Source organism: Gastrolobium bilobum, unplaced genomic scaffold, assembly GCF_033153095.1.
Source record: "Gastrolobium bilobum isolate Gb01-03AN ecotype WA unplaced genomic scaffold, APGP_CSIRO_Gbil_v1 utg3870, whole genome shotgun sequence".
NCBI lineage: Eukaryota > Viridiplantae > Streptophyta > Magnoliopsida > Fabales > Fabaceae > Gastrolobium > Gastrolobium bilobum.
The window spans coordinates 57,273-184,301 of NW_026895180.1; the positions used below are offsets into that span (position 1 = coordinate 57,273).

The following is a 127,029-nucleotide window of genomic DNA, read 5'->3' on the forward strand; positions in this document are numbered from 1 at the left end:
TAAACCAGGGGTCCTTAGAGGATTCTAAGGACAAATAATAAAATATATACATATCCATGCAGTGTGTAAAAAATCTCTATAAGACACCCCTCTGACACTCTTGACATCCTAAGGTTTCTAAGATGTAAATAGTCATACTGGTCAGCTAAACTACTAAGTATTAATTACACATTGGGAAACATCGTCCTATGCCACACTCAGTGCATACACATACATATATCAATGCATTAAACTACACAATTGCAATTACATTCACCAATAATAACCACTACCCCATCAGGGCTTGGTGGAACAAGAAAGAAAGAAATCTCAAGGTCTGAAGGTTTACCTGCTTGAAGCTTCTAACCAACCTTTGTCTCACCACCAAGTATGCAAACAGTCAAACTTTCCTCAAAGATACAACCTCACAAATATAAACACCTACATAAAGGTTCAATGCCATCAATCATAGGCATTCATGAATACATCAATATTCATTAATCACCTATACTTGAATAAGTCAAGTATCCAAGTCAAGATCCATTGATTCCGCCAATGGTTGATCGATCAAAAAAGGTCCACAAGGCTCAATCCTAGATTCAAGTGAACACATCAAAATCAATATCAAATACTCCAACCAATCATATTACTTGGAATGCAAGAAATCACATAACCTAGGCATAATTTTTGAAATTTAATGAAGGTGGACAAAATGATATTTTAAATATATTTTCACCATTAAAATCATCATCAAAACACTTTTCTCCAAAGGACCTAAGCCCCAATCATGCTCAAACTACCCACATTCAAGTCACATATTCATAAATTCAATCTAAAACACTCATTATCATAGAAACCATTGAAATGCTTGCATATTAACACGAACTCACCTATAATCTTGCAAGGATGGGATTGCAAGCCTCACTTCAAGCAGTGAACCACTCCAAGACTCCCAATCAATAATGGATCACCATTTTCTCCCCTATTTTTCTCTCAATACAAGACTTTTTAATAGAAAGTGGATTATAGGTTTTACTCCCACCAAGATTCTAAGCAACTTTGCTTCAAGAACCAAGTAATTTCGTTGAGAAATGAGGAAGTTACAATTTCAAGCTATTCTCCAATAGTGGTTCGGGTTCCTCTCTGCATCCGAGAAAAATATAAAGCAATTGGGATTTTTTTCTAAGTTACAACACTTAACTTTAGGTAAATAACTTTCAACTTGATAAAAATTTATCTATCTCGTTATCTTAACTCTCTTCTAAACTGGTCCTATTGACTCAGAATATTTTTACAGTAATATTCCCCAACTTAATTTTAAGTTTCGAGTAATTTTGTCTATATACATTTTTATCCCAAAACTCTCACTAATTGCACTTTTTGTCCAAAAGTGACTTTAATTCATTTAATTAAGCCTTTTACCTAATTAAACTCAATAATGCATGATTAAATCTTTAATCACATGCAATTTTATTATTACACAGGTTAGGTTATTATAGGCTAGATAGCAAGAAAGATGTAATTATATGTGGACTGAGTGAGTTCTATGATTATTTTTCTTTGACAAATGAATAAAGAATTTGATGTATTTATAGTCTCAATATTTGGACATATGTGAGTTTGGAAAAAATACGTTTTATAATTATAAATGATCCAAGCTAAGCTCAAGCCAAGCCTAAAATTTAGCTCGTACTAGACACATTAGCCAAGCCAAGCTCAAAATATTCTTCATAGACTTAGCTAGTTTAAGTTAAAGCTTGCCTCGACCCAACTCATTTACACTTTTAGCCCCAGATATCACAATGGACAAGTTGAAAATATGCAATTTATTAGAACTCAAAGGAAATGAAGATCGAGTCATTTTTGCTCAATAACATACATCACAGATGTCAGTTTTATTTGGTTTAAAAGTAGACAAAGGAAAAGAAGGAATAAACTGCAAAACAGCTGATGAAGGATGGCCACGCCTATGCCACAAGTCACGTGTAGTTGGAACAGAGGTTTCTGAAACATGAATGGTAGGCTACTGATACACATATACTCCATTTCACAAGTCACCAAATCCAATCGTCGTCTTCGAGGTGAGGTCCTGCATAAAGCACTTGGTGTTAACGAAAGTGATAGTGGCTAAGGACATTTTTAACAAATGAGGGACTGAAAGAAGTTGCAGTTAAGGTTAGGAACAAAAAGGACACTGTGTAAGGTTAATTGTGGTGAGAGGAAAACAATTCCTTGTTTGATGTCTTGGAGCCATCCGGTAAGCCAATAACTGTAGGAGATATGTCAATTACATCATTGAGAAGATGCACGTTACCTGTCATATGTTGAGAGGAACCTGTGTCTATCAACCAAGGAGAAAGGAGAGTATTACCAATAATGGTTGGAATAAATGTTGGAGGTTGCACAGCAAGAGATAACAGACGTTGAAAATTATCAGGAATGAGAGTGGTAAAAGGTGGGATTGAATCAACAGCGACAGGAACCTGGAAAGTATTGGTTCTTGCATCAGGTGCATAACTGTTGCCATTTGTAGTGGTCATGATAATATAGAGAAGAGAAGAAAGAAGGCAAGGCTACACACTATTTGTTTTTAAATAAAAAATAAAAATAAAGAGAGAAGTTATGGTAGGAAGACTATGTTTCAGAGGATTAAGTCTTGAAACAAATTCAAGGTTAGTTATAAATGTCCAAATAATTCAGAAATTATTTTATCAGTTATTAGTAAGTTAAGATGAGTCCTTCTTAAAAGAGTCTATATTTCATAGGAACAAGTCTTGAAACAAATTCAAGGCTAGTTTCTCACAACTGTTCAAAAGATTTAGAAATTGTTTTGTCAGTTATTAGTAATTTCCGATGAATGCTTCTTTTAAAAATTAGGACTTTTGAATATATGCTGGCTTTGACAGTTCCAAGTTGTTTACTTTTCTTGCAGAGTCCACAGTACCCATCAATGTGGTCCTGTCAATTAGTCACTCTTGTTATGTGAAGGGAGATCAGGCTAACTTTGAAATTGAGCCCTCATTTGGAGTAGAAGCTTCAAAGCTCTATCCTGACGTCAAATACACCATTGTGGACGAGTTTCTTGATCAGTTTGTCTGATTTACATACCCAGTTGATATATATTTCCTCTGTTACAAAAAAATAAAAAATAATCATGGAGTAATAGTGCACGGTGATGTTATTGTAAGAAATTTTATAATTATTGTGGGCTTCAATCAATTATAGTTTTTATTATTTTAATAAAAACGGGTTAAGTCATGATCTATATAGGGGTGCAGTATAAAACCCATTTAATTTAGTGATACTTTTGATTTGGGCTTAGGTATCTGTAAACTGATTAGTATGGGTAACAGTGAAGGCCTAACCATAGGTCCATGATGGGAAGGGGACTAGGGTTAATAAGTTTGGCTAGGTCTCCTCTGCATTCACAACGTGTTGGACAATCGTCACTCCACAACTTGACCCAACGATAGTTGTGATTAGGGAGTGATGTGAACTGCAGAGGAAGATCCTAGTCTTTCCAATCTTACAGGAGCATCAGAGCAAACAAGAGCAAGAAAGCATTCAAGAAATCAAGAATCATGTGAATCATGTCTTCAATAAGTAAGTCTAAATATTTTGGTATTCTAATATCATATAACCCTATTTTATGAAATTTCTTACATTTGATATCAGAGCCTAAATTATATGATTTAGGACCCAATGACTTATTATTGAACATGATTATATCTTTAGTAATTGATTCAGTGCTTTTCTTTATGAAATATGTAATTTTTAGATTAATTTTTGATGATAGAGAATTTTTGTTTTACCCGCTGTCCATACTCACCAAAACTATTGCGCCGTCTCTGATTGATTAATTCTACTTTTTTTTGTCCCTTTTTATGATGTATGTGACATAAAAATCAAAACTTTATGGGCATGAAACATTTTCATATAAGAAATTAAAAAAAAATATTATTATTGTAGATGATTAATCGTGTCAACAGCCAATGGACAGTAAGGTGACGATGATCAATTTAGTCTTCAGATGAACTGTGTACATACACAATGAAATAATAGCTTTTCAAAACATTTAAAAATAAAATAGCATTCACATAGCGCATGGTCATCTTATGAGGCTAAGTTAACACATATAGCTATTTATATGCATTGTCGGTCTACACTTTGATTTGTAATATTATATTGTAATTTTATATTACTAAATAGTTATATAATATTATATCATTGAAAGAAATAACGATTTTAAAATATAATAAAAGTTTGAACCATGTACTTAATTGGTTGAATTTATTACTTGATTTATACTATATGTCAATGGCATTATAGTACATTAGATGATTAAAATTTGTTGTTTGAACAGCCTATTGGAATTCTAATCATAGCCTCTCTCTTTTTCTTTTTCCAATTATTATGGTTAATTTGTATATTCAATATTTGTTTAAAAAAAAAAACTAAAGTTGAATGAGAAAAATATTTATTAGTTGTATTGGGAGATACATTAGTTAAAGAGATTTATGCATCAAAAATTATTTACAAAAAGCAGTTGTAAATTTGTTGAATGATGCTTATGTTATTTATGTGTTTCCATTTAGACAGATTTTTTTATTATCATTTTTTGATTTGAGAAGAGGTATGCTGAATTTTATTATATACTTGATAATTTTCTTATGGGATAGATTTCAATGAAAAGATATTGAAAATTTAATTTATTTTTTGCATCAAGTGATGATGTGACTTGGATGCAGTTATAATATAGTGTTGATTGCTCTCAGCTTCTAATGTTTGCTCTAATATTTTTATTTATTGAGGGGCATCCTTCCGCTCTAATTCTTTAAATGAAAAATTAATTTGTTTAGGAATAATATTATTTTAAATTAAAGATCAGTAAAGATGTTGCACATTCTTGTGGATTGGATCATGGTTTTGGGCATGTGAATGTTACTATGTTTAAACATATTCCTGTACAATAATTTTTATGAATTACTATAGGGATTACCACCAAAGTGAGATTGCTTATATTGGTTTCTGAACATTTCTTTGTAAAGTTTGAGGAATGATTTTGGTTATTTCATGCAATTTTCTGCCAAAAGAGAATAATTGCGTGCTATATCTGTGAACTTATTTGGGATGAAGTTAATGGAGGTGCATTGGTTTAGGTGATCTGTCTGCCCAAAGAGGACAAATCTCTGAAGCTAGTGTATGCTCACTGAGCAACTTTTCTTTGAAGTTGTAGATGAAGTTATTGGAGACTCATTGGTCCAGGAATCTATCTGCCCAAAGTGGATGGATTTTCGAACCCAATGTTGTGCTCTATTATTAACTCATCCTGAGAAACTTCTTCTTGAGGTAGTAGATGAAGTTATTGGAGGCTTAATGGTCTAGGAATCCATCTGCCCAAAGGGGATAGATTTTCAAACCCAGTGTTGTGCTCATTGATTAACTCATCTGAGGTTCTGTCCTTGGTTTAACCTTGGTTAGTGCATTCTGCCCAAAGGGGAATGTACTATTATGTTGGCCTCATTATAATATCTTGATTTAATTGAATGTGTATATTGTGCTTTAGTTTATTCTGATGCATACATGTTTTGCCTTAATAATGAATTTCTATGTTAATTCCTTTAAATAGATTTGAAAACATGTTAGATTCATTTTGAAATTAATATTTTGAAATATTTATTTTAATTTTTTATATACATAAATATTTATTTGGAATTATTTGCTCTCATTCATATTTAATTTTGTGAGCTGTTATTCATGTTTGATTATGTGAAAAATATTATGGTGATTATAATGTTAGTATTTACTCTCCATATTTTAGCATAGATTTTATGTACTTTATCAATTAAGTTTGACTAGTGAGCTAAGATATATAATTGCTGAATATTGGGGACTGGAATTTGTGACAAATTACGGTTTAGTTAATGCAACATGAATTCTACATACACATGTTATAAAGTTTTTCATATTATTTGTGAATTGTTAGATTTCTTTATTGATAAAAATTATTGTTTGCAATTATATGTCCAAAGTGGTTTATTGTAGTAGTAATTTTTGAAACATACATGGAGATTAAATTTTAAATAATGTGAGATAATTGTGTATTAATTATATACTCTGCTCAAAGGAGTGTTTATAATATGTTAATAATTTTGTTAAAATTGCTTGATTTCCCATAATTAATATAATTGCATTTAATGTAATAAATATACTTTTGATATGAATGATAACGATACCATGATATAATTTTTGATTGGATTGTATTATGATAAATGGAGATGAGATCTAGATTTTTGCTTATAAATTTCGATCTTGATAGGGCACTGCATTAAAGTTAGAATATAGTCGACATAGAGGTACACTTGAACATGTTTTTAGTGGGTGAGATATAATTGATTTTGTCTAATCTTGAAGTTATTGTGAGATTAATGGGAGAAAATTCTCTTTACTTGTATTGTATGCGGATGACATAATTCTTAAGCATATTAAAATAGATTTCATGTTAGCTGAACCTTTAACTAAAGGACTTAGGCCCATGGTGTTTAAATGCATTTTTAGAACATGGGCATTGTGGGTTCCTTTGGTATACTTGATTAGTGGGAGTTTGAATTCTCAATTTTTTCATTTAGGACACTACTGGTGTTTGGTTGACATGTAGTTTTCATTGTGAGAAATTGGTACTGTATTGGTTTTTGCTATTATATGTTTGAGTATATATGATTCTACATATCAATTGTGAAATTTTGGAACTCAGTGTCGTTGGGACCACCATGCCTGTGGTTGACATTCTTTTGTGATAACCGTAGGATACCTTGAGCGCGATCTCGAAGTATCTATATTCCAAAGACAAAAGATGCATCACCAAGGTCCTTCATCTCTCAAAAATTTTAGTGAGAAGTTTCTTGGTTTCATGCAATAAGCCTATATCGCTACTGGCAAGTAAGATATCATCAACATATAGTATCAGGAATATGAATTTACTCCCACTGAACTTGTGATACACACAATCTTCCACTAAGTTCACCTCAAAGCCATAGGAGATAATAACCTGATGGAATTTGTGGTACCATTGACGAGAAGTTTGCTTAAGGCCATAGATGGACTTTTTCAATTTGCAAACCATAGACTTTGAATCTCCCAATACAAAGTTTTCTGGTTGCACCATATAAATTGTCTCATCAATGTTACCATTGAGAAACATTGTCTTTACGTCCATCTGATGTAGCTCCAAATCCAAATGAGCCACAAGCGCCATTATTGTCCTAAAGGAGTCCTTCGTAGAAACCGGAGAGAAAGTCTCTTTATAGTCTATGCCTTCTTTCTGAGTGAAACCTCTAGCAACTAGACGTGTCTTATATCTTTCGATGTTGCCATTTGAATCCCTTTTGGTTTTAAATATCCATTTACAACCAATGAGTTTCACACCTTTAGGCAACTCAATAAGATCCCAAACGTCGTTGTCTTTCATAGATTGCATCTCATCTTTCATGGCATCAATCCATTTATAAGCATTAGAGCTTTCTAAGACTTGTTGGAAGTTTATTGGATCATCTTCCTTCAAGCTTAAAATATTTTCATGCTCTTGAAGAAACACAATATAATCATCCGGAATTGCATTTCTCCTTTCTCTAGCTTAATGGCACTTCTTGAGTTTGTTGAGTTTGTTCTATAGGTGGCATAGGGGGTGGTTCATTATTGTCTTGACCCAAAGTAATGTCAGGGACCAAAGCCTGTTCCATAACAATGTCATGAACAGGGACCTGATCATTAATTACTTGTTCCATAATTGCATCTTGAATGATGACAATATTAGGAAGAGAAATATAATTTTCTTCCTCATCAAAGACAACATTCCTTATTTTATCTTCCCCCCCCAAACTCAACATCCTCAAGGAATCTGGCATTTCCTGTCTCAAAAAAGGATCTTGTAGTGAGATTATAAAACTTAAAGCCCCGAGAGCGTTCAGCATATCCAACAAAATAACAGCTAATTGTTCTTGAGTCCAACTTTCTTTCATTTGGCCTATAAGGCCTTGCTTCTGCTGGATAACCCCAAATATGTAAATGCCTTATGCAAGGTTTCTTTCCATTCCATAGCTCATAAGGGGTTTTTGTCACTGCTTTGCTGGGAACCCTATTAAGGATATAAACTGCAGTCTTTAGTGCTTCTCCCCAAAGTGATTCTGGCAATGAAGAATGACTAAGCATACTCCTTACCACGTCTTTAAGAGTCCGATTTCGCCTTTCTGCAACACCATTCATGCTAGGTTTACCTGGCATTGTGTATTGCGGGACGATTCCACACTCTTTTAGGAAGGTCGCAAAGGGCCCTGGACGTTGTTCACCTGATCCATCAGATCTACCATAGTATTCACAACCACGATCAGATCTAATGGCCTTAATTTTCTTGCCTAACTGAAGTTCAACTTCAGCTTTAAATTCTTTGAACACATCCAATGATTGTGACTTCTCTCTAATCAAATATAGGTATCCAAATCTTTAATAGTCGTTTATGAATGTGATAAAGTATTGTTGACCATTCCAAGAGGCTATAGGAAATGGTCCACAAATATCCGTATGAATCAATTCTAAGACATCTGAAGCTCTGTTTGGAACCTATTTTCCTTATGTTTGTCTGTTTTCCCTTTATGCATTCAATGCACACCTCAAAATCATCCAGATCAAGGGGTTCAAGAATTCTATCAGTCACAAGCCTCTGAATTCTCTGTTTAGAGATATGACCTAAACGCTTGTGCCACAGAACCAGTACCAACAAACTAAAGTGAGAGTCATACCCTTCTTTTCGCGCCATGCCTTGTATTTGGAGCACTCTTTCTTCATGTGTCCAGATTTCTTACAAAAGAAGCAGGTGAATTCCTGGTCCTGCTTCTTTTGCTTCTTTGGCAAAGCATCCGCATTATCCTTAGCTCTCTTTCTTTTCTTGTCTTGGGAGGTTGATGCCAAGTGAGCACTATCAGTCTTCTCTTGCTGTAACCTTTCTTCCTCTTGCACGCATTGAGAAATGAGCTCATTAAGAGTCCATTTTTCCTTTTGAGTGTTATAACTCACCACAAATTGACCGTATTATGCAGGAAGAGAGATAATAACTAAGTACATGAGAAACTCAGAGGGCAGCTCTAACTTTAATGCCTTTAGTTTTCCAGCAAGATTAGACATTTTCATAATGTACTCCCTTATGTTTCCCTTTCCTTTATACCTCATGTTTATGAGTTTGGACAAGGTTTGACCAATTTCAGCCTTTTCATTTCGAGCAAAGTATTGCTCGAGTTCCTCTAGAAACAACTTGGCATCAGTAGTCTCAACAATCGAGCCCCTAAACGCCTCCGGAACGGAACATTTCATGATCATCAGACGCATGCGATTTGAGCGTTCCCACTTCTCAATTTTATCCGGGTTTGGATTTTCCTGAGTGGAAGTGGGTTTCTCAGTCCTTAGTGCATTGTCGAGATCCATGCAGCCGAGAACAATTTCCACATTCTCTTTCCACAGCTTGAAATTTGCCCCATTAAGCATTGGAAGCATATTCATTTGAGCAACATAATTGGCAGCAGTAGCAGAAACTATACAGAGAACAAAAAAGATAACATACTAATAACATGTCATATTATATATATTCAAACACCATCATAAATAAATTACATACATGATATAGACAAATAATCTGAAGTAAAATGAGTTTATTATAAGATACCCTAACACAACATTAATATTTAGTATGTGGACAAAAATATCAACTTGTAAGTGGTACTCTTAATGTAGTAATCAAACATTGACAATAAGTCCTGTCAAATCATAGCCTTCATGTGGGCCGACTATGAATTACATGAAGAATTCTTGATAATTGTCACATATTTATTACCACAGGTATGTTTGTTACTTGGCCAAATAATAACCTTCCTGTTGGCCGATCACTATCCGCATAAGCAATAAACACACACATGATCACACAATATATGTTATTTGGCCAAACAATAACCTTCCTGTGGGCCGATTATTATTTGCATAAATAAAATATATTTATATGACCAACCTATTTGAAATCAAATTAACCTTTATAAATTTGGCCACTGTGGCGGCTAACAAGTCTATTATAGTTTACTTCCAAATGTGAAAATTGCGACCAACAAACCCATTTAAAAAAAAAATAATTCCATAAAAATACATAATGCACCGAAAAAAGTGCAAAAAATACATCAACAATTCACAAATATTCCAAGGATCAAACAATTAAATTGTTGTGAATTTGACTTACAATTAACTTGTAATAAAATCTGAATAGCAGATATTCACGAAATAAAATAAAAATCTGCTTAAATTGTATACTGAATAAATACCATATATAGGGTATTTGACAATTTTTAAGCAAATATATATAATATTCAAAACAATTCGATTCAAACAATTCGTTGCCAATAAATATAATCAGTGCAACAAATTTACCAATCGAGATAACAATTTGTAATAAACAGTGAAACAATGCAAGCACGAAAATCGAGACAAAAGTATTACGATTACAAAATTATTCACGACAATCAAAAATTGATTTCTAATTCACGAGAATTGCCGTGGGTTGATTTCAATTGTATACAATATATATACAACATGATATATAAGAAAAGACGGAACAACCACGGTTTACACAATAACTCAGATTTAAAAAATTGATCGCAATTGATTGGATCTTATAATTATATAAACTTGTATCTCTATTTAAAGTCATAAGGATCAAACCAAAACTTAATTCCTTCATGATTCAATATGATTATGGCTCTGATACCAATTGTTGGAATTTTTTTTTTAATTCCTCTAAACCTTTTGGTGATAACTATCCCCTACAAGCCAAGCTCCATCATACCAAATCATAAAGAAATAAGAACATAAAGGTGGAGGTATACATGTCTCCATTGCAGCGGAATAACTTTGATCTTGTCTCTTGGGTTTGTAGTCTTCCTGAGTCAAATTACCCTAAAACCGAATTCCTTAGTGTGCCGTCTCTCTCTTGATGGGGAAGAGAAACTAGGGTTGTTCATTTGACGTCTTGGGGACTATAACCCTTTATAGTGTTTTTATCTTTATTGTTGGGCCAATAAGCTCCCATTATACCTAGTTGGCCCAATACCGGTATCCACTCATTCAGCCCATACTCACTTAGGAATCTATTTGGGAATATTTACCTGATCACTTTAATTTATCAAATATATATAAATAGCACAATATAATTATTAATATAATATGTGACCCACAATAATTATTAGAAAATATAATTTCCTAACATTTGGAACTCAGTGTCGTCAGGACCACCATGCTTGTGGTTGACACTATATTGGAGTTTGAAGCATGATTTTGGAACTCAGTGTTGTTGGAACCATCATGTCTGTTGTTGACACTATATGGGAGTTTGAGACATGGTGGTGTTGTTAGGACCACAAGGCCTGTGGTCGACACCATATTTGATTATATGATGGTTTTTTGATAAACCATGGAATTGCTCTGGCTTTAAGGCATTTGAGAGAAATTTGAGGACTGACAGAGAAAATAGCAGTTTGGCTGTTGTTGGATCACATTGACATGCTATTTTCTTGCTACACTCCACACTAATAATGACTAGTCGACAGAGTCAAGTAATATTTGTGACCATGGAAGGTCTTATATCGATAAGGATATAATCACTGCCTGATTCATTGTTATTAATTTGACTTTAGTTGGAAGGAGTCATATTCAGATATCGTACCTTGGATTATGTGTTTTCTTAAAATGTGGCCACATTATAAGAATTAGTCTTTAGCCCGAGAGTCATTTTTAAATAACTTATTTTCCTTTTCTCTTTTAAATTAAAATTTTACAATTGATTTTGCCCAAGTGGGAGAATGTAAGATATTTTTATAATTATTGTGGGCTTCAATCAATTGTAGTTTTTATTGTTTTAATAAGTACGAGCTAAGTCATGATCCATATAGGGATGCAGTATAAAGTCCAGTTAATTTAGTGATCCTTTGATTTGGGCTTAGATATCTATAAACTGATTAGTGTGAGTAATAGTGTAGGCCTAACCCATAGGCCCATGATGGGAAGGGGACTAGGGTTAATAAGTTTGGCTAGGTCCCTTCTGCATTCACAACGTGTTGGACAACCGTCTCTCCACAACTTGACCCATCGATAGTTGTGATTATGGAGTGGTGTGAACTGCAGAGGAAGATCATAGTCTTTCCAATCTTACAGGAGCATCAGAGCAAATAAGAGCAAGAAAACATTCAAGAGATCAAGAATCATGTGAATTATGTCTTCAACAAATAAGCCTAAATCTTTTGGTGTTCTAATATCACATAATCCTATTTTATGAAATTTCTTACATTATAAGATAGGCGCTGCTCCAAATTTTATTTCACTGCTTACTTATATGTCAATCTTAAGTTTAAAATAAGGAAAATACAAGCGTTATGTTACATGAAAAATCTCCACTTTCCTACACACTCAAAATAGCATGGGACCCACTTCAACTTTTTTTGCTTTTTTACTATATAATGGGGCCCACAGTGTTTTTGTGTCTGTAACATGACACAAATGGTGTCATGTTATATGACAAACTATTATCCCTTTTTATACCAAAAAAAAAAAAAAAAACTATTATCCCTTAAAATAAATAACACTGCGACATTAGTTTAATACCATTGCCTTTAGTCCATTCCTGTTTGGAATATTTGAAAGGCATTATTCTTTGAATAGTGAGCTAAACTCATCCTCTCTGTTTTATTCTTAAATTATATAGAAGTAATGTTAAGAAAACAACTCTTGGATTAGTAAATAATAAAGAAATAACTGTACGGGTGGAACTTTGACATAAACATTTTGTGAGGGGGTTGTTAAAATTTTAGGTCATCGCTTTGAAATTTAGATTATTTAAACTTGTATTCGTATTATGTACAAAAATCTAACTCCTCTTTTTTTTTTCTCAAGTAAATAAATCCACCTCGTCTTTCCTTGAAACTAATAAAATTGCAGGACTGTATAAGGTTAAAATAAAGAGGAAAATCATGAGAATAGTTAAACAATAACTAGCCACTCATTATGCATGCAAGCGAGAAAGATTTTTATCATTCAAATTTATGATCTGGTTCAATACTCTAAAAAATTGGAAGTATTTCTATAGTTCAACAGCTAAAAAAGGAATGTATATATGGTACGCATTATACATCTAATTTTTTTTATATCTAATTTAGATATTCAAGAAAATATAGAAATGTTCCCATAAAGGCATTTATTTTTCAAATATATCCTAACAGAACCGTTTGATCACAATACTGATATAACTTTTGGTATTAAATTTAGGGCTTGAAACATGAGAAATATTAAGTACTTAAATTTATTAAACATTACGAGAAATGTTACACTTAAATTTTGGGCCTGAACAATGGTTAAATTTATTTATTTTTCACCAATTACATACTTGATTTTTGATTAAATTATAAAAAGGTAATTGTAGTGGCTGCAACCATGTTATTTGCAAGCTCTTGTATAGTTCATTTTGTTGCTGTACTAGTCTTACTCCCAAGGGCCAAAACCTAAAACTATTAAACAAAGACAATAGAGTTTCACTCACCAAAAAAAAGTTGTTATCTCACACCTAACTAGTTAAATCTAGTCATAAGAAAGCTTTTTCTTATGATGTTGATGTTCTGATCAGTTCGAATAGAATAATTATCTTTCGTGGAGAATATTTCTGATTTATCTATAATTTTTTTTTTCAGGAAATGCATACAGTTTCTTCATGAAGCTTGATTGAGGGGTACATGGGAAAAAGACCCATAACAAAGGCAAGGACAACCCTCAAAGATATTAAAGCTTTACTCGCTATCGTTAGAATTTTTATAATTATTGGGGCTATAATTAATAGTAATTTTTTTATTTAACAAAAATAAACAAATTCATTATCTATATAAGGGTACAAAATTAAATTCGCTTAATTAAGTGATTTTTGTCTTTAGCATTGATTTGTGAGAGAAACAATTGATATGATTTGCATTTAATGACTCTAATTTATTAGTCATATAAATCTTTAAATGCAAGTGAGAACTAGGACTAATAATGAGTATAAGACTTTTGAATAAATTAATCAAGGTTGATTTTATTTGGGATCTCCATAGTCCATAGAATAGTCCCATTATGAATTTTTCTCGCAACTACACGTATATATATATATATGGATATGAATTTTTTTTTTTTTTGGAAACTGATCCTAATTATCTCTTTGAGGCGAATCAGAATCCCTTGGTATCTCCACGGGTTCGACCCTTTGAGTCGCCTATGAGACTAATTCAGAGTTCGGGTGCGAGTCCAAGGATTACGGTACTTATGGCCCTCCCCAGATGGTGTTGGTGGGATTCGAATCGAGGTCCTCTCCCACCACTCAGTCCCCATACTATGAACTGAGCCACCACACTTGGGTTATATGGATATGAATCTTTTAACTAAAGTGTAAAAATAAAAATTTTACTCTCCATGTCAATATATATATATAGGGATATTTTCATTTTGATGTAAAAATAAAAAATTTCACTCTTTATCTCAACAATTGATTTTAATATATTTGATGGCGGTAATTTTATTAAAAATAATAATTATTTAACGGATATAATTAAATAAATTATAACCCTCAATCACTCATTAGGGGAAGTTGCCGTACATGATAATCCATGCAAAGTCAACCGAGCCACTAAATCTATGGTTCATATATGAATTGTGCGACCTTTTCTAGCTTTTAAAGATATTTTCTTAGCTTTTACACACAACAAACGGTGGACATTATCTTTTCATTTTATTTTTTTTAGTCATATATTCCTCATTATTACATGTCATCTTTTCATCCACCTAAAGCTGAGTTTTTTTATGCCACTTATATTTGGGTTTTTAATAAACTGGTATTCCTCGTCATTTTTCATGCCACTTAACAAATGGAGCAATGTTAATTGCATTCCATATTCTCCTAGTTGCTAATTTTCCATATTTTCTCTCTGTCACAAACTATCTTACCCGATAAATTTTCCGATGGCTGCAGCAGATTCCAAGATTCTTATCATTGGAGGCACCGGTCACATTGGAAAGTTCATTGTGGAAGCCAGCGTCAAGGCTGGCCACCCCACTTACCTCCTAGTCAGAGAGTCACCCATTTCCAACCCAGTAAAAGCAACCATGATCGAAAAATTCAAGAGTTTGGGCGTCAACCTAGTTTTGGTACGTTAATCCATATTCTTAGGGAACTTTTAAAAATATATAAAACCATTAATATAATCTCACCACCAATTTAAGTTTTTAGATTGAATTAACTCTTTACATTAATGTTTGGGAATCTATTTAATGGTAGTGTGTGATGATGTTCATCTTATATATATATATACAGGGAGATATAAATGATCATGAGAGTTTGGTTAAGGCAATAAAGCAGGTGGATGTGGTTATCTCTGCTGTGAGTTACATGCACTTACCTGTTCAATTCAAGATCATTTCTGCTATTAAAGAAGCAGGAAACGTTAAGGTACATTCAAAGTTTTTGGTTGTAACTTTCTTCTTTTTCATTTGTTGAAGCGTATAACCCACTTGGTTAATTGGTCCACAATTTCATGACAGTGTCATCCAATCTGAAATAACATATTGCATTAATTACTTTATAATTCGAAGAAAATGTTCTTGTAGCTTCAAGAATTATTCTTTGCGACAGAAAACATATATGTTTTGAGCTTGTTTTGACAACTCTTTGTTTGCAGAGGTTCTTTCCTTCGGAGTTTGGAAATGATGTGGATCGGGCTCATAGAGTGGATAAAGCAACCAATATATTTTATACTAAGGCCCAAATACGTCGAACCATTGAGGCAGAAGGAATTCCTTATACTTATGTGGTGGCCAATTTCTTTATGGGACACTTTCTACCCAATTGGTCAGATCTTAGAACCATAGTTGCCCCATTAGATGTAGCAATTGTCCTTGGGGATGGAAACCCCAAAGGTAAAAATATGGTTTTGTACCAAGATTATAAATTTACATATCACACATCTTCCTAATAAAATTCCATTTATTAACAGCTGTTTTTAACAAGGAAGAGGATGTTGCTACCTATACCATCAAAACAGTTGATGATCCAAGAACCTTGAACAAAAGTCTCTATATTAGACCCCCGGCAAATACCTTGTCATTTAATGACCTAGTATCTCTATGGGACAAGATGATTGGTAAGACTCTTGAAAGAGTCTATATTCCGGAGGAGCAAGTTTTGAAGAAAATTCAAGGTTAGAGAGTGATAATTATTGCAAATATTCAATATGAAGATTTTGTCTTGTTAGTTATTGGTGATGTAATGTCAATGCTCCTTTGATCACTTTCACAAATCAAGTTCATAGGGAATTTGAAATTATGTGCATAGGACTTCAATATATGTGGTTATATGTTGACAGTTGCAAGTTGTTTCCTGTTCTTGCAGAGTCCTCATTTCCCGTTAATATGGCCTTGTCAATTTGTCACGCTGCCTATGTGAAGGGAGATCACACTAACTATGAAATTGAGCCCTCATTTGGTGTAGAAGCTTCGGAGCTCTATCCTGACGTCAAATACATCACTGTGGATGAGTTCATCAAGAAAAATGATGCTTGCACACCATTTTACTTACACCAGTTTATATCAATTAAAGATGGGTTTTGTATCTATAATTTAACATGACCACAACAACTTTCCTACACATACAACATTTTGTGGGACCCACAATTTTTGAAACCAAAAAAAAAAAAAAAACTCTGGCACGCAAAACGAATCTCTATAACATAACACAATCACTTTTCCTACAACATAACTCTTATTAAACCCATTAAAGATATGCAAATTTTTTATTAAAATGTGTATTGTTTGATTAATAAAGTAGTAATCGGTTACTAGATTGTTAAACACAAAATAGTCGTTAAAAATAAAATTATGTAATTAACTAGTATAAAAATGGTATACAAATTCTAAGATTCAAATATCATCAATGTTTGTTCCTTAATTCGTCTAAGATGCAAAATACCTAGTCGGTATATATTTTCAGTATTGTAAAACTTCATTGTCCAAATTAAAAACCATGGAGTATATAGCAGTGTCTTGTGATGTTCTGACCATATATGAATGAAGCTATTGTAATTTTGTTACATTTTTATTTATTGAAGCCTCATGTTTTTCATTTTATTTTCCTCCTTACTTGGAAATTCTAATTGTTATTATTATTATTATTATTATTATTATTATGATTTTGAAGAAAAAAAGGAAGCGATTGTATGGTAGAAACGTTGCCCTCAAATGTAACTTTATAATTTATGCTTGAATTCCAAACAAGTTTAGGTGAAAGAGCATGGATTACATCACCAAGCAAGTTAAGTGTTGCCTTGCTGATAGTTATGAAGAATCACACAAGAGTACGCATCAATATTACACTGAACTAAAACTAAAATTAAGGCCATTGAAACAGAAATTGGTTTTTGTTTGCAAAATAGATTTTCTGAAAATAAAAGACTTGATAAGCAAAATCAGTGATTGATAAAAAAAATAATAATTGAAAAGGACTATTCAAGTTTATAAAACAGAAGTATAACTCAATAAAATTGATTTGATTAAAATGAAAAATATAGGAGCAGAGATAACATTTTCTCCAACACCTCTTGAAATTAGAATGCAAATAAAACTAAGTTGACAAATCAACAGTTCAGTTCAACCAGAGAATATATAGCTATTGTTTTTCAACAATTAGCTTTTTAATCCCAATTTACAGTTCGCATGTCTATGAAAACTCTTTTAAGTTTGAGAACATGAAAATACCGTCGCATTGGTTGTATGGTGATGAACTTCATCCCTGAAGCTTCATCCATTGAATAATTTCTTATTCAGTGTCCACATGCTCAAAGTCAGTTCCAGTGTTCGCTATTTTTCAATAGATCACATTTAAAATCATTTGAATGCTTCTGGCCATAAAACACCCAAACATGCTTTAAATTCAATTTATGAACAAACTAGTTTTTCAATAAAATTCAAAATGCATTCCTATAACAAGAGTTGGATACTCAGTCTTGTCCACTCCTTCACAATATTTAGCGCATATGAGTAGGGGTGTAAATGGGTCAGGCTGGCCCAGCCCAGCCTACGGTCCGGTCTACATTGAGCTCCGCCCAGGCCCGATCTTTCAGAAAAGTAGAGTAGGCTTAGGCTTATAAAAAAACTTTTTTAATAAATAGGTCATAAGCCAATTTTGTCAAGCCCGGCCTACAGCTTTGTAGGCTGGCCTATTTAATATATCAAAATAAAATAGTATTTATTTTATGTGGCAAAGACACAAAGTACCAAATACCAATATCTCTTATTTTTTGTGTTATTTTATTTTATGAAAAGAAAACTTATCTAATGTCTCCAAATTTTACATGTTGTTGCAGCTTAATACCATGGAGCAATGGGTACCTTGCTGGATTATGATGTTACTGATGAAGATCTTTCAGTAATACTTTTCTTTCCCTTGTCTTAATGGTGGTTTAAAGATTTTTAGATGAATGACATTCTCTTGTAGACTTTATTTCAGCATCCAGTAATTGTGTTTTTGTTATTTTTCTCATTTCTTTGACTCTATTCCTCTATGATATACATTTTAGAGCTGAGGTATTATGTTGACTCTTTCTTGTTTGTCATTTTTTCTTATGAGAAGTACTAGTGCATGCATGAATGGAACTTTCTTTGCTCTATACAATTATTTTTTTTGCTTAGTATATATAGTGGGAGGCCTACAAGGCTTGTAGGCCATGTCAGGCTTTCTTATTTTTGAAAATGGGTCGGGTTTGGCCTACAAATAAAGCCTTTAATAAGTCAGTAGGCCAGATAGGCTGAATTTTTTTGACGTATGCTTGGGCCAGGATGGCCAAAGCCCAACTCATTTACACCCCTAGTTATGAGCGTACAAAACATCCACGAAAATTAAAATCATACACTTCAACAGGAACTTCAATAATCCAAAGGAAAACTCTCCTAGCAATTAATCCTCGGTTACAAAATTAAAGTAATACTACGACCATTAAAAAAATTGACAACAAGAGAAGAGCAACAAAACTTTATCCAAAAAATATTCAGAGAAAAAAACGAGAGAGCCCACGCCTTTACCCTCTGCATCTTTTATATATCTCCTTCCCCTCTTTGCATGCACAACATTCTTCACTGCTTCTCCACACGATTGCTTGGTTCTTCTTCTTGGACCCTAGGATTTGCTTACACGCGTGTTTCTCCTCCAAAAATCTTGATCTTCCTTCTGATCAGGACCACCAAATCATATGCACCCACAAATGTCTCTGCATACACCAAATCATTACCATTAAATATTTGTGCCACTTAACATCAACATCAATTCCAAAAGATCCCCTAAAAAAAATAGCCATTATTATCTATAAAACTTTGTTCCACAGGTCATTTGAATAAATATTTTTATACTGAAATAAATTAGAAAGAGCAAATCTTTATGAAATTGTCACATCTTAAATGGTTAACAAATAACAATTTATATAAATGAAAGTTAACTCAAAATAGGAAGTAAGGATCAGCATGCAACTAATATAAACAAAAGAAACAATATGAACACCAAATATTTAATATAATCATAGAAGAAAATTTGGGAACATGCTTTACCACAAGTTCTAAATATTTTCTATTTTCTGACTACAAGTGAGAAAACATCTCAAATCATCTTAGTGTGCAACAAAGATAATTTTTACCCAGGTTTAAGTTCATTTCTTGAGATATTTTCATATATATTATTATCCACTCAATTTATTATATTTATCAAAATATCATTTTATATATAATTCTTTTTTCCTTCAAATTTTGGAGGTACGGCCGCCACCCCACCCCTAAATTCGCCTCTGTGCACACACTAACCGCGACACTGCACTCTGAAATGATGAGGGCGATGTTCTTTTCCTTTCTTTATTTTCTTTATTTTTTAAGAGACTGGGCCGATAATGCACCAACCAGGGATTCCTCTTCTTTTTCTATTCTTCTTTCCGTTTCTACCCTCTCTTTCTTACATATTTCCTGTTTTGACCTTGGGTTGTGGATGTTATTTTTGGACTAAGACCTTCGGGGCCATACCAGTTGTCAGTGTGTCTTGGGCCTTACACCCATGCTTTTCAGAATTTGCTTGCACCTTTTGGACTTGAGGCTTTCGGCCTCTATATTTTCTAACGAGAAAGAAATCCATTAGTCATTTTAGCTTAAATTCATTGGAAAAAAAATTAATTTAATGTTTTTTAATAAAATAATTACATATTTATTATAGTTTTAGGAATAATTACAGATATATTGCACAATGTGACGTCCCTTTTGAGCGTCACTCATCAGGAGTTGACACGTGTCATATTTTTTTTTTCAAAAAAAAATTAATTTAATCATAAAACTTCTGAAGGCCATAACTTTTGACTCGGGTATCCAAATCAAGTAATTCTTTTTTTGATTCCATATAAATTTTTGAGATCTACGCAATGACATCTCATTTGATATATTTTATTTCTCACAAATATAATTTAAATTTAAATCAGGTTATCCTTCTCCCTTAGAGATTTAGAATATTTATTTAATTATTTCCTTTATTAATACAAATTTTTCAAATTGATTTTTAAGTTTAAATCACAAATAAAATCTTTATTTTTTTTCCTTATTAATAATAATTGTTACTTTTAATTTAAATCATAAACCAAATTTTTTTATAATAAAAATAATTTTTTTATTTTTTAATTTAAATCACACAACAAATCTTGATTTATTTTTCATATTAAATCACAAACGCAGAACTCAGAGGTTTCTGAGTTTAAAAATATGACACGTGTCAACACCTGACACGTCACCAATCACGTCTAAATTGGGTTTCAATCAAGAGGCAATCACGCCTAATTTAGGTAATTTTATTTTTGAAAAACATTCATAAGTATCATTAATTCCTGACCACGAATAATAACCCATAAACTTATAGCATTAATCATTAATTTCAAAAATAATATCTTTCTTCCTTATAGATTTAGAATATTTATTTAATTATTTTCTTTATTTTTACAGATTTTTCAAATTGATTTTTTAGTTTAAATCACAAATCAAATCTTTATTTTGTTTTCCTTATTAATAATAATTTTTATTTTTATTTTTAATTTAAATCACAAACCATAATAAAAAAATATTATAAAAAAATTTTAAATCACAAATCAAAATTTTATTTATTTTTTATATTAAATCACAAATTCAAAACTCAGAGGCTTCTGGGTTTAACCGCTCTTATAATACCATTCTTGTAAATTAAAATTGTGTTTGTGAGAAATAAAATATGTTAAATGAGATTTCATTGCGTCGATCTCGAAAAGTTATGTGGAATCAAAAAAAGAATTATCTGATTTGGATACCCGAGTCAAAAGTTATGGCCTTCAGAAGTTTTATGATTAAATTAATTTTTTTTTTGGAAAAAAAATATGACACGTGTCAACACCTGATGAGTGACGCTCCATTGAGGCGTCACATGTGACGCCTCAATGAGGCGTCACATGTGACGCCCAAAAGGGGCGTAACATTGTGCAATAGATCCGTAATTAATCCCAAAACTGTAATAAGTGTGTTATTATTTTATTAAAAAGCATTAAATTAATTTTTTTGCTTAAATTAAAGTTTGTTTGGGATAGGTGAAATTGGGTCTCAAACAATTTAAATCATACAAATAAGCTAACCCAATTTACAACTATCAAAGACTTGACATTAAGCAAGGAGATCAACTAGTAAGTAGTAGTTCAAAATTAACGGATTTTCAAATCTACTAAATTGCTATTACGACAACAGAATCTCGACTTGATTAAGGTTGATTGACCCACGTTTCAAACCAATATTATTAAACTTGACCCGATCATCGACCTGGTCGAGGTACCCCACTTGCACATAAATTTCAACCTATCTTTTAACAAGTTGAATTAGTTGAAGTGTTTAGTGTATAATCTAATTCTAATGAAGAAAGAATCTTTTCTTAGTAGTTTGGGCTTGGGCCCATGTATGTGTTGTTAGGGTTTTTGTTAATCCTATTTATATTCTCCTTGTAAACCGAGTGACTTATAACGAGTAGCGGTGATGTGAATATAGTACAGACAAGCTGGACGTAGCCAAAATTGGGTGAACCACAATAAATCACTGTGTCTATTATCTCTCTCTCTCTCTTCGTTTGCGATTTGTGTGATTCTCGATTTTCAACATTTGGTATCAGAGCCGGGGTGGGCTCGAGCTAGCCTGATGATTTGCTATGAGGCGAGTTGAGTACTTGGGCCCTAGGGTACTTGGTTGAGAGGGAACATATCAATGTTAGGGGGAGATATTTTAGTGTGATGAGTCTCACATTGGTTGGTAATGGGCTAAGTGAAGTGAATATAAGTGGATGAACCCATTAATCCAATGCCTTAAAGTTCTGGGTTGAAATGTGGTGTTTGACCCACTTGGTGTATTTGATCTACTTAGCTCATTAGTGGTGGTCCCCCGCCACGGGCTTTCCCTGCACCCGTCTGACAATGGTATCAGAGTCGGGTTGGGCTCAAGCTAGCCTGATGAATATTGGCTAGAAGGCGGGTTGAGTACTTGGACCCTAGGGTACTCGGTTGAGGGGGAGTATATCAATATTGGGTTTCACACTTGAGGGGGAGATTGTTGAGATATTCAAATGTGATGAGTCCCACATTGGTTGGTAATGAGTTAAGTGAATAATATATAAGTGGAAGGACCCATGAATCCAATGCCTTAAGGTTTTGGGCTGAGATGTGGTGTCAGACTTACTTGCTATGGTTGGTATAGCTTAGCCCGTTGGTGGTGGTCCCCCGCCACGGGCTCCTCCTGGACCCGCCTGACAAGAATCATCGAAGAGTTATTTTAGTATGCAAACAGAAAATTTATCATCACTTATCACATATGAACACAGTTTACACAAAGGACCAAAACAATCTATAGATATTGAGAAACAATGGAAAAGAAACAGATACTCCACTGTTAGTCAGATAAAAAGTCAATAAGATGAAAAATCATCAAAATCAGTGCCATTAATAGAGAGATATAGAGAGAGAAAAGGGGAGTAAGATTACAGAAAAAGAGAAATCACGAGAAAAATTAACACATGAAAAGAGTCAACAAGCTCTAGAGACTTGTCACAGAATGCCCAGAAGAAGAAGAAACCAAACTATGCACCAAAAGAAGAGCAAATATCACAAAGATTCAGAAAAACACAAATTTGATGATAACACAAGCGGAGAAACCTTACTTGCTTGCCCAGTTTGATGCCAAGCAATGACCAACATAAATGGAACAACACAGATTTGGGATATAATTTCTTCACACAAGCAATGCAATTATTTTACCTCCAATATTATTTGGCCATTCTAATCATATGGGAACCTGCCACAGATTAATGTCCCAAAAATGTCTTTTGCATCATCATAGTGGTCATAAAATTTTCCTTTTTCACTCATGTGCTCACCATCACATTGTTCTTAGTCAAATTTTGAATACATAACAGAACTCAAATTTATAAATGATTTGCCTGTCACATTGTTCATGAAGATAGGTAAGAGGATAAGCAACAACCAGAACTATAATAACTCTTTCCTTCCATGAAAGGACATTTGACCAACGCAATCACAAAGCCCTGCAAGCCAATACAAATTAATAACTACAATTTTAGCATACATACATGACATAATCCCACAGAAGCAAGAGCTTTACAATAGAGTTATGCTACGAACTTATTTTACATCATTAAAGTTCAACAAAATTACAACTCTACATATCATTACAACTTGGTAATGGACAAAATACCCTAAACCATTAAATTACAACTTAACAACATTTTTACATCTTGTATAATAAAATACCAAGTAGAACTTGATGTACAATTAGCAAAATCACCAGTGTTTTCAACAAATTGTTCTTTTTTATGCAATTAGAGTAGGTGGGTTCATCAACCCACTTAAAGAAATTACAATTCTCACTTTTTTTGAAGTTAGGATATCCAAAGAACTTCCTTCCTAGATTTCTTGTTGTCTGAGACTATCGCAACATAGCCCTTTTTCCACAGGCGCACATCTTCACATTCTATTCAGACAAAGATGAACAATGCATGGAAAATACAATTTCACACCCACTTATGCCAGATCGATCTCCACCCATGCTACCTTCGATCAAAGTTCCCTTCATTCACAAACAATGATTTTTCCCCTTAAAACAAGGAATGGCATGAAAAATAGTATAAACACACAGCACTCCAAAACATTCCACTACAATTGCAATCAAAAGCCTTTCATTCACTGCAAACTTCATGTGTATTTTTCCCAACACCCATAACGATGAAAGGCAAAATGAAAACGAAAAAATAAACACAGAACACAATGCTCAGGTAGTAAACCCGCCTCTTAAACCTAAAAGCAACAAACTTTGTACATGGCATAGGGCATACCGAAGAATGGTCCAGTTGAAGCAATGCACCACATACGAAAAATAGAAAAAAAAATAGAAGAGTTGAAGGGATCCTTACCTCAACAATTCCACACAAATGTACAGGGAACCAATACATGAGTTATATACAATGCACACAACAGAGAGCAAATTGATCACAAAGGCCATGTTTAAAAACAAATACGAAGACAGAGACCTGAACCCGTTGTCGATGTTATGGCTTCGTCCTTGTTTTCGATGAACTATGAACAATGTGCGCAACTGCACTCTTTTTTCCCCTCTCGTCTCAATTCCTTTTCATTCGAAACACAACCAAGTGTTATGATAGAGACAACATTTGAAATAAAAACTCTGCTCGTGAGATCTGAACCACAGGCAACATATGAAGTGTTGGGAGAGAAGTTGAAGAAAACCTAGGGCAAAAAAAAATTCCTCTTTCAACAAAGGTAGATCTACCAAACCCAGATCAATGTAAATCGTGCAAAAGTAAAAATATTAAGGGTTATTTTTGTAAAATAACCCCATATTCTCAATAATATTTCACAATAAACCAAACATAGAATCAATAATCTTTACTCAATATTCTCGGTATTAGTTTGGCCTACTAAATATCTTTTTGGTAACATTCTCAAGAAACTCACTTTTCCACTATATTCCTAGTAATTGTGATTCCCAGGTAAAAAAAAATTCTTGTACCAAATGCCCCCTAGTAATCTTATTTATCCACGTTTGGTATAAGATTTCTGAAAAAAAATTCGGTAATCTGATTTTCCCAAGATTTTATTTTATGTACATTTTTTCTTCCAAAATGCCAAGGGGTGGTACCACATTCTTGGAATTCCAAGTGTTGGAAAAATTTTACACTTTTTTTGGGATAAATTCTTATTAATATTTTGGCCTACTAAACAGTTTTTTGGTAACATTCCCGGAAAAGTGTTTTTCCCATTATATTTCAGGAAATCATGATTTTCATGCGCGAAAAAATTTATCTTCTACACATCGCCCCTAAATGCACACATAAAGGGGGTGAATAAACGTTCCAGACTTTTTAAAAATCTTTTAACAAGTGGATATTAAATAGATAAGCAAACGATGAATAATTAAAAAGTTCAAGAAACACATCAATTTTTTTTTTGTATGTGAAATACATCAATTTTAACTTGATGAAACACCTTAACTAGTTACCTATTATTTTCTTATTAGAGAAATCAGTCAAGTGATTAGTATGATTCAATTTTAAAGTGATAAAAGAAAATTCGTACCTTTGCTTTTGTCTAGACTCTAGAGTATATACGCAGCTGATTTAGTGATTTATGAAATGATATTGAACTAAATTGGGTTTCTTATAGTCGCAACAATGATATGTCTAGAACAAAGAGCTTTACAAAGCGAATCACTAATACATCTTACAAAGAGAAATGCCAATGATATATTTCAAGAGAATAACAACATTATTGTATTAGAATTTTACAAAATAGTACAGAAGTGCCAAGATCACAAATTTACTCAAGTAGAATATATCTTACTCGGGTAAATGGTCTAGGTATATACCAAAGCTAGGGGTCAGACGTGGTCTTTAAAAGGAAACAGTGTAGAATTCAAATAGCAATAGTTGAAATGAACAGAGCTAACAAACACAATGTGCATATGAGAGTTTGCTCAATTTATAAATATGTCACTCAGAGTAACAACAAACACTTACCCGGGTAAGTGATTTTGAAAGTAACACTTCAAGTACGTTAAGAATAGCATATATAAAAAGTTTTTTAGTTAATATGTTCACCAAGAGAATTGAAAATTTCATAATCCAATTTAAGCTTGGCAGAATTAAAATTCAAGCTTCAATCTATAACGGCTAGCAATGTTATGAATGAGTCACAAGGCAATGATGTAATGCCACCAATATTCAGCTGATGTTAATCCACAGCTAAACGAAAACTTATAACAAAATAAAAAATACGAAAAAAAAGATTTCAATTAGTAAAGCAAAATGCAAGTGAGAAGCTCTTACTCCAAATATTCAGGTCACAAAATAATATCTTGAGTAATTCAACCAATGCAACCAAGACAACAAATATCAGCAACCACAGATTCAAATATCAATTACTAATGCACTTTTATGAAAGTGCCGATATTAGAAATGATATATCTAAGTGAAATGACAGAGGCAGTGACCAATTCAATTGAAATATGCACAAGATACATTCACGGCTTGATTGTTGCAAATTTCACTCGAAGAGCAAGTAAATTGCAACTTACAGTACACACTAAAACCACAATTTAATACCATAGGTCAGTAGTGCTATATGCTTCAGTGAAAATTGAGCAGTACAAGTTTTCACACTTGTGCAGTTTTATCTCTTAAAGAAAAATCTAATTTCTAATATATTCAAGAGTTATAGCAGCCCAAAAACCAACTTACTTAGATTAAAATAAAATATATAATGCTAGGCTGAAGTATAGTTCACTTAGATATTAAGAAACTACAAAATTTATGTGATATACTAAGATAGATTATTTAGTACACCAGTATCAAATGGACAAAAATCAAGTATTCCAAGAATATCAAATTGGCCAAACAGTCCAGCCACAAAATGAAGATGAAGGCAAACTAAAAACTGAATTCAAAACAGAATTGATTAGAGATGATATATCTGAGTTCATTAACAAAAATAACCAGAATTCTCGACTAAATTCACAGGTGTATTGCAGAAACTTAAAATTTAAGGTAGAGAGAAATACACAAGATTGATCGTGGTTTACTAAAATCCCTTAGGAGCTGTTTGGTCGGAGTTTTTCTCCTAATTACCCATGCAAATGAGAATGGGTTTTCAGCTTTACCATGTTTGGTAGAGGTGTCCCAAAAATTTAACTGGTCATCTTCTTTCTCCAGCCATTCCAATTTGTGTGAAAATTATCATCCTTTTCACGGTACAATTTAACCACATCACATATGGTATTATCTCCTTTACTGGGAAAGCATTCAAAAAGTATTCACAAGGAAAGCATTAAGCAGTACGATTTCGAGAAAATAATCCAGTATAAATACTACATCGAAGAGGGTTATTTTTTTGTTTCGGATTCAAAAATTAAAATGTTCACTTTCATAATTTTAACTCATCCATCAATATTTTACTTTTAACCAAACATAGACTCAGCAAATTTAACCCAATTTTTTCGGTAAAATTTTGACCTACCAAATAATCTTTTTTTTTTAATTTTCTTATCAAACTCACTTTCCCACCATATACCTAGTAATTGCATTTCCATAGTAAAAAAAAATTCACCTCTATCAAACGCCCCCTTAATGTAATGGGATAGATATGTCTAGACTGAGTATATGTTTATATTTTATTGATCCAAGAAATAGAATAATACAATCACACCTTTCACATGATATCAACCAAAGTATTACAAAACTATCCTACTGTTAAGAGAGCTTCAAGTTCCAAGAAATTTCTCAACCAAGCCACAGAGTTCCATAACTCTCCATCCACCGGAAACTTACACAGTGAATTCTTTTAGGGGGCGTTTGGTTAAGGATAAATTTTTTGAATACTAGGAAAATGTAATTGATAGGGAAATGGTTGGAAAGTGAGTTTGGTAGGAAAATGTAAAAAAAGTTGTTTGGTTGGAAAAAAATTTACTGGGCAAATTAGGTAAAATTATAAAAATCTATGTTTGGAGTGAGGTAAAATATAGGTGGGGAAATAAGTGACAATTACGAAAATATCCCTGTTTTTACATTTTTTTAAATCACTTACCCTTTACCCTTCACCTTCCACGCCGCTTCGAGCGGACCTCGATGTGATTGGGGCAGGGGCAGATCACATTTCACAGGGGCAGATCACCAACCGCTTAAATCATTTTTTTAAATCACACCCTTTACCCTTTACATTTTACATTTCACTTCTCCATCTCCCTCGCCGGACCTCAGGGGAAGATCTTCGGAGGAATCGTCGCAGGCCGTTTGCTCGTCTCAGGTATCACAGGCTGCCATCGGAAGAGGACATGCAAAACAACTCTGTCTCCGGCGGAGGCGATGTGAAATCGCCACTGGTATCCGGTGGCGGTTCGAAGAGTGGTCGTGTATGTACAACTTTCACCTTCCTTCAGATGTGATTTGGGCTCCAAGTTGAGGGTATGGTGGTCATGTGGTTAATCATCCATTTCTTCATTTAGGTAGATATCGTCAAATACCACATCTCAAATGGGAATCTGTTGCCTTGTATTTAGGCCAAATTGACATGCAAACTTGATGGATGGGGAACTGATTTCGCTGGAGAAATTTTTGAAACTCTTCAACCAAACATGGTGATTCACCTTTCCCACTTATCTGAATCCTATCTATCTGATGAGATACCTCCAACCAAACGCCTCCTTAGGCTTTCCAGGCTCTGAGACCAATGTTAATAATACCGGACCAACCCGGTCGGATCGATTAGGGAACTGGTAAACCTGTCATATGACCGGTTAGGGTGAAACAATGGACTGGCCATGAATCAAAATCAGTGTGAACCGACTGATTTTTGTGTAAATCGGCATCATGGTCGGTTAACTGATGATCCGGCCCAGTCCAAAAAAAAAAATCATAATTGACGTATTTGAGTATTTTTTGTTTATTAACTTACATAGGTTATGTACCTACAACACTAATATTATTTCAATTATGCACTACGCAGGAAATTTTGATTTGATTTATAGCTAGAGATGTCGTTTACTAAACCTGAAGTCCCGTGTCCCGATCATTATATTTTTGTTTCATCCTTTATTGTATAATAATGTGTGATTTATTATTTTTTATATTAAAATATTTGAAATTTTATTATTTTTTTAGATATTTAAGTATATTTATAATTTTTAATTAAATTATAAAATTGCATAGAATAATCGGGTCATTATTTTTTACCTTGACCGGTTCAATAACCGAGCCGATTTTAATAATATTGTTTGAGACACACTCTCAAACCAAGCAAAAAGTTTACCAACTAACTGGTTAAACTCACAGACACTAGGATTAATCTTTAACACAGGCACCAACACACAATACAGTATTCATCTACACCAGAATCAAAATTCAAGAAATTTAAATGTCAGAATACAGAATACCTATCACAACACTTAATCACAAAGATATTCACCAAATCTTCAATGAGGTGAGGAAGGTGCTTTGGTATTTACTCCAATGAGGTCAGTTTCATTTTTGCCCCAATGCCCTCACTACTTGCATTGTTGACCACACACAAAGGAAATCCTTGAACAGAAATAGTTTTAAATCTTTAAACTGAATTTTTATGTGAAAATACTCATTTGCCATTATTGTTTATACAAAGTTACAGATTTGTCCTTGTTGAACAGAATTACTAAGTTTCTCGGGAGTGGATCCTCTCACGTGTTAATTAACATAATCATGTCATGTGGGGCAATTATAACCATACATGAGTGAGTTAATAGTGATAAAGGAGAAGAGAGAAAAAATATAAAGATAAAAAGTTACACAATCATCACCGTTGATTTAATTATTAATGGTTAATATCCTCTTACATGACATGATCATGTTAAATTACACATGAGAGGATCCATTTTCTCCCTTCCCTTAATCATAAAAATTTTATTTGAAATTTATTTGAACTTTGGATGGTACTCTGAGATATAAGAATGTATTATTGTCGAACTCATTTTTAACTATATTCCCCTTGCTTGGCACGCTTCAATTTGAGACTCCCTGCAATTCATTTGATAACATCAAAACTTAGGGTTGTAACATTTATTACATAGGAGGTCTTAAAAACTATAACTGAGGAAGAATTCATTAATTGAGTGGTTATAAAATGCAGTACATGCAGGCACGTGTACACAGGATATATTTTTAGCATTTCATCTAAGCTTACCTTCCATCTGTCCTGTCTTTTTAACCAGAACATTTCGTGCAAGGTCACATACAGGTATGCAGATATAGTTGCAAGACAGTGAAACAATATATGACTTACTTTAAAAGAAAAACTGTACGTACGTAAGTAGCTAATGCAAAACAGAAAGACGACGCTGAAAATGGTCGAGACAGACAGAGACCATGAGCCTGATAACGGACATTCTCAAAGCCGCCTCTGTAGACAGAATAATAGTCCGCTGATGGCAGGGTGATGAGATTTGACGATGCCCTTAATATCCTGTTTCTTTTTCAAACCCTCCTTTTGTAAAAGGCGAAAGAATAGTTCGCTCTGTATTCACCACACGGCTCCGTCAAACCCTCCTTCACGATAATAAGGTAGGTTTAATTCAAAATTGCAAATTAGCAATTTAGAGTCATTGTACCCCTATAGTGAGATACTCTAATGAACAGTTACGGTGACTCTCCAAGATCCATATCACTTGAACATCCATATAGTGAGATACTCTACTAAGGGGATATATAGACCTAGCTCTACTCCACAACCGCTCAATTCAATGTCATTTATAAGTTTTTTTAATCTGTGAAGCTTCTTATAACTTTAATATAAGTCCCAGATATTTAAAATTCATGACCATATTTGGCGTAGATTCGTGCTTTTTAGTGTTAGGTTGCATTGACAATTAATTTGGGACACTTGAGGTTGTCTAGGGCGGTATGGGATATATAGTTATTTTATCATGGATTAGAAGAGCCTAGGTTTCCATCACTTTCAAGCCATATATAACGGTGAGATTTGAGTCATAAGTAAGTATTTGGTGCATTTGAAAAGTAAAATTTCTCGCTTAATGAGACAGAGATGTTTATCTTCCTGCACAATGCTCGCTGGTTGAAATTTCCAATAGTCAGGGATTTGAAATATAGACACTAGGTGGGGCCTGTACCTCAAAGGATAAGAGCCCACAGTGTCGGTGGTTCCGCGGCGCCTTCCTTCTTGATTAAGAACACTTTATTCGCAGTTGAACAGCTCTCCATCTTCTCTTTTTTATTATACTCGAGTTTTCTTCTTGCCGAAGTAGCAACCAAAATTTAATATGATCTCCTCATCCGAGGAACAAACTTTCCAATGACGGCGGGCACGGGATGAAGAAACCTAAGAGAAGAAGTTTAATATTCTTTTGATAAATAATTTCCTTATGACCTAATTAAATTGGAAAAAACAAAAAAACGAAACGAAAGAAGACCAGCTTTTTGTGGTATCGGGTATATATAGTCGTAGGAATGAATCATCTGGAGAATTATAATTATAGAAAAATATGGATAAAAAAGGGGGAAAAAATATAAGGATAAATAATTACAAAATTATTAATCATTATCGTTGATTTTTTTTTATATATAGTTAAATTTTTTTGACATGACAAGAACATAAAACATAGAATGACCATAAAACACATAAGAGGATCCATCTGTACACCAAACAAGAACCACCAAGGCGTTTGATGATCCAAGTCCAAGTCAAATATTGCGCATGCATCGCGTCACATATTATGTCAGGACTCAGGAGTCCAGAATTTAGGGTCTGTTTGATTGTGTTCTGATTTTTTTTGTTCTTAAAACTGTTTTGTAAAATAGTTATGAAAACAGTTGTTTTCTATATTTTTTAAGGGAAAATTATTTTTCATTTTAAATGACATAAAGTTATGTTATCTTAAGAGAGAGACAGACACAGAAAAAAAAATATTTAAATTTTAAATTAAAAAAAACATCCACTTTCTCTCTCCCATGATTTTTGTTTTTCTGTGTCTATCTCTCTTTTAAAATGACATAATTTATCTCATTTAAAATAACAAATACCAAACCCATTTTTTAATTTTTGAAAGTTAAAAACTAAAACAGAAAACAAAAATAACTCAGACATGTTCTCTAAATTTGATTCTAAAAACAAACAAGAAAATAGTTATAATTTTCAAAACATTTTTTACGAAACAGACGTTACCAAACGAATTTTTTTAGTTTTTTTTTCTTCTGAAAACTACAAAACTTAAAAAGAACAGTGCCTTAAACTTTTTTGTTTTTTGTTTTGAACTATGTTTGGATTTAAGAAATCGGTGAGTATACATGTTAAACATTGCGCACGCATCGCGTCACATATTATCAGGACTCAGGAATCCAAGATTTAAAATTTTAATTTTAAATGCCGAAAAAGGAACCGGTGAGTATATATACGTGTCAAATAGTGTGCATGTATCGCGTCACCTATTATGTCAGGACTCAGGAGGGCAAGATTTAAAGTTTTAAATGCCGGAAAAAGGTGATAAGCATATATTAGGATAATGGCCATAAGGCCAATCCATTAAGAGTTAGTTAAAGTAGTTACACCTGTTAGTTTAGCCTCTTCTGTATATATAGCAGAATGTACACAGAGATATCACAATCAATTAATATACAAAGTATTATTTAGTTACATGCTTTCTTTTCTATCTTTTCATTTAGAACTCTCATTTGAGAGTTATCTTGCTTCCTGGGTCTGATACCTTTCATGGTATCAGAGCGCCACAAGATCCATGGACTCTCCGCAATCAGATGCAACCTCCATGAGCAATGCCAACACGTCAACAACGAAAATCATCATGAAGTCTTTTCCCAACCAATTGCAGATAAACTAGATGAAGACAGTTTTCTTCCATGGCAACAACTTGCCCTTGCAACCATCCACGGTCATGATCTTCAGGATCATCTTGATAAAGAAAAATTCCACCTCAGTATCAGACACCAGAAGATCAAGATCTGCAGATCATCAATGCTGCATACACTCAATGGCATCAACAAGACAATCTTCTTGTCTCATGGCTTTTTTCTTCGATGAACATGTCCTTCAAAAATAGAATGGTTGGCTGCACTCATGCATATGAGATCTGGATCAAACTTCAGGTATATTTCGCTTCTCATACTCAAGCCAAAATCAAGCAACTCAAGAACTTATTAAAGAACACCAAGAAAAAAGGTCCAGCCTCTGAATATCTACTGCAAATCAAGAAGATCATTGACTCTTTAGGAGCTGTTGGTGCACCTCTTACTAATAATGAATACAATGAAGCAATTCTTGATGGATTGGGAGAAGAATATGCTCCCCTCATTACATCTGCAATGTCCAGATCTCCTCCATTCTCTATCATTGAATTAGAAGCCTTTCTACTGGCACAAGAAGACATGCTTGATCGTTTCAAGAAAACAGAACTCCCCCCATTCAAGCCAATTTCAATCAAAGAAATCCATCTCAAGACCCTGCAGCCATTTTCAATACACAAAATCAGCCATCAGAACCTGCTGGTAATCGTAATTTTGGTGTTCGAAGAGGCAGAGGTTACAGAAATTTCAGAGGAGGCAGATATTCCAACTCCTCTTGGAATCAAAATCGACTTCAATGTCAAATATGTGGCAGAAATGGCCACCTTGCTTCTAGATGCTTTTATCGCTATGATTCTTCTCCACAAAACACACCTACAGTTACTATGAATCAGAGAACACCACCATCCATTTTTTACAATCCAACAGCTTACTTAGCTGGTCCTGCCTCTCTTGTTGACAATTCCTGGTATCCTGATTCTGGTACAACTCATCACCTCCAATGATGTTAACAATCTCACCACCTGTTCTGAATATAATGGATCCGATAAGGTACATGTTGGTAATGGTGCAGGTATGTCTATTCAACACTTTGGTAACTCCACCTTATGCACCTCCCATTCATCTACAGTTTTTAAACTCAACAATTTACTGCATGTTCCTCACATTACTAAAAATCTGATTAGTGTATCCCAATTTGCCAAGGACAATGATGTTTATTTTGAGTTCTATCCTAATCATTGTCTTGTCAAATCTCAGGTTACCAAGGAAATTGTTCTCAAGGGCAATCTTAGAGATGGACTCTATCAGTTCACCAACTCTCATGTGCATTCACACCCTATATCACTCATATCTCCCACTGCACTTTATTCTAAACTTGCTTCTTTTGATGTTTGGCATAAACGTCTAGGACATGCTGCTTCACCTATTGTTAGAACTGTATTACAACATTGTAATCTTCCTTTTCATATGAATAAACGTTTTTCTGCTTCATCAGTTTGTGAAGCCTGTTGTCTAGGAAAAATTCACCAATTACCTCACTTTGATTCAAATACTCAATATACTTCTCCTCTTGAATTGGTTCTGATTGATGTCTGGGGTCCTGCACCCATCAAGGCCCAATCCATTAAGAGTTAGTTAAAGTAGTTACACCTGTTAGTTTAGCCTCTTCTGTATATATAGCAGAATGTACACAGAGATATCACAATCAATCAATATACAAAGTATTATTCAGTTACATGATTTCTTTTCTATCTTTTCATTTAGAACTCTCATTTGAGAGTTATCTTGCTTCCTGGGTCTGATACCTTTCAAAAGGAACCCAGTTAAAGAAACCTGAAAGGATCTTCCTGTCGTCATATCCGCGGCTTATTTACCGTCTGAATACGGTGGATTAAAATAATTTGTGTTTTAATGCTGTTTTGAAATAATGTATCATAGTAATGTCATATGCAGAAATGCTGTACGTTCCACTTTATTTTTATTATTCACTTCCCTCTTTAAATTTATCCTCTTTGCAATTTTTTCTATGTAGAGTTCTATTTTAAATAAGTATTCGTTAACTTATTTATTTAATTTATTTTTTTGTATTATTTAAATTATAGGATTGTAATTATTATAATTAGGTTTAGGTATTGTAAAATAGTAAATAATATGGGGTGAGAGCATGTGTTTGATCCTCCACAATACCATCTTTGAGACGGGTTTAAAGTCTTAATCCTGGATCCGCCCCAAATCGAACTAGTCGCGATCGAAACGATGAACTGATGGAATGAATATTTTCAAAAATAGTAAATAATTAATATAGTGACATTAAATTAGGTATTTAGATTTAATAATTCTTATAATGTAAACAATAATTTATATAGTAATATTTTAATTAATATTATTAATTTTATCTATTATATGATCGTAATTGATTATTCTATAATGAATATTTAAATTGTTTATAGTGTGAAATAAATTATGTTAAAAAGTTGTAAAATTTACATAAAAATTAGTTAGTTAAATTTTTGTAATTAGCAACATGACACTTGAGGATTCTCTGGATGCATTGATCCCGATACGAAGGGGTGGTTGTTCTTGAGCGAGGATTTACAACAAACACGAATTCGCAGGCAGTCTGGAATGATGGGCGTTCCAGGCGCTAAAGGTAAGATGAGCTATATAAACATCTAATGTTTACTAATATGATCCCGATATGATTCAACAGCCAGTGTAGAAGCATCTCATGCACGCAGGGTTTTGACATGTTTCCTGCATGCGTCGGTTCCCGATTTGTTAATTATTTTGTTGTTGTTGAGATTATTTTTTGCAATGTAATATATTTAATTTTTTATATTTCAAATTGATCATGTACTTATTAGTACTCTTGTTAAGAAGTGAAGGTTGGAGATGCATATTTTCCACATGCCCTAGGGAGAGTGTACCATTAGACTAAGGGATGTGGAAACCATTATTGGTATTCTCACAAATGACCCAGATATCATTGCGGGGATGGCTACCGATTGGAGGGATGTCATACAATCGATCGTTGTCATTATCTCGTTCCATCATCTAGGTACCTTTGTCTCCATCCTCACTCGTCATTTGGATATGTTGATCAGGTGCAGACGACGATACATATTGTGACTGGCTATTGAGATCCAGCGACCAAAATTCGACAATATCGAGCAAAAAACTTTTTTGATTATGAAATAATATATTTTCAAAATTATTTACATGTCTGGTATTATTTTTCATGGTATACATCACGTTCCATACAGAGCATTATATATGTGTACTAACTTCTCTTTGGGAAACTGGCAGATAGCATGTTTATTTACATCCTTTTTCACTTCCTCCATCTATGTACACTTCTTATGTCTATGCATCACAAAGACATGAGGTAAGTATACTACTAGAAAAAACCTGTATAGCGACGGAATTGCTATAGAAATTTCGTCGCTAATTTCATCATCGCTACTATTTTCCTTTACAAATTCCATCACAAAATCGATTGCGATAGAATTTGTGACGAAAAATAGTAGCGATGATGAAATTAGCGATGGAATTTCCATAGCAATTCTGTCACTATATAAGTTTTTTCTAGTAGTTAGGGATTATGTAACATGTATGGGAAATGACTCACACAAACCTATATCTTAAGATTTTGGTTGAAATGTAGGGCTCGGCTCATTTATTGTAAGTTGATACTTAATTTATTGATGAGTGAATGATAATTTTTTCTCTTTTAGGTTCATAGATTTATAGAATTGATTACTATACTATTACTAAATAGTGCAAAAAAGAGAAAGATAAAAAGAGCAACCGGAAATATTATGTGATTAGTCAATATTTGAAATAGAAAATGAAAGTAGACAAGTCAAAAAGGAGATGGTACTAAAGAAACCAAAACAACAACTACTAATTCATCAGCTAATATATTTCCGAAAAGTCGAAAACTAAGCGATAACCCTACTCTTTTCTATTTTCACATCTTCAATTTATTTTATTCTATCCCATTATTCTCGTAACTCTCTTCTTTTCCTATCCCTTAAAAGATCACTCTTAATATTTTAAGTTAATAATTTACTTATATTATGCTATTTAATTGTGTTATTGTTTAGGGTTTAGTTCTTTATTTAAATAAATTATTAATCTAAAAATTACTAGAAACCACAATATTTAGGATTGAAGAAGGAGAAAATATATGTGAATAAAGAAAGGCAAAATATATTGAAAAAAATTTCCTAGATTTCGCTGTGGCTCAGAAGGAAGCAATTCTTCTTCTATGAGGATTTCTAAACCTCTTTTATAGATCTAAAAAGGCTCGGGTTTCTTTTGATCTCTGATACTAATCCAAGGTCCATTATTTAGGTAAGATTTTCTTTGAGGAGGTGGAAGAGGCTTGAGTCGCCTTTGTCTCCAGATATCTTCTTCTTTATCTTCATCTTCATTCCCATCACTAGTGTCTCTAGAGTGCATCCAACAATCACGATCACGATCGCACATATTAAGATCAACATGCCATATGAAATGACCATTGATACGATCAGTATAAACAGGAGGTCCATATGGAAGGATTCCATGTATGGGAACCAGTTCGTCTGTGAAGGATGGAGAAATCATCAGGGAGTGGAAAATTGGAGGAGTTGAGCTGCTTGTAGCTTCACCAGGCATTTTGCAGATGGCCTTGACAGATCCATCTACCGATCTTCTGAAACTTGTTTCATGAAATTAAATAGGTCTGCTTGCCTTATGTATCTTCTCGTAGTTGGTAACCCATTCTAACCAAATCAGCTCTGTCAGTTCTTCACGAGATATCTTCCTAGGGATCTGAATGATTGAAGGAGTTTTTTGCGACAATGAATTGGGCATTGCTGGGATTGTTTTGAAGTTATGGAAGATTAACTTAATGATCTTGAAACTTGTAGATTATCTAATTATGAAGAGTCACTTAGTACACCTCAGGAACTTGATCAGTTCTTGTTAATTGTATATGCACCTTGAGTCTTTTGGTCAAAGTTTTGTCCTTCAAACTAACGTTATAATTTAGAAAGATAGTTAGAAGCACACTTTCTGCATGGAGTGTTGTGAGGACAGTGCCAATAATAACATATGTTCATAGTGGAGGTAGCTAGAGTCCAGCAAGGGAACACGAGCAGTAACTGGAAGACCTTTACTTCCATGGAGTGAAAGGATTAGTCGGATTGCACCAAAGTGAAGTGCAATATATTCTTCTTGTTTCCAGTGGTTGATAAGCTCTGTAGGAATCTCCAGATCTACATATTACTTGGGACGTAGCTTGAAGTGCACACTGGTTCATCTTAAAGGACTGGACATATTCTTTCATAATCAGTCTCCTAATGAAGATCAACCAAGAAATACTTTTAATTACAGATCTTTTCGCTTAAAGATGTTGTAGGGACTGAGCAACGGTGGTATCATTTTCAGTATTTTAGCATCTTCAGAAACATAGGAGTATTCTATAAGATTTTCTATTTTGGAAGGAAAATGTTTAGGGAGTAAAAATAAAGATTGAAGCATAGTAGTTTAGATAGCATTAGTGTCTGGGTTTTCCATTATTAGAGTTATGTTTCTTTCATACTCAACTTCATATAATTTCCTTGTACGGAAAGAAGTCCAAGAAAAGCTCATCTATGTTGCACAGATACTTCAAAAAACTTGAAGTGTCGGTCCGACATTCCCCGACACTTTGACACGCTCCGACATCTATAATATTTGAAATTTCATTATATATCATGAAAAATATTGATCGATGTTTTACTAAAGTAATATAATAAAAATTAGAAATAAATATCGAATAAATCTCATTGGAGTGTATAAGAGATTTTAAATTTGAAAAAATAATAGTAAATATTTACATCTTATGTTCCTTTGAAAATTGATGGGTATTATAAGTTTAGTTTCATTTTTTTGTTAAATTATTGAATATTAAATATAATATACATTATATAAATTAAAAATATTATTTAATATCAAAACGTGTTTTAATATGTCAAAATTTAATACTCTTTAGAATTAAAGAATATCGTGTTGTGTGGATATTGGTGCAAATTAGAAGCTCATCCCCCTTGTACATATAATATCATTACCATTCTCAATTTCCTTGTACGGAAAGAAGTACGAGAGAAGCTCATCACCGTTACGTATTGAAACTTTGAAAATAGAGAAAATAATTACTAAGAGAGGGGATGTATCAAAAAAAAAAATTACCACGAGAGGGGACTCGACAATTGTTCAAATAGGATTAATTCTCTGATCAACGGAATGGCAAATTATTATTATTATTTTAAGGGATTTATTATTCTTATGTCACATAAGGTAGAATTTATCTCCTACACACACAATTTCAAGATGGGTCCCACTTTATTCTTTTTCTCTCTCCTCCTGAAAGTGGACCCCACCTGCACATATGAGTCTGTAGGAGATAATATTTATCTCCTACTACATGAGAAAACTATTACCCTTATTTTAAAGAGGCGGAGTATATATATATAATACCTTATTACTTTCCACTATAAAGAGTTGACACGGATTCGGGGAGAAGTTCCAGAAGACTGGCATGTGATGCAGATTGCAGACAATTAAAAACAAGCAGACAAGAAAATAATTTAAAAAATGTTCAGTTTTTTTTTTAAAAAAAAAAAGATTTAAAGATTTGTTTTGGATGACATTGACTCCTCGTGGTTCAGTTAACGTTAAAAAAACATCAACGGAGCCAGGTGGGCCAATTGCTCTATATAAAGGACATCATTTTCAGTGTCCATACAGAGAACTTCTGCATTCCATATATAGCTTTTCCGTCTTCTCCTCTTTGTCCAAAAACTATCTCGCAGGAATAATTTTCCGATGGCCGCTGCAGATGCCAAAATTCTTTTCATCGGAGGCACCGGTTATATTGGAAAGTTCATCGTGGAAGCAAGCGTCAAGGCTGGCCACCCGACTTACCTCCTCGTTCGAGAGTCTTCTCTTTTCAACCCAGCAAAAGCACCCATCATTCAAAAATTCAAGAGCTTGGGCGTCAACCTAGTTTTGGTACGTTAAACCTTATGCTTAGTGAACAATTAATGTTTAGGAATCTATTTAATGGTAGTGTTTGATGATGTTCATCTTATATATATATATATATATATATATATATATATATATACAGGGAGATATAAATGATCATGAGAGTTTGGTTAAGGCAATAAAGCAGGTGGATGTGGTTATCTCTGCTGTGAGTTACATGCACTTACCTGTTCAATTTAAGATCATTTCTGCTATTAAAGAAGCAGGAAACGTTAAGGTACATTCAAAGTTACTACTGTTGAAGCGTAAATGAAGCTAAATTCAATGATTGAATATTTCATGATAGTGTCCGCTGATTATAATTAATTTGAAGAAATTATAACTTATTTTGAGCTTGTTTTAGTAACTATTTTGTTTACAGAGGTTCTTTCCTTCGGAGTTTGGAAATGATGTGGATCATGCTCATGGAGTAGATGGAGCAACCGATTTGTTTGATGCTAAGACCCAAATTCGCCGAACCATTGAGGCAGAAGGAATTCCTTATACCTATGTGGTGGCCAATTTCTTTGTTGGACACTTTCTACCCAATTGGTCAGATCTTAGAGCCATAGTTGCCCCGTTAGATATAGCAATTGTCCTTGGTGATGGAAACCCCGAAGGTAAAAAATATAGTTTTGCACCAAACATTATAAATTTACATATCACACATCTTCCTAATAACATTCCATTTATTAACAGCTGTTTTTAATAAGGAAGAGGATGTTGCTACTTATACCATCAAAGCAGTTGATGATCCAAGAACCTTGAACAAAATTCTCTACGTTAGACCGCCCGCAAATACTTTGTCATTTAATGACCTCGTATCTCTATGGGACAAGAAGATGGGTAAGACTCTTGAAAGAGTCTATATTCCAGGGGAGCAAGTTTTGAAGATAATTCAAGGTTAAGGAGTGATAATTATTGTTAGTTATTAACAATTTAATATGAATGTTTCTTTCCGTTTCACAAATTAAGTTTTTGGGGAACTTGAAATTCTGAGCTTGAGACTTCTAAATATGTAGCTATGCTAACAATTGCAAGTTACTTTCTGTTCTTGCAGAGTCCTCATTTCCCATGAACATGGCCTTGTCAATTTGTCACGCTGCCTATGTGAAGGGAGATCACACTAACTATGAAATTGAGCCCTCATTTGGAGTAGAAGCTTCGAAACTCTATCCCGACGTCAAATACACCACTGTGGATGAGTTCATCAAGAAAAATGCTGCTTGCACACCATTTTACTTACACCAGTTTATATCCATTAAAGATATACAACGTTTTGATTAAAAATGTGATTTTTGATTAATAAACTAGTAAAGGATTACTAGGTTGTTAAAAAATAAATATGAATTTACACAAAAAATTGTATTATCATTAACTAGTATAAAAATGATATGCACAAATAGAAAACAAGAATAAAATTGTGTATAAAAATTGCCCCCATCTCTACTCTTGCTACTCGGGGTTTATTAGGAGTGGTATTTTTTTATTGTAAAACTTCATTGTCAAAAAAAAAAGAACCGTGGATGTAGCGGTGTCTAGTGATGTTCTGAAATGATATATGAATAAAGCTTTTTTAATTTTGTTACAGTTCAAATAAAGCCCCGTTTAGGGGAACTTAACACCCCGCCCATTTGCAGCCCATCATGTTCGTTGAGCGATTAACATGAGCCTTTGTATTTATAATGTGTAACAGTGAAATTGATAAAGAAATAAAATTGAGTTTTAACTAAAGTTTATAACTTTTGAGCTAGTAGTTAGCTTCATTCTATAAAAAAGATGTTACTAGCTAGTGATGTGACGCAAGATGCAAGTGAATTGATATTTTATACATGAAAACATGTATAAAAGTGTCCTATTTTAATAATTTGAATTTTTAATATTCTTTTGAAAAATAAATTTTTAAAACCTAAACTGGGAAAAAGCTAACTTTAGGCGTATGTGCACCTAATAAGATAAAGCGAAGCGTTTCAATAACTCCGGTATAAGTGTATTATGTTATTTATAATTAATAAATTAGAATTTTGATTTATGTATTTCTCAGTACCAAGATAACAATTTAATGTCTCCAGAATTAATGATTGTAAATATTAAATAAATAAGGGAAAATTCCCACTGTGATTTTTGTAATTTATCATTTGACCCTTTATGATTTTAAACTTATCAATTAGACTCATTGTGCTGAGATATTTTGTCATTCAACTCCCTATAGTTTCAAATTTTCACTTAGACCCCTTGTGGTTACAAAAAATTTCACTTAGACACCTTGTGGTTTAAAAAATAAATATTTTAAAAATAAATATTTAAAATAAATTTTCTCTCTTTTTTATTTTATATCCTCATGTAATGAATGCATTTATGGTTTAAAAAATATTTCAAGTTATTTATTCCGAAATTAATTTATAAATTATCTTAATTTTTTTAAAATATATTTGAAATTTAGAAAATATTATTTAAGATAAATTAAATAATATTATCAAAATAAGATATTTACATTCTTTAGATAATTTTATAACGATATCGGATAAAAAATAGATAAAATAAAGTAATACTTGATTTAAATTTATTTTCTTGATAAAAATAAGTGAATTAAAAAAATATTATTTTTTAAACTCTAAATGCATTAGGTGAGGATATAAAAAAAAGAGAGAGAGAACATTTATTTAAATATTTATTTTTGTAACCACAAGGTGTCTAAGTGAAAAAATTTGTAACCATAAGGGGTCTAAGTGAAAATTTGAAACCATAGGAGGTTGAATGACAAAATATCTTAGCACAGTGGTTCTAACTGATAAGTTTAAAACTACAGGGAATCAAATGATAAATAACAAAACCACAATGGATGAAAATGAAGTTTTTCCAATAAATAAAATGAACGATTCCTGCCATTCATAAATCTCTATCTATATTTTATAGAGTAATATGTCTTTGCAAATTTTTTTTTTTTTTTGGTAGTCTGTAGGGGGCTAAACACCCCACAAAAAGCTAAGACAACAAAACATTATGAAACTTACAAGAAGAAATGTAATCAGCAAAAAACAGAAAACGAATACCAAGAGGTGGATTTGAGAAAATACACAAGTTCTCCTCCATGTGGTTATCAAGTGGAAACTTTGATAGCCAGTCTGCACAAGCATTGGTTTCTCTAGTATATGTGTAGCATAAGTGAACCTCTCACTTTTTCTGTAACCATGTTCGAATTTGAGCCATCAATTGTAGCTCTCGAACTGCTCCTCCATGTTTGGTGAGCAAGTGATAACAAAACTTGAATCACTTTCAATAATGATGTGTTTCCAACTTTCAGCCCAGGCGAGTTCCAAACCTTTTCGAGGAACAGTGACCATTTTGCCACGTTTGGACAAAAAAATTACCAGACTGCCACGTCAACAGTAAATTTTTCCAAAATGCCACGCGGCATAATTCGCTACACAGTGTAGCGAATTATGCATGCAAGTAATTCGCTACACAGTGTAGCGAAATATGCCACGTCAGAACCAAAAATGCCACATGTCAAATTTTGAGAAATTCGCTACCCTATGTAGCGAATTTCTCAAAATTTGACATGTGGCATTTTTGGTTCTGTGCATTTTGACGTGACATATTTCGCTACACTGTGTAGCGAATTACTTGCATGCATAATTCGCTACACTGTTTAGCGAATTATGCCGCGTGATATTTTGACAAAATTTATTGTTGGCGTGACAATCTGGTAGTTTTTTTGTCCAAGCGTGGCACTTTGATCACTGTCCCCCTTTTCAAACTCCCCAAAACACCCAAACATGCTTTAAATTCAACTTATGAACAAACTAGTTTTTCAATAAAATTCAAAACGCATTCCTATAACAGGAGTTGGGTACTCAGTCTTGCCCACTCCTTCACAATATTTAGCTCATACCTATGATGTTATGAGTATTGTTGTCAAAAACTAGTGTAAAAACGTAAAAATTTACGTTTTTACATTTTTACTAGAGTAATACGTGTTAAAACACAAGTAAAAATGGTTCTTGGTAAAAATTTGTAAAAACACCACGTAAAAGCGGAAAAACGATGGGTACTCAGTCTTGCCCACTCCTTCACAATATTTAGCTCATACCTATGACGTTATCAGTATTGTTGTCAAAAACTAGTGTAAAAACGTAAAAATTTACGTTTTTACATTTTTACTAGAGTAATACGTGTTAAAACACAAGTAAAAATGGTTCTTGGTAAAAATTTGTAAAAACACCACGTAAAAGCGGAAAAACGATAAAAACTAACGTTTTGACCGTTTTTACTTAAAATAAAAAAAAAGGTTTACAAAAAAATAAATTAAAAAAAATCCAATTTTTGTTTTCCCCAAATCATATGCATAGTATCTTGATATCTTTTTGTTTGGATATATGTCTTTTATAATTATGTCTTATAAAGCTGCAATTTTGTTTGAATTGTTTTGTGTTTTTGGATCATTGTGCGTATTGAAAGAAGTGGAATTATATCCTAATGAGTGATGATCCAAAATCTGCAGAGTGTATGAAGCAATTAGAACAAATTTAAAATTCATTATTTGTTAGTTATCATTGTTTATAATTTTGATACTATATTATCAAAAATAAATTTTCTTTTTAGATAGATAAGTGGCTCAACACATGTTCATTATGTAATTTTTTTTTACATGCATATATATAATTTTGTATCTGGACCTTAAGTAGTAGAAAGTAGAAACTTTACATTTCGTATCGTTTCTATGTTTTAAATTTCTATCACCTCTTTTCATTTCTACGTAGAAACTCGAGTTTAAAAACATTGGTTACGAGCATACAAAACATCCACGAAAATTAAAATCATACACTTCAACAGGAACTTCAGTAATCCAAAGGAAAACTCTCCTAGCAATTAATCCTCGGTTACAAAATTAAAGTAGTACTACGAGCATTAAAAAAAATGACAACAACAGAAGAGCAGCAAAACTTATCCAAAAAATATTCAGAGAAAAAAACGAGAGAGCCCAAGCCTTTACCCTCTGCATCTTTTATATATCTCCTTCCCCTCTTTGCGTGCACAACAGTGCTTCTCCACACGATTGCTTGGTTCTTTTCTTTTCTTTATTTTTTGTTTATTTTTTAAGAAACTGGCCCGATAATGCACCAACTAGGGCTTCCTCTTCTTTTTCTATTCTTCTTTTCGTTTATGCCCTCTCTTTTCTTGCATATTTCCTGTTTTGACCTTGGCCTGTGGATGTTATTTTTGGACTGACACCTTCGAGGCCAGACCAGTTGTCAGTGGGTCTTGGGCCTTGGACCCATGCTTTTCTGGATTTGCTTGCACCTTTTGGACTTTTGAGGCTTTGGCCTTTTATATTATCTACTAAGAAAGAAGTCCATTAATCATTTTAGATTAAAGTTTGTTTGGGATAGGTGAAATTGGGTCTCAAACAAATTCTAATCATACAAATAAGCTGACCCAATTTACAGCGATCAAAGACTCGACATTAAGAAGGTAGAATAATTAGTAAGGAGTTGTTCAAAATTAATGGATTTTCACATCGACTAACTTGCTATGATGACAATAGAGACTCGGCTATTAAGGTTGATTGACCCACGTTTCAAACCAATATTATTAAACCTGACCTGATCATCGATTTGGCCAGGGTACTAAGTTATTGGATCACTAGTTCAACCAGTAAGTTATTGGTTGAATCGGTTAACCTAGATAAACATATACAAATTTATATTTTAGACTAAAAAATTCATAAACATATTCAAATATAAGTAAAAAATTATTCCAAATATATCTAAACAAAATATATGAGCAAAATATTCTCTCTTAATCCTCCAAAATTCATTTAGATAAACCACCATAAAGAAACCATGAACTAATGCCTAAAAATAGTCTAAGAAACAACTATCTCATGAAATATGTAACAGCAAAGACACTACACAAAAAAATAAAATTACTTGCAGATTGTAAAAAGGAGGATTGTCAATCAACAAAGATTCAAGTAAAAAAACAAACAAAGCCTCACAAGAGCAAATGATATTTTACTATGAAGATTATAGTCCCTTGCTTGCAAAAATACAGATTCTGACTCATCACTTGCCTCCCCCATATCATTGGAAATAATCAAGTGTGAGTGAGTAGTGGTGAAATAAGTCTCACATTGGCTAAACATAGACCAAGTGAAGACCATTTCAGTGCAAAGAGATCCATATACTTACAGCCTTAAGGTTTTGGGTTGAGATGTGGTATCGACCCACTTATTGTGATTTAATTCTAAAAAATGTTAGATTTTGACATGTTTTGATATTAAGTAATATTTTTAATTTATGTAGTGTATATTATATTTAGTATTCAATGATTTAACAAAAAAATGAAGTTAAACTTATAATACCCATCAATTTTGTAAAGAAATATAAAATATCCCAAATATTTATATTAGGCTCAATAAAATAGTAATCATAATCTAATCGTTGGAACTAAAAAGGCAATGCAACGTAACCTTTGAATCATTTTTTGAGTCTATGCAACACTGTCGGAGTGTCGAAGAGTTTCGAAAAGTGTCGAACACTACACGTCAGGTTTTTAAAAGTGTCGGTGCATCATAAGATGGAAGTATTATTTGCAAAGGATTTTGGGCTTCCCATACCATTCTCAACAGTGGTATCAATGCCAATGCTTTGACTGGGGTGAGTATATGGAGATGGTGATGCACTTGAAAAGGTCTTTGCAGAAGGCTAGTGTGACTCTAATACTTAAAGAGAAAAGACTTCCAAAGATATTGTCCTTAGGGGGAGAGCATATTGTTGGGCCTCACACTTGAGGGAAGGATGTTAGAAATAATCAAGTGTGAGTAGTGATGAAGTCTCACATCGATTATAAATGTTTGAAGTGAGTACCATATAAATAATCAAGTGTGAGTAGTGATGAAGTCTCACGTCGATTAGAAATGTTCCAAGTGAGTACCGTATAAATGCAAAAAAGACCCATACAATTTGAGTATTAAGGTTTATCATTTGGCTCTTTTAGTGAAAGAATCTTTGTAAAGGTTTTGGCCTCTCCCTTACCATTTTTTAACAATTTCTTATCAAACTCTATTCTGTCCATTGTTTTTCTGCTGACAAATATTGTCAATCTAGAAAGCAACCAAAAATAGTTCAGCTTATAGCAGTTTCAACGGGGTCGTCTCTTCGATTTCTATTACAATCATTTTATTAATAATAAAAAAAACAGGAAGAGGCGAATAAGAGAAGTATGAAAACAAAAATTAAAAAAATCGAAAATGAAAGGAATTCTAGGGAGTGCCGAGGACAGAGAAGCTGATTGGCTGATTGCGACGGCGATGCTGTTAGCGGACAAGGTATAAGGGGAGATTGAGTGTCGTAGCCTAAGCGCTCGAAATAAACATAATATTACCTAGTTCCTCAATCCTACGGAGAAAGAAGGGTCACAATGAAAAGTACGACCTCGTTTAGTTAATTTTAAAAAAATAAATACGCATGACCCGTTTGGTTTTATTTGAACTGGCCGGGTTACTCATTTTCACAAATCCAGCCGAATTTCATCTATTCGCATTGATTTCATTGCTTGTCTTATTCACTGTTTCACTCGGATAAATTATATGACCGATTATCTTTTGATCGATTCAATTCGGGTTAGGATGCGATTTTATATTAAATAATATTTTTATAAATATGTTAGATTCTAAAAAATTTTAAAAAAATATTAGATTTTGACTCGTTAGGACATATTTTTATACTAAATAATATTTTTAATTTATATAGTGTATATTATATTTAATATTCAATAATTTAATAAGAATAAAATAAAATTTATAATACCTATCAATTTTACAAAGAAACATAAACTATAAATATTTAATATTATAATATGAGAGAAATAAGTAAAATATGTATAAAAAAATAGATAAGATACTCTATCCCAAACATTTATATTAAACTCAATAAAATAGTAATTGTAATCAAACTCAATTTTTGTATCTTTTTTTGAGTCTATACAATGCGTGTTGGAATGTCCGACACGATATGTCAAATTTTTTGAAATGTCGATGTAGACCAACATCACTCTTGCAATCTCTCTCTTGCGAACGCCCATCCAAACAAGGTTATAACGAGCAAAGATACATGGTAGTGACTAGTGACAACACTCTATTTTTAAAATTAATGTGCAAAATGTTATTCCACTTGCACCTTGTATGGTGACAGTTTGAATAACGTCTCATAAATAAAACAATTTAAATCATTAAAAATTTCACTTTCACTTATTCTTTTATCATATTATTTCAGTTCTAATTTTAAAATGCAAAAAAAAAAATATAATAATAAATTTCTGTCTGTTTTCTTTATATGAAAAAACTGGGCGAAGGGATGCCAACACCTAATATCAAAGGAACTTATTGAGCAAATAGCTTTTTGACACAGATGCTAAGGGGATATTTGATAGGGGAATTTTTTTTATATTTCCGGAAAAGTGATAGTGATAATTCTATTTACTCACGTTTGGTATAAAGTTTCTGAAAAAAAAAATCGAAACTTTGTTTTGTATACAATTTTTGTTCGAAAATGCCAAGAGGTGGTATTCTTGGAATTTCAAATGTTGGAAAAATTTTACACTTTTTTTGAGATAAAATCTCAGTAATATTTTGGCTATAAAACAGATTTTTGGTAATATTTTTGAAAAAGTGATTTTCCCATTATATTCCTGAGAATCATGATTCCCAGGTACGAAAAAATTTATCCTTTATCAAATGCCCCTTGAACACTTAGAAGGCGTGAATAAACGTTCCAAGCTTTTTAAAAATCTTTTAACAAGTGGATCCTAAATTTTGATTAGCCAAGCGAACGATGAATTAATTAATAAGTTTAAGAAACACATCAATTTTTTTTGGTTATGTGAAACACATCAATTTTAACTTGATGAAGCACCTTAACTAGTTACCTATTATTTTCTTATTAGAGAAATCAGTCAAGTGATTAATACGATTCAGTTTTAATGTGATAAAGGAAAATTTGTACCTTGTGCTTTTATCTAGACTTTAGTCTAGAGTCTATGCGTAGCTGATTTTTTTATTTATGGAGTGATATTGAACTAAATTGGGTTTCTTATATATGACCAACAATGATATGTCTAGAACAAAGAGCTTTACAAAGCGAATCACTAAGACATCTTACAAAGAGAAATGCCGATGATATATTTCAAGAGAATAACAACATTATTGTATTAGAATTTTACAAAAATAGTACAGAAGTGCCAAGATCACAAAATTACTCAAGTAGAATTTATCTTACTCGGGTAAATGGTCTAGGTATATACCAAAGCTAGGGGTCAGACGTGGTCTTTAAAAGGAAACAGTGTAGAATTCAAATAACAATAGTTGAAATGACCAGAGCTAACAAACACAATGTGCATATGAGAGTTTGTTCAATTTATAAATATGTCACTCAGAGTAACAACAAACACTTACCCGGGTAAGTGATTTTGAAAGTAACACTTCAAGTACGGTTGGAACAGCATATATAAACACTATTTTAGTTAACATATTCACCAAGAGAATTGAAAATTTCATAATCCAATTTAAGCTTGGCAGAATTAAAATTCAAGCTTCAATCTATAACAGCTAGCAATGTTATGAATGAGTGACAAAGCAATGATATAATGCCACCAATATTCAGCTGATGTTAATCCATAGCTAAACGAAAACTTACGACAAAATAAAAAATATGAAAAAAGATTGCAATTAGTAAAGCAAAATGCTGTTGAGAAGCTCTTACTCTAGTGATAAAATTATATACACTTTGGTAACAAGCAGTGCAAATATGCAGATTTGTTCCAAATATTCAGGTCACAGAATAATATCTTGAGTAATTCAACCAATGCACCCAAGACAACAAATATTAGCAACCACAGATTCAAATATCAATTACTAATGCACTTTTATGAAAGTGCCGATATTAGAAATGATATATCTAAGTGAAATGACAGAGGCAGTGACCTATTCAATTGAAATTATGCGCAAGATACATTCACGGCTTGATTGTTGCAAATTTTACACAAAGAGCAGGTAAATTGCAACTTACAGTACACACTAAAATCACAATTTAATACCATAGGTCAGTAGTGCTATATGCTTCGGTGAAAATTGAGCAGTACAAGTTTTCACACTTGTGCAGTTTTATCTCTTAAAGATAAATCTGATTTTTAATGTATTCAAGAGTAATACCAGCCCCAAAACCAACCAACTTAGATTAAAATAAAATAAAATAAATAATGCTAAGCTGAAGTATAGTTCACGTAGATATTAAGAAACTTCAAAATTTATGTGATATACTAAGATAAATTATTTAGTACACCAGTATCAAATGGACAGAAATCAAGTATTCCAAGAATATCAAATTGGCAAAACAGTCCAGCCACAGAATGAAGATGAAGGCAAACTAAAAACTGAATTCAAAACAAAATTGATTAGAGATGGTATATTTGAGTTCATTAACAAAAATAACCAGAACTTTCAACACAACTCACGGGTGTATTGTAGAAACTTAAAATTTAAGGTAGAGAAAGAAATACATAAGATTGATCCTGGTTCACTAATATCCTTTAGTGTAAGGGGTAGGGATAGTGTTGTAAATAGTAATTATGTAGTCATTTATTAGTAATTATGTAGTCATTTATTAGTAATTATGTAGTCATTTATTTGTATTTATTTAGTCCGTTACTTGTATATTGGGCCAAGCCCATTAGGTCAAAATTAGGTCAAGAAGTCTCTATAAATAGAGATCCCTATGTACAGATTCAAATACAATTCAATAATATTTCAAATACCCTTTTCTTTCAAGTTGGTAAAAGAGCCTCGCCGCCCCCCACTTTCTCACGTGGCGTTTCTTAGCAGAGGTAGGCTGGGCCTGTTGCATTGTTCGCTCTTCAAGCCCAATGGGCTCTTGTGTGAGGGGGCGTGTTGAGATATATAGTCCCACATTGGTTGTATGTGCAACTAATGTGGAGTTTATAAGGTCTTGGGCACTCCCACCCTTTGAGCTAGCTTTTGGGGTGGTGTATCCCAAGGTTCTTTACATGGTATCAGAGCTCTCGATCCAGAGGGCTCTGCTTCCGCAATTACCTCCGTTAAAACAGAAACCTTCTTTCTTAGCCTCTTTCCGCCATTAGCCGCCACCGGAAAATTTTTCCGGTGGACCTTTTGGACCAAGAGGACCAGTTTTCAAATCATTTTTCTCAGATCTATCAGTTTACGGACGTGTTATAATCGTTTGACGACCTGATCTTCCCAAAACAACACAAGGCCGCTACTGTTCATCGCGTTTTGGACACTTTTCCGGCGACCTTTCAACTCTGACCGGCCACAGAAAGGTTCGAGATCGTCGGACGACCTCGCCGCAGAAATTTCAGCTCCGGCGGCCGCGGCACGCGCTCTCACGCGCCGCCACACTCCCGGCGAATGAGGACCACTCGCATACACCTCCACCGGCGCGTGGGACACTTTTTTCAGCTCCGGCCAAAAAGTTTTCTGATCTTCTCCTCATCCTCTTTCTGGATCTGTGCTCCTATCTTTGATCGGACATCGTTTGGTATTTATTTGTGATTTTTTGGCTTCTTGGAGCTTTTCTTTAACCATTTTCTGTGCAGTATGGCCTCTTCTAAAATGATTTCTTTTTTAAAATTTTATGATGGTACCTCTTCTAGACCTAAGAGAGATGACCGATGATGTTCTTATTGTAAAAGAATAGGTCATATCAAGGATTTATGCTTTCGCCTTTATGGAAAGCAAACTGTCTTAGAAAAGATGGCAAGGATGCGTGGTCAAGCGCATTTTACTTCTTCTGAAATAACCCCTGCACCTAATGAGACCCAATCTGCATTTCGTCCAGATGAGTTGGAACGACTCTGAACCATTCTTGATTATCTAAGTAAGCCATCTGATACTAGTGCTTTGGCTATGACTGGTATGAGCTCCAAAACTCATTCTTTCATTTCTTCATGTAATGATTTTAAACATTCTTGGGGTCTTGATTCTGGTGCTACTGATCATATGGCTTGTTGTGCTGACTCCTTTATTTCTTATGAAGAAACATTTGCCAAAGGTTACTCTCAAACCTATGGCATTGATTATGAAGAAACATTTGCTCCAGTTGCAAAGATGAATACGGTGAGAGTTTTGTTATCCCTTGCTGCCCATTACAATTGGGATATAAACTAATTTGATGTGAAGAATGCTTTCCTCAATGGTGAGTTAGAAGAAGAAGTCTACATGGAAATTCCGCCTGGTTTTGATTCTGTGAAAGGAGAAAATAAAGTTTGTAAATTAAAAAAGGCCTTGTATGGATTGAAGCAGTCACCTCGTGCCTGGTTTGGAAAGTTTACTAAGGTTATGATGACCTTAGGATATAAACAAAGTCAAGGAGATCACACTCTTTTTTTCAAGCACTCCCAAAATGGGATGCTTACTGTGCTCCTTGTATATGTTGATGATATTATTATAACAGGTGATGATTTTGTGGAGAGACAGATTCTGCAAACACGGCTTGCCTCTGAGTTTGAAGTCAAAGACCTTGGGAAACTGAGATATTTCCTAGGGATAGAAGTAGCTCATTCGAGCAAAGGAATCTTTATCAGCCAGAGGAAATATGTTCTTGATCTTCTCAAAGAAGCAGGAAAGCTCGGTTGTAAACCCTCTAATACTCCTATTGAGCAGAATCACAAGATGGGTTATGAAGAGAAGAGTCCTCCAGTTGATAAAGGACAATATCAACGGCTAGTTGGTAAATTGACATATTTGGCCCATACTAGACCAGACTTAGCTTATGTTGTTAGTGTTGTCAGTCAGTTTATGCACGATCCAAAGGAGAAACATATGCAGGCAGTAGAGAGAATTCTTCAGTATCTGAAAGGTACTCCTGGTAAAGGGTTGTTATTCTGACGTGATGGCAATCTATCTTTAGAAGTCTACACAGATGCTGATTATGTTGGATCCGTGACTGACCGTCGTTCTACCACTGGTTATTGCATGTTTCTTTGTGGTAACTTGATGACATGGAGAAGTAAGAAACAAGATGTGGTCGCCAGATCAAGTGCAGAAGCTGAATTTCGAGCTATGGCTCAAGGCATTTGTGAGTTATTGTGGCTGAAAATTGTACTTGATGATCTAAAAATAAAATGTGAGGGACCTATGAAGCTGCTATGTTATAATAAGTCCGCTATTTGTATAGCTCATAATCCAGTTCAACATGATCGGACTAAACATATTGAGGTCGACCGCCATTTCATCAAAGAGAAACTTGATAGCAGGTTGATTACCACTCCATACATTCCCACTGGGCGTCAATTAGCTGATCTATTGACAAATGAGCTTCCTTCAGATAGATTTCAAGAACTTGCTAGCAAGCTGAGAATGATAAATATCTATTCCTCAGCTTGAGGGGGAGTGTTGTAAATAGTAATTATGTAGTCATTTATTAGTAATTATGTAGTCATTTATTAGTAATTATGTAGTCATTTATTTGTATTTATTTAGTCCGTTACTTGTATATTGGGCCAAGCCCATTAGGTTAAAATTAGGTCAATAAGTCTCTATAAATAGAGACCCCTATGTACAGATTCAAATACAATTCAATAATATTTCAAATACCATTTTCTTTCAAGTGATAGGGATGTTCAAAATATCCAAAAGAACCAAATCGACCCATAACCAAACTGCTCCACATTTTAAAAACCAGATATTTTTAAAAACGATTTCATATGAAATTGCATTTTATTTTATAAACTGGTTATTTACCAAACCATAAAAATAATTGGTTATCCATGGTTATCTATAACCAAATTCTTTTACAATTAAAGAATAAATAAGTATTATCTTTTATCCTTAGCATTAAAATGTGAAAATTACATAAATATGAATCATTTTTAAATGTGACATTATTAGAAAAGTTTCAAATACTAACAGAATTTATCGAAGAAAAATATTTCGTCGAAAATTTTGACAAAAATCATATTACATAGAAAATAGAGACCAAATTTTTTTGTCAAAACTAGAGACAGAACAAGACTTTGTCATAATCACTGACATAAATTTTTTAGGGACAAAATATTTCAGTCAAAATTCTTGATAGAATCTAAATTCCGTCGAAACTTTCGACAAAAACAATTTTGTCCAACTTTTCAACGAAAATAATTCTGTAAAATTTTTTGATGAAACATATTTCCATAAAAAAATTGACAGAAAATAATTTCGTCCAAAATTTCGACGAAACATTTTTTCAGTAAAATTTTCAACAAAACACATTTAGAGCGAAAATTTTGACCAAAAATATTTACGTAACAAATTTTGACGAAAAATATTTCAGAAAATTTTTTTAACGAAAAATATTTATATAAATAATTCCTACGAAATTTTTTTTATCAAAGTTCTTTACGGAATTTAAATTCCCTCCAATCATTTCCCTCAAATTTTTTGACGAAAAACTTTTTTGTCAAAATTTTTATCGAAACATTGTTCATCAAAAAATTTTACAAAAAATTTTCGTACAAATATGTTCCATTGAAAATTTTGATGGAAATGTTTTTTTATCAAAAAACTTGACAAAAATATTTGTCGTTGAAAATTTTCGATGGAAATGTGTTTCGTTAAAAGTTTTGACAAATTTTTTTTTGTCAAAAGTTTAACGAAAATGTTTCCGTCGAAATCTTTCAACGAAATTTGAATTCTGTCAAGAATTTTGATGAAATTTTTTTCGTCAAAAGTCTTCGAAGGAAATGTGTTTCGTGGAAAATTTTATTGAAATATTTTTCGTCAAAAATTTTGATGAATATGTTTTTTTGTTAAATATTTTGAGGGAAATGTTTTGACGAAATTTATATTCCGTAAAAAAATTCGACAAAAAAATATTCCGTTAAACTTTTTTACAGATATGTTTTTAGTCACAAATTTTGATTGAAATATTTTTCGTCAAAATTTTTTGCCGAGAATTTTGATGGAAATGTTTTTCGTAAAAATAACGTGAAACAATTTCTATAAGAATCATTTCGTCCTGAGAGTTCCAAAACAATGAAGATTCTTGCAAGAAATAGTGGTCAACTATCTATAACCGGGAGAAACAAACGACTACTTATAAAAATAGCACAATCCATCAAAAATCGATTTTGAATTTGTTAAAAAACTGGTTTTGAACTTGATAACCGGTTTATGGTTCATAACCGGTTTTGATTTAAAACCGGTTTTGAATTAAAATCGGTTTAAAATCGGTTTTAAATCAAAACCGGTTATGAACCATAAACTGGTTTTGGAACCGATTTTAAACCGGTTTGGACAAATTTAAAACCGATTTTTTTAAAAAAAAGTGGTTCGGTTTAAAATCCAAACCATTTAAAACTGGTTCGGTTTGGTTTTTGACAATAACCGAACCGAACCGCTCCATGCACACCCCTAGTAAGGGGATAGATATGTGTAAACTAAGTACATGTTGATGTTTTATTGATCCAAGAAATAGAATAATACAATCACACTTTTCACATGCAATCAACCAAAGTATCACAAAACTCTCCGAGTGTTGAGAGAGCTCCAAGCTCCAAGAAATTTCTCAAGCCAAGCCACAGAATTCCACAACTCTTCATACACTGAAAACTTACACAGTGAATCCTTTTAGGCTTTCCAATCCCTTAGACACACTCTCAAGCAAAGCAAAGGATTCACCAACTCACTGGTTAAACTCACAAACACTAGGATTAATCTTAAACACAGGCACCAACACACAATACAATATTTGTCTACACCAGAATCAAAATTCAAGAAATTTAAATGTCAGAACATAGAATACCTAGCTATCACAACACTTAATCACAAGATATTCACCAAAGCTCCAATGAGGTGAAGGTGTTTTGGTATTTACTCCAATAAGGTCAGTTTCTTTTTTGCCCCAATGCACTCACTACTTGCATTGTTGGTCAGCACACAAAGGAAGTCCTTGAACAGAAATAGTTTTACATTTTTAAACTGAATTTTTATGTGAAAATACTCATTTGCCCTTACTAATGTTTATGAAAAGTTACAGACTTGTCCTTGTTGAATAGAATTACTAAGTTCCCTTAATCATATAAAATTTATTTGAAGAATTATGATGCATGAAATTTATTTGAGCTTTGGATGATACTCTGAGATATAAGAATGTATTAACAAATTGTCGAACTCATTTTTAACTATATTTCCTGTACCACCAGTGGTATATGGATGTGTCCCATGGAGGGTGAAGTATGTTGATTGTAAGAACATGCACCGTTAATTAAGGAAATTAATTAATTAAGTATGAGAAATTAGGAAATAATTCCATAATTGACCCTAATAATTATATTGAGGCTTAAATAATTATAGAAAGTGGTTAATAATGCTGAAAGTCGCTTTTCGGACGAAAAACGCGGATACCGGTTCTGCTAGTCGATATAAATGCGTACCGAAAAAGTATCCCGGAAAATTATAATAAGTGCATGATAATTCCTAGAATAATATATAGGACTTGTAAAACGAGTTTCAAGTTAAAATAATGAGAATTGGTGCCAGAAACTGATACTGGCTATGAAAAGCGCATACCGGAAAGGTACTCCGAAAAATATAATAAAAATATGATAATTCTTGTAAAATTGAGTAGGTTAAGAATCCTAAGTTTGGGATTAAAATGCTAAGCGTAGCTAATAATGTTAATACTGTGTCTTATTTTAAGTGAACCTATTTAAGCTAAAAGGCATAAAACCCTAGGCCATAATTTGGCTGCTACGTGAGTGTCTTGAGGGCTGATTCTCTTCAGCCATTACCTCTTATCTTGGAGCTTGGACCCTTGTGCTTGTTTGAGGGCCAAGAAATCACCTTTCCTTTGGATTTCTTCACATTAAGACGTGTAAACACTTAGTAGTACATGGTGAGGAGGTGAGGATGCATTGTTTCTGAGTTAAGTTCTGTTTGTGAGGATTGTTGGGGCTGTTTTTCTGAGTTTGAGTGGTTAGTCACTTTGTGGTGGCATTTTTGAGTTCCAAGTTGTGAGCTTGTGGGGAAAGACATCATCTTGTGATGTCAAATTCGTGGTGATCAGAAGTCAGTGTTGTGTGACTGTGTTAGAGGCTCCAAGGAGGAGTCTTTTCTGAGTTTAAACCTCTTGGAGGTATACCTTGATCACTCTTTGTCATTTTTGGAGTTTAAAGCTTGTTTAATCTTTTAAAAAGTGAAGCTTTAACCTTTTGAGTAAAGAAAGGTGTTTTTGGGTTCATAACATGTTGGTGGTTATCTGTTTAGGGAGTCATTGGACTCCTAATCGCTTTTGGATCCTTAAATTTGGGATTATGCAGAAGTTGGCTCGAATTTCTGCATTCTGTTGAAGAAGTATTCGAATATTTTTCGTGTAGTATTTGAATACTTGTTCATGGTAGTCGAATACTCCTTGCCGGAGTATTGGGATACTTTTCTGGGAAGAAAAGTATTCGGAAACCTTTGAAGAAGTATTCAATACTGGAAAGTATTTGAATACAGTGAGGTTTGGTATTCGGATACTGGGGGAGAAGTATTCGGATACTTGAAAGTATTCGAATACTTTATTGAAAGTAACCGAATACTTTCTGGAGAGCTGGAGTATTCGAATACTACTCGTGGAGTATTCGAATACTTCCTGCAGAAACAACATGTAATGAGTTAAAATGAGTAAGGAAGACCTAATCACTTAATGTAATCTGAGCTATGATTATTGATGATTAATTATGGTATGGGCAGATTGTGATTGTGCTGTTTGTGGGCCTTGAGCTTGTGTGGACTCTTAGCATTGGATAGTTAGCTTGCAAGGTAAGCTTTCGTGTCCTCGGTTTAGCCATGTTATGGTTCCACCATGTCCCATGGGGGTATGGATATATGCATGCTGTGTTACATGCTTTTGATGTTTTGGAAATGCTATTGAGCTGTTATATGCTAGTGCCTTTATGATATGCATGTGGTGTTCCACCTATACGACAAGCTTGAGTATGTAGTACATACAATATAGTGAGGCTGTGGGTGAGGTGCAATCAGTGTTCCTTATACTATCTGTAGGTAATAGACGTATTCCTGCATTTCTTTGGCTAGTAGAATAGTTACAACACACATGGCATGAATATCTGTTGCACTGCATTGAGTTTTGGAACTTATATTGAATTACTGCCTTTGGAACTTATATTGCACATGTAAGTGAGCTTGGGGTGGAAGATCCTTGAGGACCCCTTGTCTTACTGAGATTTCTGGTTTATAGATTTCACCCCACGTTTGGGGAATGCTTATTTCAGGTTCAGGTAATGCGGGGGTTGAGACCTCTAATGGGAGGAGGCCAAAGCTTAGTTGATAGATGTTACATGTTTATGCTGCTTATGCTGATATGCTGTTATGATTGGATGTTGGATCCTATTTACTGTCTTATGCTTTTAACTTCAGTTTTTGGATTTCTCTGTTGAGACTCTATTGGTTATGCTGTTGATTTGGTGAGCATGAGGATTGTCCATGCCACATAGACTTGATTATGTCTTGTTTTATGTTGGAGTTGTATTAATGTATCAGGATTATTGTCCGGACTACGTGTAGTGGATCCGTGACATAGATATTCACTTTATCTATATTATGAGGTATTTCAGTTAGATTTCTTTTTGTAATTTACATTCAGGTGATATTTTATGAAATTGATTAAGTAATCAACTTGGCTAAGTATAATGACGTCATAATTGAAAAGAAAAAGATATTCCACATTTTTAATTAAGTGCAGCTTAATACGATGATATGTTAACAAACCGGGTATACACGAGGTGTTACATTGATATAGGGGGTGTCCATAGTGGCAGTGGTAGAGACCAAAGCACTAATGAAGCTTCCCATGTATGTGCATCAAGGGGAAGTGTGTGTGAGGCTTGAATCTCTCTGCGTAGAGGCAGAGTAACAGCAGAGGAGAGGAATGAGAAGAAGATCCCCCCTCCATGTGTGAGGGGATATTTAGAGAGGAGAGCCCTCTCTATTCTGGGGGAGACCGTTGGTCTCTCCTATGAACTATCTCATCAAGCCATGTCTTTTCTTGAGACAAGACATGTTGTCCATTGTCAATGTACAGGGGCAGCTGTGCAGGGAAGGGGAATGCCCCAGTGGTGAGCCTCTATGGCTTGCCATGGGTGCCTTGTAGAAGGTTCAAAATATGGGCTTTAAGAGATTGAGCCCATCTGGTGGGCCTAAGATGTGCATCCAGAACAGAAACCCCTCAGCTTGGTAGCTTGAAGGAGTCAAGGTGCCAAGATATATAGCAGCTTAGACTAGTTACTCGTGCATTATTCTAAGTAGGATACAATGTAATCGATCGGTAATACGTCGGCCTTCATGAGTTGTTTATTTGTTGTCTTTAAGTGTGGATTGTTTGGTCGGTGATGCTTGAGTGCTTCAAGAAACTCTTATATTCTGGCTTGCAATAATGTTGAATTTTGTTGTCTTCAAATATGTGCCTTGTTATTGAGGAAGGTCTTCAAATGTTGTTGAAGCAGCAATAATTTGATTGTAAGAACAAACTGACGAGCCCATGCTGAATCAGGTAGCTTGGAGATTTTAACAGCTGGAATAAAGATGTCCTGACCGTCATCTGATAAATGATAGAATAATATTGTATATGAAAGCTTCTGGAAAATATAATGTGTCCGGAGAGAGAGATGATGGAGATCCTGATGATAAATATATACGTTCTCTTCTTCAGCAATAAAACTCGGCGATATGAATGTATGATAAATAATGTCCAGTGACTTGGGTCTTTCATGACTAGTTGCTCAGATTTTTTGCTCTATGATCATGATTTATGATCATGATGAAATAATGCTGATAGAATTGCAGATGCAAGCTTTTGGAGAAAATAATGTTGTAGATGAAAGCTTCTAGAGAGAGGATAATGTGTTCCAAAATAGAGAGAGATGGAGAATCTTCAAAGATGATAAATATATATTCCCTTCTTCAACAACAAAACTTGTTGACGATATGAGTGTATGATAAATAATGCCCAGTGACTTGGGTCTTTGATGTACGGTTTCTCCGATTTAAAACCTGCAACGACTAATACTATAGTGTATAACTGACGATAAAAATGTGCCTAGATGGGACGTTGGCCCGACGCCAGCTGTCTAGGACTTTTGCCAAGGGGTAGCACGTCTCAGACTTTATTTACCGGGGGTGAGAACTGTCCCGACCTTCATAATTAATTACCGAGGGGTGAAAACTGTCCTTACCTTCATAATTAACTACCGGGGGGTGAGAACCCGACTTTCATAATTATCGAGAGGTAAGAACCGTCCCGACCTTCATAATTAATTACCGGAGATAAAAATCGTCTCGTTCTTCATAATTAATTACCAGGAATAAAAACCGTCATCTCCTTCATAATTAATTTGGCACGCTTCAATTTGAGACTCCGGCCCTGCAATTCATTTGACATTATCAAAAGTTAGGGTTGTATGAATTATTAGGAGGTCTTCAAAACTATAACTGAGGAAGAATTCATTAATTGAGTGGTTATAAAATGCAGTACATGCAGGCACGTTTACACAGGATATATTTTTAGCATTACACCTAAGCTTACATTCCATCTGTCCTGTCTTTCTAACCAGAATATTTCGTGCAAGGTCACATACAGGTATGCAGATATAATTGCAAGACAGTGAAACTATATATGACTTACTTTAAAAGAAAAATCGTACGTAAGTAGCTAATGCAAAACAGAAAGACAACACTGAAAATGCGCGAGACAGACAGAGACCATGAGCCTGGTAACGGACAATCTCAAAGCCGCCTCTGTAGACAGAATAATATAGTCCGCTGTCTTGAGACAGCGAGTCCGCTGATTGAGACAGCCATCTCCTAGTTGTACACCAAACAAGAACCACCAAGGCGTTTGGTGATCCAAGTACAAGTCAAATATTGCACATGCATCGCGTCGCATATTATGTCAGGATGACTCAGGAGTTAAAGATTTAAAATTTTAATATTAAATGCCGAAAAAGGAACCCAGTGAATATACAAGTCAGATATTGCGGATGCATCGCGTCACATATTATGTTAGGACTCAGGAGGGCAGGATTTAAAAATTTAACTGCCGGAAAAAGGAACCCAGTGAAAGAAACCTGAAAGGATCTGTTTCCAAAAAAAGAAACCTGAAAGGATCATCATCATATCCGCGGCTTATTTATCCTCGTGGATAAAAAAAAAACATGTGACCGTTGTGAGACTAGTTTCATTTTGCTTTTGTGTTGGACTTACGCATATAGATGCCTCAAAAATTTCTCAATCCACCTTATTTTTATTATTCATTTCCCTCTTTAAATTTAGGGAAATATTACTCTCAATTTTACATGAGGTAGTTATCTCATTTTCTCTCACTTCGAAAATCGTGCCCCTTCTTTTTTCTTTTTCTTTTTTGCTTTTAAATAGCGGACCCTACTTGGACTGTAACATGAGAGAACTACTCTCATGTTATATGAGAGTAATATTACCCTTAAATTTATCCTCTCTTCAGTTTTTTCTATGTAGAGTTCTATTTTAAATAAGTATTCGTTAACTTATTTATTTAATTTATTTTGTTGTATTATTTAAATAATAGAATTGTAATTATTATAATTAGGTTTAGGTGTTGTAAAATAGTAAATAATATAGTTATTAGTACATTAAATTAGGTATTCAAATTTAATAATTAAAAACTGATTACTCTTATAATGTAAACAATAATTTATATAGTAATATTTTAATTAAAATTATTAATTTTATCTATTATATGATTGTAATTGATTATTCTTTAATGAATGTTTAAATTGTTTATAGTGTGAAATAAATTATGTTAAAAAATTGTAAAATTTACATAAAAATTAGTTTGTTAAATTTTTGTAATTAGATACATGGCACTTGAGGATTCTCTGGATGCATTGATCCCGATATGAGGGGTGGTTGTTCTTGAGCGAGGATGTATAACAAACAGATATATCACAGACAGTCTAGATTGATGGGAGTTATGAGTTCACGTAATGCCATACAAAGCATTATGTGTACGAACTTCTCTTTGGGAAACTGGATAGCATATTTATCTACAGCCTTTTTCACTTCCTCCCTCTATGTACACTTCTTCCGTCTATGCATCACAAAGAAATGAGATAAGTATGGATTATGGAACATGTATAGGAAATGACTCACATAAACCTAATATCTTAAAGCTTTGGTTGAAATGTAGGGCTTAACTCATTTATGGTAAGTTGATGCTTAACTTATTGATGTGTGAATGATAATTTTTTCTCTTTTAGGCTTTCCCTACTATTTTCACATCTTCAATTTATTTTATTTTATTCCATTATTCTTGTAACTCTCTTCTTTTCTTATCCTTTAAATGATCTCTCTTAATATTTTAGGTTAATAATTTACTTATATTATGTTATTGTTTAGGGTTTAGTGATTTATATAAATAAATTATTAATCTAAAAATTACTAGAAACCATAATATTTAGGATTGAAGAACGAGAAAATAAATTGAGAATATGTGAATAAAAAAAGGTAAAATATATTAAAAAAATTTCCCTAGATTTCACTGTGGCTTAGAAGGAAGCAATTCTTCTTCTATGAGGATTTCTAAACCTCTTTTATAAATCCAAAGAGGCTTGGGTTTCTTTTGATCTATGAGACCAATCCAAGGTCCATTATCTGGGTCAGACACTCTTTGAGGAGGTGGAGGAGGCTTGCATCACCTTTGTTTCCAAGTATCTTCTTCTTCATTATCTTTATCTTCATCCCCATCACTAGTGTCTCCAGAGTGCTTACAGCAATCACATTCAGGATCACACATATTAGGATCAACATCCCATATGAAATGACCATTAATACGATCAGTATAAATAGGAGATCCATTTGGAAGGATTACATGTATAGGAATCTGTTCTTCTGTGAAGGATGGAGAAATCATCAGTGACTGGAAAATTGGAGGTGTTGAGCTGCTTGTAGCTTCACCAGGATTTTTGAAGATGGTCTTGACAGATCCATCTATAGATCTTTTGAAACTTGTTTCATGAGACTGAATAGGTTTGCTTGCCTTATGTATCTTCTCATGGTTAGTAACCTATTCTAACGGAATCAGCTCTGTCAGTTCTTCTCGAGATATGATCTTCCCAGGGATTTGAATGATCGAATGAGTATCTTCTGGGTCTTTTTGCAACAACAAACAAGGCATTTTTGTGACTGTTTGGAAGTTATGGAAGATCAACAAAATGATCTTAAAGCTTGTAGATTATCTTATGATAAAGAGTCGCTTAGTATGCCTCAGGAAATTGATCAGTTCCTGTTAATTGTATCTGCACTATGAGTCTTTTGGACAGAGTCTTGTCCTTCAGATTGACATTATAATTCGAGAAGATAGTCAGAAGCACAATTTCTGCATGGAGTGTTGTGAGGACAATGCCAATAACATCATGTTCATAGTGGAGGTAGCTAGAATCCAGCAAGGCAACACGAGCAGTAACTAGAAAACCTTTACTTCCATGGAGTGAAAAGATTAGTCAGATTGCACCAAAGTGGAGTGATGTATATCCTTTTTGTTTCTAGTGGTTGATAAGCTCTGTAGAAATCTCCAGATCTACATATTGCTCTTGGAAAGTAGCTTGAAGTGCACACTGGTCCATCTTAAAGGACTGGACATAGTCTTTCATAGTCATTTTCCTAATGGAGATCAACCTAGAAATACTTTTAATTATAGATCTTTGTCGCTTAAAGATGCTGTAGGGACCGAGCAAAGGTGGTACCATTTCCAGTATATTAGCATCTTCAGAGACATGAGAGTATTCTATAAGATTTTCTATTTTGTAAGGGATGTGTTTAGGGATTAAAAGGGAAAACTGAAGCATAATTATAGGTTAGCTAGCATCAGTGTTTGGGTTTTCCATGATTAGAATTTTGTTTCTTTCCTACTCAGCTTCATATAATTTTATAACCATTCTCAATTTCCTTGTATGGAAAGAAGTCCTAGACAAGCTCATTTATGTTGCACCGGCACTTCAAAAAACCTAAAGTACTGTGTGCAACACCCCGACACTCCCTGACACTAACACGCTCTGCATCTTTAATATTTGAAATTTTATTACATATCATGAAAAAATTGATCGATGTTTTACCAATCTGATATAATAAAATTTAAAAAAGAATACCAAATAAATCTTATTGGATTGTATAAGGGGGCGTTTGGTTGAGGAGAAATTTTATGAATGATAGGGAAATGTTATAGATAGGAAAATGGTTGGAAAGTGAGATAGGTAGGAAAATGTAAAAAAAAGTTGTTTGGTTGGAAAAAATTTACCAGGGAAATTAAGTAACTTTTATGAAATCTATGTTTGGTTGTAGATAAAATATAGATGGGAAAATAAGTTGGTTTTACGAAAATAACCCTGGAGTTGTCAAACCAAGAAAACTTTTTATTGTTTATTTTAAGAAATTAAAGGATTGCTTGCTTAAATCAAAAGAGGCAGTTGGTTATTAATTCACGTTATTTGGAATTAAATATCTCTTTCATTTCAAGTAACTGGCAAAACTTAAGAAGGAAATTCACACAAATTTTGCGAACTGCAATTCTCAGGCTGCGAAAGCACAAACATATATTTTCCTTGGTCTTTAAATGTCACGTGCACAAACTGCAATTCTCATGCTGCTAGCTCTAAGTTGCATTGACGAATAATGCAAAAGGATAGCTCACAAATTAGCCATTAATCTTCCCATTTCAGTCCAAAGAAGAAAGCATGACCCCGTGCAGCTGCCAGCCTTCTTTAACATGTAAATTAGATTGATTTGCGCGTTGGCCTCCTTTCTGAAGACAGGGCAGTTACTTAGTGGCAAGAGTAGAAGATTGATTGCTGGAGAGTATCCTGTATATCCCTCTAATAGTAGCTGGGGTTGTTCTGCAACAGCCACCTACAAGGGAAGCCCCTAACTCACACCATTTATTTACATACGAGACAAAATCTTCATCTGTAACACCAATATTTTGCTGCAACAATAACAACCTATTATTACTATTACATAATTCAAGAAATATCCCAAAAATCTCTAACAAATTATCTCCATTTTATATTTTGTCACTCACAAATATAAGGACATTAGGTATGAAGTACTTATAGCTTTAACAAACCATCAAGTCCATAAACTCGTAAAACCAGCTTTAACAAATTATCTCCATTTTATTCCTTTCTTTTATTTAACAGCATATGAAATGATAGTACAACCAGATGAAATCAACTTACCACCCACTCCTTTACGTCAGCATCATAAGTTTCCCCACTGTTTGGATATATAACAATTGGTTTTGTAGTCACCTGAAGAAATTACATATCAATCAAGGATAAGTGTTCCACAAAGATAATTCTCATAACTATAATAATTTATTAACAGTGACCTATTTTCTAACAAGAAAGTAACACATAAAAACAAGGAAAAAAGGACATTATCCATGTCAAAAGACAAATAGTTGCACACAAATGTGAAAACTGTACCAGGGTATAGGTTAAGTACTTTAGTCAAAGAAGTATCCATTCATATAGGTCGTCTTTATAAATATATGCTAAAGGCTATTTAAGATATTATACAACTCACAAACCTATACAGATTAACATCCACTTGTATTTATTATCCACCCAAATAGTATGTGACTTAACAAAAATAAATAAAAATAAAAACAGCTTGGCAACATAGATACCTACACTTTTAGAAATGAAACTGCATTAATTAATAAAGACCCAAGAGAATAGGAGAGGATGATTGAACAAAATATTATGATAAATGAAGTTCAACAATTAACATGACATCCTACTCAGTTAGAAAAGAGAGAACCTGAGGTTCTACCTTCTTAAGCAATACTATCAGACCATGTATAAATCTAGGTGGGGTACAGTTTGATTCCAACAGCAACAACTTTGTTGCATGATTCAGCAATGGAGCCACATTCCAGTAAAGAATCACCACTTACAACATTAATTCCATCCTTAGAGTTAAAAGAAAACCATGCTGGAATCTTTATGTCCCCTTCTTCCAGAAGCTCTGCATAAGCCTGCTTAGTCCATAAGTATAGTTAGGGAGATTCAGGAAACAAGTCAAGACCAAAATAAATATTGTAAGTGGAGACTTACAAATTTTAAATGTCCAAGCTTACTTTCCGTTTAGATAATTGATTGTTGTATACTTGTTCTGGAAGTTCAATTGATTATATATGTCTCAGTGATTTATTCATTATATGAAATTACCTGACTAGCGATTTTACCCTTTCACAAAGGCAATGGAAACTCCATAACAGAAATTTAATGCTTTATCAGTCTCTTGAGGTTTAGACAAGAAATGGCAGATTTTAGGCCAAATTAAGTTGGGAAGACTATTATAGAAACTGAAAAACTCTATGGAGTGAGAAAGATCGGAATAAAGCCTTGATAATAAGATTACAAAAAAGACAGTGTTAATATCAGGAGCAGTTTTTTGCCTTTACCATATCCGGACACATCATATGACAGCCTTGCTAGGTCTTCTGGCTGCAGTTCAAACTACATATTAGGCAAGGTGTGCTAGGAACTGGGATAAAGAATTAGGAAATAACAGTGAAGAACCAGAATTTTACTGCTGTGACCTCTTCCCCAGGATCTATAACAGGAAATGAAAGGTAGAGATTGATGACAAACTATAATGGTGTCTACCTCTTTCTCTCCCAATTCCAGGGATTAGAAAACTATAATGGTGTCAAAGGTTTAGATAATTCATGGTAACATGGGGATTCATCTTTTGGTTTTTATTGATCTTCTCTGACTTCTAGAAGAAAAAAAATCTAAAAAGACAGCTAAAAATAAACATAGGAAGTAGATTTTAGCATTTGAATGCACAAAGCTTTTAGGATACCTGAGCTTCAAGCTTATTTGGCACTGTCTCAAAAGCAAGTAGGTCAGCACCTGAACCTGCTAAAATTTGAACTCTTCTCCGATGAAAATTTTTATAAGAGTTTCCAACGTCATAGCATCACCATAATCCCCACTGTTAGGAACAAAATATCAAAAAACATGACAATCAAAAAAATGTGATTGCTATTAGTGCCGAGAATAGCAGCAAAAGTTTATCAAACCTCAAACTTTCAAAAATGTTAACAATTATATACAGAGAAATCTCAAAATTGTACACACATGCAAGATGACTAAGAAATTCATTTCACACAACCTTCTGAATTTTCTATCCTAAGAACCAGAAAGATTTTTGCCAAAATAACAAATTCCAAGCTAAAAAAGCCACCTTGGAAACATAACATATCTTGAATATCATTTTGATTGTTAATCAACAAATGGGCTCCACAAGTAAACAAAAACCACAGCTGATGCTAAATACTAGATATTGGTCATTTCACCTGTACTCTGATCCGTCAGCCAAATAAGCTCCATAGCTCCCCACTGATGCTGCAATTAGTATAGTGCGTTGTTTGGGGATTCTACCATCAGCCCCACCACCCGAAGAGAATGCACTTCCCGACTTTCTTGCTTTCTCCTTACCTTACCTCCCACAGACCCAAATAACCAATGAAAATAAACACCCATATGACCGATAGTAGAAGAAAACATATATCCAAAAAAGGTACATATCACGAATTTATAATAATGTAACGAAAAAAGAGAGGAGAAATGACATTGCACAGCAACCCAACCCACCCTACATAAAAGCAAATCCAGAAAAAAGGTGTTGTACCTTCTCACAAAGTGAAACAGAGCGACACATAAATGATCACTTTCGTGCGAACTCAAGTAAACAACTCTGCGACAAATAGATTAGGTATGATATTTTCACTTTCGCGCGCTAACAGGAGGGTACGCTCGTCATCTGCATCTTGCCCATTGTGATGATTTAAATAGGTAACTGGCAATACCACATCGCAAATGGGCAAATTTCACCAGGTTTTTGGATCAGATACACATGCAACTTGTTAAGGTGGGGAACTGATTTGGGTGGGTATATCTTCAAAACGCTTCAACCAAACACGGGCACAAACTAATCCCACTTCTCAAATGTCTATGCATCTCCTCAGAATCCGTCAACCAAACGCCCCCTAAGAGATTTTCAATTTGAAAATATATTAGTAAATATTCACATCTTATGTTTCTTTGCAAAAATTGATTGTTATTATAAGTTTAGTTTCATTTTTTATTAAATTATTGAATATTAAATATAATATATACTACATAAATTAAAAATATCATTTAATACCAAAACATGTCTTAACGTGTCGAAATCTAATTTTTTTAGAATTAACGTATCGGAATATATCTTGTCGTGTCATATCCCATGTCCCATATCGGATATGTTCCATATCGGTATCACTTCAGCATAGAAGCTCATCACCTATATTAATATGCATTTAAACTATGGAAATAGAGAAAATAATTACTATGAGAGGGGATGTATAAAAAAAAAATTACTAAGAGAGGGGACTCGACAATTGTTCAAATAGGATTAATTCTCTGATCAACGGAATGGCAAATTATTATTATTATTTTAAAAAGGCGGAGTATATATAATAACCTACTTTGCGCTATAAAGAGTTGGCACAGATTCGGGGAGAAGTTCCAGAAGACTGGCATGTGATGCAGACAATTAAAAACAAGCAGACAAGAAAATAATTTTTAAAATGTTCTACGTTGGTAATTGCTCTATATATAAGGACATCGTTTTGAGTGTCCATACAAAGAACTTTTGCATTCCATAGCTTTACCGTCTTCTTCTCTTTGTCCAAAAACTATCTCGCAGGAAAATTTTCCCATGGCCGCTGCAGATACCAAAATTCTTTTCATCGGAGGCACCGGTTATATTGGAAAGTTCATCGTGGAAGCAAGCGTCAAGGCTGCCCACCCGACTTACCTCCTCGTTCGAGAGTCTTCTCTTTTCAACCCAGCAAAAGCACCCATCATTCAAAAATTCAAGAGCCTGGGCGTCAAACTAGTTTTGGTACGTTAAACCTTATGCTTAGGGAACAATATTTATGAATCTATTTAATGGTAGTGTTTGACGATGTTCATCTTATATATATATATATATATATATATATATATATATATATATATATATATATATATCTATATATATATACAGGGAGATATTAATGATCATGAGAGTTTGGTTAAGGCAATAAAGCAGGTGGATGTGGTTATCTCTGCTGTGAGTTACATGCACTTACCTGTTCAATTTAAGATCATTTCTGCTATTAAAGAAGCAGGAAACGTTAAGGTACATTCAAAGTTACTACTGTTGAAGCGTAAATGAAGCTAAATTCAATGATTGAATATTTCATGATAGTGTCCGCTGATTATAATTAATTTGAAGAAATTATAACTTATTTTGAGCTTGTTTTGATAACTATTTTGTTTACAGAGGTTCTTTCCTTCGGAGTTTGGAAATGACGTGGATCTCATGCTCATGGAGTAGATGGAGCAACCGATTTGTTTGATGCTAAGACTCAAATTCGCCGAACCATTGAGGCAGAAGGAATTCCTTATACCTATGTGGTGGCCAATTTCTTTGTTGGACACTTTCTACCCAATTGGTCAGATCTTAGAGCCATAGTTGCCCCGTTAGATATAGCAATTGTCCTTGGTGATGGAAACCCCGAAGGTAAAAAATATAGTTTTGCACCAAACATTATAAATTTACATATCACACATCTTCCTAATAACATTCCATTTATCAACAGCTGTTTTTAACAAGGAAGAGGATGTTGCTACTTATACCATCAAAGCAGTTGATGATCCAAGAACCTTGAACAAAATTCTCTACGTTAGACCGCCCGCAAATACCTTATCATTTAATGACCTCGTATCTCTATGGGACAAGAAGATTGGTAAGACTCTTGAAAGAGTCTACATTTCAGAGGAGCAAGTTTTGAAGATAATTCAAGGTTAAGGAGGGATAATTATTGTAAATATTCAAGTTTTAAATTTTATCCTGTTAGTTATTAATAATTTAATATGAATGTTTCTTTCAGTTTCACAAATTAAGTTTTTGCGGAACTTGAAATTCTGAGCTTAGGACTTTTAAATATTTGGCTATGCTGATAGTTGATAGTTGATTCCTGTTCTTGCAGAGTCCTCATTTCCCATGAATATGGGCTTGTCAATTTGTCACGCTGCCTATGTGAAGGGAGATCACACTAACTATGAAATTGAGCCCTCATTTGGAGTAGAAGCTTCGAAACTCTATCCCGACGTCAAATACACCACTGTGGATGAGTTCATCAAGAAAAATGCTGCTTGCACACCATTTTACTTACACCAGTTTATATCCATTAAAGATATACAACGCTTTGATTAAAAATGTGATTTTTGATTAATAAACTAGTAAAGGATTACTAGGTTGTTAAAAAACAAATATGAATTTACACAAAAAATTGTATTATCATTAACTAGTATAAAAATGATACTCACAAATATCATTAATCAGTTCGGGAAATAACCTTTTTATAAATATATAAAGATAAGGCCGTGTACAAAAATTTTATTCATTTCTACTTTTGCTACTGGGGGTTGAACGAGGAGCGGTATTTTTTTTTTTTTTTTTTTGATAACATGGAGCGGTATTTTTTTATTGTAAAACTTCAAATGAAGCCCCATTTATGTGTGTGACCCAGAAATATTTTTTTGTGCGCTAGAAGACTGACCGCTTGGAGCTTAACAGCTTTGCAGCCCATCATGTTCCTTGAGCGTTTAACATGAGCCTTTTTATTTGTAATGTATAACAGTCGATTTGATAAAGAAATAAAATTGTATTTTAACTAAGGCTTTAATGTTTCTATAATAAATATAGATAAGTTATCTACATTTTCTTATAAAACTACGTCATTTGGGTTGAAAAAAAAATAAAAAATTATAATGAAACAGACTATTATAACCTTGAAATAAATTATAATTACAAAATTTCAGCATATTAAAAAAAAATTATAATTACAAAAATATCTTGATTTTCGCCTCAAAACGATATTGTTTTGTGCTACTTATCTACATTGACTGTAAAAAAAATAAATCCTTTAAGTAAAAATTATAACTTTTGAGCTAGTAGTAAGCTTCATTCTTTAAAAAAGATGTTACTCGATGTGGTGTGATGCAAGATGCAAGTGAAATGATATTTTATAAATGACAACATGCATGTATAAAAGTGTCCTATTTTAATAATTTGAATTTTCAATATTCTTTGAAAAAAAAAATGTAAACCTACACCGGGAAAAAAAACTAACTTTAGGCGGTATATATGTGCACTTAATAAGATAAACCTAAGCGTTTCAATAACTCGGGTATAAGTGTATTATGTTATTTATAATTAATTAGAATTTTTATTTATGTATTTCTCAATACCAAGATAACAATTTACTGTCTCGATAATTAATTATCGTAAATATTAAATAAATAAAATGAATCATTCCAGCCATTCATAAATCTCTATCAATATTTTATAAAGTAATTTGACTTTGCAACTTTATCATGATAACAAAATTGGCAAAAAAAATTAATTTATTGTAATTTAAATAAAAAAATATAAATTTATTGTTATTTTCAAAATATTTACGCGTGTATTACAGTGTGTCTCACCCTGATTCAGCGTCACAAGTCGCACCAAAAGGAGACGTCGCTGCTTGGGGGTTACGCCCAATTTAGATGTGACCACTCACACCTAAAAATCACTGCACCGGTCACCCCTTATTTAGTCGTGACACTGCACAAGTACACAGGAATCAAACTCAACAGCTATAATTTGGTGTTGTAGGTATATGAGGTCCCATTCATTTCTAAAGCTATCAAACTCAACAGCTACAATTTGATTTTTTGAGGTGTTGAATGTTGTTTCATCATTAAAAAGTCCGAGGAATCCACTATTTGCATTGTTTGGGAAATCAAAATCAAGTGATGCAAGAAAGAAGGTGATCTCATAATTAGTTACAAGGTAAAACTCATCCCCATAATATAGTGAACCAAAAGGGTTCACGCACAAAAAAAAAACAAATGAGAACTCAATGGTAAATTCTGCTATTCTTCCTCTGCTTTTATTAGAAAAATGAACTGCTCCAAAGAATCCAGTTAGCCCAACATTGCTTTTGTCAGAGATGAATTGCTGGTGGGAAAGTGACTGTTGGGTATTGTAAAAGCCCACATTGGAGGGTAGAGTGATAGGAGAGGGTTTTTTTTGAGGAACAAATAGTCTATTGTGATTGTGATGGTTAACACCATAAGCTTCTTGGTTCAACCTCAGCCTCTCCACTTCCTTTATAGCTGCATGTAGCAGATCCCGAGTAGCCCTCGCTGAGCACAACTTGCAAACACTGTTGGGGCTACCTTTGCTCGAGCCTTTGCTGCAAGCCTGCAACCACAAACCCAGTTGAGAAAAACAACTTCAAATAACATATTATTCCACTTAACAAGCTTCAAGAACAAAAAAAAGCACTTGAGTAAATATTCATTTTCGTTTTCAACTAACTAGGTCACGCTTTTTACAGGCGTAAGTGGTGTTTAAGTTACGCCTTCTTCAAGCGTGAGTGGTCACGCTTTGTTTAGGCGTGTCCTTGCGAGGTATCACGTCTGTGCTCGGCGTGAGTGGTCATGCCCAATCTATGCGTCAATCATACAATACACGTGTAAATAATTTCAAAACAACAATAAATTCATAATTTTTTATCTAAATTACAATTAATTAAATTTTTTGCCTATCAAAGTTGCATGAATCGAAGATATATGAAAATCAAAATAAGACGGATTCTTCAATAGGCTGATTCTATTTATTTAATATTTATTATATTTAATTATGGAGACAATAAATTACATCATTGGCAAATATATAAGGAAAACTTCAAAAAACCCCTACAAGTTTCCTCAAAATCACTTAACCCCTCCCCAAAATTTTTAATCATTTATCCCCTACTTAAAATTTCTTTATCAATTACCCCCTAATTTGATTTTCCATCCAAAACTTTGTTAACAAGAGTTAAATTTTTTAAAAGATACCAAAATTACCCTTAATAGAAAAAAGGAAAACATAATTTCCTCACAAACGCAGTTTTAGACAAACTCACGTAAGCAAGACATTAATGTAAATCAACGATTGAATCCTCCATCTACTCTCAACGACACAAAAAACAACGAAATAGCACTTTCGGCTTGTTTGTTTGGTAATATCACATGATTAAGGGAAAAACAAGGCATATATGAAGCACAGAACGTAAAGTTTTTCAGTTGCTGGGCAAGCAAAATAAAATGCGGCTCTGAATAAATTTATAAATTCAGATTTGTTGGTCATATAATAGCAAAAAAGATTATAACAAAAAAGGAAAGATCTAAACATGTTGAGATGATGCCTCTTTAATCATTTTATTTGAACAACGGCACCAACAATTGTGAGTGGGTGTTTAATGGCAATGAGATTTGCAGGAAACAATTTTAATAATTACTATTTTTCTAAAACTGCGTTTGTCAGGAAATTATATTTTTCTTTTTTCTATTGAGGGTAATTTTAGTATTTTTTAAAAAATTTAACTCTGTTAACAAAATTTTGGATGAAAAATCAAATTAGGGGGGTAAGTGATAAAGAAATTTTAAGTAAGGGGATAAATGATTAAAAATTTCGGGGAGGAGGTTAAGTGATTTTGATGAAACTTGTAGAGGGTTTTTGAAGTTTTCCCAATATATAAATCAAATTCTAGTTAATACAAATATTAAGAAATGTATAAATTAAATCCTAATTAATTACAAATTAAGAAATATAGAGACATGAATTTCTTAAGCCATTCATAAATTTATATTAATATTTTACAAAATAATTTGACTTTCATGTGAAATTCATGCGACTTTATCTTAATATTATCCTTAAATACATTCACAAATCTTTATTAATGTTTTATAATCATTAAGTATGAAAAAAGTAAATTATAATCTCATTATTGAAAAATTTACAAATTCAATCTTAATTACAAATCAAATCCTAATGAAGATTGAACATTACCCATGCATCACATGTAAGGGTGTAAGATGATTGAATACTATAGTTAAAAAAAGCCAAGTTGATAAAAAATATTCTGGACCTTACTTATTAGTTTGACATAAGCTAAATTAAAGTCTGACTAGACTTTTACTAAAAAATTAAAAGATTTGATATAAGGGCGTTAACCAATTTAAGTCTACTAAACCTTCAACACTTATCATAAATTATAAAAATAAAATAAAATAAATAATTTTATTAATTAAATTATTTAAATATATATTTTTGTTTAATTTAATTAAAAATATAATATGATAAAGATCGTTTGTAGGTAGGGTTGACAAAACGGGCCAACCTGACTCAACCCAACTCGCGTTCAACCCGAAAAAAACAAACCGGGTTAGGGTTGGCTTGAAAAATAAAGGAGTCAGAAAACTCAACCCAACCCAACTCGAGCCAGGTTAAGGTTGGCTCGCGGGTTGGCTCGAAAAAATGAAAAATAAAATAAAATTCCATTGATGTTTTTTGCATTTGGACTTGGACTTATTGGCAGTTGGCACCACATTCACATTGTCACACGTACTATAAAAAAAGGTCCTTAATGCACGATTTTGGACTTATTGGCAGCTGCAGGGTATTTTCGTTTGAGTTTCCACTTTACCTTCATTAATTTTTATACTTTTTTATTTTTAAAAAAAATAACCCGCGAGCTAATCCGTTTGACCCTTGGGTTGGCTCGATTTTTTTCGAGCTGAAACGAGTCGGGTTGACTCGAGTTACTAACTCATTTTTCCTAACCCAACCTGACTCATTAGTTACAAGGCAACCCGACGGGTTAGCTCCTTTTTTGTCAAGCCTATTTGTAGGCTTGTAAAGTAGAACTTGTAAAATTAAGTCTTGTTTATTTTTTAAAAGAGATTAATTAGTGCCGAAGCAGTAACATATTGGCGAAAAAGAAAGAAAGAATGAACACAAGAATTGCGAGAAAAAAAATATTATTTCTCTTTTCTGAATTTTATTAACCAAAAACAACCAAATAACAATAGGTTCTCCAAGTCTTAAATAGGCAAAACAAAATAAAAATAAAATCAAATAGAATCAAAAGGAATCATGCACAACCAAAGGAGATAATGCACAATCAACACACACTCAAACATAACCAACGAAATAAAGAAAAGGTAAATAACTAACAATTATTTTAAAGCCCTAAATTATGGAAAGCCCAAAACTGTTGAGGCTTATGGTAAAGCAACGAGTCTTGCTCAGAAGCCTATTTCAAGAAATTTGAGCCCAATCCAAGTCATTCGGCTCGGTACATAATCCCCCCTTAGGAAAAGAAGATTTGCCCATGAATCTGCTTCGTCTTTATTAATATCAACTTCTTCACGTGGTAGTCCAGGTGCCAACTCTTCTGGTACAATATCACCAAATTTCCTAATTAAAGGTAGAACTTGTGGATGCAATTCTTTGATATGCTTGGTATGTTCAACTATATTTGGACTAAAATGCTTCGAAACTGTTATAAAAAAAATGCTTCGAAACTAAAAATGATGTGACTTCTAAAGGAGTGAGTGGACAAAACCCATAGATTATCCTAAAAGGACTATTGCCTGTAGTTTGGTTCAGTGATCGCATCTGTGATCCATAATAGAAAATTCTTGCCTGAGGCAACATCAAGTCCAATTGCCCCTAACGATCTCCAATTAAACTTCTACCTAAAGCTAAATATTTATCCCCATGGCACATGAGGTTGTTATGTCTGTTGTGCCCAAGTTTATAATTTTGCTTGAAAATTAAAGAATTATTGAATAGAGGATTGTCAAAGATTGTAAGAGATATTAGAATTTCTAATAATTGACTTTACACTGAAATCACTATAAAGGATTTCTCCCACCTCTGAATTATCATCGTCTTGCTCCCTATCATACTTATCATAGATATGAAACTCATCATGAACCGGAGCATCCATTATTTGATTATCATCATCTTTATCTTCATCGGATTCATCATAGACAGGGACCTCATCATAGAGTGGATGCTCATAGATTTGCTCTTTTTTGGATTCATAATACACAGGGACCTCATCATAAATTAGAGCTTCAATAAACATCATAATCTGCTGATTTGGCCAATTTGTAGCGAAATGTTCAATCTACTAAAACTTAAAACACCTATGTGCAGCAACACCTATCTTTTTTGCTCCACCGCTAGTTGATCCTTCTTTGCTTGCTAGTTTAGGGTTAAAAAAAGTCTTCCCCGCACCAGTGTTAGTTGCTAAGCCAAATAACTCCTCGTTATCAGAAAATCTAGGTTGGAATTTTAAGTACCTTCATTTCTCTTACATTGTCCTTCTACCTTCAAAGTCAGTCGATATACATCTTCATATGACCAATATTGCTGCTGGTATACAACATTTGAGATACTATAATATCACAGTGCATCTGCAGATTATCAAATTCAGCAGTATATTGTTCAATTGACAGGTCTCGCTGCTTGAGATTATGATACTCAATAAACGCATCTTGCCGGTAGCAAATAGGTAAGAATTTTTAGATCATCATTTTTCTTTTTATATGGTGTTGTGGTGGTGGTTATGGCATGATGTCAGCGGTGGCGTGGTAATGATAGTGGTGGTGGTGGTGGTGACGACAATGGCTGCGGCGATGATGATTGCATGGGGGTGGTGATGGCAGCGGTGGTAGTGATAGTGATGGTAGAGGTGGTGACGGCAGTGGCTGCGGTGATTATGGTGGTAATGGTAGCAATGATGGTGGTGACGGTGATGCCAATGGCTATGGCGATGGTGGTGGTGGTTGGTGACTGTGGTGGTGATGATGAGGGTGGCGGTGGTGATGGTGGTGGTGGCGTAGAGGTGGTGGTGATGGTGATTGTGGCAACATGGTGGTGACGACGATGGTATATCTATCAACTCCATACTTTTTTCCATATAATGTAACTAGCTCCGAAATAGAATTTTTTGTGTTCTTTCATTTCTATATTCATGGCTTCCTTCCACTTTGGATCTTCCAAGGCATCATGCACATAACTACGAATACAAACACTAGATAATTGGTTAAGAGTTAGTATATATAATTCAAATAGTCTATGGGTGGACATATAATTACCAATTAGGTATTTAGTTTTGACATTGGGATCTGGTTCATACATCTGTTTTGGTATACCTTTAGTGATTCTTTGTGACCTTCTAACAACAACATTGGGAGAATGAGAAAGAATGTCAAGGTTTGAAAGAACTAAGATAGGTTCAGCACTTACCATATTTCTGTTTTCAGTCTGATAGGCAGGAACATCCAATGGTGACTCCTCGACTATGTGTATTAAAAGTGGTGGCTCATCAACTGAAGAAGTGTCTTGTGCAGGCTGATCAAGATGTGCATTAGATTCTGCAGGGGCTAATTCGGATTCATTAAAAGGCATAACATGTTTGCAAGTCCATAAATCTTCTTCTCCAGTATAAATAGGACCTCTCTCCTTCTAAGAAGAAGAAGTAGAAGCTCCCCCTGAAAAATAAACTTCAGATTCATATAAAGAGGCCTCTAAAGTAACATGCATCTTGTGAGGAAGTGGATAAAAGCATCTATATCCTTTCTGTAGGTCAAAGTAACCAACAAATATACATTTTTTGGCACAACGATCCAATTTGGTTCGCAAAACTCTGAGCACATGGATATACACAGTACAACCAAAAACTCTAGGTTCAAGGTTAGGAATGTGGGGAAAGGAAAAAAGGATTCTAATTTCTGTTAGGGAGTCATGAAGTTGAGAACGATGGAATGGGTTCTATTGAGAAAATAGGCAGCAGAGGTAACAGCCTCACCCCAATAATGTTTAGGCACATTCATGTCAAACAAAGAAGCACGAACCACTTCTAACAAATGACGGTTTTTACGCTCAGTTAAACCATTCTATTGTGGGGTTTAAGGGCAAGATATATAATGTCGAATCCAAGATCTGTGAGAAACTGAGTAAAATAGCAATCCATATGTTCCATGCCATTATTAATCTGAAAAATTTGAACTAGAGAATAGAATTGAGTTTGAACCATACTGTGAAATTTTTTAAATGCAGAAAAAAATTCCCTTTGTGGCGTAACAAGGAGATCCAAGTCATATGAGTACATTCGTCAATAAAGGTTACAAAGTAATATGCTTTGGAAAATGAGGGGACTTTAGCAGGGCCCTAAACATCAGAATGTATAACTTGAAAAGGAATGGAGCTTTTATTAAGACTCGGAAAAAATAGAATTCGATGGCTTTTAGCCATGTCACAAATATTACATTGAAACTCAGTTTTATTAAAAACAGAAAATGAATGAGGAAATAACTTCCTAAGATAGCCAAAAGAGGCATGGTCGAGCCTCCTATGCCATAGCTAGATAGATGCTCGAGTCTGATCTTCAGTAGTAGCAGAGCAAGTGCGAGTCAGGGAAGATCCAGTGCTATCGAAAAGCCCCAAAAAGTAGATTTTTCCATGTTTAACTCCATACACAAGGGTCCTCCAAGTGGGGATGTCCTAAAAAACGCAAAATGATGGCCAAAAAGTTACTATATAGTGAAGGGTAGAGGTAAGTTGGCTTACTGATAACAAATTAAATTCAACAGATGGAACAATGAGGACATAATCAAGGGATAAATGTTCTGAAAGATTAATGGAACCTTCACTAGTAATAGGGGAATTTCTACCATTGGTAGTAGAGACAACAAACTGAGAGGATGAACCAACATTTGACAAAGAAGTAGTATTTCGAATCATATAGTCTGAAGCCCCTATATCAATAACCAGGAATTATTCGAAGATAGTGCAAAGAAAATCGTAGGCTTACCCAGAATACCTGCAGAAACAGTGTTGGAAGTAGGAGGAAGAGGCTCCCCGTCGGAAGTAGTAGTCAGTGCTTTGCCTGGTAGTTTTTTTCAAGGGCGTTTATTGAAATCCCACCATTCATGATAGCTAATGAGTTCGTAACACTTCTGTTTGGAGTACCCATTCTCACCATAATACGAGCAAGTCCGTAAAGAGGGATTGTCCTTGCGAAGCTTCAAAGATTGAGGAGCGGAATCAGAATGTGAAGGATGAGTCAACAAAGCAATGGTGTCAAATGGTTTTGGTGCATTCATGGTCAGACGTTGCTGGAACTCGCGACGAACATATGCATAGGAAGTCTCGAGGTCCAATTTGAGATCTTTTCTGAGAATATCCCCCTGAACTAAGTCAAACTCAGGATCTAAGCCACACAGAAATATATGGACATGAAGACGGGCCATGGCTAAAAGCATATGAATGACACCATCTACCGTGTCAACCTGAGCAGTCACGTGGTGATCAATTTCCTGAAAAATAGACAAGAGTTCATTGTAATAGATGGAGAGAGGGCGACCATGTTGTTTGGTGATGAAAAATTGTTGGTTTAGTTCGAACACGAAGGTCTCGTCGGAGCCATTGTAAAAGGTTTTGGATGCTGCATCCTATATCTCCTTCACTGTTTTGAGCCAGATAAATAGCTGCATCAGGGAAAAACTCATTGAGTTAATGAGCCAACTTTTAACACGCATGTTGTCAGTGATCCAACCATCATAGGTATGATCATTTGCCTTTGGTTTAAAGGAGGTACCAATGATAAAGCCACCTTTATTTCGAGCCCCAATCTACATGTCCATGAGTTGGGACCAAAGGGGATAATTTGTATCATTAAGAACAATGGTGATAAGAAGAGAAGAATTATCAGGTTGAAGGATGATCTGTAGGGAGGGAGGATTTGGTGGAGGGTGAGAAAGGGAGTTGGAGTTTTCATCAGAGTTCATTTTGAGTGATAAAGGAAATTATGGATTTGGATATGTTGGGTAAAAAATATTCAAAGTGGGTATAAGGGTAAAAAAAAGAGATGAGGTAGAATTACGGGCATAAACGAACAAAAAAGAGTGGGACTATGAAAAATTGTAGCCCCTTCCCTGGAACAGAACACGGCTCTGATGCCACGCAAAAATACAAATACTGGAAGGAATATATTTTTTGTATTCATTCTTCCTCATGTGAGGTCTTTTTTTATATACAAAGAAATTATTCTCTCATATATACATCAGTAACAAATAGATACAAGAATAAGAAAATGCTAAACTACTTCTCCTATTTTCTGATTATAGTTGTCATTCCTATCTTTTAAAACAAAACAGTTTAAATTCAAACTTGGGTTTTAACAAAATCAATTCATTTCCAATGATAAGTAAGATTATCCCATCTCATTATTTTAAAAATGTTTTATATTAAAATTACATCCAACCTTCCAAATTGTTCAATGATGTCTTAACAAATATGTGACAATGATGTAAAAACCAAACCTAGGTTTATGCTCAAAGCTCAAAATGCATTAATCCAAAGCAAACCTATGCAAAGATATAAATTTTCTCATATGGTTGGATAATTAGTTTACTTCAAAGAGCTCAAAAAGTCAGTTTTAAAGAGTGAGTTGCATCCTTTTTCTCCTTGGAGCACCTTTTTTAACTTCAAAAGTCACCGAGAGAATAAATAAATGGTTAGGGCTTTAAAGTTTCATTAGGGCTTCAATAGAATGTTTGGCATTCAATGGAATAGAAATCAAATGAAAAAGAAAAAGAAAAAACAAGAAGAAAATATGTAAAAGGGATAGAAATTAGAAGGTTGCTTTTTATTGAGGAAAGCAATGGGATTAGGGTTATTGGTTTTAAAAAAGTATAGATTATTATTTTACTCCTTTTTATTTAGGTTTTAGTGTTTCTCATATTGTGGAAGATAAATTTATCTCCTATACACATATAAAAGTATGATGAGTTTATATTTTTTATTTCTCTCTCTTCTGTCCATATGGGACCTATACATTTGTATGTGTATAAGAGATAAATTTATTTTCACACAATATAAGAAGGGGTTTGCATTTGTCATTTAATATAACACAACAAACTTTCCTACACACACAACATTTTGTGGGGCCTACACTTTTTGAAGAAAAAAGAAAAAAAGAAAAAGAAATTACGACACGCAAAACAAATCTCAATAACATTACACAATCATTTTTCTTACACCATAACTCTTATAAAACCCATATAAGAAATATTAAACCCTTCTATTTTTTAGTATTATGCAAACGGTTCGTTTTGATGGCATTCCAAAAAAGGGTTAGACGGCTACGCAAGAAAAGAGGATCAGAGATCGAGCAACGCGGCTCTCTCTGAAGCCATATCTGCTTTTGCTCTTCCGGTTGCTAAAAGAAGAAGCAATTAAGAGCAAGAGAACCACAAGAGTGTAGTTCCAATTATGAAACAGCGTTGGCATTGCTCACAAGTCAGAAGAATCAGAACAAGCACTGGCGGAGCCGGCTCCAATTTGTGTACTGGTCAAAAAAATATATGTAAATTTATTTTTCTTAATTTTAGTCAATTCATATCATAATATATTTAAATTATATTAAATACAGAGTACTTGATCAGACAGTGCTAAAAAGAGTTATAATTTTATTAAATATTTTTTAATTTTACTAAAAATATTTTTTTTATATAAGTAGAAATTAAACACATAATTAATAACCTAATACAACTTATTTAAATTTCTCACCAAAAATATTTGAAGTTTTAGATAGGGCTAAGTTACAAATTATAGTCCGGACCAAATTATAATTAATTATATAATTATATATAATAAGTACAAATTGTCACATCCAAATCATATGCGGCTCCGCCATTGAACAAGAACAACTTTCAGTGTTTGAAATAAATGATTATGGTTGGGGTGTTGAATTAGATTAGGACTATGGGTTGCATTTTCATGAGTGAGTCAGAGCATGTAAAGTCAAAACAATTATTTGCCTTGGGGTGGCGCCATCGGACTAACACCCCAATCACACAATTATTGAATATAACAACCCTAGATTGGTCAAAAAACCGTGTATGTGGACATAGGCATTTGAATAACCCATGTACAAGTCACAAACATCACGCATGGGTCCAATGTAAAGTAGGGGTCAAGATTTAAACCAAATCAGAGAAGGGATCAATGAAGGTAATGTACATGGACCATGCATTCCTCATATCGCAATCCATCATTCCAGAATTACCCATCTACTTCAATTTTTAAGGGATGTATTGTATTAGAATTTTAAAAAATTATTTTAAAATAAAAAATTTATAAATTTTAAAAGACTATATGAAATTATAGTGACTTTAAAAACTTTTTTTTACGGTCAAGATTTTATAAGACAAGATTTTAAAGAATTTTAATAGAATTTGAAAGGATAATATGGATTTATAAGATTTTAAAAAATTATATGAATTTTTAACAAATATTCAAAATTACAATAGTCAATAAAAAAAATAACAAACAAATGCAATGATATTAATGAGAAAAGTAAAGTCTAATATAATTTTATCAATCAGTAATTTAATGTAACTTGATGTTTTACTAAGCAATAGCTCTCCACATATCTATATTAGCCCTCCATGCATTAGCATTCTCTCGTTCCTGCTCTTGGGTTTGGCAAATGGGATAAAAATTATCTTCTTCATTTGATATCAGAGCTATGCATATATGATTATAAGACCCACAATTTTTTTATTTATTAAAATAATTCGAAATTTGCATGTAGAACCTAAAGTTCATGATAAATTTTCGTTTGAAATTTTATGCAATTGATCTTGGAAACTTGGGGATTTTTGTTGTCTGTGATACGAGTTTTCTAACTATATATCATATACATGTATTCATTGAATATTCTAAGAAAATTTCGAATCTGAATTTCTGAATTTTATTACATGAAAAAATTTCTCAAATTATTTTCAATTGAAACCTTAAATTACTTTATGGCTTTTGAAAAACAAGTTTGTAGATTGACACAAAACTTGTTTAAAACCATTTCTTATAGCAAAGGAAATTCGTTCATGAATATTTTATTATGAAACATACCGTTTATATTATGAAAGTTTACATCTTTCTTTAAATGGAAAAGTGTTTATCCTTTTAAATGACACAACTTATATCCTTTCACTCTCTCAAAGAGGTTGGACCCACACCTTTATTTTTTTTGTCAACTCTCTTTCCTCCTTTATCTATCTCTTTCTCTCTCTTAAAATGACACAACTTTGCATCCTTTAAAATGACACACTTTACCCTTCTTTAAATCAATCTTATTTTATTGATGTAAAATGAAAATTGGTTTGGCTATTTTTGTTCGCCAGTTGTTTTTACACTGTTTTATGTTGTTTTTAATACAAAAATCATCCCTTTGTGACAAAAAAATTGCTACCCATAGCTTGAAAAGTCATTTTTTAAACTTCCAAAAGCTCTCAAAAATCGCTAAAAAATATGTTGTTTTTGATATGGATTAGATTAGAATCTTGTCGGTTATTATTTCTGAGTTGTTTTGTGATGAAAATTGCTCAAAAATCGACTATTTTTGAGTTTTAACGAAGCTCACATGGCGGAACCAATTTCAAGAGAGTCGACCTGCCAACAGAAGAAGAAGACACTGCAATACAACAATCTCAAGAAATTCCGGAGGTTAGGGTGAGATTGTGAGAGACATTCTATTTATATTTCTCACAAAAAGGTCTCAAGAAATTCACTCCAAAAGAAAATTTACAAAAATTGTCAGGTTTTTGAATACCACGAGATTATTTTTTCTTTTATTTAGAATCCTGATTGAATAGCACCGGATTTTGATGGACTTAAAAATAATTTTTTAAAATCTTAATCGAATACCAATAATTTTTTTTTTAAAATGAATCCATTAAAATCTCAATCCAATAAACCCTTAAGTTTATTTTTTGGGTTCGCTTTTTCTACAGTGAATGTAGATAACTTATCTACAGTAAGCCCAAAACGACATCGTTTTGAGACGGAAATCAAGATATTTTGTAATTATAATTTATTTCAGAGTTATAAGTATCTTTTTCATTATAATTTTTTAGTTTTACAACCCAAAACAACGTCATTTTAGAAACTAATGTAGATAACTTATTTACATTCACAGACATTAAAAGCCTTATTTTTTACCCAATATTCAGTATGCGTTTGGGTTCGGTATTCAGTTAAATACAAATTCAAGGTTAGAAATTAAAAATGCATTAACAGAATCAACTGAGCTAGCACATGAATTTCTCTATATAAGAACTTCAGCTCCATTTCGTTGTCCACAGAGAGCACTGTTGCATTTCATGTTTCTCTGTCAAAAACTATCTTGCCGGATAAATATTCCAATGGCCGCAGCATTTTCCAAGATTCTTATCATCGGAGGGACTGGTTACATTGGAAAGTTCATTGTGGAAGCGAGTGTCATGGCTGGCCACCCCACTTACCTCCTTGTCCGAGAGTCACCCATTTCCAACCCAGTAAAAGCAACCATGATCGAAAAATTCAAGAGCCTGGGCGTCAAACTAGTTTTGGTACGTTAAACCTTATGCTTAGGGAACAATGTTTAGGAATCTATTTATTGGTAGTGTTTGATGATGTTCATCTTATATATATATATACAGGGAGATATAAATGATCATGAGAGTTTGGTTAAGGCAATAAAGCAGGTGGATGTGGTTATCTCTGCTGTGAGTTACATGCACTTACCTGTTCAATTTAAGATCATTTCTGCTATTAAAGAAGCGGGAAACGTTAAGGTACATTCAAAGTTACTATTGTTGAAGCGTAAATGAAGCTTAACTCGATGATTGAATATTTCGTGACAGTGTCCGCTGATTATAATTTGAAGAAAATATAACTTTTTTTGAGCTTGTTTTGACAGCTGTTTGTTTGCAGAGGTTCTTTCCTTCGGAGTTTGGAAATGATGTGGATCGGGCTCATGGAATGGATGAAGCAACCAATATATTTGCTACTAAGGCCCAAATTCGACGAACCATCGAGGCAGAAGGAATTCCTTATACCTATGTGGTGGCCAATTTCTTTATTGGACACTTTCTACCCAATTGGTCAGATCTTAGAGCCATAGTTGCTCCATTAGATATAGCAATTGTCCTTGGGGATGGAAATCCCAAAGGTAAAAATATAGTTTTGCACCAAACATTATAAATTTACATATCACACATTTCCTAATAACATTGGCTTTATTAACAGCTGTTTTTAACAAGGAAGAGGATGTTGCTACTTATACTATCAAAGCAGTTGATGATCCAAGAACTTTGAACAAAATTCTCTACATTAGACCGCCCGCAAATACCTTGTCATTTAATGACCTCGTATCTCTATGGGACAAGAAGATTGGTAAAACTCTTGAAAGAGTCTATATTCCAGAGGAGCAAGTTTTGAAGATAATTCAAGGTTAGAGAGTGATAATTATTGTAAATATTCAAGATGAAAATTTTGTCTTGTTAGTTATTAACAATGTAATACGAATGTTTCTTTTAGTTTCATTATCGGGGAATTTGAAATTCTGGGCATAAGACTTCTAAATATATGGCTATGCTAACAGTTGCAAATTGTTTCCTGTTCTTGCAGAATCCTCATTTCCCGTGAATATGAGCTTGTCAATTTGTCACAGTGCCTATGTGAAGGGAGATCACACTAACTATGAAATTGAGCCCTCATCTGGAGTAGAAGCTTCAGAGCTCTATCCTGACGTCCAATACACCACTGTGGAAGAGTTCATTAAGAAAAATGATGCTTGCACACCATTTTACTTACACCAGTTTATATCAGTTAAAGATGCAAAACATTTTGATTAAAAATGTGTAGTTCGATTAATATACTATTAATGGATTACTAGGTTGTTAAAAAAATAATATGAATTAGTACAAAATTAATGGAATACTAGTTTATTTTATCTTGAGTTACAAGAGCCATATATAAAAGTGAAATTTCTGGCTTACACCATTTTTTCATCAACGTTAGAAATTGATGAACTCACACAGCCACCTATTATTAACTTTTGCATGATTAACAGCTGTTTTCAACAAGGAAGAGGATATTGGCACTTACACCATCAAAGCTGTTAATGATCCAAGAACCTTGAATAAAATTTTCTCTACATCAGGCCTCCAGCCAACACCTTGTTTTTTAATGACCTAGTTTCTCTTTGGGAGAAGAAGATTGGTAAGATTCTTGAAAGAGTCCATGTTACAGAAGATCAAGTCTTGAAACAAATTCAAGGTTAGTTAGTGACAAGTCTTCAAAAGATTTAGAAATTGTTCTATCAATTATCAGTAAGTTCGGATGAAGGCTTCTGTTACAAATTAGGATTTCTGAATATATGATTGTTTTGACAGTTGGGAGTTGTTTATTGTTCATGCAGAGTCCCCGGTGCCCATCATTGTGGTCCTGTCCTGTCAATTAGTCACTCTGTCTATGTAAAGAGAGATCAAGCTAACTTCGAAATTGAGTCCTCATTTGGAGTAAAAATGCAAGACACACGACATGTTATCCATAGCTCATGATTTCAAGAAATGTGACATGTATTAAGGATTAAGATTTGAATGTGTTATTACAAGAGAAATAAATTTCCTACCCACACAAAAAAACAATGGGTTTTATCTTTATTTTTTCTCTCTTCTCTTACTTGTGAGTTTCATTTGTAATTTTATTTCTACTGTATGAAATAACTTTTTTCCTACAACATAAGAAAATTATTTCCCTATAACTAATTTCATTTTAATTGTTTTATTTTATATTAGGTTGATTTAATACTGATTTATTTGTATTTAACTACCTTTGTTTCAGGAAAATGAATTCTTTAATATTGTTTAATGTTGATTGTATCTATGTAGCACCGATACTGACACGGGACACGTGACACGATACGACACGACACGCTGACACGTTAATTCTTAAAAATGTTAGATTTCGACACGTTAGGATACGTTTTGATATTAAATAATATTTTTAATTTATGTAGTATATATTATATTTAATATTCAATAATTTAACAAAAAAATGAAACTAAACTTATAATGTTCATCAATTTTGCAAAAAACATAAGATATCCCAAATATTTATATTAAACTCAATAAAATGGTCATCGTAATCCAACGAATCTAATAGTTGGAACTAAAAACTCAACACAATGAAGCCTTTTAACTTTTTTTGAATTTCTATAACCTTGTTGAAGTGTCGGGGAGTGTCGGAGTGTCGGAGAGTGTCGAAAAGTGTCGGACACGACATGTCAGAATTTTTGAAGTGTCGGTGCTTCATAGGATTGTATTATAACTATTCATAATTAAAAACTTTCCTTTTCTTTTTAAGGGAACTTTATTATGTCTAATTTGTTATTGGCATTTGGCCTATCAAAATATGTACAATAATTAGAAGACATAATGAATGAGGTTTTATTTTATTGAATGAAATTTGAATAGGTTTTTCTTTTTGTGTCTTGAATTAGGTTTACGTTGATTAACTACCCGTAAAATGAAATTTTATTAATTAAGTTTCAAACTTGGTTGTGGCATATTGGTGCATGATTTAATAGTCTGACCGTGATTAAACCAAAAAAAATTACATATATTTTTAATAATATTTGATGTATTAAGTTATAAACTAACATCAAGTCATAAAAAAACAAGTTAAATAAAAGTTATAAATTAACTTTAAATAACATATACTCTGCCATTGGCGGACCTATTTGGTTGCCAATGTGTGTCAGTGCACACATAAATTTGGTCATATATTTTTTTAGTAAAGAAGATATATATTTTTTTAATTAATTAGGAATGTTACTTAAGGAGCAATTTTAGTAGCTGCATTGCAAGTACAAGTACTAAGAAAGAAACACATTTTTTTTTGCTGCTTATGTTTTAGTGGTTTTATATCATTAAGTTAATTGTATTTTTTTATGTTAAGTCGAAGTTTTCTTTTCTTTTGTTGTTTGAGGATTATATCCCTCATAGTATATGAAAGAAATTTTTGTCATATTAAGAAAAAAACAAATTATACAATATTAAAGAAAGTGAAATGACACATTATTCAATGAATTGGTCTTTTCTTTTTCTTAACATGACAAAAAATTTGAGTCATGTAACATAAGGGATATAAATCCCTTTTTTGTTTATATTTTTTTATTTTTTAATGTATTTAAAACTTTGTTTAATTTTTTTTTTCAAAGGCACCGCCCCCAAACCCCTTTCATTAAATATTCGAATTAAATATGCACACATGAATAAAATTTCCTGGATTCGCCATTGTGATTGTACCCGGCAAGAAAAAAAATCGACCATAAAAACTAAATTATAACAGAAATACGATATTATGTCTATTTTTTTATGTCTATTTTATTGTCTTTTCACTGTCACGGTTAGATCATAATCTAAAACAATATTCTCTCCTCTTATTATTGGTTTAGATGGTAATCTAATGGTGTTAGAGATAACTACCTCCAATTATTTTTTAGATTGTAATGTAATGATATTAGAATCTCAACCAAACTCTAAAGTTTCTCCTTTCTCTCTCCTCGTTGGTTGGAATTATGAGTAAATAAAGTATAGATAAAAAAAATTTAATATAATATCTTATTGCAGATATTAAATCCATGTATTAACTTTTATTTGTCTCAAAATACTATTTCTAGTTGAATTAAAATTTTCTAAAAAAAAAAAATCATTTATACTTAAACCAAATTTCACTATTAATTTTTACCAATATTCCTTGATTTAGGATCGTTCAACCATTTCCCCAATTCACTGATCATCAAATTTCCTATCAGTTCACCAATTTTCTACTTAAACCAGCTAGTTTGGTCTGGTTTTTAAACGATTTGTAAAATGTTAGTTGCACAAATCAAAACTGTAACTAGACAACTCATTAGATCTTACTATGAACACCGGCAGAGTGCTAAATTAGACAATTAAAATGCTAGAAGCCGAAGAACTTGAAGATACTTAACTCTCCAATTTTTACAAATATTGGTGTGCATAATCAATTTCTTAATTTAATACCTTCATTAGCTGCTATTTAAGACAACTTTTAATTAAATTAAGATTCTCTTTATGAAGAACAAAAGAAAAAAAAATGAACAAACAAAATTGAGCCAGGAAATAAGACAAAACCCGTGACTCAAAATTGAGCATCACCCGATTCTCATTTATTCCCCTTCTTCCCTTCTTCGCAGAGGCCTTTGAAGATCCTTTCACCTTCGGAGACTTACTGTTGAGATATATAGTCTCACATTGATTGTATGAGCAACTAATGTAGAGTTTACAAGGTATTGGACACTCCCACCCTTTGACTAGCTTCTGGGGTGGTGTATTCCAATGTTCTTTACATGCTATCAGAGTTTCAGTGATCATAAGATCACGAGTTCGATCCTCACCGCCCCCCACACAAAATGGTAAAACCAAAAATTGGGCTCTTGCGTGAGGAAGGCTCAAAGAGTGAGAGTGTCCAAGGCCTTATAAACTCCACATTAGTTGCTTATTCAACCAATGTGGGACTATATATCTCAACACGTCCCCTCACACAAGAGCCCTCATCACGCAAGACTTACCCTTCATCTTGGAACCTCTTTTTCCTGCCTTACCCATTCCACGTTTCCTAGCACCCATCTTCATTCTGGGAACAGTGGCCAAAGTGCCACTGTTGGCAAAAAAAAAAAACACCAAAATGTCACGCCAACAGTAAATTTTGCCAAAATACCACGTGACCTATTTCGCTACACTTTGTAGCGAAATATGTGTGCAAATAATTCGCTACACGGTGTAGCGAAATATGTCACGTCAGAACCAAAAATGCCACGTGTCAAACAAGGAGAATTTCGCTACACAGTGTAACGAAATTCTCTCTGTCTGACACTTGACATTTTTGGTTCTGTGCATTCTGACGCGGCATATTTCGCTACACCGTGTAGCGAATTATTTGCACACATATTTCGCTACACAGTGTAGCGAAATATGCCATATGGCATTTTGGCAAAATTTACTGTTGGCGTGACATTTTGATTTTTTTTTATCCAACAGTGCCACTTTGGCTACTGTTCCTTCATTCTGCGATCAACAAGGACTTTTCCCTTGTCAGTCTTAACTTGGACACCTTTCTTTGCAAACTACATATTCCTTTTAGGTGGTGTTTGGTTGAGAGCTTTTTAGGGGATATCTATCTTTCTCAAGTATGCCTTTTAGAAACACCATGGCTCTGTTTGATTATTGTTTTTAAAAACAGTTTTTTAGTTTTGAGAACAAAAAAACTAAAAAAACTTGTTTGATAGCACATGTTTTGTAAAAAATATTTTGAAAACTATAACTGTTTTATTGTTTTTAGAATCAAATTTAGAGAACATGTCTGAGTTGTTTTTGTTTTCTGTTTTGGTTTTTAACTTTCAAAAAGAAAAATATATAGAAAACAACTGTTTCCATAACTATTTTTCAAAACAGTTTTAAGAACAAAAAAACCAGAACACAATCAAACAAGCCTCATGTTTGTTTCAATGTTTTTTACCAAAAACCCATCTATCCAATTTGTCTGGATTTATGAGAAACATAGATATCCGCACTGTTTAGAAATCCAGTTTGAAGGTGGGATTTTTCGGAAAACCGGTTATCTGGCTTTTAATGCACTGTTGACTTCATAAAGTTACCTAATTTTCCCAGTAAAGTTTTTCCTCACCAAACAACAACTTTTTTTTACATTTTCCTACCTATCTCACTTTATCTATCTTTCCAATCATTTCTCTATTTATCTCATTTCCCTACTATTCCAAAAAAATTTCCTCAACCAAACACCCCCTCTTCGGAACATCACTTTTTTAAAAACAACATATCTAACAAAGCGTTTTCCATATTTCTTGTGGATAATGATTTACGTCATACAACATTATTCTTGTATATCTCTTGTCCAGTAGGAGTTTTCTGATTTATATGTCCCTAATTGAGGGAAGAAAACAACATGAATAAATTAAGATTAAATAAATGAAAAAAATCTATAAACTTATGAGTCAAAATGTGATCTTAAACCTATATATTTAATTTCTCACTTAACTGGAGGAAACAAATCTGTCATGATTTATGTTGAGAATCCTATGTACCAATGAAAAGAACACAACTATACCTGAAATAAAAAGTACCACAATTATTAATCTATGAAACATATTCACATCTTCAAACTTTTACGTTCGCAACTTTTTATCATAAAACATCCTGTTTTAATTTAACATGAATGTATACACAACAACTTGCTGCGATTAAAATGTCAGTTTTCTGATGGACTGTGCCTAAACAACATCAAAGCACATGGCTTTCAAATACTGCAGCGGCAGCAACAGAATTAGCCATGGGCCCAAAAAATAGAAGATACTTTTAGAGAAGAATTACACAGAAAGTGAGTGTTAATAGTCCATCTAATATCCATACAAGTAAAGAGGCAGAAACTTCAAAGGCAACAGTTTTCCCTGAACAGAAGTTTGTCTTCAAATCATGGTAACAGGCAGGGAAAGATCGCCGCATCGCAATACAAGACTAGATTTGCGATAAATCTAAAACTGAACCAAATATTGATGTATATCAACAATGAAGTTCACTGTCAGCATTAGCTTGTCTTCTGGTATCATAAAATGAGTGGACACAAAAAGATTTCCTGTAACTGCATATTGGCATATCCATAATACTCTGACTACAAATTCCTTCAAATAAAGGGGAAAAATCAACTACCCTGAATGCTCCAAAAACCTAACTTTCGGATTTATATTCTTCAAATCAAGGCACAACAAGCTTCAGTCTGCACGAGTGCGACTGCTACTTGCAGAAGACTTCTTGCCACTATACTTCTGCATAATAATAAAAGAAATAGCGTATTATCATCCAGGCAAATGATACAAAATAATTCAAATCTTGCTTCTGCTGGACTTCATGTACAAGAAAATAACAGGTGCACAAGGTAAATGACAAAAGGCAACTAGAGCATAACAAAACCTGCTTTCCAAAGTTGAATGGAATATATTTGTGTTTGATCATGTGTGAAATTTGGCGCCTCATTGTAAGGACAAACAGAACCACCCAATAACAGAGTAATATTGGCCAGAAGACAGGAACATCAAATACAGAAAAGAAAGTCATTAGAAATGCTATGCAGAAAGCCTTTGTGAAAGAATACCTGCAGCCATAATAACAAATCAAACCATTAATCTTATCCATCAATGGAGATTAGATTCCTTCAAACTGTTCCCCAAAAGAAACAGGTAAGCTTTAACAAGACAATATTGTAAATTACATTATTGTTGAACAACTATAAAGGAATGCACATCAATAATACCAACCTCTTTTAGGAAAGCTGAATTAAATAAATCAACTCACACCACCAAAGTAACTGAACATAGCAATTCTTATTTATGAAGCCATTCCAGTCATACAACAACATCTAATCTCCATTCAAACAAAAAGCAGTTTTCAGTAAGGATTATGGGATATCCACATATTATGTTATGTAAGAACAGAGCCCCCTTATAAGTCATTTGGATTTTAAAGCCCCCTTATGAGTCATTTGGATTCTTTAAACTAAGTTTTTGAGGAAGTATGAAATTTGACAAGGAAATGCCCAGACAATTAAAGCCAAGTGGTTATTTGTTTCAAGACTTACAAGCAAATAAATAATTGATGAGACAAAAAGAACTTCAGAAGTGACAGTTGGACTAATTAAACAAATGAATTTAAAAAGAAACTTTTTCAAATTTGGAATGATACACAATCATCTAAATGCAAGAGAATAAGAAATAGGAATGTTACAAAATTTTCAATATAATGTATCAAATTCAAAAAACTTTTCAAGACCAAATTAGAATAACCAATAATGACACAAAAGGATACTTAAGTGACAATTTGTTCAATGGAAAATGTGATTAGGAAAGTTTATGTTTCAGGAAACATTTTAACAAAAGAATAGGAAAGATACACTTCCATGTAATTTATCTACTGCTATGAGCAATGACGAACAGCTTGCAGCCAAATGCCGATGGTTATTAACTGATTATTAAATGGTTGCACGCAGTGACGTTTGGGGGCAAGTAATAGCAACTTTCTGTTTGATTGTTTTCTGGTTTTTTGGTTCTTAAAACTATTTCGTATAATAGTTTATGAAACAGGTGTTTTCTGTGTTTTTTTTTAAAAAAAAATTAAAAATCAAAACACAAAACAAAAATAACACAGACATGTTCTCTAAATTTGATTCTAAAAACAAAAAAACAAATACAATTTTTAAAACTTTTTTTACAAAACAGGTCTTATCAAACGGGTTTTTTTGTTCTGAAAATCAAAAAACTATTTTTAGAAACCGTATTCAAACAGGGCCTTAATCTTTTATCCTTTCTAAAAGCTGGAAATATTTTCTAATGATCCGTAAAATGTTTTCTAAAGAGCAAACAGAAAAATTGGGGAAATATTTTCTAGATAGCTATTACCTCTAAAATGTGCAAAGCTTATAGTCTTATACTACTAATTAACACATGGAATTCAGAAATGACAGAACAAGTCAAAATTCACAGACAAAAAATCAAGTACCAAGAAGGGAGGCATTGAAGCAGCAACTATTAACATGAACCCCAAATTTAATCAAAGTTTCCTTAGAAAAATGAATTTCAAAATGTGTTAACAAATATTTACAATGTTGTATTAATATGTTAACAAACTTACTACCCATAAAACAAATTTACTAATTACCACCCATAAAACAAAAATTACTAAATTACCAGAACTTAAACTCAGGAAGTCGCCTAATGAACGGTTTGAACTCATCAGAACCTTTAGTTGGCAGCAAAGGTCCATCAGAAGGCTCCAGCTCAGGATCAACCAAAGGTGACAGAAACCCAATCAACAGATTCAGCAGGTAGATTCCCAGTCCATAAGACACAATGTAAAATCCTTGAAGATAAAAAACCCGCAAAACATATATCGACCCAATAACACAAGTCCCAATCCATCTATACGTAGCGTGTGGGGTAGATTTATCCAGATAATATTGAAATAGCTTTGAAAATTCCTGCCACCATTGGTTCACGGGTGCAGCAGGCGAGGCACTGCTGCCTCCAGTTCCTTCCATTCAATTCACAACCTGCAGAGAAACAACAAAGCAATTTATTCACACATCAAGCATAGATAACCATGTGCCATTGCGTATCAGAGCCCATATCAACACTTAATCATACATAAGCAAGCGTACGATTATCACCCGACATATATTGAATAGAAGAACGAAAATTTGCAGAAAACCCTCCATATATGAAATATAGTTTAGAAATTAGAATTTCAAGTTCTAATAATTGTAATGTTTAATCCAAAATCCGACTAAAACAATAAAACCCAAACGAATAAGTTGTCGTTTTCATAATCGTAGATAAGCCCCCCAATCAAGATCTACCGTGGAGGCAGTGCTGTTTGCGGAATCGGAAACCCTAACATTTTGGGAAAATGCAAAAGGAATCGCGGAGGGAGAATAGAAATGGAAGAAGAATGAGAGAAGGAAAAAGCAACGAAGAAGAAAAGCTGACCTGCGAGGACGGTTTCGAGCTCGGAAAAGAAGATTGAATTGATGGATGGAGGAACCAAAGAGTTTGCAGATCTACAAGGATTCGTGTGCTTTTCTTCTAATTTATTTTTTTTCTCAGTCGTTTATATATTTTATATGTTTTGTGTTTGAGTTGCGAGAATCTTGAACGACGTATATCTCTTCTGTCGTTTGACGGACCGTCAGGGGAGGGTACTGGTGTGGTGGAGAATGAAAGTGTACCGTGCACGTGTTTACTTAAATGTCATTTGTCAGTTACGGTAGCATAAAGGTATGCTTTTGACAATTTAGTAATAGTAATATTAATATGTTCTCCAAAAATAGTAATATTAATATCACTCGTCTGGTTCAGACTTTATAATTGAGAAATATATATATTATTGAAGTTATTTTTTAGTTTATCGGACAGAATTATAAGTTAAAAATGTCAAGTTTATAAACTGTTTATGGAACGTAAAAAATGTACATTGTATATTTGAGTTGGCCTTCGAAATTGACTAAACAGTGCATTACTCGTGCGTGCGTTGCACGAAAAAAAAAAATTAGTTTTTGTCTTGTAGAAACTAGAGTAACTCGTAAAAGTATATCTTTGTATTTTAACTTGTTTTGTAATCATTCAAAAATTACAAAATTTGACTTAGCTTTTTTTAGTATTTTTCATAATTGGACTTTCATTTATTACAATTAAATTTACAATAAAATAATAAATAATTATCTTTTTGTAAGGATTTGTGTCGTTAGTATTTGAAATTTTATATACGGATATTTATCATAATTAGATATACAAAATAATAATAAATTATTATTATTTTTTTGCAAAGAGTTGTATTGTTTGTATTTGAAATTTTATAAATTTGTATTTACAAAAAATAAAATTAAAATCAATTAAAAATTTAATTGTAAAAATAAAATTTTAATTTAATTATAAAAACTTGTTCGGAATCCAAAACCTAACATTTTGGAAGAATACAAAAGGAATCGCTGAGTAGGGGTGTTAACGGGCCGAGCCGAGCTTTGGTCTTAAAAGGCTAAGCTTGTGTTTAAATGTGTCAGCCTGACCAAACCTGTTACCTGTTATGAATATAATTATAATTTCAGCCTGTGGCCTGTCTTATTTACAAAAAAATAAAAGTCTAGTTTTGCCTCTTAGGTTGTTTAAAACAAAATAAGACAACAAAAATTTATCCAAACAAAATATACAGTCAACAACATTAGTAATTTCATAAATATTCATAAATTTAATATATATCCAAACAGCATAATATAAATCAAAATCATTCAAAAAGTCTATTTAATTAATAAAATGAGATGAAATGGATTGAGGAGAGAGAGCTATCACAAGTAATATAAAAAATATAAAATAAAAATAAAAATTAATATATTAGGCTAGCTTGAGAGGCTCTAAGGCCGAACTTTTAAATTGAAGTCTGATGCCTTTTTATTAAAGAAGATTTTATACAAGTCCAAACCTCGTTCCAATAATCAATTTTAGACATAAAAGCTTAGACCTTCACGAACCGAGCCAAAGGCCCCTGGCTCGTATAACACCACTATCGCCGAAGTAGAAAAGAAATAGAAGAAGAATGAGAGAAGTAAAAAGCAAGTAAGAAGAGGAGCTGAGCTTAGCTACGAGGACGGTTTCGAGCTCGAAAGATAAGAAGATTGAATTGATGGATGAAGGAACTGAAAAGTTTGCAGATCTACAAGGAAACGCGATATTGAATTTGTGTGCTTTTCTAAAAAAATTTCTCAGTCGTTTACATGTTTCATATGTTTTGTGTTTGAGTTACGAGCTAATATTGAACGGGGTATATCTCTTCTGTCATTTGACGGACCGTCAGGGGAGGGGAGGGTAAGGTTGCAGAATGAAAGTGTACCGTGTGTTTACTTGAACGTCATTTGTCAGTTACGGTAGCATAAAAGTAGAAGCTGAGGAGTGACAAGATGTTTGAGCCCATTTGTTTCGTGTTTTTAAAAAAATAACTTTTATTTCTTTCTTAATTTAAAGGTATTTTTTATAAAAGTTTGAACTATTTATATTTTTAAAAAATATTTAGTTTTTAAAAAAAATTTGGCATTAGCTTATGAAAAAATTAAGCTTTTGATTTTTTTCGTGACTTTTTTTTTTTTTTTTTTTGAATCAGACATTCAAACACACAAAAACGAGAATTTTTTTTTTTTTAAAAAAAAAATCAACTTTTGAAGAAAAAAAAATTCATTCAAACTGGTCTTTTATTATTAGATTAACATAAAAAAAATTGGATGAAATATTTTTTTTTCTTTCTTATTAATTATATATATATATATATATATATTATATGTTATGATTTGTCTTTTCAATATTAATATCACTCGTAACATGTATATTATTGAATTTATTTTTCAGTTTTTAGTTAGTCTTTTATTTAAAAAATTTAATTGTGCTAATAATCAATGATTATGTAAAATATTAAATTTATTAAATAATATAATAATATGTTAAATATCAATTTAAAAATTCAAATTAAAATTTAAGTTAATATTATTTTCAGGTTGCTGTATCGGACAGAATTACAAGTTAAAAACGTCAAGTTTACGTTTACCAAAAAAAAAAAAAAAAAAAACGTCAAGTTTACAATTGTGTTCATGGCATGTAAAAAATGTACATTGTATATTTGAGTTGGCCCTCGAATTGACTAATGTGCTCTTTTTAAGTTTTTGGACCACCTTACATTTAATGACTATTCCAAGAGCTGTCAAAATGGGTTTAGATTCGTGGGACAGCTGAAGCCCCATGACTTTTTCGGCCCAATATTAGTGGGCCTATTTTAAGCCCTAACCCACAAATTTCTTTTATTTCTTAGGTCGGGTGGCGCTAACCGGCGGGTCACGTTTTCCAATTCACTCTTGCTATCAGTGTTGTTCCTATTAGTGTCGTGTGCTCCTCCTTTCATGTCGTTTCTGTATTAGCGAACCCTAACTACAACGCAGCCATTGTCGAGCAAGTAAGGTACCATGATTCTTCTATCAAAACTCATCATTTATAAGATTCCATTGATTCTTATTAAACTCATGCTGCGACAGTGTAGTTCTATAGTAATAGGATCTGTGTCAGTGCTAAGTAGGATGCAGGATTATTCTACAGGCCAGCTACAGAGCTATGTCTCTATAAGTTTCCCTATTTCAATTGGGTCCTCAAATCTTTAATGAAAGATGTGATATGGATTAAGAGCTATGTCATGATAACGGTTTTTATTAACATGACATACTTGCCTCTAGCTATATCATGAGGATATATTGCATTGAATTGATGTATGGTAATCTGCTTCTAAGTAATTGTTTTTTCTTTTCTTGTCCATAAAGTAATGACAAAAACCTGATTTATCTCTTCTGAAGTTCTGGTATTCAGGACTTACATTAGAAACTTCATTTGATGATAAGTTTGTAAGAAATCCCTGTCCTGGTATAGCCTCCGGCTGCCCACCCTTGTTTATAATGATCTGGTCTTAATTTCTTGACAAATTCCACCTGTGAACAGATTAGTTCTGACATTTATTGCTAAAAACCAACTGTAAAATAGTGGTAAGCGCACCCTTGCTATAGTGATACCCGCACCCCTACCCTTGCTAGTCAGGCTTTAATGGGGAATGGTTTGGTTTGGATGGGGGCAAGTGACAAGCGCCTCTCCCACCCTGCCTTTTACCATTGCTATTGTTATTGTTATTCATTTGATTTGTTGAACCAGATGGCGATGCAGATGGAGGCTGAGAAGCAGAAGCAGTTTGAGGTGGATTTGGGTAACCTGATGGCGTTGGACACTCATCACACCTTTCCTTCTCAACCACCCATTTCCAGGTTTCTTCTTTTTCTTCTACTTCTTATTCTCATTTTCGACGGAGAGCCACCCTCCCTCATTGCTAACCTTAATTAAACCTAGGGCGGACCTCATCAACGAGTGTTTACAAAAAGGAACTCAGTTAGTTCAAGCTATCGCAGATGCACTCTTTACTTTGCCATCGACCGAAGATGTAGATGGACCCCTTGTCAAGTTGCCTGCACCACTGACTAAATTGCCTAGAGAGAAACATGTAACCCCTCTTACTTCTACTTCTATTCACTTGTTTCCCACACTCCAATCTCTTTTTTTATTTAAAAAATTATGCAACCTGTTAAGTTCCTTTAATGCTGAAATACTCACCATGCTAATATTTATTCCCACTGAGTTGCAATTTTCCTACAGCTAAGTAAAATCCTCTTGTCGTTAATATTATAATTGTATCTTTGTTTATAGTTCCTATTTCTTAAATGAACTATCAGTCCTATCTTGCAATTAACTTTACACTTGTCTCATTTATATTGTTATCTTTACCTTAGATTCCATGGTTCTAGTGTTTCTCTATGTCTAATTAGCCAAATCCCTTGCTTATCAAGTTTTGTAATGCTTTCAGCTGCCAAAGCCAAAGCCTCCTACTAAATGGGAAGTTTTTGCCCAAAAGAAAGGTTAGTCATGCTGTATATGTGCCTTTCAAATGATTTCATGTTGAACATAACCTTCTTCCTGCTTTTATCGATGCTTATGTATCTGATTTGGGCTTAGGGTTGTTTTCTAATTTTTATTATCTGAAACCTATTCTATGCTATTTTTGTAGGCATACAGAAACGGAAGAAAGACAAAATTGAATATGATGAACAGTCTGGAACCTGGAAACGTAGATATGGGTATGATCGTGCAAATGATGAAGATGCTGTACCCATTATTGAGGCAAAAGCAACAGATGGTAAATAATTGAACATGCCTTTCCACATGAATGAATCATTATTGAAATCACTGCTACTGTGCTTCTCTTAATGGCCATGTATGAAGAGACCCTTCTTTGAGGTGTTACTGTTGGGCATCAATGGAACTACTAGACCTGTTAGGAACAGGAGAAAAGTTTAACTTGGATAATTAGGTGGCAAACCTGGAAGGCATTTGTACTCAAACAGTACAAATTAAAGGAAAATCTGAGATAGAGCCCCATTTGTCCATTTGAAGATCCAAATTATAAAAGGGAAACATTCAAATATATCAGGTCATGCACAATGTTTAATCATAACATGCAGGGGATAGTGTTGTACCAATGAGGTGGCGTAACATACTGGATAGGAGAGAGATGATGGAATCTTCTTAATTTGTTATGTAAAGGGATGGTTACGGTATAAACATATATAAGTGGGGAAATGCATTGAGTAAGATATCTGGAATATTGCTTGGACTTGGGTCTTGGGAGAGAGTAGAGCCTCTCTAATTGCTCTATACTATCCTTTTCTTTTCTGGTTTCACTTGTAATTTTCTGCCATTACTGTTCTATTGATATTCCTTGTATCAGTTGTTTGCATTTCATGTACTGTTGATTTGCTTTAATTTCTTGTACTGCTAAGACTAATACTAGTAATACGAGCCTCTGTTTTCATTCAAGTACCCATTTGAGTTCTGTTTTCTGTTTTTATTGGCTGGGTTCTTATCAAGTATCCATCAGTTAGGACTTCAAAATGTGGAAGGTGTTATTTTCGTACTTGTTTTTGGTACTTTGTTATTCTGTTCTGTATTCTGCATTATGGACATGAAGCTTCTTGCATGTGATAATCTGGATCAAGTTAGTAGTTTATATGTCTCTATTTCAAATCATTTATAATTGTTATGTAAACCTCTTGTGGAGCTAATGTTGTTATTATGTTTCTGATTTATTTTAGGATTTCTATCTTTTCTGAGTGCGTACAGGGTGCATATTTGTAATTCACATTTTTGTGGGCATATAATTTTATGCACCAATCAAAGCTATCAGGATGGTATAGTAATGGATATTGTAACATCTTGCAGATCCAAAAGAGGATCCTTTTGCCAAAAGAAAAGAAAATAAGAAGAAAAGAGTTGAAAAACAAGATAAAAATCGACTACAGAACCTGAAAGAAGCTGCAAAATTCGGTGCTTTACCAAGGTTTTTCTCTTACCTATTTTTCAATTAGCCATTTAGCCTTGAGGCTTTTGTAGCATGAGAATTGTATGTTATTGTCTATCAGAATATACATCATAGGTTCATAGTTGTGTGAATTTATTTCATGGATCATTGACTGCCTTCCTGAAATCATAACTGAGGTGGAGTCAGACCTTAGTGGCCGTTGGAGATATACCTCTCACCTTGGTCTAGTGGCCACCTATTCTGGAATTGGATTAGATGCTGTCCACTTTCTTTTTTGAGTTTGCTGAAGTTTCTTCTGCACAACTTATAAAACTGAAATGAGATCTACAAATTCTTTTTATACTATTGTGTTGGGTCAACTAGTGATTACTGCTTTTTATTTTTTACATGCTCCAAAGCCCTAATTACTTTTGCTTGCTGGTAGCTTGATATTCTCAATGAACGGTCTTGCCCCTGCTACCGTTGGAACCTTTTTTTTTTTTTTTAGTATTAAGAAGGGGCAAAGCCCAAAACAAAAAACTACAAAGCGGATAAATCGAAGTCCAAAATAGGACTCAGAGAACTGGGGGGGGGTTCAGGGAGCAACAAAAGCTCTTCTCTAGAACCAAAAGCTAGTTTGGCTAAATGGTCAGCACTAAGGTTGCCCTCTCTCCTAACATGGCCGAAGTGAACATGCCAATCTTTGCTACACTGTAGCTTGATGCTGACAATAAGCTGGTGGAACCTTAAATTCTAGCAGATGTAATCATTTGTAGATTTTGACTGTTTATCTCCGTCCTTCCCAGTATGTTGTTATGTCCCCAATTTTGGGACCACCTAATAATTGGTGGCACCTTAACTTCCAGTAGATATAATCATTTGGAAATTTGTGTGTCAACTTCTTACTCGGTTGTTGGAGAGTTTTGACCTAGCGTGTTTTGTATACTTTAATATATATCTTTATTCTTTTTCTCTTCTTTTCTTTGGACATGTTTGTGCTATGTCTTCTCTTGTAATGAGATCTGAATAAATTCGTATGCAGCCATGTCCAGTTGGCTGCTACAGCTTTACCTATAACAGGAACTCAAGCAGCACCCAAGAAAGTTACCAAGGATGAACTAGGTAATGTAGCAGGAATAGCAGCAACTGCAACTGCCAGTGGTGGGAAATTTGACAAGAAATTGGCAGGTGAAAAGCCTGCACAACATAAAGGAAAATATCGAAAGGTTGTGCACTGTGCTCTTAATGAAATCAGTGTCTCTGATTTATGTAAATTATTGTATGTAGAAGCATCCGTCTTTCATTAAATTGACTAATTAGCTTCCTTTGTTCTGTTTTCATCTAGTTCCTGCCTGTTGTGGAAGGAACAGGGATAGGATCGCAGGAGAAGGAGCAAACTGAAAAAATATTGAACAGGATCATCTCCAAGAATTCCCATGACATACTCAATGTTGGCAAGGTACATTCAAGTCATTTAGTGACCTAGATTTCAATTTTTACTAAGTTTTATTAACTTTTTTCAACATTGTATTCTCTGTATTCTAGGCCATCACAATGCACAATGTGAAGAAAGAGAAAAGGAGAAGGAGTGAGACAGGGAGGGCTTCCTCAAATGACAGCAAATTGAAAACTCAGAAGTCGTCTTTTAAAAAGGGAAATTTCAAGAAAGGGACGGCAAAAGGAAATCCCAATAAAGGCAAGGCAAAAGGAAAATAGTTTAGATTATTTCGAAGGTTGTAGATTTTTTGGGAACTCTTTACTGGCTTAAAGTTTTGTAGACGATTATTTCATCTATCAATTGCTATACTTTTTATTTATTCTCTACCTCAATACAGTTAGCTCTTTTTATAGACAAAAAATCTCCTTTTTAACTTTTCAAATCAATGCCTAGATATATGGCAGGCAGCAGGCATCAGGCATGTTCATTCCGTGCTCTTCCTATTTAGAATTCACAAGCAAGATATCTCTAGAGCCCGTATGTTACACTAGGTAACGAAGAAAAGGGAAAACAGAGAAGTGGAATTGGAAACAAACTTCAATATTATTCAGAATAGTTATCTCTGTACACAATCTCCCTATTTGAACTATTCATTGTACACATGTCACCTAACTAACTACACCTTATTTCAGCTGTCAATATACTCTGTTATCAGTTACACAAGAGCTACTTACAACTAGCTACTCATTTACAAGTGTAATCCTTCAACCAAATTGGTGCTGCTCTCTTTCAAATGGGCCTAGTTGCCTCGTTGTTGTCCAAGACTGGACCATCAGCTATTGGGCTTGTCACAACTACCTTCCCTTCCACAGAGACCTTGTCCCCAAGGTCTAATCCTGGATAGACAGCAAGCAAGTCTTCTGCAGGTTCCCATGTTGCATCTTCAGGAACTGTACTTGTCCACTGCACTAAATGTTGCAGCTGAGGGGCACCACAAACTTGAACTGAACGGGAAGTTAAAATGGCAAGTGGAACTTGGACATGCCTATTATCCATACTCTGAGACGGAAGTGGAGCAAAATGGACATCTGATTTCCCATGGAATGGCTTTAGACAAGATATGTGAAAGGTAGGATGAATTTTGGAGGTAGCTGGAAAATCCAATTGATATGCGATCGGGCTAATGACCTTCTTAATTGCGAATGGGCCATAAAAACGTTTAGCAAGGGCCATAAAAACGTTTAGCAAGTTTTTTATGGGAACGTCTAGCAACCGATATTTGGCGATAAGGTTGCAGTCTAACTAACACCAAGTCACCTTCAACCATAAGAAAATCACGGCGATGCTTATATGATTGGTTTTCCATCCTGTTTTGAGCTCGCAATAAATTGCTCTTGAGATATGCTAAGACTTCATTCTTTTGGTAGAGTAGTGTATCAAGAGCTTCCACTGAAACCAAACCACGGGGATACTGTGGAATAGATGGAGGTAAACGACCATAAACAGCTTGAAAGGGAGACATCCCAATAGAAGAGTGGACTGAGGAATTGTAATGTAGTTCAGCCCAACATAAAAAGGAAGTCCACCTATGATTCTGATCAGCACAAAAAGCTCTCAAATACTGCTCCAAGTAACATTAGTCACCTCCGACTGTCCATCGGTTTGAGGATGGTAACTTGAACTTGTCTTCAACTTAGTGCCACTCAAAGAGAACACTTTCTGCCAGAATTTGCTCATAAAAATTGGGTCTCTATCAGAAACCAGTGAACGAGAAAAGCCATAAAGCTTCACAATGTTGTCACAAAAAACCCTGGCCACTATTGTAGCTGTATAAGACTGACCCAAACCTACAAAATGAGCATATTTGGACAAACGATCTACCACCACTAAAACAGTGGAATGACCATTTCATGGTGGCAAACCAGTAATAAAATCCAAGGTTAGATCCTCAAAGATGGCTTCAGGTACTGGCAGCGGTTGGAGTAATCCCAAAGGTGCTGATATTGCCTGTTTTAATTTGTTGACAGATGGCACACTCCTTAACAAAGGCATTGACATCCTTCCTCATGTGTTGCCAATAAAACGAGGCAGACAAGCGAAGAAATGTGCGAAGAGATCCAACATGCCCACCAATCGAAGTGCAATGAGCCTCTTCTATGAGTTCAGACTTCAAATGTGACTTTGATCCCAAATGAAATCTGCCTTTATGCCAATAAAAATTCCATCTTTTTCTGTAATAAGAGGATCAATTGGAAGACCAGCAACCAGTTGTTGATGTATAGATAACAACTCCTGATCTGATGCATTTTTAGCCCTTATGAGATCATTGATGGCAAATTGTGGCTTAGACAGCATTTGCATCAAAGAACCCATATCAGTAGAATAAATTGTCGAGACAAAGCATCAGCAACTATATTCGAAGAGCCAGGCTTATATTCAATAGAAAAGGAATAACCAAGAAGCTTATGAACATACATGTGTTGCTCAGGTGTTTGTATTGTTTGTGACAAAAGCTCCCTAATGCTTTGATGATCAGTCCTCACAATAAAGTGTGCTCCAAGGAGATAATGTCTCCACTTTTTCACAGCCTCTGTGATTGCATACAGCTCACGAACATATGTGGAAGCTTTTTTTTTTGTATACCACATGTGTGGAAGCTTTTGACAAACGGAAACCAAGCTTTTTGCTAAAGAATGATATTGGTCTGCCATGTTGGAGCAAAACAGCACCTATTCCCAAGGTAGAAGCATCAGTCTCCACATCAAAAGAAGATGAAAAATCTGGCAATCCTAACACTGGAATTGTACTCATGGCTGTTTTGAGCTTATCAAAAGCCTCAGTTGCAGCAAATGACCAAATAAACTTCTCATTTTCTAACATATCAGTGAGTGGTGAGGCAATTTCAGCATAGTTTTTTACAAATTTCCGGTAGTAACTCGTTAAACCCAAGAAGGCTCGTAACTGTTTGACAGAGGGAGGGTTGTGGCCAATCAATCATAGCAGCCACTTTCTTTGAATCTGCTTTCACTCCTTCCACACAAATAATATGGCCCAAGTAAGCTATTTCAGCAACACCAAAAGCACATTCGTTCAGCTTGACAAAAAAATTATGTTGATGCAGACACTGAAGTGCAAGCTCCAAGTGATGCACATGATCAGCTAAAATAGCACTGTAAATGAGGATGTCATAAAAAAAAACTATGACAAGTTTCCTCAAATAGGGACAAAAAATCTGGTTCGTAGCAGCTTGAAATGTGGCAGGGGAATTGGTAAGCCCAAAAGGCATCACAAAGAACTCATAGTGTCCCTCGTGGGTCCTAAAAGCAGTCTTGTGAATGTCCTGAGGCAGCATGCGAATTTGATAATAGCCAGCTCTAAGATCCAATTTACTAAATATTGAAGCGCCTAGTAACTCGTCCAAAAGCTCATCAATAGTGTGTATAGGAAATCGGTCAGGTACTGTTATGGCATTGAGAGCTCTATAATCAATGCACATACGCCAAGTCCCATCCTGCTTCTTTACCAACAAAACAAGAGAGGAAAAAGAGTTTTTACTAGGTTGAATAAAACCAGTAGCCAAGAGATCCGAAACTTGTTTCTCTATTTCTGCTGTCTGGTGATGAGGAAACCTATCAAGTTTGACATTAACCGGTTTTGCTCCCTCTACCAAGTGAATAGAATGATTCATACCTCTAAAAAGGGGGAAGAGATTGGGGTGTTTTAAACACAACTCTGCACCTTTGGAGAACAGACCATAAATCAAAATTCAAGGTTTCTTTAAGAGCATCTAATTCAGGAACAGCTGACATGTCATTCTCTGTAGAGGATTGCTTAAGCAATAGACAGCAAGAGGCATTGTGATGTAGAGGATTATGATGGACATCTGCATCAGTAACACCTTGCAACTGCATCTATTTATTATTGGCCAACATAATTACGAGTGACACAGCCCAAACTCTCCAACCAAGTCATACCCAAAATGACATTTAAGTGCTGCAACTCCAAGACCCAAAAATCCACTATAAAGGAGTGATGTTGAATCAACAATTTAACCTGGCTACACTACAAATCACATAACAAAAATTCACCATTTCCCATGAACAATTTCATTCCCCTCGATTGGACCATAGGCATCTTCAATTTAATGGCTAACTCTTGATTTATAAAATTGTGAGAGCTGTCAGAATCAACTAATACGCTGACTGCATGATTGAGAAACATTGCATCAAGAATCAATGCCCTGGGCCTCAAAGAACTGATAATGCATGCAAGGTAGCCGTATCTGAGACATCCTTGGTTTCAGGAGACCAAAGGATTTCCTCCTCATTATCATGTTCTTCTTCCAATTCACCCATCAAAAGGAGCATCTTAGCTTTGCATCTATGCTTCGAGTTCCACTTCTCCTCACAAGTATAGCATAAACCAAGTTCTTTTTTTCTCTGAAATTCCTCAGGTGAGAACTTTTTAATCGGCAGGGTAGATGTTTGGGGTGAAAGGGGCTTGATTATACTATTGAGTGCAGTTGTTGAATTCGAAGAGAAGGAACTGGATTTCGAGGTAGCTGTAGGTTGACGTGAAGAGAAGGAAGATTTCTTTTGGGTTGAAAGAAGAGATGAGCGTAGCTGCTCATGGTGAGTATCAAATGCATATGCAAGTTGCATAGCATGATGAAGGGAAGTAGTCTATTGGAGTTGAATGGCCCCTCGAAGATCAGGTTGAAGGCTAGAGATAAAAAAAACTCATCAACACATCATCGCTAAAACTAGGGACCTGATTCAACAAAGATTCAAAATCCCTAAATATTCAATTAGTGTACCTAATTGGGACAATTTTGAAAGGACTCATTTCAAATCAATGAAGGTTGAAGCTCCAAATCTCTGTCTCAATGAGCTAGTAAAATCCTCCTACTGGTTGATCACCCCAGAAGTAAACATCCATGGGAACCACGGGGATGCTTGGCCCTTCATTCTCATTTCGGCAAGTTTCACCTTCATGAACGGTGGGACATTTTGCAACTGAGAAAACATTTCGGCCTTAAAAATCCAATTATTGGGGTCAGACCGATTGAAAGGAGGAATCTCCACCTTCACCGATTTCAACACCCGCTGTTCTAGAGTTTCCGATTGACGAAATTGAGGATTATTGGTGTCAGAGTTAGATGCATGGTGCTTCGAAGTGGTTGACATCGAATCTCGAGAGGGGGTCATGAAATCTCTCAGTCTTGCATCTAGAGTTAACACCGACTCAGTGAGTTGATCCAGCTTCTGGGTAAGATCTGATCGTGTAGATTGAATTTCTTGTTGAAATTTCGATCGGAGTTCCTCAACGACTTCTTGAATTTGCATGATGAAAGCACCAGATGTTACACTAGGTAACGCAGAAAAGGGAAAACAGAGAAGAGGAATTGGAAACAAACTTCACTATTATTCAGAATAGCTATCTCAGTACACAATCTCCCTATTTGAACTATTCATTGTACACATGTCACCTAACTAACTACACATTATTCCAGCTGTCAATATACTGTGTTATCAGATACACAAGAGCTACTTACAACTAGCTACTCATTTACAAGAGTAATCCTTCAACCAAACTGATGCTGCTCTCTTTCGAATGGGCCTAGCTGCCTCGTTGTTGTCCAAGACTGAACCATCAGCTATTGGGCTTATAACACCGTATATAGTACAAGGTCTACACTTTGTTTAACATGTCTATGTGAAGCATCCAGTAGCATTGGGGGGCATGGTAGGACTTTAGAGTCCCTACAAACATTCGTGCTACAAATACTTTTGAGATGCCATACTAATAATTTAAAACGGCAATGATGACCTTGTTTTGACCCTGCTTGTTGATATTGGTCAATATGATATAGAGTCAGACAATTCTAGATACATGTATGGATATCTAGACCATGACATGTCTAATGTGAAGTATTCATAGTATTCGAACTTAGTGTCGGACCCTATCATCCTCGAAATTGATGAGACGTGTGAATGTTGTTTAAAAAAAAGAAAGGGGGGGGGGGGGGGGGGGGATGAGGTATAACTCATGAGTATTTAGAGATGTATCTCGAAATTTCTCGAGGATTAAATTTTTTAAAAATGATGAGAGAATTATAACACTCTAAATAATATATATATATATATATATATATATATATATGTAGTTTATTTTTTCTACGATAAGTTATTTACATTGAGTCTGAGTCAACTTTGTTTTGGTACGAAAATTAATATATTTTTGTAATTATTATTTATTTTAGGGTCCCTTTCTCATTATAATTTTTTAATCTTTTAATCTAAAACGATAGAGGGAATGTAGATAAATTATCTATTTCTTTATAGAAACATAAAACCAAATATAATTTTATAACGGTAAAGCAATTTTTATATTGTATTCAATATAATTAAATTCATTTTATCATATAACTTCACTTTCACCGGTCAATAATATCATATTGCCAACTAATTATTAAAGACTAAAGTTAAAGTTGGTGGACTATCAAATGTTGACCTTATATTTGTTTGCTTATGCATAATAGTTACCGGATATACTATTTTAGCTGTCAAAGTGACTTTTTAATAAAATTATTTAACTTTATGAATTGAATTTCGGACGCATAGGAATACAACTACAAGAAGAAAAAGGTCGCAAAATTTAAACACCACCAATAATTTTGAATAAATAAATTATATAAATCTATATATTATTAGATACAATCATTTGCATGTCAAATCAAATATTATTAAGTACTTTTTTTCTTCATCAAAATAACTAACTTTTTATTTTAAATTTTCAATCAACGGGAACTAACCAGGCTCTTTTCTTTCTAGAAAAAGCGAAACTGTTATTAAGCAAACTCCCAGGGGTGTTTGGTTTAGGGTAAATTTTATGAATAATAGGAAAATGTGATATATAGGGAAATGGATGGAAAGTGAGATAGGTAGATAAATGTAAAAAAATGTTGTTTGGTTGGGAAAAATTTTATCGGGAAAATTAGGTAACTTTTTTAAAATTTATGTTTGCTTGTAAGTAAAATATAGATGGGGAAATTAGGTATTTTTACAAAAATAACCTTGTTTTTACAATATTTTTACGGGGCATGCTACTTTACCCGTACAGCCTTCAACCTGATAGCAAGAAACTGGAATTTCAACAGTGGATTTCATCTGGGTATTTTCAACAATGCGGGTATCAACAGACTTCAACCTCCTCCTTTCAAGCACAACGTCACTCTTCCCAGCATGGGACCCAACGCAAAACGCAGAACTACAAAACCCAGAACCCAAATCGCCATGAGAGCCCAACAGGGGAGCTTTTGGGTCACAATAACTGATTCGAACATCCCCATACAGAGAAGAGGGAGCTATCACTGCAGCATTAGCAAATGCCATGAGCTCTCACTTCCATGCTTCCCTCAGCCTCACCGCAAGTTTTCGTGTTTGGAAGTGAGAAGAGGGAGAAGGGGTACGTTCGTCTTTGGCATAAAATATGAAGTGAGAAATTGTCCTGCTTTTTGTAAAAACCACCTACGCAGAGGAGTTTCTTTTGGCCGGCTTTTTGAGGACAAAATGCTATGTATCTTGGTTTCCTATGCATCTTCGTTTCCTACGCAAATGAAGAAGGACAGCGAACCAAACGCACTATTCTTAGTTTCCCACTACTCATATATCTATCATTCTGAAAATATACCCCAAGCCAAACACCCCCCTAACGTTAATAATCAATTTCGTTTAAAAAAAACACTCAAAAAGAATTAAAAAAAAAAGGATAATCTAAAAAATATAAAAAAGATAAAAAGAACCAAAACGATGAAAAGATAAAATTCTAAAAAAAAAAAAGTAAACTAAAATGTAAAAGATAAAAAATCAAATAAACTAATGCGAATGAATGAAAATATTAAAGGAAATTTAAGTGTCTACCAAAAAAAAAGAGGAAATTTATGTGGCTTTTTCACCATTTTGCCCCTTATTAATTAATTAATAACCATTTTGCCCCTGATTCGAAACTATCTACCAATCTGCCCCTCTTTAATCGACTACCTTGCATTTTTAGTCGATTAAATGGTCAAAAGAGGCAAAAATGGTTGTTGGGAGATTTAATCGACTAAATCTCCCTATTTAATCGACTAAATCTCCCAACAGACAACAAAAGAAAACAAGTCAGTATGATTTTTTAATCGATTAAGTAGGGAGATTTAGTCGATTAAATCTCCCAACAACCATTTAATCGATTAAAAATTCAAGTTAGTCGATTAAAGAAGGACAGATTGGTAGATAGTTTCGAATCAGGGGCAAAATGATTATTAATTAATTAATGAGGGGCAAAATGGTCAAATAGCCAAATTTATGTAGTATGAGTCATTCACATCTTGAAATTAGAATAATTTAATTTTAATTCATATAATATTTGATGTAATCAATTAAAAAAAATGAACATTTTTTAAAACTTTAAAATATGAATCAGTATATATAATTATTGGAGTAATTTGAGTCTACTTAATTAAGGTCAAATTTGTAAAATAAATATGAGAAAAGGAAATTATTATATGCGCTCATTTTTTTGAAAAAATTAATTGGGGCGGTAACAAATGACATGCGAATTAAAGGCATAAACCTTATGTTATATAGTTTACTAGCAAGTATCTTGTGTATTACAAGAATATTTTAAATTCAAGTAAAATTTTAACATATAAATTAAAATAAATATTCAAGATATATAGATAGTTGAGATTTAGGAACAAGGAAAAAATTTAATACAAAAAATTGAAAGAAAATAACTTGAGACTTGAGAGTGAAAGCAATTGAGATTTATGACCAAAAAAACACTTTAGAGCAGTACTTTAAAATTCGGACCGGTCATCGACTCGGTCGAGGTACTGAGTCACTGGATCAGTGGTTCAACCGAGTTCAATTAGGTTCAACCGGATTTTAAAATAATATATAATAAATATTTATAAATATATTACTCATATTAACAAGTGATGCTAATTTTGTCATTTCATCAAACAGGTCATGTACAAAAATTTTAAATACTTTAAATGACATTAATTTTAAATTAAACAAATTAACAAGTAAATCAATTTTTTACAAACAGAAAATTACACATCTGAAACTGAAAGGTTTCCAGTACCACAATGTTGAAGTACCCGTTGGAGTTTAGCACGTGTCTCTGATTTTGAAGTACCCGTTGGATTCTACACGCATGGCACTGTAACGGTAAATTGAGAAAGCGAAAAAATGGGGTTTAATGTTTTAACGTTTGACTTCAGAAGCTTAATGGGGTTTGGTGGTTCCTCCTCCTCCTCCTCCTCCTCCTCCAGCTTTTGTTTGCAGCATAGACTTCCTCCATTAACTAGAATAGCAATAGGTAACAACACTACCTGTGTTTCCACTCGTGACTTCACAAAGAGAACTCTTTCATACAAAGCTTTTGAAACACACTACTTTCCATCTCTTTAAGAACCTGCATAGCCTCCTTGGGGCGTCTTGTTAAACATTTTGATAATGTCCCTATACCTTTCGTTATTGGCACAAGCATTTATGAAACAAGTGTAAGCATAGACATCAATCTCAAACCCATCATTTTCAAGACTGAGGAGCAAAAGAGGATGCAGAGGAGACCTGACCGCAGATGAGGCTGCAAGTGGGAAGGTTTCACATCGACCAGTACAAGAAAGAAAACATAGTTTATAAACTCAGTTTACAAACAAATGTCAACTTGTGTTTCAGCGTGTGGGTTACTAACGACCCAGCAGGTCTCCGGTATTTAAAATCCGGCCTTTTGAACCCGATTTTAACTGTGTCAAAAAGGTCTGAATGCAATACCGATTCAGCGTAAAACTCGACCCGGAAAAGGCACCGGGGGCGGGGTGATTAAATGTAATTGATAATTTAAATTTTTTCAAATAACATAAATATATGAAAGTTATGGTTTTAAGAAGAAGAAAATTACAGTAAAAGAAATTCTTACTCTTAAGGGAAAATATTTTATTTTATTATTTAACGATGGCTTAGATTGCATGGTATTTGTTTTTATAATGTATTAATTTTTACGTCCATTGAAAATAATTTTCATTTTACCCGATCTAAAAAATATTTTTCCATTGAATAGTTAAATAACATAAAATATATGAAAGTTATGGTTTTAAGAAGAAGAAAAATACAGTAAAAGAAATTCTTACTCTTAAGGGTAAATATTTTATTTTATTATTTAACGATGGCTTAGATTGCATGGTATTTGTTTTTATAATGTATTAATTTTTACGTCCATTGAAAATAATTTTCATTTTACACGATCTAAAAAATATTTTTCCATTGAATAGTTAAAGTATTGAGTACACATAATTAAAAGAACCACCATATAAAAAATAACCATATTTTGAACTCAAGGATTAGTTTAGCAAAAGTGGCCATCTAATACAAAAATAAGTATATGATTATAAGTTTAAAAATTAGTTATATTAATTATTTAAAAATTATATTACATGAATTTTTTTTTAAATCACTGAATTTTGACTTGAATAACCTATTTTCAACTAAATCAGAATGAACATAGTATCACGTCTTCGCAATGAAAATAATAATGTAACTACCATGAAGTAGAGAAGTTGGGTTTGAAGCACTAAGCTAAAACCTCAGTGATAAATCACGTATTTCGCATTAAAATTCCACTAAAGTATCCAATACATTCTTTCATGGGAATGACTTTCAACCCAATACTAATAATTTGACCGACAAAATTTTCAGCCACAAATTTAGTGCTCTAAAAATGACCGACTTGTAAAATCATATCATATAAACAAGGGTAATAGTTTTCTCATGTAGTAGGAGATAATAATTATCTACTACTGACTCATTTGTAGAAGTAGGGTTCACTTTTAAGGGAAGAGAGAGAAAAAGTAGAGTGAGACCCATCTTGAAATTGTGTGTGTAGGAGATAAGTTTTTCTTATGTAACATAAGAATAATAAATACCTATAAACAATAGGTTTTACTTTTCATCTGTCACATAAGACAGATCCGTTTCCTGCACATTGAAAAATAATATTGGAACCATTTAATTTTTTTTCTATCTTATTTTGGTGGGTCCCATTGTTGGTTTGTGAGTATGATCATGGTAGTTAAAATCGGGATTTAAATCTTAAAATCCCGATTTTAACCATTTATTTTTGCTAAAACAATTTAGATTTCACTTAAAATCCTTTCCAATATAAAATCCCGATTTAGACATTTACTTAAGTCCGATTTTAAGATTTAAATCCCGATTTTAACTATTGGAATGATGTTAAACAAGTTAGAAAAATTGTTGAATATAACATTGCTGATGTTTCATCCGAAGATGAATGGATTGTGGAAAATGAAGAAACTTTATCTCATGATGAAAGTTTAGATGAAGACAATTTTGAATGATGTAGTTGAAGATCACGTGGAACAGAATGTCTTCGATGATAATAACTTGAATGATTTATTAGCTTAGACCCTTAGAGTGTGACAATTGTATACAAATGTATAAGGATGGTGGCAGGTAGTCTATTTTTCTTAATTTTTTTTATACATAAGCATATGTATATAAAAATTTAATTTTAGAGTGCAGGTAAAATCTACGATTTTTATTACAATTTTACGATTTATGATTTTTTATTCCCTTTTCGATTTTAGGTAAAATCTCGATTTTGACTACCTTGAGTATGACATAAGAGAGAAATTTTCCTACAAAATGAGACTAATAAACTCCATAAACAATACAATTGAAAAACATTAGAGGAGCACAAGAATGAGTCCACTATGCATATTTTGCTTGAGAAAACAAAATTGAAAGAAATCTTGTGCGTGTTATATGTGTAACACGTGACCGGTATCATTACTGAAAAATATTATTATAAAATCATTTTAACATACATTAAAAATTATTTGAATCGCGTTATAAATATTAAATATAGATCAAATACAACAGTAAAAATGTATCAAATTAATGTCATAATTACTTAAGACAGTTTTTTTAGTACAGTTTGAGGGGTTTTTTTTAAAGAATTTTAATGGATTATTTTTGGACATGGGATTATATTTTCACATGAGTGTATTAGATTGAGATTTCAAAGCATTTTAATGAATTGTTTTTTGTAATGTTATTAAAACCGGCTCAGTCAATGACCTGGTCGAGGTACTGGGTCACTGGTTCAACCAGTGGGTCGCTAGTTCAACCAGTGGGTCGCTGGTTCAACTGCATGACCCGGTGATTATATATAAAACTATAATTTATATTAAAAAAATTATAAATATATTCAAATAGATAAAAAAAATAATATAAATTCTAAATATTTTAATATAAAAATTATTAAATTATACATTATTGTCCAATAAATGATCAAACAAACACATAATGCTTGTTATATTGGTGTTTCAGGTTCGGTAAACGACATCTCTAACTATCAAATCAAAATTCCCAGCATAGTGCATAACTGAGATAATATTAAGATTGTAGGTACATAACTTATGTAAGTCAATAAGTAACAGATCACTCAAATATGTCAATTATGATATATTTTTTGAAAAACTTTTTTTTTGAATTTTTTTTGAAAAAACCCGGGTCGGGTCACCAGGTCATCGATTTTTCACCAAAACCGGCTGGGTCGTACCGTGTCTAATACTTGACCGATCCAATGTAATAACTGGACCAGTCAGATGACCGGTTCACCGGGTTTCGGGTCGACCCAGCCGGTCCGATTTTCACAATAATGGTTTTTGGACAAAAAAATCCATTGGTATTCGATTAGGATTTTAATGGATTGAAAAAAAGTCTCGTGGTGTTCGATTCGGATTTTAAAGGAATATTTTAGAATCCATCCAAATCTGTTGGTATTCAATCAAGACTTTAAACATTGGAATCACAATCTCGTGGTATTCAAAAATCCGACGATTTTAATGGATTTCCTATCCGTTGAGACTTTTTAGTGAAAAATATAAATAGGATGCCTCTCTCACAATCTCACCTTAATCCCTATGATTTTTTGAGATTCTTCTATTGCAATGTTTTCTTCTTCCTTTGGCAGGTTGATTGCTCGAAATTGGGTTCCGCCATGGGAGCTTCGTCATAACTAAAAAAAAACATATTTTTGAGCGATTTTCATCACAAAGCAACCCAGAAACAACAAACCAACAAGATTTTAATATAATATATCTCAAAAATAACATATTTTTAGAGCCATTTTTGAGAAATTTTGAAAGTTTAGAAAGTGGTTTTTCCAAGCTATGGGTCGCGGTTTTTCTTGGCACAAAAACATGTGATTTTTGTATTAAAAACAACATAAAACAGTTAAAAATAATAGGGGAACTAAACCCCCCGTGGCGGAGCCAGGTACATCCTGGGTGTGGCTTCGGCCCGGGCTAAATTTTAACAAATTATATTTATTAATGCAATTATATAATTAATTATAATTTGGTCCGGGTTAAAATTATAACTTGGCCCGGGCTACAATTTATATTTTGACTCTAACTAAAACTTCAAATATTTTTGGAAAGAGATTTGGGTAAGTTATATTAAGTTATGTGTTCAATTTTCACTTGTATAAAAAAATATTTAATAAAATTATAATTCTTTTTGGTACTGCCTGCTCAGGTGCTCTATATTTAATGTAATTTAAATAGGGAGTGTCATATTTACAAACTTTTTATTTATAAACTCTTACAAAATACACTATGTACTTCTCGGAAGTACACTAGGTAACACTATGTACTTCCGGGAGTATGTAGTATAATTTGCAAAAATTTGCAATTTTTTTTTATAAATGAATCCTTCCCCAATTTAAATATATTATGATATGAACTAATTAAAGTTAAGGAAAATAAATACACGTAAATTTTTTTGCCCGGGCACAAATTTGAGCCGGCTCTGCCACTGTAAAACCTTCAAACCAATTTTCGTTTTACATCAATGAAACAATATCAATTTAAAGAAAGATTGAAACTTTCATAATATGAACCCTATATTTCGTAATAATACATTCATTAACGAAATTCCTTCACTATAGAAAACGATTTCAAACAGTTTTTGTGTCAATAGATAACTAAAAGCTTGTTTCTCAAAATCCCCAAAGCAATTTATGGTTTCAATGTATCGATTGAAAATTTTTTGAGAAATTTTCTAAACTTTCATGTAATTAAACCCAAAATTAGTCTTTTAAAATCCTAATCCAATACACCCCCTTAGCCACAAATTTAGTGCTCTGAAAATGACCGACTTGAATGATTAAAACCATATCATAAAAACGATACAATTGAAAAACATTAGAGGAGCACAAGAATGAGTCCACTATGCATATTTTGCTTGAGAAAACAAAATTGAAAGAATTCTCGTGCGCGTTATACTATATAACACCTTATCGGTATCATTACTGAAAAAGACTATTATAAAATCATTTTAACATACATTAAAATTTATTTGAATCACATTATAAATATAGATCAAATACAACAGTAAAAATGTACCAAATTAATGTCATAATTACTTAAGACAAAGTTTTTTTTAGTACAGTTTGAGGGTTTTTTTTACTTTTTTGTCACTTATTAATTAAAAAACGATCACTTTGCTCTCGTTCCAAAACTATACATCAATCTGTTCCTATTTAATCAATTAAATATTAAAAAATATTATAATCGATTATAAACTTTATTTAATCGATTAACTTTCAATTCCTTTGACATTCCATAAAGATATTTAAAAAAAAGTGCCCCTAATGGACAATAATGTGACATATAATAATAAATTATAGTTTAAAGCATAAGAACAGACCTGTAGCCATTCATTTGTGGAAGCATATGTAGTCCTGGTCCCAACTTTAACTTTTGAAGCGCTCTTTGTTTTCTGAGCAAATATTCATTTGCTGGCATGAGGTTATTAGAAAGAGAAAGCAAATAAAAAGCTTGATTGGGAAAAAAAAGCTTGACATTTTATGTTAAATTAAAATTTTGATCAGCACCCTTTCTCAATATTATATTATGCGTAAGACCTAATAAGTAACTACTTCCTACCCCATAAAACATATCAAATTTAAGAGAGAAAATCTTATATGCTCTAAGAGTAAATGGATTCTTTTGCTCCATATAACTAAAAATCAAAACCAAGATGACACCAATAATATCAGCTAACGTAAAAAGATGCAAATGCGATTTCTCCTACTAAGCTGTTGCTTATTGTATAGTGATTTTTGTAAAAAGAATACAATTCTGAGATATTTTGCGATTTTTGAGAAAACATGCAAATAATGAAAAAATTTGGGTAAAAATGTAATTGTACGAAATTACCCGAAAACTAAAAAATGGTCTATTGAGAGACTAATTATGGATATTGGTGAATGTTAAAATTGCGATTAAGTGATCACAACATGGATTAGTGGAAGTTTAAGTGAGGGGTATACTTGTAATTTACTATATGTAAAGGGTTGACTTTTGTCAAACCTAAATTAAGTGAGACTTAATCATTTTAAGACAACCTAATTAGACTCTAAGACTCCTTCTTCTTTGTGCTCCTCTTTTTCAAAATGAGGCTTCCATTGCTAATGAGCTTGGATTTGCAACTTTTCATTTACTCTATGAAATCTCTTGAAATTTGAATGAAACATGCTTAGAATTCTTAGGTGAATAAAACTTATAATCTAGATTCCCCTAAAAAAGCCTTGTGTGGAGAGATATCTCCTTGAGAAAGTGGCAACCTAAGGCTGGTCTTGAGGGAGAGAATGATGTTTGGCTTGCATTGAGGCTTGAAGAACACTCCTTGGATCATTGGGAGGTGATTTGTGGTAAAAAAAAACCTCAACTTCCCTTATGTTTTTTTGGAGATCGAAAAAGTGGTGTTCTTGGAAAAATTATGTCATGGTGGGATTGTTATGAGTGTGATTTGAACATTGTGAATGTTAAATAATGTGTTTAGAATGAAAAATGAATGGTGAAAATGGATTAGAAGGGGCATTGGAGTCACTTGTCAAAATTGTGAAAAATTATTGTGAAAAGTGTTGAAATATTAGGTGTTTTGAGGTTCATAACATGAAATGGTTGGTTGTGCTTTTGTATGATATGTTGAGGAATGGGTATCGATGACGAAAAGTAATTGAAACCACCAATGATGTTGTTTTGGGGCAATGGCAAAAATTGCATAAATAAAAGTGTTAAATTCTTTATGTTTTTGGAATTGGAATAAAGTTTGATGGTATTGGTTATGCTTGTTTGGTTATGTAGTCATGATCAAGTGATGATTGGATGTTGGTTCCAACATTATGGAAAGCTAGTGGGCGAAGCTTTGTTACTTGGCCTAGTGAAATTAGGTAATTCCATGAACTTGTGCTCATGTGCCTTGTGGTTGATGAAATAGTCATTATGTAGATTGTAAGAACCTGTACCGTTAATTAAGGAAGTTAATTAATTAATTATGAGAAATTAGAAATAATTCCATAATTGACCCTAATAATTATGAGAAGGCTTAATTAATTATAGAAAGTAATTAATAATGTTGAAAGTCGCTTTTCTGATGAAAAGTGCAGATACCGGTTCTGCTCCACGGTATAAATGCGTACCGACGAAGTATCCCGAAAAATTATAATAAGTATGGAAATATTCCTAGAATAATATATATGTCTAGTAAAACAAGTTTCAAGTCGAAATAATGAGAACTGGTGCCAGAACTGATACTGGCTATGTAAAAGCGCGTACCGAAAAGGTGCTGCGAAAAATAAAATAAAAATATAAAAAATCTTAGAAAAATGAGTAGGTTCAGAATCCTAAGTTTGGGATTAAAATGCTAAGTGTAACTATTAGCGCTAATACAGTGCGATTGAGGCCTTGGCACATGATCCTAGGTCATTGTTGGTGCCTCTTACGTGGCCCATTGTTGAAGCTTGCTGCCTCCATCAGCCACCACCTTCCTCCCTTCACTTGTGAGCCAAGAGACCACCTTTCCTCTTGGTTCCTTCATCAAACCTCCTTGTGTGTGTGAGATAAAGCCTTAGGGGTGGAGTAGAGACCTTGTTTCTGAACCTTGGGTCTCTATTTGGGGAGTTCTAAGGGCTGTGGTTCTGAGTTTTTGTGGAGGAGGCATTTTCCTTGGTTGTGGTAGCTTCAAGTGTTGAACTTTGTGGTGAAAGGGTCAACCTTGCTTGTTATTTTCGTGGCCTTGGGGTAGTCTGACCTTGAGGAGCTACAAGTGAGCTCCAAGAGCACCATTAGCTCTGTTTTGAAGACTTGGGTAAGTTGTTGAACCTTGATCATGACTTTTTGTTGCTTAAAGGTTGAGTCTTAGTATGTTAACGAGTTATATAAGTAACCAACCTGAACATGAACCTAAAAAAGCCTTTAAAAATGCATGCTTGGATGTTGGAATGGGTTAAAAACCAAACCTTTGGAGTGATAACTCGCGAAATGCTGAAACTGCATTCTGTCGCGAAATATCCGGATATGATATTCGGATATTGATATCCGGATATGGGGTCTTGTGATATCCGGATATGGGGTCCTGTGATATCCAAATATGGATATCCAGATATGACATCCGGATATGTGCCCGACAAATATCTGAATATTCTGGAAAGTTAGAGATAGTAACGGTACTGTTCACACAGAATGCTATTTTGGGTTGGTGGACCCATAATTGGCTAATGTGGACTTCTGTAATAATTAATCTAACTCAGAATCTAAGTGATTAAGAGCTTATGGCTTTGTGAGAAGCCCAAAGACATGAAACGTAAAGGAAATGCGTTGTCTTTATGTCATATGCTTGTTGTGTTTGAATATTGATATGATTATTGGTCCAAACAGATTGTGTGGACTTTGAGCTTGTGTGGACTCTTAGCTTGGATAGTTAGCTTGCAAGGTAAGCTTTCGTGTCATCGGTTTAGCCATTGTTGATTCCACCATGTCCCATGGGGGGATGGTTTTTATGCATGATGTGTTTTCATGTATTGCTTTATTGAAATGCTATTGAGCTGTTAAGTGCAAGTGCCTTATGATATGTATGTGGTGTTCGCCTAGACGGGATGTGATCCTGTGGCAGGTACGACATGGGCGCGTACTGTGTGGGTAATAGACGTATTCTTGCATTTCTCTGGCCAATAGATTAGTTATAACACACATGACATGATTATCTGCTGCATTGCACTGTTTTGGAACTTATACTGTTAACTGTTTTTGGAACTTATATTGCACATGTAAGTGAGCTTGGGGTGGAAGATCCTTGAGGACCCCTTGCCTTACTGAGATTTCTGTTTAGAGATCTCACCCCACGTTTGGGGCGCTTAATTCAGGTTCAGGTAACCCAGGGGTTGAGATCTCTAGCGGCAGGAGGCCGGAGCTTAGTTGATTGATGTTTATCTGCTTATGTATGCTAACTATGCTTGGATGCAGGATTATGTCTGTAGCTATTATGTCGTTAGCTTTATGGATTTCTGTGTTGAGACTTTGTTGGACGTGTTGCCTTATTTGGTGAGCATGAGGATTGTCCATGCCACATTTACTTGACTTTATGTTTTTAGTTTTGAGTTGTTTTAATGTATCAGGATATTGTCCGGACTACGTGTTGTAGATCCGTGACTTAGATACTCACTTATTTATATCATGAGGTATTTCAGTTAGTTGTCTTTTGCAATTACATGCAGGCGATGTTTTTATGAAATTGATTAAGTAATCAACATAGGTAATGATAATGATGTCATAATTGAAAAGAAAATGATATTCCGTATTTTTAATTAAGCGTGGCTTAATACGATGACATTTTAATAAACCGGGTATAAACGAGGTGTTACATAGATGGTTTTGATTGAATTCCTTGTGTTAAATGAATTCATGACCTCTGTGTAGGTAAATTTGAATATATTAACTGTGTTGATTGGCTTGCTCGTGAGCTAAGAAAGCTTGGCAAGAGGAGGTTTGCTTTCAAGTAAACTGCTGATCTTGGGGTTAATCCCCTTGTGTGTTTCACCATGCTCCATTGGGAGGAATGATTGGATAATGTGATGTATGATAATGATTGTAATATTATGCTCATGCATTGCTTGAATATGGTATCTATATATATGGTGTGCTATGTGTGTGTGTGTGTGTTTCTTTGGCAAATAGAATTGCGTGATTGTGGGAACTTCCCCTCGATTGGTCTCCATGAGGGAGTTCCAGGTGGTATGATGCCTAAGAGTTATAATCTATGATGGAGCACTCTTGAAAGTCTCAAGGTGTTTAGAGATTGGTTACCTTGAACAATAATCCATGATGGATGTTCTTGGTAGTGACCTTGGATGGTGTTGTGATGTATGATTTACTATATTGTTGATATTATATATGCATATTGAGTGAACCATTAGGTGAGGTGAACTTCCAAGACCCTTGGTTTATTGATATTTGTAATCTTACCCCTTGTTTGAGGAACCATGTAAGAACCCGCACCGCTAATTAAGAAAATTAATTAGATAATTATGAGATAATTCCATAATTGACCCTAATAATTATTATGAGGCTTTAATAATTATAGTAACTGAGTAATAATGTTGAAAGTCTCTTTTCTGACGAAAAACGCAGATACCGGTTCTGCTACTCGGTATAAATGCGTACCGAAAAAGTATCCCAGAAAATTATAATAAGTGCATGAATATTACTAGAATAATATATAGGACTTGTAAAACGAGTTTCAAGTTAAAATAATGAGAATTGGGTGCCAGAACTGATACTGGCTATGAAAAGCGCGTACCGAAAAGGTGCTGCGAAAAATAAAATAAAAATATGATAAATCTTAGAAAAATGAGTAGGTTCAGATTCCAAAGTTTGGGATTGAAATGCTAAGCGTAGCAATTAAAGTTAATACTGTGTGTTTAAGTGTTAAGTGACTATATATATGCTTGTTAGCACAAAACCCTAGGCATTCAGTAATTTCCTACGTGAAAGGGTGGCTGACCAGCTTCTCTAAACCTTGTCCATAGGTTCTCTTCTCCATTTTTGAGACCAAGTTGCTATCTTTTCTTGATTTCTTCACACTTCCTCCTTGTAAACACTTGTGTGTAGCCTTGTGAGGGTGAAAGGTAGCCTTTTTCTGGATGGCCAGCTTCTGTGTATGAGTTGTGAGGGCTGACTTCATGGCTTGGGTTGGTTGAGAGCTTGTTCCTTGTTCTTGTTGGCTCAAGAAGCCATTTTTGGTGAGGAAAGAACCTTGTTGTGCTCCATTTTCGTGTTTGGTACAAGTCATAATCCTTGGAGTTGGTTGTGAGCTCCAAGAGCAGCCTTCGCCTCTGTTTTGAACCTTGGGTAAGTGTACCAACTATGATCATGACTTTTAATGCATAAAGACGGTGTCTTGGCATGTTTAATGAGTTAAACAAGTAATCAACTAATATATGAACCTAAATGGACTTAAAGATGCATGCTTTAACGTTTTAAAGTGTTAAAAATGGAACCTTGAAGGGATATCTTCGCAAAAATGCAAACTGCATTCGGTCGCGAAATATCCGGATATTTGACTGTAAATATCCGGATATTGATATCTGGATATTGACAGAGAGATATCCAGATATGTCCCCGAGGAATATCTGGATATTCTGGGTTTGCGAGGAACAGTAGCTTACTCTTCATCCAGAACTGATATTTGGGGTTTGTGGACCCTAGATTGGCTAAGTTGAACCTCTGTAATAATTAACTAAGTCAGAATCTAAGTGATTAAGGGCTTGTGGCTTTGTGAGAAGCCTTAAGACATGAAAAGTAAAGGAAATATGTTGTCCTTGTGTCTTGTGCTTGTCGTATATGATTATTGATATATCTAGCGGTCCAAAACAGATTGTGATTGTGCTGAGTTTGGACCTTGAGCTGGGTTGGATTCTTGGTTTGGATAGCTAGCTTGAAAGGTAAGCTTTCGTGTCCTCGGATTAGTCTGTTTTTTGTTCCACCGACCTCCATGGGAGGGTGGTTTATATGCATGGTATGCTTTTATGAAAATGTTATATACATGATATATGCCTGAGATATGTGAATATGATGTTGTTACTTACACAATTAGACAGCGACTCTGGTGTGTAAGGCATGTAGTGTGTGAATACGATGTCGTTACTTACAGAATCAGACAGCGACTCTGGTGTGTAAGGCATGTAGTGTATGAAAGGGATGTTGTTACTTATACAATCAGACAGCGACTCTGGTGTATAAGGCATAAGATTGCGACTCTTATGTTAGATGGGTCGCAGACGTGCATAATCCCTATCATGTTCCCTGGCCAGTCGAACCGCATTTACATACATAACATGATTAATGAGTTATAGTATTTAGCTCGTTGAGCAAGAGATTATATTGTCATGATATATATGCCTTAACATGAACATGCATTGAAATTAGTGGTTTTGAACTTATATTATACTTGTAAGTGAGCTTGGGGCGGAAGAGTCCTTGAGGACCCCTTGTCTTACTGAGATTTCTTTTTAGAGATCTCACCCCACGTTTGGGGCACATATTTCAGGTTCAGGTAATGTTGGGGTTGAGACCTCTAACGGCAGGAGGCCATAGCTTAGTTGATTTATATGCTGTTATGATGACATGGTTGGATGCTGGATATATCTGTTGATATTATGTTTTTAGCTTGATTTTATTATGTTGTTGTTGTTGAGACTTCTGTTGTTGGGCTTGTTGCCTTATTTGGTGAGCATGGGGATTGTCCATGCCACATTGGTTTATGTTGTTGATTAGATTTGAGTTGTATAAACTATTAGGGCTGTCCGGCTTACGTGTAGTAGTGTCGTGACTAGAGACTCAGTTAATGATCTTAATTATGTTATGAGGTTATTTCAGTATAGATGTTTGTCTTTTGCATTTACATACAGGCAATATTTTGGAAATGAATTAAGTAATTCAACTTGGTAAGAATAATGACGTCATAAATGAAAAGAAAAAGAATATTCCGCAATTAGGCTTAATACGATGATATGATAACATTATCGGATATATACGGGGTGTTACAAACCACATTTCAGGTATTGCTAATGGTGCTGGAGTATCCCTGGGCAAGAGGTGCGAATAGGTTTGTAGATCATTGGTATTTTGGACATGCATATGTGGATGCTATGATATATTTTGGATTTGTATATTTGGTTCATTATAGACTTAGCACATGAACATAATTATGTAATGTTATTTTGGATGCATATCTTGTAAGGGTTTTGTACATGTGATGTTGTTTGGTGTAAGTCCACATTTTGTTTGGGACATTAGCCAGTTATATCTTGGGATATTTTGATGTAATATATAAATTATGTCTCATTGAGAACTTGGTGGTGTAATATTGTAAATTATGCATGATGGAAGGACTTTATGCCTACTATGACATTGAGAGACTTTATATGGCTATGTAAGGCATAATGGCCAAGTTGGTGTAGTTGGGATTGTATGACGCAAAGAGGAAATTACATGATAATTTGGGAACATAGATAACTTAATGTTTAAGTAACCAAATGGATAATAACTTGTGGAAAAAGAAAGGATCATAATATGACAATTGTTGATGGATGAAAGTTCACCAAGTTTGTTGGGTCTATGGTTCCATTCTATGTCAATTAGGTACCAAGATTAGATTAGATAACCTTAGGTTGGAAATGCAAAGTGACAGTGCCCATTTTTCTATAAGGTCTAAGATTTACTTCCATTTTAAGAAAATCATAACTCACCAAATTCTCTGCCAAATGGGACGTGTGAGGTACCAAAATAAAGCTTAAGATGTCTACTCTTACATCCTAAAATATAGGATTTTTCTGGGCTGGAATTCATTCCCAAATTTTGAAATAGTGTGCTCTGCTCAGATTTGTAGCAATGCTGCCAACTTCTGGTCAGTCTCTTTGATCGATCGTATCTCATTCGCTCCTTAACGAAATAGGGCGTATCATATATCAAATTAAAGCTCTAGAAGTCTGATTTCTTGTATAAAACTTTAGGAATAAACTAGGCAGTGAGACTTTTCCAGTTTAAGTTTAAGTTTGTTGCCCTGTTTCCCGGTAGTCCGGTTTTAAGCAGTTGACTTACATCGAACATATCTTGAGTTGTACAAATTCAATTGAGGCTTAATACGCCGTTGGAAAACTCAAGAGGTATATTTTAACATACTAAAAAAAATAGAAATTTATGGTCAGGTAGATCATTCCCAATTTAGGAAAAGGTAAAGATTGTTAGTGTTGAACATGGTAAAATGGTAAATTTAGCTTTGTTGGTTTATGGGGACTACATGATAATAACTAATAAGTAATGTATGATATGTATGAGGTAGATTTAATTATTCTACAATTGTGTATGAGTTATAATTATAAATTTGAATGTGTTAAATACAAAACCGGTTTTAAAACGAAAATATTTATTAATCAAAAAGGAAAAAAATTTACTGTATTTTAATTTAACTGTTGTGATTGTAATTGTACTTAATATCATACGTAATGATAATATACCGATATACAATGGGTTGTTACAAATAAGGTCCCTTATGCATTTCTATGACCCAGGTGGAAAAGGAATTGGCATAAATATATAATTGATTTTGAATCAAACCCTAATAATTATCCAATTTTTGTCTCAAACTGTTATTCTAAATTATAATATGAGAAATACAGTTCTTATTTTATATGTTGTATGAAATAAATTTATCTTACGAACACAAAAAACAAATAAATGAGATATTTCTTTTTCTTCTTAGTGGGTTCCACTTTTTTTTGAGTGTGTATCAAATAATTTATCTCATGCAATATAATAAATATCTTTCTTTATTTTATGCAACATGATATATATATATATATATATATATATATATATAAGCAGGATATTCTTACACCAGTGTAAGAGTTAGAAGTTTTACACTCAATCTTGATTATTGATCAACTTGTATCCAATGACTCACATTACTAAAAAATTAAAACCATTAGATATAAGTGAGATCAATGGTCAAGATTAAGAGTGTTACTTACACTAGTGTGAAATGATCCTGACCTATATATATATATATATATATATATGAGAAAAAATTTTATTTACAAATTCTTCCAAATCAAACTATATATATCGTGCAATACACACTTAAGTGTTTGTATTCTCAGGAATATATAATGTAGTTTGTAAGAGTTTGTAAATATAACCATTTCCATATATATTTTACCATATATGTATGGTAAAATATTTTCTCATGTTGTAGGAGAATTGTCTTCTTCTACTAGTGATCTTTCGATTTTTATGCAATATTTTCTTTTATTTATTTTTTAATAAATATGGGCCCACACAAGATATGTCTATAGTATGAGAAATTACTTTACTAATGCATGAGAAAATTGAAATCCTATATATATATATATATAAAAGTTTGAGTGAGGCAAAGTTTGGGTGAGGCTTCTTTTAAAAGTTTTTGTTTAAATTTCAGTTGGACAACAACCAAAATGTCACACTAATTCATAAAAAATTACCTAAATGTCACGAACCAAATTTTTTTTCTCCAAAATGCCACGTCACCTAACTCGCTACAACACCTGGTGAGTTAGGTGTGGACACGTGGCAGCAGGTTCATTGCCACGAAAGTCGCTACACAGCGCAACGAGATTACATGGCAGACAGCGTGTCAAACTCGCTATGTTGAATAGCATGTTACGTGTCTAACACGTGTCAAAATCGCTATGCTGCATAACATGTTACATGTCAGCTTTTCTGACACGTGGCCATACAAGTTGTGATGCATAGCATAATGTGTAAGTAGCCTAGCAGTCCAGCGTTTTTAGTCTAATAAGTTGATCACTCCTAAAAATAATTAATTAACAGTTCTAAAATAATTTAAATTAATAAAAGTAAATTAAACTAAATTAATTAACAGACATAAATTAAATTAAATTGATTAACACTCCTAAAATAGTTTTACCTTAACATAAACTAAATTAAATGAAATTACTTAACATTCCTAAAAATAATTAATTAATAGTTCTAAAATAATTTAATTTAATTTAAACTAAGTTATACTAAATTAATTAACAAACATAAATTTAATTTAATTCATTAACACACCTAAATTAAGTTAAATTACTTAATAGTTCAAAAAAATTCAACTTAACATAAAATAGAATAAATGAAATTAATTAACACTCCTAAAAGTAATTAATTAATAGT

General features: G+C 33.6%; 6 protein-coding genes and 1 pseudogene across 8 annotated transcripts; 5 read left to right on the plus strand and 2 right to left on the minus strand.

Moving 5' to 3' along the window:
- Positions 1 to 9,063: 9,063 nt before the first annotated feature.
- Positions 9,064 to 9,921, minus strand: LOC133297556 (uncharacterized). Its single transcript, XM_061496725.1, has 2 exons — positions 9,894 to 9,921; positions 9,064 to 9,560 (listed from the first exon to the last, which is right to left on the minus strand). The coding sequence occupies exons 1-2, from the start codon at positions 9,919 to 9,921 to the stop codon at positions 9,064 to 9,066; spliced, it is 525 nt and encodes a 174-aa protein (XP_061352709.1).
- A 5,043-nt stretch (positions 9,922 to 14,964) lies between these two features.
- Positions 14,965 to 16,754, plus strand: LOC133298025 (phenylcoumaran benzylic ether reductase POP1-like). The gene is made up of 5 exons (XM_061497265.1): positions 14,965 to 15,228; positions 15,395 to 15,529; positions 15,759 to 15,996; positions 16,074 to 16,277; positions 16,469 to 16,754. Exons 1-5 carry the CDS (start codon positions 15,043 to 15,045, stop codon positions 16,702 to 16,704), a joined length of 999 nt encoding a protein of 332 aa, XP_061353249.1. The 5' UTR covers positions 14,965 to 15,042; the 3' UTR covers positions 16,705 to 16,754.
- A 23,117-nt stretch (positions 16,755 to 39,871) lies between these two features.
- Positions 39,872 to 41,359, plus strand: LOC133297562 (phenylcoumaran benzylic ether reductase Pyrc5-like). Its single transcript, XM_061496732.1, has 5 exons — positions 39,872 to 40,057; positions 40,176 to 40,310; positions 40,455 to 40,692; positions 40,772 to 40,975; positions 41,133 to 41,359. The coding sequence occupies exons 1-5, from the start codon at positions 39,872 to 39,874 to the stop codon at positions 41,357 to 41,359; spliced, it is 990 nt and encodes a 329-aa protein (XP_061352716.1).
- A 27,532-nt stretch (positions 41,360 to 68,891) lies between these two features.
- Positions 68,892 to 70,436, plus strand: LOC133298560 (phenylcoumaran benzylic ether reductase Pyrc5-like; annotated as a pseudogene).
- A 13,883-nt stretch (positions 70,437 to 84,319) lies between these two features.
- Positions 84,320 to 86,157, plus strand: LOC133298043 (phenylcoumaran benzylic ether reductase POP1-like). The gene is made up of 6 exons (XM_061497288.1): positions 84,320 to 84,508; positions 84,599 to 84,733; positions 84,873 to 85,110; positions 85,188 to 85,391; positions 85,569 to 85,768; positions 86,014 to 86,157. The coding sequence occupies exons 1-6, from the start codon at positions 84,323 to 84,325 to the stop codon at positions 86,080 to 86,082; spliced, it is 1,032 nt and encodes a 343-aa protein (XP_061353272.1). The 5' UTR covers positions 84,320 to 84,322; the 3' UTR covers positions 86,083 to 86,157.
- Positions 86,158 to 91,194: 5,037 nt separating this feature from the next.
- LOC133297916 (protein RER1B-like) lies at positions 91,195 to 94,655 on the minus strand. The gene is made up of 4 exons (XM_061497155.1): positions 94,525 to 94,655; positions 93,727 to 94,088; positions 91,958 to 92,138; positions 91,195 to 91,812 (listed from the first exon to the last, which is right to left on the minus strand). The coding sequence occupies exons 2-4, from the start codon at positions 94,074 to 94,076 to the stop codon at positions 91,759 to 91,761; spliced, it is 585 nt and encodes a 194-aa protein (XP_061353139.1). The 5' UTR covers positions 94,077 to 94,088; positions 94,525 to 94,655; the 3' UTR covers positions 91,195 to 91,758.
- A 2,762-nt stretch (positions 94,656 to 97,417) lies between these two features.
- On the plus strand, positions 97,418 to 102,338 carry LOC133298400 (ribosome biogenesis regulatory protein homolog). Of its 3 annotated transcripts, none has more exons than XM_061497667.1 (9): positions 97,418 to 97,530; positions 98,266 to 98,375; positions 98,458 to 98,608; positions 98,969 to 99,020; positions 99,170 to 99,298; positions 100,381 to 100,498; positions 101,502 to 101,685; positions 101,805 to 101,918; positions 102,005 to 102,336. In XM_061497667.1, the coding sequence occupies exons 2-9, from the start codon at positions 98,266 to 98,268 to the stop codon at positions 102,173 to 102,175; spliced, it is 1,029 nt and encodes a 342-aa protein (XP_061353651.1). In that variant the 5' UTR covers positions 97,418 to 97,530; the 3' UTR covers positions 102,176 to 102,336. The 3 variants fall into 3 exon arrangements, with proteins under 3 accessions (XP_061353651.1, XP_061353660.1, XP_061353669.1); XM_061497676.1 differs by having other exon boundaries at positions 97,432 to 97,525; positions 102,005 to 102,337; XM_061497685.1 differs by having other exon boundaries at positions 97,507 to 97,525; positions 98,278 to 98,375; positions 102,005 to 102,338.
- Positions 102,339 to 127,029: the final 24,691 nt, after the last annotated feature.

Excerpts from the sequence above, each read along its gene's own strand:
- LOC133298400 (XM_061497667.1), top strand. The coding sequence starts at position 98,266 with ATGGCGATGCAGATGGAGGCTGAGAAGCAGAAGCAGTTTGAGGTGGAT. Across the intron at positions 99,021-99,169 it reads AGTTTTTGCCCAAAAGAAAG|GCATACAGAAACGGAAGAAA; the intron begins GTTAGTCATGCT and ends CTATTTTTGTAG. Across the intron at positions 99,299-100,380 it reads TGAGGCAAAAGCAACAGATG|ATCCAAAAGAGGATCCTTTT; the intron begins GTAAATAATTGA and ends AACATCTTGCAG.
- LOC133298043 (XM_061497288.1), top strand. The coding sequence starts at position 84,323 with ATGGCCGCAGCATTTTCCAAGATTCTTATCATCGGAGGGACTGGTTAC. Across the intron at positions 84,509-84,598 it reads TGGGCGTCAAACTAGTTTTG|GGAGATATAAATGATCATGA; the intron begins GTACGTTAAACC and ends ATATATATACAG. Across the intron at positions 85,769-86,013 it reads ACTTACACCAGTTTATATCA|CTGTTTTCAACAAGGAAGAG; the intron begins GTTAAAGATGCA and ends CATGATTAACAG.
- LOC133298025 (XM_061497265.1), top strand. The coding sequence starts at position 15,043 with ATGGCTGCAGCAGATTCCAAGATTCTTATCATTGGAGGCACCGGTCAC. Across the intron at positions 15,997-16,073 it reads TGGGGATGGAAACCCCAAAG|CTGTTTTTAACAAGGAAGAG; the intron begins GTAAAAATATGG and ends ATTTATTAACAG. Across the intron at positions 16,278-16,468 it reads AGTTTTGAAGAAAATTCAAG|AGTCCTCATTTCCCGTTAAT; the intron begins GTTAGAGAGTGA and ends CTGTTCTTGCAG.
- LOC133297556 (XM_061496725.1), bottom strand. The coding sequence starts at position 9,921 with ATGCGGATAGTGATCGGCCAACAGGAAG. Across the intron at positions 9,561-9,893 it reads AGTGATCGGCCAACAGGAAG|TTTCTGCTACTGCTGCCAAT; the intron begins GTTATTATTTGG and ends TTCTCTGTATAG.
- LOC133297562 (XM_061496732.1), top strand. The coding sequence starts at position 39,872 with ATGGCCGCTGCAGATGCCAAAATTCTTTTCATCGGAGGCACCGGTTAT. Across the intron at positions 40,058-40,175 it reads TGGGCGTCAACCTAGTTTTG|GGAGATATAAATGATCATGA; the intron begins GTACGTTAAACC and ends ATATATATACAG. Across the intron at positions 40,311-40,454 it reads AAGAAGCAGGAAACGTTAAG|AGGTTCTTTCCTTCGGAGTT; the intron begins GTACATTCAAAG and ends TTTTGTTTACAG.
- LOC133297916 (XM_061497155.1), bottom strand. The coding sequence starts at position 94,076 with ATGGAAGGAACTGGAGGCAGCAGTGCCTCGCCTGCTGCACCCGTGAAC. Across the intron at positions 92,139-93,726 it reads CTTCCTGAGTTTAAGTTCTG|GTATTCTTTCACAAAGGCTT; the intron begins GTAATTTAGTAA and ends TTATGGCTGCAG. Across the intron at positions 91,813-91,957 it reads CATTCAACTTTGGAAAGCAG|AAGTATAGTGGCAAGAAGTC; the intron begins GTTTTGTTATGC and ends ATTATTATGCAG.